General features: G+C 40.0%; 1 protein-coding gene across 1 annotated transcript; it reads right to left on the reverse strand.

Annotated features, from left to right (window-relative positions):
- Positions 1–11726: 11726 nt before the first annotated feature.
- Fcho2 (FCH and mu domain containing endocytic adaptor 2) lies at positions 11727–113264 on the reverse strand. The gene is given in 27 exon segments (XM_036206989.1): positions 11727–14092; positions 14354–14518; positions 18109–18173; positions 18756–18955; positions 21164–21296; positions 21727–21882; positions 25531–25642; positions 34243–34372; positions 39267–39370; positions 41277–41368; positions 43086–43128; positions 44813–44837; positions 45236–45247; positions 48203–48378; positions 48640–48697; positions 55078–55102; positions 55809–55881; positions 56701–56745; positions 69502–69598; positions 71075–71173; positions 79108–79212; positions 87691–87843; positions 87930–88071; positions 91212–91286; positions 98375–98466; positions 113084–113245; positions 113247–113264. Coding segments are annotated over 27 exon segments (2580 nt in total). The 3' UTR covers positions 11727–14069.
- Positions 113265–138401: the final 25137 nt, after the last annotated feature.

The raw sequence follows: 138401 nt of genomic DNA on the forward strand, positions 1-138401 counted from the left end.
ATTTCACCCCAAAGTTACATTCCATCATGAAGGAAGGCCAAGGCAAGAACCCAAGGCAGGAGAACTTGAGGAAGAAACCTTGGAGAACTGCTGCTTACTTACTGCTGGCTCTCTGCTAGCTTGCTTATAAGCCCAGAACCCTTCTCCCCTCTTCCCCTACCGGTAGCATGCATCTTAAAAGATCTTATTAATAAAAGCAAACCTGTAGCCAGGTATTGGGGTGAATGCTGAAAAGTCAGAGAAACAACAAGCCACATCCAACCTCACCTCAACAACTTCTTAGCTGATCTTGTTTCCTCAGACTGAAAGTGTCTGAGTCCTCATTCGAATGGATCTCAGCTGAACTGCTGCTAAAAGCCTAAAAGCTTAGAAAGACTTCTAGTTCCTGCTCGTCATGTCTTATATACCTTTCTGCTTCCTGCCATCACTTCCTAGGATTAAAGGCATGTGTCACCATGCCTGGCTGTTTCCAGTGTGGCTTTGAACTCACAGAGATCTGGATGGATCTCTGCCTCTGGAATGCTAGGATTAAAGGAGTGTGTGCCACCATTTTCTGACCTCTATGTCTATTTAGTGGCTGTTCTGTTCTGACCCCAGATAAGTTTATTAGGGTGCACAATATATTGGGGGACACAATAGCACCACACCTACCTCCTAGGAATGTGCTTCCCAGAGTGAGATGGCCCTTCTACATTAACTAGCAATGGAGAAAAATGCTTCACAGACACGCCCACAGGTCAGTCTGATCTGGGGAATTCCTGAGCTGAGGCTTCCTCTTCCTAATTTGTGTCAACTTGACAATAAAAACTAACCAGTATGTGGTGGTTTGAAACAAAATGACCCCCACAGGGAGCGGCACCATTGGGAGGCATGGCCTTGTTGGAGGAAGTGTGTCACTGTGGGGGTGGGCTTTGAGGTCTCCTTTGCTCAAGCTAAGCTCAGTGTGACACACAGTTGCTTCTGCTGCCTGCAGATCAAGATGGAGAACTCTCAGCTCCTTCTCCAGCACCGTGCCTGCCTGCATGCCACCCACCATGACGATAATGGACTAAACCTCTGAAACTGTAAGCCAGCCCCAATTAAATGTTTTCCTTTATAAGAGTTGCCATGGTCATGCTGTCTCTTCACAGTAATAGAAACCCTAAGATATAGTACAGCCGCTGTCTGCAAAAAATCTGAAGATGACAGGATTCTTTTTATTCTATTAAAAAACAAACAAACAAACAAACAAAAACAAAAAACAAAAAACCTTTCAAGGTCAAAATGGCTCAGTTGGTAAGTGCCTGCCACAGAAGCATTATGATGCCAGTTCTTATGCCAGTGCTGAGGGGTAGAGACTGTAGGCTCTTTGGGGCTTGATGGCCAGCCACTCTAGCCCAATTGGTAAGCTCCAGGTTCAGTGAGAGATCCTGTCTCAAAAATAAGAACAATTAGGGAAGACATCCAACATTGACCTCTGGCTTCCCCATACTGGCATGTGGATTTGCAGGTTTGCACACAAAGAGCCTTTTTAAGTAGGATTTTGAATGCCAGTGGTGAAGGCATAAAGGCAGATATTCTAGGTGGGGTAGGAGATCACCATGGGCTGAACCTAAGTCATTAAAAAGTACAATGGAATTAGAGCACTTGCCTGGCAAGCACAAGGCCCTGGGTTCGATCCTCAGCTCAAAGAGAAAAAAAAGTACAGTGGAATTAATGATGACTCTGTTTGGCTAAAGCATTGTTGATCGAGCCAGGCAATGGTGGTGCATGCCTTTAATCCCAGCACTTAGGGGGCAGAGAAAGGTGGATGTGAGTTCGAGCCCAGCCTGGCCTACACAGCAAGTTTCAGAACAACTAAGGCTACACAAGGAAACCCTGTCTCGAAAACAGCACCAATAATAGTAACAACAACAACAAAAAAGTATTAGAGATCAAAGAGTATGTAAGAATGGTGTTTAGAAAAGTCAAAGAGAATACTCTAGACATCTTATAAGGCCAGGTTGTGGAGATTTCTCAGTGTTGCAAGGCAAGAGAGGTTTTAGAAGTTTCCATGGAGGGAATCAGCAAATAGTTTATAGGACAAGCTGAAAATGGGAGGGCATCTGGTAACAAAGAGAACTGTGGGATGTTGATGCTAATGTTCAGAACCAAAGCAGTGAGTGACCAACACCATCACCATCCCTCCAACACATGCATGCTACACCACTCAGGAAATCCAACTGACTTAGTCACACATAACCTAGATAATTGTAAAAAAAGAAAAAAAAGTTAAACTGGTATTTAAAAATACACACAAGGGGCTGGATGGAGAGCTGGCTCAGTGGTTAAGAGCACTTGCTGTCCCTGCAGAGGTTGGGGTTCAGTTTTCCAGATACTGGTGGTGTGCACACAAGCTCCTCAGTGTTTCCAGCAGATCTCGTATCCCTGACCGGCTTCCCCTGGCTTCGCTAGGACACTTGACCAGATAGAAAATATAATGGCTGGGCGTTGGTGGCGCACGCCTTTAATCCCAGCACTCGGGAGGCAGAGCCAGGAGGATCTCTAAGTTCGAGGCCAGCCTGGTCTCCAAAGTGAGTTCCAGGAAAGGCACAAAGCTACACAGAGAAACCCTGTCTTGAAAAAAAACAAAAAACAAAACAAAAAAAATAACCCAAGAAAATATAATGGCTTCAGCTAGAACATGCTCTGCTGACAGGCTGGCTATGTATTTCTCAGACACTGCTAGATCACTGGTGCAGACACAGGCAATATTCAGCTTATGTTTCTGACATTTCTGCTGGCCAACAGTGAAGTCTCTGAGGCCAACAAGGAGGACTTAAGAATGGGAGTGAGCTTCTTGGAAATAGTTGTGCAACGTCCCAGATCATTCGCAAACTTGACTCCCCATGACAAACTGTGGAGTCATGAGTTTTACATTCGTTCCTCTCATCCTTTAAAAGGGTATTCCAAATTCCTATAGTCTTCATTATCAGACTTAATTCTCCCTCAGTAGTCAAGAACCAATACCAGAGAAATGCACCCATTTAAAACACAAATCCCCAAAATATGAAAAACACAGATACTTTCAGAGAATGTGTGTGTGCATGAGGTGAGTTCCCTCACCAGGTAAAGGTCTAGAGATTCAGCAGGTGAACTTTAGGCCATCTCCATGCTTCTGCTAAGCTTCAAGGCTGTTTCCTAGTATTGTTTCTATAATTGCTTCCCTAGGATAGTCCCACAGGTTTGTCTGTACAGTTTGGCATTTTAGAACTGTTTGCATGCAGCAGTGAACACAGAAGAGGCAAGCTAGGGTGTTCTTAAACTGGAAACAGCACAAGCAGGCTGTCATTAGAGGTGACCGTCTCCTTAATCTTACCATCTACCACAGGGGTAAGGGCTGCCGTGTTCCACCAAATGGCCACTGCCAAGAAGTTATCTCACATTTAAAAGATGCCCTTCACCATACCCAGTAAGAACAGGCTCTGTGCCTAAGCCACATGACTCAGAGAGAACTATGCTGGACTGGGTCAACAAGGCTCCATTTCTAGACCTTCTAAAGAGAGAAACTTCAGAGACTTCAAGTCACCTTGGTTGTAGGACAAGGAAGTGTTTTTGTTTTTTTTTTCTTTCTTCTTCAATTAAAAGGAATAAGCATGAGGGGTGGATTTTAAAATGCTGTGGAGGCAGAACGCACCTAAGCATTTCCAGTTAAAGGTCTCCAGGGGGAGTCAGCCATCTATGGCAATGGTAAAGCAGCTAGATGCTTGAAGCCCTAGATTCAATCCTCTCCTGAGCCACACCTCCCCAAAATACAACCTTCAAGAAGCACCAATGTGCTTATGAAGCAGCAGCAGCTTCTGTGTGGGGCGAGTCCACTCCTGGTTCCTTCTGGTAAACTGCCCTCAGAGTCGCTGATGATATCTACGTATTTTTCCCTGGCTGCTCAACAAGATTCCAGGTGATAAGGTTTGCAGTCATTCACATGAAAAGCCAGAGGTGGTTATTTCTAGGACTGTTATAGAAAAGTCGATAATATCTGGAAAATGTATCGAAGCCATATAAAGTCTGCATGCCTTGGAATGTCAGACAGGCTACATTACTTTCAGTTAGTTACTGAACTTAAAAAAATTCCAGTTTTAAAATTCCCATATTTCTTGCCCAAAGACTTCCAGAAGCATGTAGGGTTGTCTGTCCTTCCTTGTAGGTTGCCTACCCATAAAACACCTGTTTCCAGAGGTTATTTGCAGTGTCTGCTTTGCATAGTTCATAAATGCCTTTTCTTGCAGAAGCTGAGTTTCTAGTATATAACTCGCAGCTTCTCTTATTTGGAAATGTAGGCTGCATTCCCTATGGTGAGATGCCTTACTAGGCTGTGGTGCAGGGGGAGGGGCTAGGCGTAGCCCCAACTTGGTAAGCCAGCCTGTGTTGACTACCCAAAGGAGGACTTAACCCCTGTGAGGAAGGGATGGGGGTGCAATGGGGGAAGGAGGGAGAGAGGAGGAGAAGGGAAGGGAGGAGGAACAGTGGTTGGTATGTAGAATGGAAAAAAGAAATTTAAATTTAAAAAAAAAATTTTTAAAGAAAGAAAATGTGGGCTGTAAGACAGCCCGATGTAGTGACGCATTTGTAAACCCAGAGATTAAGGCAGCCGGAGCCTGAGTACAGTGAGAGCCTGGACTACACAGTGGGTTTGAGACCAGGCTACATTACATAATAAGGTCAGGGCCAACCTGAGCTACATAGTAAACTCAAAGTCAGTCAAAACGACACAGTGAGATGCAACAGAAACACCCACAAAGAAACTAGAGTGGTAGCTCCAGGTTCGGAGTTTGTACAGCTCTTGTGGAGGACTCGGGCGATTCCTAGCACCCACATCAGGCAGCTTACAACTATGTGTAACTCCATATCTAGGAGGAGCTAAGGCTTTTCTCTGAGGCATGTGCACTCATACATGTGTGCACACGCACATGCACTCACTAAGGGAAAATACGTATCACCTACACACAGACAACCAAAAAGGATTAGAAAGACGTTGCTGTGGTGAATGTGCACGTATCTGAGTGCTCACCCACTTCTGTCCTCAGGACGGCATGCTGGGATGATGATGCCTCCTACCCTCCAGCGGAAGAACTGACTGGGTCTTTCACTAAGAACGGTGTGTGCCACCGAGGACCCAAAGGGAGGAAAGCCAGCAGCTGCACTCATAGGGAGACAGCACCCTGATGACTACTTTAAACCAGCAAGAAGCTGAAAGGCCACCTCACCTCAAGCAGCAACTGCCATCTGGGTGCTCTGGTCACATGGCCATGTCAAATACGCCTGTGAGGGTGTACATGCAAACTGACATGGAGACAAATTAGGACAAAGTTTGCTTTTTCTTTCTTTTTGGTTTTTTTTGTTTGTTTGTTTTTCAAGACAGGTTCTCACTATGTGCTGGGGGCCAGCCCCGGCTCTGGTTCAGGTCCTGAGATGGGGAAGGGGCGTCGGTGTAAGGAAAAATTCTGACCGCCAAGTGGATTTCAATCAAGTGGCCCCAAATAGCTCGAGCCGTCTTTTTGCTGTTGTTGTTTGTTTGTTTTGAGACTGGGTTTCTCTGTGTAGCTTTGCGCCTTTCCTGGATTTCGCTCTGTAGCCCAGGCTGGCCTCGAACTCACAGAGATCCGCCTGGCTCTGCCTCCCGAGTGCTGGGATTTAAAGGCGTGCGCCACCACTGCCCGGCTTCAAGCCGTCTTTATTTATACTCTAACAGCTTTTTCTACCAGGCTTCCATGAGCAGCTTTATTACTGGCTTCTGTTTTTGACTGTTAAAAATGATGTATTTTAAGAAATATAAAAAAAAAGAAATTTAAATTTAAAAAAAAATTTTAAAAAGAAAGAAAATGTGTTGTAATCCCAACAGTTGGGAGACTGCTATAGGATTATAGGTCCAAGGGTAGCCTGGGCTACTTAATGAGTTCCAGGTCAGCTGTCTTGAAAATAACACAATTTAAAATGGCACTTTATCACTAACCACTTGGTAACATTATGGCAGTGTTTCGGTGTGAGTAACTGGTGGTTGAAGTAAGAACGGCCCCCACAGGCTCAGATATTTAAATGCTCAGTGATCAGGGAGTGGCAGGACTCAAGAAGGGTCAGGAGGTGTGGCCCTGCTGGAGGTATGTCACTGGGGGTGGGCTCTGAGGTTTCAAAAGCCTGAGCCAGACCCAGTGGCTTTCTCTTCTTCCTGCTGCCTGCAGATCCAAAAGCAGAACTCTCAGCCACCTCTCCAGCACCATGTCTGACAGCACGCCGCCATGCTCCCAGCCATGATAATAGACTAAACTTCTGAAACTGTAAGCAAGTCCCAATTAAATGCTTTCTTTTATAAGAGTCGTCATGGTCATCGTGTCTCTTCACAACAATAGAACACTGACCAAGACAGAAGTTGGTACCAGAAGTGGGGTGTGTTAGTTAGGGGTTCTAATTGCTGTGAAGAGACACAATGACATGGCAACTCTTATAAGGAAAACATTTAATTGGATGGCTTGCTTACAGTTTCAGAAGTTCAGTCCCTTATCATTATGATGGGGAGTGTGGTGGCAGGCAGGTAGATGGGGTGCTGGACAAGTAGCTTAGAGTCCTACATTCTTGCAGGCAACAACAAATGGTCTGTGACACTGAGAAAACCTTAAGCAAGAGACTTCAAAGCCTGCCCTCACCATGACACACTTCCTTCAACAAGGCCACATCTCCAAATAGTGCCACTCCCTATGAGCTTATAGGGACCAGTTACATTCAAATTACCACACGGGGTATTGCTGTGATAGGCCTGACCATGATGCTTGTTGGCAGAATGTGGACACTGGATTAGGAAAGCAGTTGAACACTTTATGTGGGGCTTAATGGGCCATAATGGATGAAGCATGAAAGACTGTGCTGAGGGTAATTTGAACTGTGGGGGCCCAGCTCAAGAGTTTCAGGGGGAAAGAATATTAGCAATTGGCCTAGAGAACACTCTTATAATATTTTGGCCAAGAATGTGATTGCTTTTTGCCCTTGTCTTAAAAGTCTGCCTGGAGCTACATTGAAAACTTTTGGGTTAATGGTTATTGGTGGAGATTTCAAAAGAGCCTAGTATTGACTCTACCATGTGACTATTAGTGGTCACTCTTATGCAGATCTATAAAGAAAATGAACAATCTGAGCAAGGAAAAATACAAAGTGTACAGTTTGAGGGGAAAAGAAGCCCCAGGAAATGTAATGGCACTAAGTCCAGTGTTCCAAGTTCCGACCCCAGGAAGCAGCAGAACTTGGCAGCTTTGGCTTCATGGTTCTGGCTTTAGAGTCAAAGATACAAGAAAGTGGTTGTGAAATCTGCCTTGAAGAAAAGCTGCTGAGGTCAGGAGTCTACCAGGGATGCCCTCGCATGGAAGCCCAGAGAGACCATTGTGTGGACCTGTGAAGGTAAGCCTGGATTGTGTTGGAGGCCCCAAAATGTTGGAGATGCCAGAGGAGGGTTGAAATGAATGAGATGTGGCTCTGGTTACTGCAAGAAAAGGCCACGAGCCACAGCCACGTTACCTGGTAGCAGAGAGCTTTATTAGGAGGGGGTTGGGGGAGACAAGTGAACCAGGCCTGGGGAGGAAAGTACGGGCAGAGAGAGGGAAGATGGGTGGGGGGAGGGAGAACAGAGAGAGAGGGTGGGGTCTGAATCATGGCTCTTTAAGGCGTACAACTAATGACTTAAGACGCAAGACCCTTTGCTTAACTCCTGAACTGCGCATGTGCAATCATGCATGCTGGTAGAATCCTAACAAGGGTACCTGCCAAAGGAAGCTGCAGCCTGGGTGTGGAACCAGCCCGGGTGTGGAACCAGCCCGTGAGAAGTGTGTTGCAGTCAACAAAGCTTGAAAGGAGCTGGAGATCTGAGGACTACTTTGACCTTGCACATGGAAATGCAGAATGTGGAGTTTTCCCTGCTGGTTTTTGGTCTTGCTTTGGTCCAGTGTTTCCTCACTGTGCCCCCATTCCTCCCTTTTGGAATGGCAATGTATGTTCAGTGCCACTGTATGTTGAAGTATGTGATCTGCTTTTTTATTTCGATCTTACTGAGGGTTACAGTCAAGAGATTGCCATGAGTCTCAGGAGAGACTGTGTGTTGTGACTAAAACAGATTATGGGGACTTTCGAAGTTGAACTGAATGCTTTTTTTGCATTATATGGCTACAAGTCTATAGGGGCCAGGGAATGGAATGTGGTGGTTTAAGGATGGCCTCCACAGGAACACATATTTGAATGCTTAGTCATCAGGGAGTGGCACTACTTGAAAAGGACTAAGTGTGGCCTTGTTGGAGGAAGTGTGTCACTGGGGGTGGGCTTTGAGGTTTCCAAAGCACAAGCCAAAACACTGTAGTGCCTTTCTCTTCTTCCTGCTACCTTTGGATTTGGATATAGAATTCTCATATACTTCTCCAGTACCATGTCTGCCAGGGTGCTGCCATAATGATACTGGACTAAACCTCTGAAACAGTAACGCAGCCTCAATTACATGCTTTCTTTTATAAGAGATACCATGATTATGAGGTCTCTCCACAGCAAAAGAACAGTGATGAAGATATCTTCAAGTTTTGTTTTGTTTTGGATTTTGTTTGTTTCGAGACAGAGTTTCTCTGTGTAGCTTTGAGCCTTTCCTGGATCTCGCTCTGTAGATCAGGCTGGCCTTGAACTCACAAAGATCCACCTGCCTCTGCCTCCCAAGTGCTGGGATTAAAAGCGTACACCACCACTGCCTGGCTTGTTTTTGTTTTTTGACTCACTCTGTAGCCTTGGCTGGCCTGGAGCTTGCTATATAGAAAAGACAAACACACAAAGATCCACTCGCCTTTGCCCCGAGTTCTGAGATGAAAGGCATTCACCACCAGGCCCAATAGTCTCTTCAGTATTTTTAGTAGCTGTAAAGCATTTTACTACATGGGAATTATCTTTTTTTTTTTTTTTGGCTAATCCTTCTAATTTTGTCATACTAGGAACAATATTGCAGTAAATATCTTTTGTGTGCATTTATTTGTTTAATCATATTTTCCTAGGGAAAAATCCCCAGTGATTACTAAATGATACATATATTGAGGGGGAAAAGGTACTGGATTCAAATTACTATGTAGAATGGTCATAGGAATTTACTACCCTAAAAATAAAACAGTAGATGTTTACTTTCAAGTTGATCTTGCTCATTTGTAACTTTACATTGTTAAGAACAGATTACAATGCTGACTGGGGCCAGGTGTGGCTGTTCACACCATTAATTCCCGCATTTAGGAGGTAGAGGAAGGCAGATCTCTGAGCTTGAGGCCACCTTGGTCTATGTATTAAATTCCAGGCCAGCCAGAGATATACAGTGAGATCCTTTCTCAAAAGAAACAAGTTGAAGCCGGGCGTTGGTGGTGCACACCTTTAATCCCAGCACTCAGGAGGCAGAGGCAGGTGGATCTCTGTGAGTTCGAGGCCAGCCTGGGCTACTGAGTGAGTTCCAGGAAAGACACAAAGCTATACAGAGAAACCCTGTCTCAAAAAACCAAGAAAAGAAAGAAAGAAACAAGCTGATTGGGATGGGAGCAAAGGTTTGATTGTCAGGATTAGGGTTGGCGTCAGGGCTAGGATTACCACCTGCATAATACACCTGTGGCTGACAATGATTTCCTTTCCATTGCCACCCCTTCCCCTCCCCCATCTTATATGAAGATTTCTTCCCTTCTCTGTCTCATACACAATATGACCAACTGGATATGAGCAAAGAGGTGCAGGAGCTTCCAGAAAAACTTTTACTCTCTCAGCAGAAAAGACAGACATGACCAAACGGCTGGTGGTGGAAGCATGCTCCTCCTGGATCTGTGGCCACCCCTGCAGCTGCCAGGAGAAGGCCCAAAGTTTTCTACTGGCCAGTGCCAACACCAGATAACTTGCAGACCATAGGAAATGAGCAAATTATTTCCCTACTTTAAACTTTTCTTACGTGTTTAAAACATTTTTCAATTTGTGTGTGTGTGTGTGTGTGTGTGTGTGTGTGTGTGTGTGTGTGTGTGTGTGAGAGACAGAGAAAGAGACAGACAGACAGACAGACAGGACATGTGCATATGGAAGTCAGGACAACTTCTGGAAGTTGGTCCTCTCCTCTACTGTGGGATCTGGGGATTGAAGCATGATCATCAGGCTTTTACATCCTCGGCCATTTTGTCAGCCCTTATTTCCAAAAGATAAAACTGAAGACCAAAGATAAACAATCATTTCTGAGTTATCAAAAATGAGCATGTAGGACAGTCACTAGAAGGATGAATGCAGGGGCTAGTGAGATGGCTCGGTTAAGAAAAGTCAAGCCTGACACCCCAAGTTTATCACTGGGACCCATAGGAAGGGATAAGACAACTGACTCCAAGTTGTCTTCTGACCACCACACACACAAATAATAAATGTAATTTAAAAAGAGGGAGTATAGGAAAAAATCAAGTATATTAAAAACAAGGACAGACTATCAATATATAGCAAGAATTTATGGAATGCCACAGACTCTCTCAAATGCATGTTTGGGGAAGGGTCAGGAAAATTAACAAAATGGAGAAGGGACATGGTAAGCAGAGGACCGTTTATGTGAACCTAGTTTGGTGATTGTCTCCTTGTGGGCATACAGGGATATTTCATTTCTTATCTTCTCCCGTAGTCAACTGAGGCTGTAAGATCAAAGTCTAGCTTATGGACCATGGGCGGGACGGATGATTCCATGTCTAGGCCTAACCCATAAAAACCTAATGAACTTTGCTTTTTCTCCATCTGCTGGCCAAATGAAGACTCTTAGCAGAACCATGAAATGGAAGGGGCCCGAGTTTCTCAATTATTGTAGGAGCAAAGATATTCCCTCTACTTAGGACTGTGGGATGAGCCAGTCGGTACTGTGCTCTGCCTCAGAACGTAGGGTGTACGACTCTCGGACCTGTCTAGTAGAGGGTGTGGGTGGTGTGAATGCTAAGAGGCTTCCCAACCAAACCTAAATAATTATACAAGTGTTTTCTATGACATATTTGACAAAACTGTCACTATTTAATGCAATTTTTTTTCTTTTCTCATTTTATCCTTTTGTTCCTTCCTAAATCCACTAGTTTGGGTTTTTTGGTTTTGTTTTTCAGACTTGATGTCCCTAACTTCTGACATTATGATTTTTTAAAATTACATTTATTTACTTGCTGTCTTACTGTGTGTGTATGGAGGTCAGAGGATGACCTGAGGGAGTCAGTTTCTCCTTTCACTGTGTGGGTCTGGGGGACTGAACTCAGGTCATTAGGCTTGGTGACAAGCACCTTTCCCAGCTGAGTCACCTCTCAGGCCTCATCATGACTTTAAATTATATACAACTATTCCTACAAAACTAGTCAAGAAGAAAAGTCTTAACTAAAATTCATAATCAATTTCAATATATAAATGTGTTAAAATAATTCAGTGTTAAATATGTTTGATATTCAGAGACACACACCAAACCAAGTTTCTTTTATGACCAATAATACATCTTCAGTAGTTCAATCTGTATGCTAGCACAAATGTGAGCTAAAGCTCCAAATCTGCTGGGGCTCCAGCTCAGTGTAGGGTGATTGCCTAGGATCCACCAGGTCCTGGGTTCAACCCCTACTACCACAAAAGGAAAACAATTCTAATACAGTTCAAAGTCAGCTGCCCATTCCTTCCTCAGGTCGACTGTCCTATCTATAACATATCTATTAATAGGGACACAAAGACACATAAAGTCAACTGCTAAATTATATATTACATGTTTATTAGGGATACAACTTTTATGTAAAATTTACAGTTTATGAAAAAAATCAAAAATATTTACAAAATTTTGCAAGATAGATGTGCTCTAATTACAACCCAAAGTAGTAAATAACACTCCTTAAAAGCTCACACTTGTTAAGAGTTCTGTGTTTACAAATTCCTGGTTAAAGAAGCAGCTACAAAGTTATCACTGTACACAAGCAAGAACCAGCTTGCTAGATAGTCTCTCACTGAAATCTACTGGGCTTTTTAAAAACAACATTAGTGACTTTTTAAATGGAAAAAAAAAAAAAAAAGACTATTAACTCATATGGCTTCAGAACTGTAACCTGTACCCAATACAAATGTGCATGTCAACACTAGGTCTGCAGGCTATGGGGAGAAAGTGCACAAGGTTAACCATTCCACTACCATTCCACTCACGTCAACATCTTAAGGTACTACTTGATTAAAAACAGACATTGTGAATATAGCAGTGTCAGAATTCAAACAGTAAAGCATTAACTGCCCAATAAAAGCAAATGTAGTCAAAATTTTAGTAAGGGTAATTGTAACTGGCATTTTAAAGAACATAAGAGTTAGAAATTCTGATTTTGCTAGTTAGTAAAGACTAACATTTCAAACAATTGCCTTCCTTATGTTTGCTTAAGTCAAACCTAAATTTAGAACTGGAATAACACTGAATATATAAAAATGCTCACTTTGTATTACAAAGAGTAGATTTTCTGCTGTGTTAGTATAGAAAGATGTTATTTTAATGTCTAGTAATAGGGGTTTTATTTTCTGTAAAGCTTAACAAAATTAGTGGTTTATATAAATTATCAGATATAATACAAGCTATCACTTCTATGAAAAATGAAAGACATTGGTATTTATCATAAATTCCCACTTGTAAATTATGAAACTTTGTCTAAAACATATTATTTCTTTTGTTGATCAGAATTTGTTATAAAGTTAATACTCAGTATGAGCAGTTCATGTTAAGAAACCCAATCCTTTACTTCAAATAATTTACCTATTCTTACCATATGGGAATTTGACAATTTTCTAATTATTAAAATGAAAACAAACGACAGTACTTCTCTCATTGTCAAAATGAATCTTTTAAAAATTATTCATCGAATGCTAGAAAACTTACATTCACAACACAATAGTAACTAAGTGTGTAAATTTTCCTTGATAAATATGGTCAAGGGAAATGCTACATTAAAGTTAAAATACCAGTTACCAATTACCACCATAGTTTCGGCACTTGTCCACGTCACATACTTAGGAGGTCAATGTTGAATATCAGAAGGTCATTTTTATTCCCAGTAAACATATTCCATTAGGCTTATTTGTTTTTCTAATGGCTATAGTGTATCATTAAAGACACGAGCCAGGATTTTTAAGTATAAATTATCTTTTGGTTATTTTGAGTTTTCTTCCCAATTACAGCCCAAAGGTATTTTAAAAACTGCAAATATCTTTTAACTATGCTTGACCACTGTAGGATTCTGAATACAGGATCCAGAGCGAGAAAAAAGTGAGGCACATTAATTAACACAAACTAGAGGCACATTTCTGGGCTTTGTTATTGTTTTTAAAGGCACACATTATGTAATCCATATAAAAATAAATTAAATCTACAGCATTAATTCATCAAAACAATCACAACTTCTATAAAGTTAATTAACTGCAGAAGTAGGTTTTTCTGCTGTCCTTTGCAAGCTTATTTTAAAACACATTGCACTTGAGAATTTTTTAAAAATCATATAAAACACCATTTACACTTTATTAATATGCTTATGAGAATCAGATTATAGGGTTTTTTTTGCATACAACTTGGACTCTGGTCTGATTACCTTATGGCACATACCTCAATTAGATTGAGCTCTGAGTTAACATTCAAAACTTAAAATTTATGTTCTGTTTATATTCATTCACATCAAACTTATGGAACTTCAAAGCTATCTCTGAGTCTAAATACTTACGGAAAGCTAAATAATTTTGTGCTTGCTCTCCTGAAATTTTAGGTTTGTTACTACATTCTAACCTTTTAAAAACACAGACACTGAAGATCATAAACTTCATGTTAGTGACAATTTGAATACATGTGCTTCCTGAATATTGCATTGGATCCTCACTGTGTACAAGGTCATTTCAGTGCTCTCTTTCAATGACTCACTTTGAAAGTGCAATTGAACATGTGTAGTCAGCTTTCAAAGACCAAGTTTGAAAGACATCACACAGGTAAGAATAGTGTTTGGAAAGACAGGTGATGCTGCAGTGGCAGGTTCGCACTGTTCCCTGCAGAAAACTGCTTCCTAGGTCCATCAGCAATCCGCCAAGTATCGTCCTGAAAAACACCAAGCAGACCTTTGTTTCCAATACTCTAAATGACCACATGCTCTTTGTGGTTACAGACACACAACTCTAGTCTCCACCTGCTGTTTACAGTGCATCAGAATCATATTACATAGCTCACTGTGCTGATCATGGTAACTACCAAGATAGCTTTTGTATCAAGGGGCAAAAAAAAATCCATGCTTTTAAATTATAAACTCCTAGAATAAGTGTTTCCCACATACACTAGAGAGTTCAAAACATCCCAACTTACCAGTGGCAAAACGCTTCTTTACTAAGGAAAGTCTATAGCCAGTGCCAACAAGCTCAATATCTACTCCTGAGAGGGTATTTCCCTCGCTAAGGAATTGTACTGCAAGTGTTGTGGGTTTGCTGGGTCCTTCTGAAAGATCAAATTTTGCTCTGAGGGATCCAGAACCTGCAAAGAAAAGAATAAAAGCCTTATCAAAGGTAAAATATACTGCCCATGAAATAAAAGTAAATGAGCAAGTAAGCCAGTGCTTCTGAACCTTCGTAATGCTACGAGCCTTTCATATAGTTCCTCACGTTGTGGTAAGGCCCAAGCATAAAATTATTTTCATTGCTACTTCATAGCTATAATTTTCCTACTGTTACAAATTGCAATGTAAATATCTGGGAAAGGGCCACTGCAACCCACAGGTTGAAAACTGCTGATCTAAGCTAAACTACCTCAGTCAATGATAAATTCATGAGATGCACATAGTAAACAAACCACTGTCCTGTTTTCAAATCAAACTCTATTTGGTAAGCCTGAATTTCTACTAAGTAATCTCAATCTACTGTTTTCTTTTACTTAACCGTAATGTTCAGAGATGTACTCTGCTTAGACAGATGCCTGTGATATGCACGTGTTAACAAAGATGAGGTAAAGAATGGAGAGCAGCACACAGGGAGCATGGGGGGCATGACACAAGGGATGGGGGACGAGGGACAACAAGACAAAGTCAAGAGAAGTGAGTGCTGAGTGCCAGACCCTGCAGTCCACAGCGATAAGGAGAAAAGGCAGCTGGAGGAGGGCATCAGCCTTGCTATTTTTCACTTGTCTCATTAACATCATATTTAGCCAACTGAGCTAACTGGCTAGCTGCAGCACCCCGTAGACATTGACAAGTCCTTTCTTCCAGCTATAATCCCTTATGCAACAAACATATCCCTGTCTGACCGCGGCAGAAGGCAGGCATGGGTGACGCTAAGGAATCTGAAAACACGCACTGCTGCTCACAGTCATAGACATATTTTAGACAGAAGACCCGTGAGAGTTAGCAGGCTGAAGAGAACTGCATCCATACCACAGAGTCTGGAGAACAGGGCGCAAGTGGAGGACAGCAGCAGATGAGACTAGAGGAGCGGCAAGGCCCAGGCCACAGTAAGAAGTTTATGACTCAACCACAGGGAAACACCCAAGAGAAGACAGGCAAGACTACCTCAGATCAGTGCCCCAGGAGAAGGGCAAGACGCCAAGTAAGGAGACCACTCGCAAGACAGTAAGACAGCTTACTAGGGCTCTGGGTGACAGAAGAGGGGAGCCGTGGGAGAGCCAATGCATAAGCCAAGAACACAATATTTAAAAGGAAAGAAAGGAGAAGTCTACAAGGATTTCTAACCTAATTTAACCTGGGTTTCGGGTTAGGGCAGTGGTTCTCAAACCTGTAGGTTGAGACCCTTTTGGGGGTCAAATGACTCTTTCACAGGAGTTGCATATCGGACATCCTGCATATCAGATATTTATATTACAATTCATAACACTAGCAAAATTAGTTATGAAGTAGCAACAAAAATAATTTTATGGTTGGAAGTTAGCACAGCATGAGGAACTAAGTGTATTAAGGGGTTGTGGCATTAGGAAAGCGGAGAACCACTGTGTCAGGGGATGTGGACAGACTTTGTCAGTAGCGTCAAGAAGACATTTGAATCCCCCTGTATAGAAGTTTAACACTACAGAGAAGTACGGAACAAGATGTAGTAAGTGGTCTGTCCTATGCTAGCATGATGGACCAGAGTGGAGAACTGCTGCCTAGCTCTGAACTCATGTCCACAGTCCTGAAAGCTACACTCCTGCTCAGCAACTCGCTCTGTGAAAGTGCCATGCAGGCCCCGTGAGCAGCAGTCACCACCAGCCCTTAAGCTACACAACTGTTCCTATCTCTTGTCCAGGTACTGAGCTAGAAAACAGGTTTCTATTTTACAGCATTTGAGTCTGGGTATTTCTTTGTAAAGGTCTGACTGACCACATCAAAACCACATTCATAAAATTTTCCCATTTCCTCACATAGAACAGCACTTTCATAGCTGAGTAACAGAAGGAAAGTACTAAATATGTGATAGGAAATGTGAATCTTGGGGTTGGGGATTTAGCTCAGTGGTAGAGCTCTTGCCTAGCAAGTGCAAGGCCCTGGGTTCGGTCCTCAGCTCCGGAAAAAGGAAAAAAAAAAAAAGAAAGAAAGAAAAGAAAATGTGAATCTTGTTTTTGAAAGAACAAATTCCTTTTTTGGTATATTTCCAATTATTGTATGTCTTATTAAATAGGGAACAAGATATTCTGTCTTCCTTACTAGCTGGCTGTAAGCCTAATACATAGGATGTCTAATTTACTTCCAGTTTAAGTTAGAAATTTCAGTGTGGTTCATAAAAATTATGGCTAGGAGAAAAGACTGAAAATGCTAACTGTAAGTACTAAACAACAAAAACTAACTAGAGGCCAGCTTGGTCACCTTGCCTCAAGTGTGGCTCTCTAGTATAAATCTGACCCTGTACAGCAGATATATAAGAACAGACCATCTAGATTTGCTGATAGGCCTTTATGTAGAAATACTAGAGGAGAAACCCCACTGATATGCTCAAAATATTCAAAAAGAAAAAGCTACTGGGTGGTGGTGGCCTTTAATCCCAGCACTTGGGAGGCAGAGGCAGGTAGATTATCTGTGAGTTCGAGGCCAGCCTGTGTTACAGAGTGAGTTCCAGGAAAGGCACAGAGCTACACAGAGAAACCCTGTCACGAAAAACCAAAACAAAAACAAAACAAAAACAAAAAAAACCAACAAAAAGAAAAAGCTGAACAAAATTGGAAGAGCTAAAGCATTCGCTCAATAAGAAAAATTAATGGAGGCTAATTAGGAAGACAAGTTCTCTTTTAACTAAGAAAGATTATGAGTATCTCATGTTAGGGACTTGACTTAGGAACTGTACACTAGTTTTAAAGACACTGACTCAGAGGAGATATTGGAGTGATAACTAGCCATATGGTGAACACAGACACACTCAGTAGGAGACAATTAACTTGTTTCTCCTTAAAACTGCCTCACAGAACTAAAGACCTCTGGTGAACTCCAACAGGAATGAACAGAAAGGTTTTCTCAGCAAGATGGAGCAGATCAGCAGCGTGTCAAAGCTATTTTCTATGTAACTGGGGAGGGGAAAACAGGGGCACCTGCTTTAACAGAAAGCACCTGCTTTTCCCATCAACAGAATTAGCTCAATCATATGCAATTATTTGAGTTACCTACCTGGGGACAGTTTCATTTTCAAAAAATTCTACCACTAAGCATTTCTCTTATGTAAACACAAAAAGCATTTATCCTGCAGTTATAAAAGTTTAAGTTATTTTTCTTACAAAGAAAGCCTATTCAAGAGAAGGGTAAAAACTGTTCTGAATCTCAGCTTGTACATTCTTTCATAGAGTATTAACTTCCACCTAGTGGTCAGTTCTAGAACTGAAGGCATAAAATTTCAAGAGGAAACTGCTTCAAAAAAAAAGCAAGTAAAGGCTCCTGCTACACCATGCCTCACCCCGAGTCTCGTCCTCAGGACCCACATGGTGGAAAGGAGAGAACTGACTGATGCAAGCTGTCTGTGCCACGCCGTGTGCACTCACACACATAGTTAATAGAGGTAGTACCAGGACAGCAGACGGGTACAGTACCTGCCTAGCAGGTACCCCCAGGGCCTGGATCTGATCCCAGCACAGTGAAGGAGAGAGCACACCCTTACCTCCACTGTCTGATTTTTCTGAAATCCCAGATAATTTCCAAAGGGCTTTCATTTGTTCTGCATTCCTGTAATAAGAACAAGTATCTTCAAATTCAGTCTCTTACAGTATCTAATACTCAATAAATGTACCTCAAGTATTTTTATTATCAAAACTATAGTGTGGGCTTTAAATGGCATTACCTAGTGAAAATGTATCATATATATAATATGATGCTGTAGCTTTCTTGAGTAACAAAAGTTTACCAAATTACAGGATTCCTTTCATTTCCAGTGGCCAGAGGAAACAAATTTGTGTATATGTGGCTCAGAGGAAGAAGGGGTACAAGAGATGGTTAGCAATGGCGGTAACTACTCAACACTAAGCAGATAGTCCTGTAGACAGACTAAGTGCTACATTTAATCCTATTAATAGTTATTATTGTTCTTTAAATTCTATGTATGTATAGAAATATGCTTGCCACTGGCACATGTAGGGATCAGAGAGCCCGTTACATAGGTTCTCAGGAATCTTTAGAGTTCTCAGGCTTATAAGGTTGTCAGGTTTGCATGGGCAAGCACTGAACCCAGTTATTGTCTGTTTGAGAGGTGAGGACTGTTGCAGCTGGAGACAAAGCAAACAAATCAACTGGAAGGCAAAAGCAGTTTACCACACTGCAGGGGGAAGGGACTGCATGTTCGTGACTCCTCCGTCCACGGGCACCACCACCTGTATGTTGGAAAGCACACTAGGTGCGACCATAGCTTCTGGGTTGTACTTATAATCCACTCGCAGATCTGTGGTGCTGGCACTACACTTCCAGTACGTTGCAAGATTTAGAGGAGTGGACTGAATGCCATTTGATGATACCTTTAAAGAGAATCAAGCAAGTAACTGTCTTTGCCTGAGATTAATAAACAAGGCACGTTCATGACACAAACACTCAGGCCTAAAGACCTGCACAGTCACGACGAAGCAGCAAGGAGTGGCTGTTGCTAGGCAGAATACAGAATGCAGCACTCGGCCCCTAGGGTCACTCTCGGCCTGTGAACCTCAGACAGCCTACCTGCAAACTGCCATGGTGCAGTTCCCTTGGATCCAACTGCAGAAAACCTGACTTTACAGATTAGGCACAGTGCCCAGAAGTCAGCATTCCTTTAGGTAATTTTTTTAAAAAGTATTTATTTATGAAAGTCCAAAACCTTTCAAAAAAGGATTCTAAGATTCTGCATTAATTACATATGAAATTATAAAGAATTTAGCTATAATCCATGAGGAAAAAGATTCACGATGTGCTTCCCAAAGCCTACAATTAACACACTCCCAACTTCCAATCTTTACTAGCTTTAAACACAGTGAATGGCATATTCCTGCCAACTCTTCGGCTCCTTTTTCAAGGCTCCCCGAGGCCATCTCCTTTGTCTATCTACAGCATCTGTTCTCTAACATAACAACGTTATTTACTGACCATGTTTACCACCTCCTTGTCCTATTCCCAGCAATTAGCAAGCACTGACTACAAATGTTTTTTAGAAACACAAGTTATTTTAATATTACGCTATTAAAAATTCAAACATAAATGTCGAGAACTTATCTAGCGCATGTGCATGCATGCTGGCGATTACGCTCAAGGCCTAACACACGCAGGACTAAGTGCTCTACCTACTGAGCTGTAACCAAGCCCACCCTTGGTGTTTTTACTCCCCGCTGTGAGCATCATGCTCCGTGTCCTCCCAGACTTTTTAGGAACTTGAAACACGGCTCTATCTCATTGCTTGTGATGGTTTTTTTATAACACACTGATGAAGCAGTGTATTCCTCTGCTGCTGTATACTCAGGTGGTCTGGAAACAATGACACAAGAAATGTATTTTGTACCTTTTCTTAGCCTGTTATGAAACTTCTGAATAATTATTTCAGAAAGAACTTTGAATTAAACATTTTATCTATCCAATTAATTTACTACCACGTCCTTCTAAAAAGTGCTATTAATCTGTATTCCCAGGAGTAAGCGGTCACACCCCTTTCACTATTGGACAGAGCAATCATTACGTTCTTAACCAGTTCGGAATACTACTATAGTAGAGCATGCTTCCTTCCAAGAGTTATCCACCTTGTGCTTCCTAACTTCGCGGAGTGATCCCTTAAGTCTGTCTTATGCATTCCAGCACTATATATACAAATGTCAATCTACTTTTTTGACATACCTTCTGGATTTTAAATCTATTACTTTATGTGTAAACACACACACACACATACACATGCACTCAAAGGTTAGGTCACATTCCACATTTCGGTGAATTCTAGAGATTGAACTTGAGTCATCAGGATCAAATTCAGGTTGTGAGGACTGTACAAAAAGTACTTTTAACCACAGAGACCTCACCAGCCACTCTTCTGGGTTTCAATAAGCATATGTATGTATGTATACATATTTGGTCATAATCTATTTTAGGCCCTTTTATGGTTTCATTTATTATTAAGTACTTGATACATGTGGACTTAGAACTTTAGTGGTTTTTTTTTTTTTTTTTGTCTTTCAAGACAGGGTGTCTATGTGTAGCTTTGGCTGTCCTGGATCTCGATCTGTAGACCGGGGTGGCCTTGAACTCACAGAAATCCACCTGTCTCAACCTCCCAAGTACTGGGATTAAAGGTGTGTGCCACCACCATCTGGCTATTACTTCTTATTTTATTCTCTTATGTAGCAGTGCTAACAAATCCAGAGAAACACTTAAATTCTGTACTATTAATATAAACAGTGAGTGTCTGCCATATTGAACTTTAACTGACTGTTTTGGCATTTCTTTATGAAGAATGACTATACCGGAGTTTTCATGCTAAATATAAATGCATGTACTAATATTTATTCAGTAGTTGAATCACAAACAGATGGCAAACACTTCATCATTTTGGCTAAAATAATCATTAACTTACTAACAGATTTTCAAATTCCAAAACAATCTTGCACTCTTGGAATGGACCTCGTTTGACCATGACATATTTATTTATTTAGTGTTCTGCCAGATTATATTTGTTTATATAAAATTTAAGGTTTTCACAGTGATAGGACACTCACCTGATACTTTAATACATCTACATTATAATAAGAAGCAGCTGGATTTTGTTCTGATAGCTTCTTGAGGTAGACAGTAACAGCTTGCATGTTCATCCAAAAATCTTTTGTGTTGGAATCACACTGTGATGGATCACTGTGTGTGTAAGAAATATGGTTATTTCATTTGACTTCTCCTTTCCTTCCTTCCCTGGGTCAGCTGGTGGCCTGGGAAGGACTGCTAGCAACGACCCAGAGGGTGGAATGAGGGGCAGGACGAGAAGACAGGGACTCAGCAGTGAAAGGACACCGGCACCCACCGAAGCAAAGGGCACAAGGCTGCTTACCTGCTTACAGAATGCTGGCACTGTCGTCAAACTCAACATTACTTCACAAAGAAAAACATCTCTTAAAAAGAAACTCAAAAAAAAAAAAAAAAAAAGAAACTCCCAAGGGTTGGGGATTTAGCTCAGTGGTAGAGCGCTTGCCTAGCAAGCGCAAGGCCCTAGGTTCGATCCTCAGCTCAAAAAAAAAAAAAAAAAGAAAAAGAAACTCCAATCTTAATCTTAAGAGCAAAACACACAAACCTGAACACGAGCTGTGAATTTGGAAGGATTTGCTCCAGTCTGCTGATGTTTTTCACCCTGAAGCACAGCACAGCCGGAGAGGGGTTGCTTGTGAAGACTTTAATAATTCCACTTGGAAATGATATTGTCACGTCTCCAGTGATCTTCACAATACACCTGACATCGGAGGACATGGGCAAGTGCTTAAATAAGATGCTCTAAGCTCTTCTCAAAAGTATGCTTGGCTTTAAAAGTTTATGTAGCATATATGTATACATCCTTGGGAGACCTGTAAGGGCAGTGCTTCCCTGGTAACAGCACCGCTAACTAGTTAGCTACCTTCTCCTCTTAAGCCCTTTGAACCCCTGGGCTTGGTGATGGCTGCTCTTCTTGTTCACTTCATCTTCCTCAGAAACTCTTGGTTCACACGGTATTGCTCAGACCCCGTCTCCTCAGATCATCTTTTACCTGAAATCCTGAGGTCCTGACTCACCGCTAATCTTATCTCTGCACCACTACTGCTAGCATAATTTCCAGTATCCATCCAGATGGTCCTTTTAACACCCTTAGTCACGTAGCTCTTCACCTTCTCCTATGCTCTCTCTTACAGCGCACGTCAGCCACAGTCCCTCAACAATGTTTCCCAACCATCACTCATCTGCTCAGACTCCTGTTTTGTTTCTAACTCATTCCACCTAGTAGCACAACTTCATTCCTCCTCATCCTACTGCATTTTCAATAATTTTTCAAACTTCGTACCCTTATATCCCCAATCTTTAGATTTCCAGGTTCCTCATGAGACATGCTTTTGCCTTTGCTAACTGCTTACAAGTCTTGACTGAATCCAGCTCCCTCCCACACTCACGGCTGAAAGTGACTAGAAACAGAACCGCATGGCCAAAGCTCCCACCTGCTCTTAGCATGCCCTGGAACCCAGTCTAGTCTAGTCACTCTCTCCTCTGCCTTCTCCTCACAGCTTCCATTCCTCCCCAGCCAGCAATATGTCCCCACCCTATACCTAGGTGATGATTTCAATGAAGAAATAAAATCAGAAAGGAATGTGCTCACACTCTTCACTACTGAACTCCTAATCTGCCAAACCTGTATCTATCATATGCCTTTCCTCCAGTTTCAATGGAAGACTTGTCCGCATGGGCAGGTTGGTATGGAGACCAGAGGCTGGTATCCGATCTCTTCCTTGATTGCTCACCACGTGATTTTTTTTTTAAAGATTTATTTATTTAGTCTGTATACAGTGTTCTGTGTGCATATACACCTGCAGGCCAGAAGAGGGCGCCAGATCTCATTACAGATGGTTGTGAACCACCATGTGGTTGCTGGGAATTAAGCTCAGGACCTCTGGAAGAACAGTTGGTGCTCTTAATCTGAGCCATGTCTCCAGCTCCCTCACCACATGATTTTTTTAGGCCTTTCTCACTAAATCTGGAGCGCAAAGCTGTGTGCTGGCACCCTCAGCCTTTTACTTTAATGTAGTATTTTTAGTATTCCTTTGAGAATCTCACAGATGTATACAATGATTTTGATCATATTTGCCCTCTACTCTTCCTCCTAATTCTTGTCAGATCCACCACCACCCCCTGACTTCCACACCCAGCTTTTTATGTGGATGTTGGGAACTGAATTCAGTCCTCATTCCTCATGCTTGTGATGCAGGCACTCTACCAAGTAAGCCATCTCCCTGGTCCCTAGCATCTTTAAAAAAAAAAAAAATAGATAGGCTCTCACATAGGTGAAGATGGCCTTGAACTCAATAACTGAGGGTGACCCTTACCTCTTGATCCTCTTGCCCCACCCTTCCAAGTGCTGGAATTACAAGTGTGGGTTACCACACACAGCTCTATCATGTTTAAGTCAACATAAAAAAAAAAACTAAAATAAAACTCTGTTGTTCCTGCCACTATTCCATTTCTCAGCTTCCCCTCAGTAAAGCACCCAAAGGGTTCTCTGTATTTGTTTTTTCCAAACGTGGCCTAAGTCTGCAGTCTGCTCCTGCACTCCAAGCAGGCTTACACCTTTACCACATCACTACAATTACATGGTTGAAGGTCATGCGTGACTTCCATACTGCTACTGCCAATGGCAGCATAAGGAATTCCTCATACCTTCCTTCAGGAAATGACTTTTAGTTTCTGTCATCCCTTTGCTTGCTGCTTGTGATCTCCAATTCCTACGCTTGGTCATTCTGGTCTGGTTTTCAACAGGGAATCAGGACTCGGTTTCTGATCTTTGTCTGTCTACTTCTTAAAACCCCAACTTTATATATTACATACAAACCAATGACGCCAAATATTTTATGTCAGGTCTACACTGACTCAGTGAGCTTCAGAATCATGTACACAGCTACCAACTTGTCTACATTAACAGCACTTATCGAGTACTTCAACCTTGTCATTCTATTCTCCGTTCTCAAATATATTTAGAACATCAACGCTTACTACCTTCTCTGCTAATACTAAACGTATTTTCCTATTCAGTGCCATGTGTCACTCCACTGTTTCCCGAATACACCAAGCATGCTTTTACCCTGGATTCTACCACTGCACCCTTGTCCTGGAGTGTTAGTCTCCCAGATATACAGATGGCTTGTGCCACCGTATTTTTCAAATATCTATTTAAACCCTCCAAAAGACTTTCCCCCTACTGTAATTTCCCACCCTCTTACCTCCCTTTTTAATAACATATATCAATACACAATCTACTTGCTTCTCTGATGTTCTCTTTACTATAATAAAGGTCAGGAGACCCGTTTTCTGAAGTAGCCTCAGTACTCACTCAGAGTCTTGCTGAGCATAATGGCACATGCCTTTAATCCTAGTACTTAGTGAATGAATGGATGTTGAATAATATTTTTTAAGAGAAGAGGAATTGGGAAATAGCTTGGTGGATGATAGTGTCTGCTGCTCTTACAGTGGATGCAAATTTGGCTCTTAGCACCCACACCAGAAAGCTCACTCCAGTTCCAGGGGCTCTAACACCCACTTCTAGCCTTTGTCGGTAACATGCATGCACATGGCATACATACATGCATGCAGAGAACATACATACACATAAAAATAAAATCTTAAAGCAGATATAACTTTTCTCAAAAGCAAGATGCTAACCCAATTCTGCAAGAACCCAAACACCCAGTCTACATCTCTTTAGGACAGTAGTTCCCAACCTATGGGTTGTGATCCCTTTGGGGGTTGCACATCCGATCTCCTGCATAGCAGATATTTACAGTACAATTCATAACAGCAGCAAAGTTACAGTTATGAAGTAGTAACAAAATATTGTATGGCTGGAGTCACCACAACACAAGGAACTATATTAAGGGCCGCAGCATTAGGAAGGTTGAGAAGCACTGCTTTAGGAAATGACAAACTGTAAAAGATATACCATCAGTATGCCATATTGGTCAAAAAGCTTGGGCAAGAGTAATAAATCAACTGGAGGACAGCCATCACTCATTGCTAATTACAGTATCTGTGTGTATGTGTACAGGAACCCCTGAATGCTTACACAGTATAAAGCCAACAAATGCTTAAAAGAAACTCCTGCCGGGCAGTGGTGGTGCACGCCTTTAATCCCAGCCCTTGGGAGGCAGAGGTAGGCAGACCTCTGTGAGTTCGAGGCCAGCCTGTACTACCAAGTGAGTTCCAGGACAGGTGCAAAGCTACATAGGGAAACCCTGTCTCAAAAAAACCAAAAAACAAAAAAACTCCTAATCTACAAACAATCAAAGTGTAACTTAAAATTGACCACTATGCCCCAATTCCCGCCCACTCCCAAACATAAGTACATATGTATCTATTTAGAACTAACTTGGTAGGATCTGCTCCTTTAAAGTAGGCATTGACGGATTCTGTAAGGGCGATTGCCACAGGCAAGGTGTCCTGGTTTCCAAGGCTGACTGGGCTGGGACCCCGTGACACGCCTAGAATAGACATAATTAACTTGTTAAACCATTCTAGAAGACATACAGCAAATACTAAGAGTCAAACCATCAACACTAGAACAGATTCACATTAGCTTGTCACAAAAGGCCCTACTACCAGTTTCAATGATGCTGCAAGTATAAACCTAGAGGTTAAGGAAGACATCAAACTAAGAGAACACAGTGTGAATCAATCTCTCTCTCTCTCTCTCTCTCTTTCTCTCTCTCACACACACACACACACACACACACACACACACACACACACACACACAAAGTCTGGAGGCTATCAAACTTACTCTTGAATGGAAAGACACAGGATGGTTAAGGAATGTCAAAAGTAAAAGTCATGGAAACAAAGAGCTAAAATAACTAATGTGGCCTCCAAAACTTTCAAATTTAAATTTTTTTAAGGTTTATCCATCACAGACTTCACAGTATTATATTGGATTTTAGTCTGTTATGTCTCTCCAAGTAATGATAGTTCATATACTACTTATTACTATAATTCCTAAATTCCTCTTTGATGCTTATGTAACCTTAGTTATATAATTCTTGGGGTTAGACATCTTTCATATTTTGGAGTATTTCATATTTTAGAGTATTTGCATCTTTACCCACCCCCATCATCCCTAACATAGGAGCCTCAAATTCTAAAATGTTAACAAAATCAAACTTTTCTGAGAATTATGACTGAAGTTTTGCATTTTCAGATTCTGAATTTCTAGATTGCAGGTGCTCATCTTGTATTGCAGTCCCATATTACTTTGCCTGAATAAATGCTTGACTAACATAATTTTTAAAAATGATTTCATTTTCATTCAGACACAACACCTTTTTAACTATCATACTGGGATTTTAGGCTGGTGCCACACGCCTTTAATCCCAGCACTTGGGAGGCAGAGGCAGGCAGATCTCTGTGAGTTCAAGGCCAGCCTGGTCTACAGACTGAGTTCCAGGACATCCAAGGATACACACAGAAACTGTATCCTGAAAAAACCTAAACAAACAAGTAAGCAGATAAATAAAGTTTGGGATTTTTAAAGCACTAATAAATACTTAACAAATCTGTGACCACATTTCAATGTTAAGCTAGCTTTACCTAGCTTATTGGTCGCTATTGGCTTCTGGTATCCCTGGACTCAGTCTGCAGTGGCTGTCCTCATATGCTTCAGCATGGTATCAGAGTGTCAAAAGCGTATGGTGGAGGATGACAGGAAGCAGGAGAGAGAAAGAGACAGAGGACCAGGCATAACCTTCAAAGGCTGGGACTTTCTTCTGTCTATGCGGGCCCTAGACACTTTATGTTAGTGCAAACCTTCCCAAACAGTGTCACCAGTTTGAGAGCAAAGCATTCACCTCAAGAGTGGCAGGGCACGTTTCATACTGCTTTCTAATCTAAACGAGCACGCTGCCCTTGTTTTTCTGCACAGATGTGCTCTTCCATCCTATGCTTTACCATTACTGTGGTGACTTCCCTAAGTCAGCATTCATTTAACCACGGTGCCTGATGCCTTGTGACCAAACCTTGTTACAAATAGTGACAACAGGTATTTCATAAGCTTAAGAGGCCAGGAATAGATGTTGTTGTTCGAGGCTTTGAAGGAATTTTGATTTAGAAGTTTCTTTATAGTTATGAAAAGAACTTTAGTGCTGAAAACTACACGGAGACCAAAACTGGTGCTTTTGGCCATTGGGAAAGTAGACTCTCCAAAGTGAACACTAAATAATTCCATGTGGGCTGGAGAGACGGCTCAGAGGTTAAGAGCACTGGCTGCTCTTCCAGAGGTCCGGAGTTCAATTCCCAGCAACCACATGGTGATTCACAACCATCTGTAATGAGATCTGGCACCCTCTTCTGTATACATAATAAATTAATAAATCTTTAAAAAAAATAATTCCATGTGAAAAAAAAGGAATTCAATAATATCAAAATTCATTCACAAAATAAAAGCAGACATTACAGATTAAATAAACTATATCTGAAGTGCCTGGGATCAAAGTCTTCCATTGTTAGTTTTTTCCAGTTTGGGAATATTTACATAAGCTCTGCCAGTTGAGCATCCCTTATCTCAAAATCTTTGCTATCGAAGAGGTTCTAGAATCTGAAACTTTGTCGAAAATCTTCAGATTTCAGAGCACTTTGAATCAGGGATTACTATAAACAGGTGCCAAGCACTTTGCTAAGGTGAAAACATGGAAAACTAAAATTGAATAACAAGTCATAGTTCTGCAGAACAGAGACACGTGTAGATTAGGGATAGATGGACAGACATGAAGGTGAGGACAGAGAGGCATTCATGATCCTGATCAGAACACATACACCCTTACCCATTTACTCTACTATTAACAATAGCTAGGAAACAGGAACAGCCTGATAGCCCTCAAGAGAAGAGGAGACAAGAAAATGTGGCAGTATACACAGTGGGATTCTATTCAGCCATAGAGAGAAATAAACAACATTTTCAGAACATGGGCAGAAAGGGGGCTCATTATGTTAAGAATGATAAGCAAGACTCAAAGACAAATGCTACATGTTCTCTTTCATATATGATACCTATATTTAAGTTTGTGTGTGTGTGTGTGTGTATGTGTGTGTGTGTGTGTGTGTATGTGTGTACACGTCATGAAACTAGAAAGGAGATACAGGAGGGGAAAGAGGATATTAACAGAAAGGGTCTACCAGAGAAGAGATATGTAAGAGAGGCAGGGAGAACAGCAGGGAGGAGAACAAAAATATACAAAATTGGCACAAGGAAATTTTTATGTTAACTTAAAAATTAATTTGGGAAAATATCACTACTGTCAAAATTCAAGCGAAACAATCTTATGATCACTGAGTGACCAATTTATTTATTATATATTCAGTGTCTGCCTGCATGTATGCTTGCAGGCCAGAAGAGGGCACCAGATCTCATTACGGATGGCTGTGCGCCACCATGTGGGTGCTGGGAATTGAACTCAGAACCTCTGGAAGAGCAGCCAGTGCTCTTAACCTCTGAGCCATCTCTCCAGCCCCAAAGGTTTAAATCTATACATGAAAATGATTAGGTAAAAGATAAGGGATTAATTAACAGGCATGAGTTTGAGCATGCAAGTGAGAAAATGTTAAGAAAAATGTCAATTAAGTATGAATTCACTGATTTCAACTATAACTACATGTTTATAGACAGGAAAATGACTAAAAATCTTAAGTTTGAATCCATCAACTTTTTTCTAACATCCTAAAGTAGAAGGTCATCAGAATTTAAGGGCAGCACATTTTTAGGCAAAGACAAAGGCTCTTTTTTAAGCTGTGGCAAAATATACAACAAAATTTATGATCTTACCTCCTGCCTCTATTTTCTTATCTTTTATGTTTTGAGGCAGGGTCTCACTGTTCTTACCAATTTTTAGGTGCACAGTTAAAAGTACAAAGAAACAAAACAAATAATACTGTACAACCAACCATCTCTGCCATGTATTTCCATAGCATTTTCAACCACACAAAACTGAAACTCTGTACCCTATCCCCATTAAACAATTACCCTATATAGCTGCACCCCCATTTTACCTAGCCTCTGGCAACCACCACTGTACTGTCCCTCTCCATGAGCCCTGACTCTAAGCCTCAAAGAGGTAGGTCAACAGTACTTGATCTCACAATGTACTGAATGCTTATTCATCTTGCAGTATGTCTGAATTCTCTTCCGTTCTAAGTCTACATCGTATTCCATGACACACACGCAGTACAGTTTGCTCTCTAACAGTCTCTACCTCCTTGTTACTGTAATGCTACTGTAATGGTACTGATACAAAAGGGTGTAAACTACCTCTTTGAGATCCTATTTCTCATTCCTTTGGATATGTGCCGAGAAGTCAAATCGCTAGATCATACAGTTAACTTTACTGTTAATTTTCTGACCAGCTGCCATACTATTCTCCACAAAGGCTATAAAATTTACATTCCTACCAACAGTGCACAGAGGTTCTCAATTTTCATCAAATCCTCATCAACACATGCAATTATGATTTTTTGTGATTTGTCTATTTTGCAATAATGAGGATCAAACTCAAGAACTCAGGCATAAAAAGCAAGGTTTCTACCAGTGAGCTATATCCTAGTTCAATGAGTTTTTATGAAGGAGAATTACACAGCTGGTCCTCTGAACCTGAAGCTTCTACATTTGGAGGTTCAGCAGACTGGATGTGTGAGGAAACACGTTTTTCTTGTCTCCATTCCCTAAACAATACAGTATATTACCTACCTATGTAACATTTATCTTGTATTACACATTGTAAGTGATCTAAAGATGGTTTAAAGTAGACAGGAGGATGTGTACAGGCTACATAAAAATACAATGCTATTTTATATAAGGAACTTGAGCATCCATGGATTTGTTATATCAGTGGAAAGTTGTAAAAACTAGACTGGAAAGATGGCTTAGAAGTTAAGAGCACTGACTGCTCTTCCAGAGGATCTGGGCTAAATTCCCAGCTCCCGCATGGCAGCTCACAACTCTCTGTAACTCCAGTTCCAGGGGACTCAACACCCATGGCAAAACACCAATGTTCATAAAATTAAAATAGAGGTGTTCAATGACAAACCAACTGACAGCCAGTTACAAAGTCCCAGGTTTGATCCACAATACAAAACTTAAAAAAAAAAAAAAACATATTTTACCAAATCAGCTAATCATTTCAAATTTCCAGTTTGGTCATATGATTAGAATTCTTGAACTAATTTCCCCATACATGTCATGCTTCTTACGAAATATTGGCAAGCAAAGAGTTAGAAAGTTGGGAGAAGGACAACTCAAAACCTCCTTATTAGCACTTGGTATTTTCTAATTTTCTTTTCAAAACCATATTGTACATGTAGACTTCAAAATGATGAACTTACAAAGGAAATATTTACCTATGTACAATAATAAGCTTATTCTATTTTTTTGTTGTTGTTGTTGCTGTTTTTGGTTTTGAGACAAGGTTTCTCTGTGTAGTTTTGTGCCTTTCCTGGATCTTGCTCTGTAGCCCAGGCTGGCCTCGAACTCATAGAGATCCGCCTGCCTCTGCCTCCCGAGTGCTGGGATTAAAGGCGTGAGCCAACACCACCCAGCGCTTATTCTATATTTTTATCTAAGCATTTTTTAGAAGTGAAAACAATCTATACCCTTAACAAGAATATTTTCATTTCCAATTTGGTTTAATATTTAGATACTACTGCTTCATATTTAGATAGCTTTCAGTTCTGAAAATAGAGTTTGAACATCCAGGGTAAACTTATAAAGGAAATATTTACTTGTCTAAAAAAAAATAAGCTTATTCTATATTTTTATTTAAACATTTTTTGGAAGTGAAAGCTATTTGTAGTCTTAATAATATTTTCACTTCCAGTTTTGGTTCAACTGCTACATACTTTTGACAGCTTTACATTCTGAAAACAGAGAGTTTGGGTATCTAGGATAAACAGGATACAGAGTACCTTCCTTCAGCATACAGCATTTGTCTGTAATTTCTTTCAATACAGTACCCATGTGGCCTTTGTTCTCACAGTATAACTACTATAACTTAAATTTTTATTTTATGTATGGGGTGTTTTGCCAGCATGTATACCTGTGTCCTGAGTGCATGCAATACCTGGAACTGGAGTTACAGACAGTTGTTAGTCACCATGTGGGTTCTAGGAAACGAAAGCAGGTCCTCTGCAAGAACAGCCAGTGCTCTAGACCACTGAGCCTATTCTCCAGCCCTTTTTATAATATTTTTAAAGCTGGTGTGTCTTGTTTCTTTTCTTATCACTCTATTCTGATAGCCTGAGAGTTCCAATCTATTGATTCTTAATGATTAGGCAGGATGGAAGAAAATGTAAAAACAGTGTACATTTCTATAACTAGAGATCTGGTCTCATACAGTGACTGGACATAATTATTAGCACAAAACTGAGATAGTTAATCTTAGGGTTATTCGTGACTGCTGACACACCATACATTGCTGGAAAGGGAAAAATAAGAACTATTTTTAGACAGCTTTAGGAGCATTAGTCACACATATATTTGTTCTGATACAATACCTGGTGACGTCTCACAGTGCTTTTCAATTTCAGAGAGTGTCCCAATCAAATTATGATCTTCTATCACATTTAAATAAGATAAAACATTGCAGGGAAAGAAAACATTTTCAAGAAACAAGAAAAGTCAACAACTTCAATCTAAACAAAGCTGAATAATCCTAACAAAGAAAGAACTTTTTAGATGAACTGAAGACCATCTGCTGTAAAAACTCAGTATCCATCTGCCTTGCCTGCCTCATCTCTGCCGCCTGCTACTGGATCCCCTGCTGCCAACATTAGGGACTAGAACAATAAACAAGTACATACCAGCTCAATCCAAATCAACTTAGCATTCCCATCACAAGCAAAAAACCACCTGAAACAGGTACATCACATGGACTGTATGCATCCCAGGACAGATGTAAATGTATCCCAACACATTTATAGACCATAGTATCATGGAGATGTCAAAGAACTGGATATCCCCATAGGCAATGAAAAAGCTAAAGCTTATTTTGGTTATTCAAGCTACCTGCTGAATTTCAAGTAGTCTTGTGAGTAAAGTATAGATTTTGTGGAAATAAACTTAAGAAAACCACACACACAAACAAAAATAAGGCTGTTCATTAAAAGAACAAACGTATTAGTTATACTCAATTACAAAAACCTAAGATGGAAAAATGCTATGTAAAACACATGTGAAATAGGATGGTAGTGTCAGGCTTGAACATTTAAAAATCAAACCACTCACATTTTCTTCTAGCCTATACTATTTATGCTATTTTAATAATCTTCACACAGACAAGATGTATTTCTTATACATAAACTTAGACAAACTAAACTGGATTTAATTAAATTAGTTTAATTATAGGTATCACTCACAAAGAGCATGTATCACAATCACCTGGGAAGCATGTAAAAGCCTGGTCTCCCACTCCTGGAGTGTCTGACTTTAAATATCTACATTTCTCTTAGCGCCTAGGTGACACAGATGCTTGCAGGACCAATGCTAGCAACAGCCAAGATGGCCAGCTATAATGGTGGTGGAAACAGCTGCACCGGAAACACAGCTGGTACGCCTTCACAGTGACAATGAGTTAGAAAAATACTTCAAAAAATTAAAAAGAGAGAGAAAGGGCTGAAGAGATGGCTCAGAGGCTCTTCCAGAGGTCCTGAGTTCAGCTCCCAACATGACGGCTCACAGCCATGTATAATGACACCTGGCGCCCTCTTCTGGCCCACAGGCATACATGCAGGCAGAACTCTGTATACATAGTACATAAATCTTTTTTTTTTTTTTAAGAAAAAGGGAAAATAATGAGAACTTGTAAGAAGCCTGATAAAGGAAACAAGGCTAAAAAAATTCTTGAGTAAAATCTAGATGCAGTAAAACACTGCTTTTGTTTATTAAGGTTTAGATCATATAAATAATTTCAGCCTAATAACTTAATATTTGTGATAAATTCCTAAAGAAATAAATAATCCATCACAAGCACACAACACTCTTTCACTGAATAAAATGTTTCCAGAAAATGATTTTCAAACCCAAATTTCTTTTAAAAAAAATTATTTAATTACTTATTTTATTCTGTGTGTGTGTCTATGTGTATGTCTAAGTGCATGTATGTGCACAACATTGATAAATTAATCTATGTCAGGATCCTCCAGAAATGGAATTACAGGCAGTTGTGAGCTGGCATGTGGGTGCTGGGCATCCGGCCTCGGAGCAGCTAGGCACTCCTAATAGTGAAGCGCCTCTCCTGCCCCCTCGTTCACTTTCTGTCAGTTCTCAGTAGAACTGACTGCACTGTACAATGTTCCCTTAACAATTTATACTGACCAACAGTTCTAAATTGACTAATGCTTAATAGTTTTAGCAACAGTTTAAAATACTCCTAGTCTAGAAAATAAGAACTAAATAGCAAAAGAAATGTAATCAGTTTTACAAGTGTCAAGTATATGTCCAGAAAAACAAAATTTCCGATTTTAAATTCTTCACTTCCCACTAAAGGAGAAGAGAAAAACAAGGATATATGGATATATGTGCACACGTGCCTCCTTCTCCCTTGTTGAATGTCTTAAAGCAAGATGGGTCATCAGCAGTCTCCGGGAGTGACCACACAAATGTGCCATCTACTAGAACGACTAGACTGGGATCCACCAGAGACTCCTCATGTCCCGACAGTGTTTCCATCAGTATGCAAAGGACACAGGCTTCAGTAAGTTGGACTAAGCTATTCCTTAAACGGAATTCAAGGCCATTTACTTGGTGAAAGAGCTGACATAAAACTAGAAAATTTAAGGCCTTCCAATACATATACATGTGGTGCCGGGTGTGGTGACATAGGCCTCTAATCCTGGCAGAGCTAGAGGCAGGCAGATCTCTTTGAGTTCCAGGCCAGCCAGTCAGGGCTATGTTGGGAGAACCTGCCTCAATAGAATGAAAACAAACAAACAAACAAACAAAAAACGTGTGTGTGTGTGTGTGTGTGTGTGTGTGTGTGTGTGTGTGTGAACGTACACCCAACTATCCTTTGTCCACTGACTTTCATGACCAACAGCAGCCACTTACCTACTGTTGGAGTATTGGCAGCACTCAGGGACGCAGATGAAGAGATAGAAGAAGAACTCTCTGCTCGGGCTAAGGGAGCAGTAGGAGGTGGGCTGGTGTTGGAAGTTACAGGTGGGCTGAATGGCCTGGGCTTAAAAACAAGAAGTTAGTTATCAAAACGCTAAAGCAAGATTTTCCTGGTCAGAGAACTTTAAGTCATAACAAACCAAACAACTTTACCATGAGTTACTTTTAACTAGTATTAGGTGTTATGTCAAATCACTTCCAATAATATACTGAAACCTGAAAAAGCTATTTTAAAAGTATGCTATCAAGGTTTTATACAAAAATATTCTCTGTATTTAAAAAAGCAGACTTACTATGGTACTCAGAACTGAAATGAAAGTTCTTCATATATACTATCACACAGCTTTCCAAAAGATTATGTACACGATAATTTCTATAAACATGAGATTAGATCTTTGTACCCTGTCAGCAATAATAGACGAGTCACAGAAAAAGGAAAAACAAAATTTAAATGTTCTAGTTAATATAATTTTAAAAAGGCATATTTTCATAGTTTTTTTTTTTTTTTTTTAAGTTTTACTGTTTACTGTTTTTATATGCAGTTAGTATGTGGAGGCCAAATAAGGGTACTGGATATCCTGGGCTGAAGATAAAGATGGCTGGGAGATGCCCAAAGTGGGTGCTAGGAACCAAATTCTTGTGCCTCTGCGAGAGCAGCAAGTGCTCTTAACCACCGAGCATCTCTCCAGCTCCTATATTTTCATTTTTATGAAAGGTTTTGAAAGGTCTTATTATTATCTGAACTTTCTCTAACCCTTATTATTATTTGTTGCAAATACTTTCCTCTTTAAATGCTGCTTGACCTTTACTTTTTCTATTTAAACAAATCTGTTCACATTTTCTTTGTTAATTTTTGCAATGCCTCCTTAATAAGAAAGCTACAGCAAACAAAAGTTTGAGAAAACTCTTTTTGTTGTTTTCTCATTTAAAAAAAAGTTAATTAGAATGTAATGTATAAAAGCAAATGGAAAATACTATCTCCAATTCTTTTATTTTTTACATTGGTAAGTAGACTTTGTCTTTCCAGACTAATTGTTCCAATAATACACTAGGAATACTTCCTACAGTGTACTATTTGTTTTTAAAAACATACTTAGCTTAATTAAAAATAGCCTTTCCTGCTTATAGAGGTAACAAAAAAAGATACTGTTCTCACCTACAAGACATTAAAAAACAAACATAAAACCATCTAAGTATTTACACACTAAATTAACCAAATCTTCGCTGTATTAACAAAAACTTATAGGCATAAAAATAAGACTTCACTCTATGAAGCACTTTACAATCTGTAACCCTCCCTCACTAGTAATTATTTTTAAACATCTTTTTTCCTTGAGTACAGCTTGCTTTCTTTTTCGTATTATTATTAATTAACTTATTTATTTATTTATTTATTTATTTATTTATTTATTTGGGTTTTTCAAGACAGGATTTCTCTGTGTAGCCCTGGCTGAGTAGAGCTTTCTAAGGACTCAGCAATCACTATGATTAATAGGTTGAAAAAATACAGCATGCAGCTGTTTATTTATATAGAGAAGAGGTACAGATACGGTCTGAAACTCAGAAAAGTCTTCAGTTCAACTACTTTAAGGAAATATCTCCAGTGACAAGATGGTCTCATGGCTACTATGATGTGGATGAAATTTTACAGTGCATTTTACAATACTTAATGGAAAGGGGAAAATGGATCTTTTCTAAGGATTTTCTCTTGCTTTTAGAATACAACTATCCAATACAGTCATCAGCAGAACTTGGTATTCACTAGTGCAAACCAAGATGTGTTGTAAGTATAAAAATGTACTTTGAAGATAATGTACACGTCAAAAACACAAGAAAATCTCAAAAACTTTTATTGTAAATATATATTAAAATGTTTTATAATACTAAGTAAAAGATAATAAAATGGATTTCAGTGCTTTTACTACCAAAAAATTTAAAAGTTTGTATGTTGCTGTATATATTCTTATTGGGGAGAATTACTGTAAAGCAGTGGCTGTCGATGCCAGGCGGTGGTGGCACAAGTCTTTAATCCCAGCACTTGGGAGGCAGAGCCAGGCGGATCTCTGTGAGTTCAAGGCCAGCCTGGTCTGCAGAGTGAGTTCTAGGACAGGCACCAAAACTACACAGAGAAACCTTGTCTCAAAAATACAAAAACAAACAAAAAACAGTGGCTGTCAAACATTAGTGTACGCCAATGGAAGACTTATTAATACTCAAACTGCCTGACCGCTCCCTGAATTCCTGATTTGCCCAAGTAGAGCCACAGACCATTTCTCTTGGGTTCCCAGGTGGTACTAAGGCTGCTGATCTGAGACCCCACCTGAGGGGAGGGTGCCATTCTTTAGTGGCCAATGAGGCAACAATCCTCAAAGTCCAAAAAAGTCAAGATCCTTTTGGGGACGGAATGACCCTTTCAGAGGTCACATGTCAGATTATCCTGCATATCAGATATTTACATTACGAGTCTTAACAGTAGCAAAATTACAGTTATGAAGTAGCCAGAAAATAATTTTTATGGCTGGAGGGGTCACCACAACATGAGGGACTGTACTAAAGAGTTGCATCATTAGGAAGGTTGAGAAGCACTGGTCTAAAATAAATGTGCATACCATTTCATCCAAGAATTTCATTTTAAAATCACTTAATAAGGAAATATTGAAATGTGTACAAAGCATAGCTACACTGTTATTATAATAACAAGAACTTAGAATGATCACATTTCTAAAATTTTTCAGAACTTTAATTCTAAATGTAGAAGACTTATACAATGAAATACTCTGCAGTCACTTGAAATGTTGCTTTGTGATGCCCCTGAAGGAGTTTCTAGAAGGATCTCAAGAAAGAAGGGGGAAGAATTGATAGAAGTATTCAACTATGAATTCACTTTTAATGATTTTATTTGACAAAGGAGTCTAACTACTTTTAAAGAAACTTGAAAATTATAAATAGTTCATAACAGAGAAAGATATTTCCAAAATACTTTAAAGCAAAAACAATAGGAATATGTAAAATATGAATTAAAATGTATGCATCATAGCAACTTTCTGAGTAATCACCGGTATGCAACAATGTCCTTACAGTTTTACATTTATTAAAGTCACTTAAATCTCCCATAGGACTCCCCTGGTCTAACACTAAACAGCTAATATGCCACCTGTCCTTACAGTAACTGTTAATTTACTGTCTCTGGTCAAATATTTATGCATTAAGAAAACAATGAAAGAATATATATTAAAATGCTAACACAGTTATCTTTGGTAATATATGGAATCCAATTTTTAGGTATTTTGTATATTTTCCAACATGATTAGGGGTAAAAAAAAAACAAGTTTTTTTAATAATAATAATAATAATAATAATAATAATAATAATAATAGACATGTTAAGATTTGGTGATTCTAGCCGGGCGGTGATGGAAAGGGGAAAATGGACCCCCAGCACTCTGGAGGTGGAGGCAGGTGGATTTCTTTGAGTTCAAGGCCAGCCTGGTCCACAGAATGAGCTCCAGGACAACCAGGACTACACAGAGAAACTCTGTCTCAAAAAATCAATAATCAATAAAAAAATAAAGACTCAGTGATTCTTATATTACTTAAAAATCGCCATCTCCTTGCCAGCTTTCATCTAGTCTTCTCTCATGCCGGTACGTCAGTTCATCGGGATAAGAAATTAAAGAGGCTGCCATTTCCACGTGACCCTCCATTCAAAGTACATTTCCTAGCTATATACCATGTCTCAGGCTTTACTCAATGTGGACATGAAATTGGCTAATACATAATCCAGGAAGAGGATACCAAGTCTATACAACGTGACATGCACACTAACAGAAATACAAGCCAAGTATATGGGAGTAAGCGGAGAATGATATGATCTGTTAGAGTGACCAAAGGTACTTGATGGATAGCTGGGTCTTAAAGAAAAAGGCCATTTGCCTCAGAGGAAACTGTCACTTCAAACAGAGGAGTACAGTAAGAAAACATGGATGTGTAAAATAGCATGAACCAGCTCAACGGCAGTGCAAGGGTGCATGCATCACGCACGAGCCCAAGGTCCAGTCCTCTCTCCTCACAAGACAACAGAAGAAAGAACAAAGGGCATTTGTGTTTGCAGAGCACCTCATGGTCTGAGTGGCTGCAAAGACAGGAAGAGGTGGCTGGTATGGTGCTGCAGGCTGCTGAGACATCCAGCCAAAATACCCATGAGGGAAAAAATAGAAGAAGCCTGGCTTTCAGGAATGTGACCACGGTAAGCAAACAGAAACCTGTGTGAAAGACGAAGCAAAGGAGACACACAGGAGACACAAAGGCTCGCTCGGGACCCAAAAGAGAGCAAAGGTGTCTCTGCCGTTCCTGATGACTTCTGAAAACCAGTGCTCCCTAGTCTTCGGTTCTTTTATGTCAGCTAACTGCTGTGGACTCCAGGCTCCTATGTATAAAATGAAGTTAGAATAGACAGATGCCTCCTGGGAGTCTCCTAACTGTAAGGCCTAAAGCATACCACATTTTCTTTCTTAAAAAGAATTACATGAACTTGCCTATTTTGAGTCAATGGGACACTGACTTGTGTAATACGCCAACTTTTTAAAAGAAAATCTCTGTCCTCTTAGGCAGTTGGTTGCTTTTCTAGTACGATTTTGAGATTATATGAGAGAGAAGTATGAGTGGAGAAACTTTCTATTTTTTAAGGACTTCAGAAAAAAAGCATTTAACCATACAGGGGCATACAGAAAAATAACTATCTTAAGTCAAAATAATTATACCATTTTTAGGGACCAGTGTGGTGGCATATGCCTTTAATCTCAGTACTTGGAAGGCAGAGGCAGGTGAATCTTTGTGAATTTGAGGCCAGACCAGCATACATGGTGAGTCCCAGGCCATCAGGGCTACACATTGAGACCCTGTCTCAAAAACAAACAAACCCAAACAGTTATATAATGAAAAAGAACTGTGAGTACATACTATTTCATTGATTCCACTCAGCTTGCCTGAAGTAAGCTTTGGTCTGGAAGCAGGCCGTGGAGGTGGAACAATGGTGCCCAGAGAAAGAGGAGTTGTGGGTCTGGCTGAAGGGAGAGAAAAGAGAATTTGAAGAAAATCATTAGTATGTAGCAATCCTAGGAACAGGCAAAAGAGCTGTTAGGACTCAAAGATCATTTTCCGACAGTGTTACTATAATTGAAATAGTGAAAAATCTGTCAGATACTTTTTTATCAAAGCTACTATTAATATTCACAATATACTCGTAACAATCATTAAACCTTCCAACAAAACTGACAAGAACAGAAATTTTGTTCTTGTTTTATACATAGAAAAATTAACTCTGGTAGGTCAGTTGATAAAAATAAACCAATTCAAATTCAAAGGTCATTGATTTACTATCAATACATCTAATTCACAGAGACTAATATGAGCGCAAGGCTTTGCAGCTGTGCCTTCAAAATAATGTGAAAGCCAAATAACACACCTGACCTTAAACCCATGAACTAACTTAAGTAGAACCATATTGCAATATTCTTCAGAATAACTAAAAGCATTAAAGACTTTATAATTTTCTAAAAATAGTACCAAAATCAGTACAACCCATTTTTAAATGTTCATAATACCTTAATTCTTCCTAAATTCTATGAATTAGTGCTCACTGTTTGTCAATGCCATTTGCAATATTTCTTATAACTTTGAAAAATCAGTATTTCTTAATTTACATACCTTTATCATGATAGTAAATGAAGTTCAAGTGTACATAATCAAAAGTCAAATATATGTATAATCAAAGCAGGAATACATTACAGGCAAATATTTAAATTACCTTTATAAAATTATTTATTTATTTTTGTGAGTGTGTGAGTATGTGCATGGAAGTCAGAGGACAACTTGTGGGAATCAGCTCCTTCTACCATTTGGGCTCTGGGGATTGAACCCAGGTCATTAGGCTTGGCCACAGTCCTACAGTCAGCTATCTCACTGGCCCTTAAATTATCTCCAAATAGGATGATTCCAAAACCTTTAGTTCAATCGAAAATGCATGCTATAACTCAAATATTTAAAAAAATATAGTGGATAGGAAAAATATAATTGGCAAATTTTCCACATTTACAGATGTGCAAAATTAAAAACACATAAACCAACCTAAGTAAATACATGGGAAAATAAAAGGCAAAGCTAAAGATCCTCAGTTCTCAGTGAAGGAGTGAGGCATGGCAAGAAGCAGAAGGAAGAAACAGGATGGAAAATGACCTGGCAGGAAGGAATCATCATTAGAAAGCACACCACAGGACAGTGCGTAGGCGTACATAAGGAAGGCAGCCGAGAGTAGGAAGATACAAGTTCAGACTTGGAGGCTGCTGCCTCCTTTCAAATGGTAACCGCTCTGTCATGCTGTCGGTGTCCTTGCGTTTGAAGGTGCAGTCTGAAGAAATGTGTACCAGCCTGTGCTTAGTCGCTATTGTAAAAATACGGTCATATGTGAAGCTAGCATCGAATTAGAGTCAGATTTCCAGCTGTGATGAGCTTACCACAGCAGAAGCATTTATACATGAATTACTTATCAGGGGCCTGTCCAAGTGGCATTTTAAATGGACTTAAGCCAATCCCAGTAAAAGTGTGAAATCAATTCCTTCAGAATTTATTTCATAAGGAAAACTAATAACAATACTTATTAACATTAGTGTTTCTAAATGAATACTATCTCTGCATATATATCCCTCAGACAGTGTTTGTAGAAGGCGCTGAAGGAGATGACTCTAATTATCTCCATCCTTAAGTGTTTTAGTGTGTTTTACTGGTGGTGGTAGTGATGGAACTCACTATTATTGGATGACAACTTAAAAAGAAAAGCTCTATATGATTAAATACAATGTATAAATGGAATCAATGAGAAGGAAATGCAGTTACTACAGTCCCCAAATTAAGACATCTCTCTATATACATATATTTTATTTTATTGTTTTTCTTTTGTTTCCTTTCATTTACCTGATGATGATGAAGTTAGTGAAGCTGAAGAAGATGAATCAAGAGATGATCCAAACAAGGGGTCCCAAGCAAGTAAATCATTGGTCCCTTTCCTATTATACCATTTTAAAAATAAGGGTTAGCAAGATTGTTTTATGACTATAAAACCATTTATTTTTATTCCATAGAATTCTAACAGTTCAATAAATGTGATCAAATAGTTGAACACACTGAGAAATTTAGTCAATAGCATTAAGCAGAATCTACAATGTAACATATTGTTGGCAGGAAAGTAGAAAGAATTAATCTCCTTTGATCATACCTTACTAGACTCCAACTGAGCACAAAGAACAATGATTTCAGATTTACAAATAAAGAAAAGCAGCAGTCTAAATGAGCTACTTAATATACACAGCTAATGGATTCTAACAGTCTAAGTTCTAGCATAGTCTAGAACATAAAATTCAAAACAAGTGAAATATGTATGAAATTCTGAGCAGAATGTAGGCCTACTCTGCTAAAATTATTACAATGACCTAAAATCACATATTTAATATTTCAACAAGCAGCAATGCAAACATGTTCTACCTTGTACAATAAAACTTACTGATATAGCTACATAAGCGACATCTAAAGACTAAGCTTTAAATGCTAAACAACTTATCTTTAAAGCCAATAAATAGCACCACTGTGTTTATTTAATATCTCACAGGTAACAAATCATCTTTAACTATTAACTTCATTAAGCCCAACTCTTACTCATGAAAACATTAACTCAAAGAAAGCATTCTTCCTGACAGCGAAGGGACTCAGGGACACTGGCTCAACAGCTTGTTTTCTTTTTTCTTTTCCCCTTTGCCTTTTTGAAGAGCTTGCAAGCTGGCTATCTGGATTCTTGCCTTTTCTTTTTCTTTTTCTTTTTTTTTTTTTGAGCTGGGGATCGAACCCAGGGCCTTGCGCTTGCTAGGCAAGCGCCCTACCACTGAGCTAAATCCCCAACCCTTGCCTTTTCATATTAACTGAGATACTTCATTTTGAAGCTCCTGACATATGGTCCATTTCATAAAGTCATAATCAAAAGTGAAGGGGAAAAATGAAAAAGAGAAAAGAGAAAATTTCCATAAAAATTGAAAACAGATGTGTATGAACCTAAGCTATTAGCATTTGTTAGGAAGTAGGAAGGCTCCCAAGGCTGAGTGCAGTTAAGTGTGTTTTTTAGAAAACCATTATAAAATAAAAAGAAGTTTCATGTAAAAAGAAATTAAAATACCTAAAAGCCCCAACGTGAATTTACAGTTCAGAAAACAACACTACTAACACTTAACTACAAGAGTCTAGAAAAAGAGGACAAAGGAAAACACAGAAAAATCTAAATGTGGTTTAAAAAAGAATGGATAAGCAGAGCATGAGATTTTCCTGCCATTCAAATACTGATTAGGATGCTACAATGTCAGTCCTTTAAGAGTTGCCCAAAGAAGGGCTGGGGATTTAGCTCAGTAGTAGAGCGCTTAAGACCCTGGGTTCGAGCCTCAGCTAAAAAAAAAAAAAAAAAGCCCAAAGAGGAAGAAAGGGTGGGATGGGAAACCCACATCCACAGAATGTGCAAGATTGAGAGTGACCCCTCTGAACTATGTATTTTGGGTGACACGTGTCAAGATGTAACAAACGCACTAATCTGAGGGACTTTGAGAAGGAGGCTTGGCATATGTAAAGGTAGGGGACTATATAAGGGTAATCTCTGTACCTTTCACACAGTTTTGATCTTAAAATTGCTCAAAATAATAAAGTCTATATTATATGTCTATTAAAAGAAATAAACAGCAAACTTACTCATTGGGTAGAGAAGATGGCTTTGATTTTGTTAACTCTTCATCTAATTAAAAAATTAAAATATTATGAAAAACTAATAATCTGAGAAGAAAAATACTTTAATTAAAAGATCCTCTATATACTTATATATTCCAATGCTAAGAACAACTTATAAATTTTGGAATAGAAAAAAATAAATGTTAACAAATGTGAAAAAAAGGTAAACAAAGTGAATTTCTGTTGATTCTTGATTTCTATCATTAGCTTTATAAAAGAAAACATGGACTGTTAACTTTAAAAAATCATAAGAGCTGGGCATGGTGGCTCAGATCTTTAGTCTCAGTACTCAGGAGGCAGAGGCAGGTGAATCTCTTGTGAGTTTGAGGGCAGCCCAGTCTACACAGTGAGTGTTAGGATTACATAAAGAGATCTTATCTCCAAAAATAAATAATAAAAAAAAATTGAGGAAACGTTTAAATACTTGTATGCATTCTACTTAAGAATTTTAATTGATGAATCCTATAATCAGTTTTCAAATTCTTAGTATACTAGTGACTATAATACAATCATCAGTAATGATGAGCTACTGAAGGAGGTTCTATTCTTTTCTGTTAATTTTGCATTTGTGACGTGTCTTATTTCATATACCAACTAACAAGTAAGAACAGCACTGAGCCGGGCGGTGGTGGCGCACACCTTTAATCCCAGCACTCGGGAGGCAGAAGCACCTGGGCTACAGAGCACCTGGACAGGCACCCAAACTACACAGAGAAACCCTGTCTCGAAAAACAAAACAAAACAAAACAAAACAAAGAACAGCACTGGAAGAGAAAACCATGTCAGTGACTATGAACTTCCTCCACATCTCAGTGTTCTGTCTCCCCAAGCAACAGGGATGCCTGCAGTGGTTCTGGGTGGGTCCTGCCTGCACCACACTGCACGAGTGCCAAACTCTATATATACTGTGCTGTTTGCATTGCTTCCCCTTGGCTTACTCTGCATGTTTGTTCTGTCTCAACCTGTCTGCTGTTCTGTCCTCAATGCTGCAGCAACTCACTTATTTTCTCCATAACTGTTATCATCAAACATTTCTTTTTAATGGTAAAATCCTTACTTTTATTTTGGTATTTATTATTAACTCGATTGGTATTTTCAATTGTGCTAAACTTTTAATCAAGAGTGATTCTTAGTAAGCATTCTATTTTACAAAGTTATAAAAGTTTCCTATTAAGTCTGGTTTATAGTACATAATTGTACAAAAAAATGTTACGACCCTAAATATTCTGGTATTATAAAGTTGCTATTTTGAAATTATAAAATAGAAACTACATTGTAATATGACTTTAAAATAAGTAAAGCTCAAGATTACTATTTTATAAAACATTTTCATAATCCCTCTGCCAAAGTGCTGGGGTTTGAACCCAAGGGGTGTGTACATACTAGGGCATGTTAACAACTGAGCTATATCCCCAGTCCACTTTAATACTCTCAATCAGAAGTTATTCTCTGGCTTTGTTGATTTCTGAGAAATTTTATAAACTATATGAAAGATTAAGGAATGTCTCTTAGTACAATAAGAAATACTACAGGCAGTTTGTTTTCTGCATAAAATAAGTATCCTTCTAGTCAATCAGTTAAGACTGGTAAAATGGAAAGAATATTAATTCCTTAATTACACAAGGCTGAGACTAACAAGCTGCTTGATATTCTTACAGACATAAAATAACCAATCCCTATGTCAAACTTACTAGATGAATTCCGATTCATCTGCACCTAAAACAAAAATACAAAAATTAAGTATTATTAAACAAATAATTTAATTTGGTAACAAAATATTTGTCAAAATGTTACTAATAAGAAGCTAGTTTTACGTTGTCTTTATTGTATCTACTTAATAGTAAATTACATTTATGAAAAAATATGTAAAATTCAGTAGTTGTAAATGTACCTCTAAATTAAGCATGATTTACTTAATTATAATTATAGTACAGTAATTTAATTTAGAATATAAAATACATGTATCTAATAAAATGTTAAAATATTAAGATAGTATCTAAAGCAAAATATAAAACTTACAAATAATTTAAATTTAACAAATTTTTGAAAATCAAATATTCAATTACACTACTCTTTAAAAAGTCAACAGGCAAAATATAAAATCTGGAACTTACTGGACTGTGTCTCTAGCAGTGCATGGAAAGAAAGAGAAAGACAGTGTTAAGTATAGGATTCAATTCTCTTCAAAATTAGTAATTTCTCTCTTCCTTCTAAGTACTACTTAAAATATATACATCTTAAAACGCATGCTTAGGAGGAGAAATTATGCAAGTTAACCAAAACATACTCAAATCTGCTTTTCAAATCTAACATTCACTATTAAAATTTTCTTTGACTATTTACTTTTTGGGTATGAATTTAAAACATATTAATTTAAAAAGACAGATGAGAAACAAAAGCTTTTAAAAATCCCTATGACCTCAACTACTCATAAGGAGGTTTGTAACATTTTAACACATATCCATTCCTTTACTGCTTACCCGTATTTTTAATTAGTTATGCCATTATACAATAAAAACTGTCAATGTTTCACGATTCTCTACTTCACGTGTATAAGTCTCCTTATAATTACGTAACAGTCAATGTTAAAATAGTAATGATATCATAAAACCTCACTTTAGAAATCTTTGAAGCATGCCCTTGAAAATTTAATTCTAGAACCCCCCCCCCCCCCATCAAAAATGATTTTCCCCTCTCCTCCCCTTCCTATGTTACTGGGTATCACACCAAGGGCATAGTGCTTGCTTGGCAGATGTCCTACCCACATAGTTTGATAACCAAGAACATACGTGTAAGATATGTTTTCACCTCCAAAACAAATGTCTATAGAGACTACTATATATAGTATAGAATGTATAATTAGGTCCAGGTGTGGTGGCACAGGTCTTTAACCTACAGTCAGGAGGCAGACACAAGCAGATCTCAGCGAGTTCAAGGCCAGCCTGGTCTACATAGCATATACCAGGTCAGCCTGTCTCAAAATTAATAAATTAAAATTTAAAAAATAAATTAAAACACATACAAATTAGGTAACATAAAACAGAGAACTTCATTATTAAGAAAACTAGCTTTTAAATAAATATATATATTTCTCATTCTAAGACATGACTTTCCCTTCCTGTAATAATTCTGAATTCATAATATAGTATCAGTGGATTACTGTAGTATTTTTTATTTTATCACTATTGTGTGATGTATGTGTACATGAATGCAGGCACACATGTGGGTGGAAACTAGAAGACAACTTCTGGAAGTCAGTTAACTCTGAGAACTAATCTGGGCTCACATATAGCAAGTGCTCTTAACAGCTGAGGTATCTGAATAACTACATCATTATTTTAGTTCTTCCCCAAACGCAAATGTTAGGGAGAAAGACAAGAAAATAAAAATGGAAAGAAGAGCTAGGATGTCACTTAGTGGTAGAGTATTTGCACAACATAAGCGAGGGCCGGGATTCCAGGTGGGGAGGGGGGCAAAGACTGCAGTAAATCTTTAAGGTGATTTTCATGACATCTTTTTACATTAGACTTGAAACCACAAGAGTAAAATCTTTAAAAATTACATGAGAAAGGGATGGAGAGATGGCTCAGAGGCTAAGAGCACTGACTGCTCTTCCAGAGGTCCTGAGTTCAATTCCCAGCAAGCACACGGTGGCTCACAGCCATCTGTAATGAGATCTGGCACCCTCTTCTGGCCTGCAGGCAGAACACTACATACATAATAAATAAATCTTTTTAAAAAATTACATGAGAAAAATATTAACTTTGTCAGTTCACAATCTTTTACCCGAGAGACACAGCAGTGTTTATAGAATATAACAAATAATGAAAGTTCTACATTTTTCACTTTTTAAAAAAAGATCAATTTATTTATTTTTATGTGCATTGGTGTTTTGTCTGAATGTATATTTGTGTGAGGGTGCCAAATCCCCTGGAACTAGAGTTAAAGGCACTTGTGCATTGCCATGTGGGTGCTGGGAATTGAACCTGGGTCCTCTGGAAGAGCAACCATGCTCTTAAACACAGAGCCATTTCTGCAGCCCATACATTTTCACTTTCTTAAAATTATTTTCAAGACTACAACTAAGTCAAATCAATAACCTCATTTGTCTGTATAAATATTAGAAACTAAGCTGGAGAGATGGCTCAACAGTTGGGAGCACTGGGTGCTTTACTAGAGGACCCAGATTCCGTTCCCAGCACCTCCATGGCAGCTCACAACTGTCTGACTCCCCTCTGCCTTCCTTGGTCTTTCATACACACGGCACACAGACATACATGCTAGCAAATACTCACTCACTGAACAGCTTTGGGAACTAAAGTGTGGGGGAGGGAGAGTTGGGGATTCAGTTCAGTGATCTAGCACTTGCCTAGCAAGCACAAAGCCTGGGTTCAGTGCTCAGCTCTAGGAGGGCAGGAGGGGGCTGGACACACACACACCATGGGACAACAAAATAAAACTCAGATACATAAAATTAAAATCAAACAAATCCTTTTTAAAAAACAGCCAGGTAGTGGTGGCACACACTTTTAATCCTAGCACTAAGGAGACAGAGGCAGAGGCAGGTGGATCTCTGGGTTCAAAGGCAGCCTAGTCTACAAAGAGAGTTCCAGGACAGCCAGGACGACACAGAGATTCCTGCCTCAAAAAAACAAAAATCAAAGTAATTTTCCAACCAATGTACTTAGCTGTTATTCACTATTTAGTTTTTGGAATTTCTTTTTCTTTTTTTTAGTTATTTACCATTCTTCAAATTAACCATGGTGCAGTATCTCTCAGCAGGTTAAAACAAACAAACAAACAAACAAACAAACAAACAAAAAAAAAGTACCTGCTACACACACAAGCATAACAACCTGAACCCATGTAAAGATAAAGGGAGAGAACCGAGTGCACGAAGCTGTCCTGACCGCCATACATACCCCATGGCACATGTGCACACTCCCCTCTACACACATCACATACACATACACACAAGTACACAGTAATAAAATATTTTTAAATTCACTAGTTGCAGGTAGAGGAGGTAAAATAAAAGGCTTCAATGCACAGGGCAAACTGGCTTTTGTTCAGATACTTACAGACACTGCTGGGGACAGTGTTATATTCCCTATGGATACTTTCAGTTCATCCAAGGAAGCCATTGTGTGGTGCAGGTTATTTGGGTGCACAGGCTTGATCTCTATCCGGTACCTCTTTGGTTCTTCATCTTCCGAGTCAGAATCACTGGATGAGTAGAAGTGGTTCTCTTTGGCATGTGGGTCTGAGTTAAAGAATGCAATTTCTAACTTATCTTGAATAGCTGGATTTTCATACATGTACAAAAAGAAGAGAACCTTCTAAGAGTAAGATATATGGACAGGAATAAAACTACTGCTTTAATTAACAAAGCATGTAAAACAAAGAAGTCATATTTCAGCTAAGTAAAACTAGAAAACACTTTAAGCAGTATGCTAGCTTTACAGCTATGCATATGTTAACACAATCCACTAAGAATACCCAGATCAAAAAAGGATATCATTCTGATTTGCTTCTGGTTTAATACTATAACCTTCTTCATCTACATCAGGAATATTCTAAGAAAGAAATTATAAACAGTTAATATAATGACACCACCAATATTCAGACACTAAAGATTAACAAACAATTATAGTCTAAAATAGTACTGAGAGCCAAGTGGGAGGCAGAGGCAGGCAGATCTCTGTGAGTTCCAGGGCAGATAGTGCTATACAGTCAAACACTTTCTTGAAAAATAAATGAATGGAAGAAAGGAAGGAGGGATGGAGGGAGGGAGGGAGGGAGAGGAAGGAAGAAAGGGAGAAACAGAACTAAATCATTTTAGCAAATGAAAAGTGATTAACAAAATTATTAACACTGTGGAAAATTACATCTCTTTAGTTATTAATTAGCTTCAAATAATATTCCATGCCTCAAAAATCTGAAGAAAACCCTGCAACATGCAATAGGAGAATCACAACTCTCATCATTTCAGGGCAAGAAACTGACAAGTGGGGTACAAGAGATGGTTCAGTGGTTAAGAACACATACTGTTTGGCTAGAGGACCCCAATTTGGTTCCCAACATCCACATCGGGCAGCTTACAACTTCCTCTAACTCCAACTCAAGAGGATCTGATACCTCAGCCTCTACATCTGAGGGCACCTGCATATACACGCATGAGTTCCCCTTACAGATATATGCACACACACATAATTTTAAAAATGAATCTTACTGGGCAGTGGTGGCACACGCCTTTAATCCCAGCACTTGGGAGGCAGAGGCAGGCAGATCTCTGTGAATTCAAAGCCAGCCTGAGCTACCAAGTGAGTTCCAGGAAAGGCACAAAGCTACACAAAAAAAACCCTGTCTCAAAAACCAAACCAAACCAAAACAAAACAAAAAAAGAATCTTTAAGAAAAGATAAATAAGTCAAAGTGAAAACCCATTCAGAATGCTCAAGATCTACATTTCTGTTAAAATCAGGAATAAGTAACTTTTAAAAACCTATAGCCAGGCTAAATATTCTCTCAATGCCATAGGAAGCTATATGGAAATACAAGATACAGTACCTCTTTAAAGTAGATTAAAGTCCTGGCTAGCCAATGAACTATCTAAGATAGTAAATCAATATTAAAACAACAACAAAAAAAACAAACAAAAAAAACATTAAAAAAAAAAAAATCACCCTGTGCATCCAGAGGAGAGAAAACAAAACCCACTGAATCTAAGTCTGATCAAGAGTACAGAACTAAGTACCAATTTATATAACATAGACAAGTGAAACAATCCACTATGAGAATGCAGTCAGCACAATCCAGGCTATAGGAAGCTACAAACCACTTAGTCTCTTCAATAACTAACTAGAAAGCTAAATAGAGAGATGGTGGAGGGGGAGTGGGGATGGGATTGCTCATGAAGACAGACCAGACATCCCAACAAACTCCAACAAATTGTAATGAAGCATTAGAAGATAATAATAAAACTATACATAGGCTGAAAAGCCGTTTTCTAGGAGGCTGCTTCTGGATCTACCTGCAAATAATAACTATGAAGTGTGATGAAAATATATCAAAACTATCTGAAGGCAGTGAAGAGTAACTCAAGACAACCACTAAAAAGTTCTAAATGATACATCTGAAATTTCAAAATTAATTTTAAAATGACTTGCACTCCTAAGTTTACTGGAGTGCTATTTCCAACAGGCAAACATAGAAATAACCAGGGTGCCCATCAGCAGGTGGGTGAGTAAGTGAAGTGCAGTACACAGACACAGTGGCAAACATGGAAATAACCAGGGTGCCCATCAGCAGGTGGGTGAGTAAGTGAAGTACAGTACACAGACACAGTGGCAAACATGGAAATAACCAGGGTGCCCATCAGCAGGTGGGTAAGTGAAGTGCAGTACATAGACACAGTGGCAAACATGGAAATAACCAGGGTGCCCATCAGCAGGTGGGTAAGTGAAGTGCAGTACACAGACACAGTGGCAAACATGGAAATAACCAGGGTGCCCATCAGCAGATGGGTGAGTAAGTGAAGTACAATACACAGACACAGTGGAGTATCATTCAGCCACAAGCTCAAAAGAACAATGACTCTTATCATGTGCAGCTACATGGAACATGCTGAAGGAAATTCTGTTAAATGATTTAGCAGATATAGAAAGACAAATATTTCATACTTTGATTTATGTGTAGAAGCTAAAAAAAGTATGAGGAGTTTGAGGCTAGCCTGGTCTACAGAGCAAGATACAGGAAAGGCACAAAGCTACACAGAGAAACCCTGTTTCGAAAAACATTCGGGTGGTGGTGGCACACGCCTGTAATCCCTGCACTTGGGAGGCAGACGCAGGTGGATCTCTGAGTTCGAGGCCAGCCTGGTCTACAGAGCTAGTCCACAACAGGCTCCAAAGCTACAGAGAAACCCTGTCTCAAAAAAACAAAACAAACAAACAAACAGAAAACAGAAAACAAAAAACAAAAAGTCAACTACCAAAAAAAAAAAAAAAAAGTTTTAAAAAAAGGTTGGGGATTTAGCTCAGTGGTAGAGCGCTTGCCTGGCAAGCACAAGGCCCTGGGTTCAATCCTCAGCTAAAAAAAAAAAAAAAAAAAAAAAAAAAAAAGATTTAAAAAAAGTCAACTAAAATATGAATAGGTTGAAAGAAAGGAATAGAAAAAAATACAATACACAAAAATCAAAAGGCTGACGTGGCTATCTTAATATTAGATTTCAGAAATAAAACTACCAATCATAAAGAATAATCGTCCATACAAAAACCTGTATCTATTCTTTACAGAAAGCTTATTTCTAACAGCACAAAACAAGAAAAAACAAAATATCATATAAACAAACCAGTACTACTGAGCAGCAGAAAGAAATGAATTTATCATGCCCACAACAACCTGGACGAACCTCCTGAGAACTGGCTAGAGTGAAAAGCCAATCTGCAAAGGTTACTAGTAGTCCCCTTTATATAATTGTACTCGTTTGATTGTTTTCTTAAAAAGGCATGAGGTCTTCCAGAGGACCCTGGTTCGGTGTCCAGTGGCTCACTGCTATCTGCAGCTCCAGCTCCAGGAGGGCATCAGAAGCCCTCTTCTGACATCTGCAGACATCCATACATACACACAGGGCCAACACAGACAAATACACACATTAAAAAACAACAAACTGAGTCAGTTACTTAGGTTTTTCAAATGCTGGAACTACTCAGAATGTTGATATTAATAAACACATACAGATTACACTACACATCTTCATTCAACCCATGGTTTCTAAACTAGGGCTTTCACAATTGGAATAAAGTATTTTGTCAATAACAATATCAAGAACAGAAGAGATGACTTCAACATTTTAAAAATAAGTTGTTTGCTGGCGTTGGTGGTGCACGCCTTTAATCCCAGCACTCAGGAGGCAGAGGCAAGCAGATCTCTGTGAGTTCAAGGCTGGCCTGGGCTACCAAGTGAGTTCCAGGAAAGGTGCAAAGCTACACAGAGAAACCCTGTCTAAATATATATATATATAGTTGTGGTAGTAGTGGTTTCTAAAAAACAAAAAAAACACATGGCAGCACACACCTTTGATCCCTGCACCCAGGCAGGAGATCTCTGAGTTCAAGGCCAGCCTGGACTATAGAGTGAGTTTTAGGACAGCCAGTGCAATATACAAAGACCCTATCTCAAATAAATAAAATAAAATAAATAGAAGATAAGGCCATGGAATAGCTCGTACATAAATAACAATAACTGGCCATAAACAAAATGAAGCAACAAAAAATAATTATCCTTACCTGCTAATCAGGGCAAGCATTCTACCCAAAGTAACCAACCACAGTTACTTTTTGCCATGTTTTATTTCTGAAACTCATCCTTTTGAGATGTTTTATTTTTGAAACAGCAATCACTTAAGAGATCGCACTTAGTTTTACTAAGTTCTTTCTATATGGACAAATAGATATAGATCAACCTAATTCTTTATAAAATCTGCCTATATAAATAATTTATCTAACCAGTTCTTATTTGATGAATATTTTGGTGCTCTAGTATTCTGCTAATATGTTTTCTTAATATAAAGTCTGAAAAGTAAAAACAAGTATCTTTCCCCCTTTTCAGTTTCTACACATGCACGTACCTCAATCAAGAGGATATGTGTATATACTATAGATAGATAGATTTTATGTGAATATAGTCACAATAGTAAACAGAGCATAAATTTATTAGCTTAAAAATAATGTGTACTTCTTATTTGGGAAGATACTGCCAAATTATCCAGAGAACAGATTGCTCCAATTTATATTAATGCATATGCAGTGGCATGTGTGTATCAATATTTCTGCCAATACTGAGACTTCCATATGTCTGTTTCATTTTGCATCATCTCTAAGTAACATTCATTATGGTTATTCACTACTTATATTTCTCTTGAAGAAAATTACTTGTTTCTATCTTATATCCTTTCTTACTAACCAACTGCTTAATTACCAAACTGACTCATAAATACAGCAAAGTTCCTTTGTTGCTGGTATTCTTTAATATGCACTGCCAATATGGTGATACAAAACCCTTTACCTATTTTTTCTAACTTAACAAATTTTTCATTTCTACGTTCAAATTTACCAATTTCTTCTTCTATGGCATTAGAACATCATGTTCTCTTTAGCCTTTTCCTAAAGCCCTGATAATTATATGTAAAATCTAAAACTGAATAATGATTATTATGTCACTTAGCTGAAAGAATTAAAAAGTTAGGAGAATATACATACATATATATATATATATATATATATATATATACATATATATGTGCATATATAATACTTAAGATAGTAAAGAGTCTAATTAAAATTTGTAACCATCAAATGCTATAAATAACTTCAAAATAAATACATGATGAGAGGATAGTAAATACCAAACACATCTGCTAACTTCATTGATCAGTTAAGCTTCTCTGATGACTTTACACTTAATTTTCACATCGATTTTCAAAAGATTTGTTTATCAGTTTTATTTGTATATGTGTGTGTGTGTGCGCGCGCGCGCGCATGTGCGGCACTCGCACACCTGCATGAGTTTACATGTACCATGCGTGTGCAGATGGAAGAGGAGGCCTGAGGGCATCGGATACCCTAGAACTGGAGTTACAGACAGTTCTGAGTTGCCAGAAGTGGGAGCTAGGAACCAAATTCTGGTCTTTTGCAAGAGCAGTACATGCTCTGAAACACTGAGGTATCTTTCCAGCCTCAATTTTCAAATTAAGTTATTAATAAACCACAACTTCTTACTTGAAAGCTGAAATAGAAAAATACTAGTTTATCTAAATTACATACGACCGTGTTTTTTCAAAATACTTTCACTTCTTTGTTACACTATGTTATTTAAGATTAAAATATTTCAAAGCAAAAAAAAAAGAAACCAAACCAAACATAACAAAAAACCCAGAATATTCAAACTCCTACCCTAGTCAACACAATCTGTTTACACACTACTTACATCATTTGGTAACTCTATTCTTGCAATAGACCCATTGGAAACTCAATTTATTATCTACTTTAATTATTTATAAAAATCACATTTAACCAAGAAATAGAAACAAACCTTAGAAACACACACACAAAAAACAGAAAAGGGGTAACCATAGTTGTTGCTATAGTCTCTAAGATGATGTCTTAAATGAAAACCAAATACATGAACAGGTAAAACTATCTTTTAAGCTGGGTGTCGGTGGTGCACACCTTTCATCCCAGCAACTGGGAGGCAGAGGCAGGTAGATCTCTGAGTTGGAGGCCAGACTGGTCTACAGAGTGAGTTCCAGGTCAGCCAGGACTCCTATGCAAAGAAACCTTGTCTTAAAAGGAAAAACAAAACAAAACAAAACAAAAAAACACCTAAAACAATAAACGTTTCTCACTTTTTTAAAGATTTGTTTGTTTATTATGTATACAACATTCTGCCTCCAAGTATTCCTACATGCCAGAAAAGGACCCCAGATCTCATTATAGATGACTGTGAGCCACCATGTGGTTGCTGGGAATTGAACTCAGGACCTCTGGAAGAGGAGCCAGTGCTCTTAACCTCTGAGACATCTCTCCAGCTCCCAAGGTTTCTTTTTTTTTTTTGAGCTGAGGATCAAACCCAGGACCTTGCACTTGCTAGGAGAGTGCTCTACCACTGAGCTAAATCCCCAACCCGGTTTATTTCCCAAGAAAACTTTATTGATATGGTGCCACTTTAACTTTAAAAGTTAAATTATACATTTCTCAAAGACAGTGAGAAGTATTTTTAATTTAACAGAAAAGTATACTGCAATGTAAAACTGGGATACACCTTTAAAATTATTTTAGCAGCAATTTATTAAATGGTATTTTTCTTTAAAGACAGGTTCAAAAAAAGTCAAATACGATTTTTTCTAATGAAAATACCTAATTTAAATTGCCTGTAATAAAATTAAAATTACTTACAAGTGAATCTGCATCAGGACATTCACTGTTTAAAAAAAAAACAAAAAAACAAAAAAGAAGAAGCATTACAAGATTCAATTATTAGAACTATCTGCTAATTATATCATATTTAGAATATCTATCTTGGTACTTAGATATAGCTTTTGTTTGAATTCTACAAAAATATTTTGAGAAATCAAGTCATGAGCATTAAAATAATTTTAATTTAACTTAAAATTCTAAAGTGGACCTTCTCACCTCAAAAATAACTGTAAAAGCCTGAACAGCTCCACATAATCTAAACTGCTTGTGGCTGGCTGTACTTGTTTTCCAGGAACACACTCATCAGTGTGATCAACGAAGCTGTCTGTTCTACAGGGCTTTCTAACAGCGTTTATGTTTTTAAAACTTTACTGGGGACAGTGGCAAGGGACCATAGGACAATCTGCAGGACTGGCTTCTGTTTTCTACATGCAGTTCCTAAGCACATCAGCTTTTGTCTATAATGTCTTCAAATTGTAGTATAGTAAGTCAGAAAATGTTAATGTTATGAACTAAAACCAGAAAAACTGGCAAATCTAGTCATTCAGAAGGGCTTTTTCTTTCTCCTCCTCCTCCTCTTCTTCCTCCTCCTTCCAGTTTAGACATATACTTTGAATATTTTCAAAAAGACCTTTTCTTTTCAAAAGCAAAACCATTCTTAATCACTTAGAAACAATGAAAAGGATTTGGGTAATATTTAAAATACTTACACAGACTCTGCATCCTTTTCCTTTTTAATTATTCCAGGCAAAGCAAACGTCTTTCTTTTCCTTGGTTTTATGCCTTTAACATAAATGTACATTTTAATAGAAATGTCTGTTCTTTTTCGGATATAAATACAAAAACTCAAGACAAATTTTTTCGTGACAAGCAAATTTTGGATGAAAGAAAGAAAAGTATTTTCAGGAGTGGTGGTGTACACCTGTCATCTTAGCACTCTAGAAGCTGGGGCAGAAGGGTTTTAAGTTTGTTACCAGCCCAGGATACATGGCAAAACGCTTTTCCCAAAAAATCCTAATAAACGAATGAATGGAGAATCAATGAATGAGCAAAGAACCAACATAAACAGCATCAATTAGTAAAGCCTACAACTTATATCATTCAGAGTCTGTTTCAACTTTTATGTAATGCAGTATGGTTCATTAAAGGATTACAGAATATTCACTTAAAGAAATTCTCTTTTTTTCTAGTAAATACTCCCTTTTAACATCAGTTAAATGAGCATATGAAGATGTATTAAAACTCAAAAAAAAAATTGCACATGCCTTTAATCCCAGCACTTGGGAGGCAGAGGCAGGTGGAGTTCTGTGAGTTTAAGGCCAGCCTGGGCTACAGAGCAAGTTCCAGGACAGAAGGCTATTACACATGAGGAAAAAAAAAGTATGTAATTCATTGCATGTATTTTCAAAAGTATTATCTCGGGCTGTGGGTATATGTCACTAGTAGAATATAAGTAAGCCCTGGGTTCAGTATCCAAGACCATTTAATATCCGTATTTTAACACTGTGCTAGCGTCAATGGATAGCAGTCCCTCTCTATCTGCTCACCAAGCAGAAGACACTAGTTCCCATAGAGTCAGTATGTTACAAGTAGTCAACTTACCTTCCACTGCACTAGCAGGGTCACACTCTTCAAACTCAATAAGGCCTGGGTTGGAGAAGAAAAAACTTGCTTCAAAAAATAATTATCAAAGTGTTTTAACTTTGAAAATTTAATTTGAAATATTTAATTATGCATTTATGAATGTGCCTATCTGATGTGTGAGTGCGGGGTTCTTTCTATTTTGCTGAGGAAAGGCTCTCCATGTATCTGCTGTACTTTGTACTCCAGACTGGCTTGAGAGCATGCTGATGCACACCACTGCATAAGCTTTCTTACATGGGTTCCAGGAAGAGAACTCAGGCTGTCAGGCTTGAGGTGCAGCTGCTTCTAGCTGCTGAGCCATCTCACCAGCCTGACGAGCCATCCTCTGTAAGTCATGCTATAACGTGTTCCAGTGCTCGTTAGAATAACAAAGTATTGTGCTGTTACCGTACAGGTATATGTGAAAGAGTGAGGACTGGCAGGTCCATGCAGAGGTCAGAAGAATTGGTTCTTCCACTCTGGATCAAACTCAGGTTGCCAGGCTTGTACAATAATATGTTTGCCTGCTGAGCCATCTCACCAGCCCTCAGTAACCATTTTTTAAAATATTTATTTTTATTTTGTGTGAGTACCTGCATGTGTGGATATATACTGCACACATGTCTGGTGCCTGACAAAGCCAGAAGAGGGTATCAGATCCCCCTGGAGTTACACACAGTTGTGAGCTGCCACGTAGGTGCTGGAAACCAAATTCAGGTCCTCTGAAAGAGCAGCAAGTGCTCTTAACTGTTGAGCCATCTCTCCAGCCCCTCAGTAATAATTCTTAATTAAATAATCCTAACAAAACAAAACAACAACAACAAAAAAAAAAAAAACAAAGAAAAAAGTAAGGGTTGGAAAAACGGTTCAACATGTAAAGATGCTTGCCACCGAGCCTGACCACCTATGTTTGATCCCTAGGAACCACAAGGTTGGTAGAAATCATAGGTAGATAGATAGATAGATAGATAGATAGATAGATAGATAGATAGATAGATATAGATAGATAAACAAACTGTCTTCTTTAAGTTTTTCTGTGACCTCCACAACTACACCCTGGGGTGCACACCCCCGCCTAGAAACACACATAAATGAATGTGAATTAAAAATTTAAAACTGAGACTGCTCTACTAATACAATCATTTACTGACAACTCTTTCTAGGTTATCCCACAGAGCACAGGCAGTTTCTGCTTTTCAGCACCCTGCAGCACAGTTAGTGAAGAAAATAAGCAGTAGGAGGCAGGGGCTGAACCCCTGGCTGTGCTCATGGGAAAGCAGAAGAAAGCAGGAAACAGCACTAGAGGACAAGCTTGGCACCTCATCTGTCCCATTCTTTAGTCTATCAACTCCTAGGGTTATGCTTAGTAAATATTAGGTCTTCGGTTGCATAAATAATTACATCCTCATTAAGTCGTCACCTTAGGATCAAAAATCCAGATCTCTAATTGTATTAGAAGGCCAAGATATTTTATGTGCAGTTTATAGGCAATGGAAAGATTTTTGTTTGTTTGAGGCAGGGTTTTAACTATGTAGCTCTGGTTAAGCTGAAACTCACTATGTAGGACCAGGCTGGCCTTGAACTCAAGAGATTCACCTGCTTCTGCTTACCAAATGATGGGATTAAAGGTATGTGCACCATCACACCTCACCTAATAGAAGTATTTTTAACGTGAAAAGCATGTTCATACACATAACCTGGCAAAGTGGTCTGAAAGAAAAATTAATTATGTGCTACTAAGAGGGATGGATATACTGCAGAACAAGAAACAAGAAGGTAAACTCAGACAGAAAGGAATTAAATTAGCCCTAAAATGACAGAACTGCAGACTAGTTTTACATGTCATTGAATAAGAAATGTTTCATACATGAAGTAATACATGGTTTAGGTGACAGAAAAAGAAACAAAAGGCTTGAATTATTCTCCTTTTAACATACTCCAGTTAAACATCACACTACACATCATCTCTTTCCCTCTAGTATCATGTTAGCTGTCATTTATAATACTTAGGGTTATAGAAGTCCAGCATACTTTATGAAATACCTAATTTATGAGTAACAATTGACATAGCCTTCATTATTAAGAAATTTATGGGCGGTTGGGGATTTAGCTCAGTGGTAGAGTGCTTGCCTAGCAAGCGCAAGGCCCTGGGTTCGATCCTCAGCTTAAAAAAAAGAAAGAAAGAAAGAAATTTATGGGCTGGAGAGATGGCTCAGAGGTTAAGAGCACTGGCTGCTCTTCCAGATGTCTTGAGTTCAGTTCCTGACAACCATATGATGACTCACAACCATGTATAATGAGATCTGGCGCCCTCTTCTGGCGTGCAGGCACACATGCAGGCAGAGCATAGTATACATAAATAATTCTTAAAAACAAAAAGAACTTTATAAAAGAGACAATGACAGGTTTTCCTCCTTGTTCTTCTGAGATGTTACACTTAACTATGTCCTCATTCATGGCCAGAGTTCCTGTTTGTGGCTTAATACAAAATATTTCTCTAAAAACATAGACTAAATGTTCCCTCTCCCTTATTTTTCTTTGGTTCTTGTTTCTCTTCAAATCAGATGATCACTGCTTCTGCTTATTCCCAGAATAACTAAAATAGTCCACAAAAGGAGCTGATAAAGTCCTAACCAATTAATTACCAATATCTTCATTTTTACATCATTATTTTGTAACATGTGACTAAGAAAGGTTTATCACTTATACTCAAAACAGCCTTAAAAGGTCAAACAATTTAAGGAGATTATGTAAACCCACACTACAGATCTGGAACTGAGCAATCACTTAGAATCTTTTAGAGATCTGCTAATATTACAATGAGATGAAAACGGAGAGGAAGACAGTGAAGGTAAGGAACTAACGCATGCACATCACACAATCAGCAGTGCTGTGGGCCTGTAAATTACAAAGAGTGCCGCTGGCCTCAGCATCACCGGTCCACGTGTCCTGGCTTTCTTAAGTACTAGAAGAGCCTGAGAAAATACAGTGATACGTCACATAACTAAGGGAAAAGTTTATTCAAACAAGGTAACCAGAGATGTGGCACTCATAAATCCCCCACAACTACACAACACCTCATTTTACTCATTAACTATGGAAGAATCTCTAAGGTACCAGCGGATTCCAGAGCAAGGGAAGAAAGACACAGACAAAACAGTACCACCAGACAAATCGAACTGCGCAAATGCAATGTGCAGAGAAAAGGTTTTCGAACTGGATGATTTTATGCAAGAAAACAACAAAGGCATCCTTTAAAAGTAAAATCAATTACTTCCTCACAATCTTTGACTAGACATATTATAGACATCTTGCTCAATTTTCCCCTTTATCTTTTATACATACACAACCCAAAACCAATTCAAAATAAGATAGTGTCCAATGAAATTATTCAAAATGACATTTTTGCAATATAAAATATGAATGTTTATACTGACTATCATCCACATATACTTTTCCACTAAAAGTAGAAATGCCAAGAGTTCCTAACATAATGCAACAGACTCCTCATAAAAAAATTAAATCATACACAGATTTTCCTGTTGCAAATGGCATGTATTCCTTCACATGGCTGGCTCTGTGTGCCTGGCTCAGTGCCAGCTGCCAGCTCAGCTGGGGTCCCTGTAGTCTGACCCCTGGTAGCATGTTTCCCAAGGAGAGTTTACCCAGCCCTCCCTCAGATGCCCTTCACTGCTATTTAATCGTAAGACAGTACTGCAGCCGAGTAAGAGTCTTAATCACTAGTTGGCGACAAATGGAATCTCAACTGCTCTGGACTCAACTCATTCTGTATGCAGATAATAACCGCTCTCAGCACAGGGCTTTATGCATGGCCACAGAGCAATTTAGTTCACATAAAAGTAAAACCATTTGCTTCTGTCTCTTGATGTTCTCATCACACATTTTCTAAAAATGCCACTGTACATTCCGCTCATAAGAGAACACTCCCAAAAGGTGAGTAATTCAAAGCAAAATATCTTAAATATGAGGTTTCAGTAGAAAGTAGGAATGAACTGTTTCTACAAAAAGCCATCGACCTAATGACCTTTCACCCAAACTAATCTGGATCAGAACTTTGAAGAAATATTACAAAAGAAAAACAAAGATATTAATTTTGAATCACCAAAATGTTTTGTTGAATGAGGTTGACTATCAAGTACGTGGCATAGTTACCTAACAGTTCACACTGCCCTGGTACTTAATCCTAAATCTGAAGCCATCAACAGCAAACTCACACCTGTCACATTAAAAACTGCCTTAAGGGGCTGAAGAGAAGCTCAGCATAAGATCACTTAATGTCCTTGCACAGACCTGGGTTCAGTTCCTACCACTGTTGTGGTGGCTTACAACCACCTGTTATTCCAATTCCAGTACATCTGATTGCATATAAAATAAATATTAAGTTCTTCCATAAAAATACAATTTAAAAAAACTGACTAAAAACTAAGTATGCCATAGCTATCCAAATCAAGTACAATTCTACAGATTCCCAACTAAAGACTACCTGATTCAAACTAGTTCAAATTAGAGCCAAGGCAAAACACACAGTACCTGCAACCACACACTCTAATGAAGTCTAGTGGAGAGACAGAGAGACAGAGAGACAGAGAGACAGAGAGAGAGAGAAAACGAGTGCTGGGTAGGGAGAAGAACAGAGAGGTAGCTAACACTCATCTTCAAGCTTGCTCCTTGGCTTGCCAGACGCCTGGGATAGGCAAGCTAACAGTAGAAGAGCACCAGACTCGGGCCTGCGGGTGTACCCTTCTGCTGGGACTCAAGTTCTAGTTCTAGCACTTGGTTTTTAGCTAGGTAGCAACTTATTGTTAATGTAGGTAATCATTTATATTACTATGAAAGGGGAATGCTTAGGAATGCCTTATATATGATTTCTCTCTACATATACCCATCCACTTTTTTCTTTTCTCTTTTGCTAAAAACCATTTGAAAACTTACAGATAGCAAGTATATCTATTTCAGTAAAGGTCCTGTGGAAATAATTTCTTTAATCAGGTAGTTTTAAATCCCATCTGGCCATCAGAAAATCCTACTACGGCACTTCTCAACCAATGATCTAAGGTTATGACCACCTGGAAGATTTGTCAACCCACATATCTCTAGGTTCCAACCGCAGAGAATCCTAGTCAAGTCCAGGGTGGCATTTAGGAGTCTGCATCTTAATGGTCCAAGAATCACACCAAAGAAGTACAGCTCTAGAGGACACTGGGGTTGTTCAGTAAGTCTAGACAAGGCTTCCCCAGCTATCCTGTATAAAAACTACCCAGGGGCCATATTAAAAGACATATTCTGATTTGATTGGATAGGGCTGTGATTTTGTTTTGTTTGTTTTAGAGACAGAGTTTCTCTGTATAGCCCTGGCTGTCCTAGAACTCACTCTGTAGACCAAACTGGCATCAAACTTAGAGATCTGCCTGCCTCTACCTCCTGAGATGGAACTAAAGGTATGCGCCACCACTGCCAGGCCAGTGATTCTGTATTTTTAACAAGTATTCATCTGACTTAATGCTACAGTTTCTTCACAATCAATGAAAGCTAAATGGGCTGAGGAGCATTAAGTTAGATCCCCAGGACTACATGACAGAAGCAGAGAATCAGCTCTATCCAAATATTTGCAATACCTGTATGAACTCCCGCAACTGATTTTCTTCTTTGGGTTACAATGCAATCTAGTCATTACTTATTACTTGCTCAAGTCATCCTTGCTATGACCACTAGGAACTTTTCTGGAAGTTTGTTTTTTCAAGACAAGGTTTCTCTACACAGTCCTGGCTGTCCTAAAACTCACTCTGTAGACCAGGCTGGCCTCAAACACAGAGATCCACCTGCCTCTGCCTCCCAAGTGCTGAGATTAAAGGCATGCACCACCATGCACTAGACAAACACTTCTTCAGTATGACAGCAAGCTTTACTGGTGAAGCAGGCCTCAAATAACAGCTACATGGGAAGCTGAGGCAAGAAGCTGAGTCCAATGCCTATCTGGGCCACACAGTGAACTCTAGTAAAAACAAGGCTGGGCAATATAGCTCAGTGGTGGGACAGCTTGCCTAGCAGGTGACAGGCCTGGATTAAACACCAGCAACACAAAAAAAATTTTTTTAAATGACATCAAAGACATAAAACATAAAAGTAAGAATCTGGGGAACCAAACTTGATCAAAATTTTTTCCTTTTCAAAATGACAACCTAAGGGCTGGAGAGATGGCTCAGTGATTAAAAGCACTGGCTGTTCTTTCAGAGTACCTAGGTTCAATTTCTAGCACCCTCATGACAGCTCACAACTGTCTTGAGTCCCAAGGGATCCAATACCTCTTCTGGCCTCCAAGAACACCAGCCAGACACACGATCCACATACATACCAATAAATAAAATAAAAAATAACAACCTCAAACTAAGAGAAAATTTTCACAAAATATGAATCTGATATACAGCTTACAAATTCAGTATTAATAGGTTATCCAGTCCAATTTTTAGAATGGTCAAAGATTGAAATTCTTAGACAAGAAAAATTATAAATGGTCAAAACATTAAAAAAATGTGCCACATTAGTTCTTTGGGAAACACAGATCATAAATCCTGCTAGATAATCCCTCTATTCAAATTCAACATAAAACTAAGAACTGACATCAAAGTAGAATCTAAGTGCCTCACTAGTCAGACTGCTAAATGCTATCTATGGACAGAGAGTTTGATAAAATGGATAAAATGGAATCTGAGTTGTTCACGGTAAAATATTTCCAATTATTCAACATATATCAAAAGTTTACAGCAAAATGTTAAGAGGAAACTTATGCTCAATATACATTTTCAAGCAACTTCTCTCTTGCCTCCAAAGTCCCATCTCTAGCTGTCTTAATGGGTCTCTGAGGTGGAGATGACTCAGTGCTGGGATGATGCTGAGCTCAGCCCAGTCATCTCTCTGGGAAATGCCCCTTCTTCAGGCAGGGGAAGCACAGCAATATTTGTAAAACAGGACCTAGCCAGAACTGACTAGACTGAAAGATTACCTGACCCAACCTGAACCAATCATAGGATTTCTCAAAAAAAAAAAAAAAAAAAAACTTGGAAAAGAAAAGCAAACAAGGGCTGGAGAGATGGCTCGGAGGTTAAGAGCACTGGCTGCTCTTCCAGAGGTCCAGAGTTCAATTCCCAGAACCACATGGTGGCTAATAACCATCTGTAATGAGATCTGGTGCCGTCTTCCGGCCTGCAGGCATACACTCAGATAGAACACTGTGTATATAATAAATAAATAAATCTTTAAAAAAAAAAAAGAAAAGGAAAAGCAAACAAACAAAACCCTTGAATTCACTGACTCTAAGCCATGGGTGCAACTAAGAAACGAGGAACATCACCAAGACATTGCTGAGCTCACTTGATTTCATGTACTATGGAAACAAAGAAAACAAGAAACCATGGATGTAGAGACTTCTCACTTTCTTACTCCTGGTATGGGTTTCCTTCTGAAACCTTGCCACATGCCTTAGCTTGAATCATTGAGATACCTCAGTTTCCTTCCAATAAACTACCTTTGAAGTTCAAACTGGCCTGAGTTAACTTCTTTTACAGAACATAAAAAGAACTAGAACCTGCTTCTCGTCACTCTACACACAACTTTTAATCAAGCCATGTGCAATGGTACATGTCTGAATTGCAGCCTTCAGGAAGCAAAGTCAGGCAAAACTGGGAAACTATGAGACCCCACCCCCCATCAAAGGAGGAGGAGGAGGGAGAGGAGGAGAAAGAAGGGAGGGAGGAAGGCAAGCCTGGCTGTAAAAATCAGCTTAGGAAAACAAGAACACTGCCAGGCAGTGGTGGCACTCACCTTTAATCCTGGCACTAAGGAGGCCAGTCTGGTCTACAGAGTGAGTTCTAGGACAGCCAGCGCTACACAGTGAAACCTTGTCTCAACGCGTTCCCCCCCCCCCAAAAAAAAAAAAACACAAAAATGTCTCTGGAATTTTTTTCTCTTATCTTAAAAGCAGTTTGTTGCCAGGTGTTGGAGGCACACTCCTTTAGTCCCAGCACTCAGGAACAAAGGAAGGCACAACTCTGAGTTCCAGGCCAGCCTGATCTACAGAGTGAATTCCACGACAGCCAGAGCTATACAGAGGAACACTGTCTCGAAAAACAAAACAACAACAAAAGCAATTTTAAAAACCTGGGTTATAAAAAATATAAATCTAATTGTTTTTCTAGTTCTAATTCTGTCATGAATCTTTTGGTTTTGGTGGTAGCTAAGTGCATAAAATATATTTAGTACTCAGGGTAAAATTTAGTATAAAGCTCCACATTTTTCCATTCTAAATATGTATTCTAAATATAGAAGCTCACAGAGTTGTACAAACTTGGGGTCTGTTTAATTTGGGTATGGTAAATTTTTATTTATTTGCAAATATTTTTATAATAAATTTATAAAATTTAAAAGAAGTCTAGGTAGGGTCATGGATAATAAGTTCTCTAGGTTTGGTATTTTATCAAATCTTCAAGGAGGCCTAGAAAGACGACCAATAAATAGGTTGCATTTTTCACAAGTTTTCTTTTACATTATAAATTGCAGTATGGTTAATACAGAGGCTGAAGTAGTCCAGACAACTAAGCTAACACAGTAATGTCATGTAGGAAGTCTGACCAGCATCTCATCTTCTCCTCTTTCTTTACATCCCCCCTCTCTCAAGCGCATCCTATTTGTATCTTTACTGTCAAAGATCTGGATCTTTGACTCTGAAGTACTTAGGACTCTTCAGCTGGAAGCCAGAACCTACTTTGCATGAAATGAAAACAAAGATAAGTTTTTCAACAAAACTGTTATCTTTAAGCATTACATTGTGGCCTATTAACTTTTTATTTTTAAAGTTATTTATCCTATTGATTCTTATAACTGGCAGTTACTAAATTTTTATGAAAGCATACTGTAAAATTAACAGGGAGACTATCAACTAGGAAACAACCAAACTATGGGTCGTAAATTGGGCATCCTGGTGTGCTATAATCCCAGCACCAGAGTATTGCAGAGGAAGGAGTTTGGAACCCTGGGCTACACAGCAAGTTCCAGACCAGCATCAACTGTGTAACATCCTTCAGCAAACTAAATATATGAGAACAATTAAGGCTACTAGGATGAAGTCAGAATATAGAGATCTAAATTAGAAAACACGTGTTTCTTCCTGACTCTTTCAGACTACAGGGTACTGTGGTACTCAAAGCACCCAGTTATTATAATTCAAATTCCAGAGAAACCAGACAGTACTAACTACACATAAAGGAATTTTTATGATTATCTCAAGTACTAGGGAAACATTTGAACACTCCCAAAATATTTGATTTACACTAGATACCTCAAAAAAACATGTTATATCTTGTAATAGAAAACTAACTAAAGATTATCTATTATCTCTGGCCTCTCTAACAAACACCTCCCCCCAGAAAGATGTTTACGTATTAAGTATGTACATTTAAAAGTAACAGAGCCTCTGGTTTTCTCACTAAAATCTGTATCCCATTAAACTAAAACTAGCAAAGAAACTCATTAACCAGGGAGGCCCATACAAAACAGTAGAAATAACAGACATCAGCAGACTAGACTGAGACTAGGACTAGATGACTTCTGAGGTAATAAAATACTTGAAATATACGGATTTTATACAATGACATACAAAATGCGGAGTTTCTGGTTCTGAGAAACATCAATTCCCCATCACTGTAAGGAGCCCTTGGAGCCCCTGCTCAGGTTAAAAGACTGGACAAGACCAAGAAAGAGCTGTCCTTCCCCACTGAGGGCACCCGAAGCAGAGCAGGCACATTCACCCGTCTACTCTCCACAGCCCTTCTCCACTCGTTCTGAAACACACCTCCATACACAGTCCCAGCAGTCACCCTGAAAAAGCTGCCTACTTCTAGGTTTAGTGATATGCTCTGAAACTAAATTACAGGTATTTTCTACACATTACAGTATACACTGAGGTATTAAATGTCAATTTATAAAGAAATGATATCTACCATACTCACCATTTAGTCAGCAATGTTTTAGCTTTTCAGAGTACCATTAATTAGTTGGTCATGTCACAATAGTATGCAAACTTCCCAATAGTCCCATGGGTCAGGTACTCCCACCGACGAGAGCTCTGGGACTTAAAATCCCACTGCTGGTAAAGATCAACCATAAACTACTGTACCACAATAGAGACAAGAAAGCACATGTGCTGGGTGTCTGCAATGTCAAAGGCAACTGCTGATGAGCACTAGTCCAAACATCCAGAGGACAGAGGGCAGCTTAGGAAACAACTTCCCAGGGAAAATGTATCAGTGGCTAGGCAGGGAAGACAATACAATGAATCAATGAATTGGAAGGGTCTAGCAATTTCTGAGAATTGACAAAATGTTTAACTCATTGTGGTGGTTAGTTTTGTCAACTTGACACAAACTGTCGACAAATAGGGAAAGGGAACCTTGAGAAAATGGCTCTATCAGATGCCTGTAGGCCACTCTTGGGACATTTTCTTAATGAATGACTAATGTGGAAGAGCCTAGACCACTGTGGGCAGTGCCACCTGGGTGGTGGTCCTGGATTATAAAAAGCAAACTAAGTGAGCTGTGAGGAGCAAGCCAGGAAGTCCCGTTCCTTCCTGGCCTCTGCTTCAATTCCTGTGTCCAGCCAGGCTCCTGTCTTGAGGTTCTTATAGGATGGACTATAAACTGTAATCTGAAATTAACTCTTTCCTCCTCAAATTTTCTGTCAAGTGTTTTATCATAGCAGCAGAAAGCAAACTAGGCTACCTATATGAAGTGGAATGAAAGGCATGTTTTCATAAGTTCCAACATACTTATGTTAAATAAATGGCTTTGGACTAGATTATTTTAAAATTCTCATTAAGTAATAAAATTCCACGAGTGCAATATAAACCAAATTATGTAACATTTCCCTCTAGTTTATCTAATTACAAAACAAATCCTTCTGAACTGATGTTTCTGATCATTTAAGTATTAATAACATGACTATGGCCTATAATTGAAACATACATTCAATTCCAGTTTTAAAAGGTTTTATTTGATAGTCTAATGAGCTTTGTACACTGATACTACAATGCAGAACTAAAACGGACATGCCGTAAGAACACCTCCCTAGAATTACTACCCTAACACTAGGCAAACAAAAGTCTGATTTTCCTCCCTGGACTCTCAACTGACAGTCACTGACCTGTTGGTGACTCCTCCCCAGCAATGCAGAGAACATCTACACCAGGAGCTGAAGAAGGGGAAGCCACGCAGAAAAAAGCAAGGGGCGAGGGAGAGTAAAACAAGTCCTAGTGACAGCGCCTCCTTGAATTCAGTCCTGCCCTTCCAGGTTAAAAAGCCAAGGCGTGGCATTTTGTATTCCAACTTGTCTGAACTGGCTTGTCAACACGTGGAAACAAAGACTCTCTTCAACTGAGCCAGAGATGAGGCATCCACAGGAGTGCCAGGCCTCTCGACTGGCAGGAGCTGCACGGGCAGTGCGGGGAAGGGCTCTGAGATTCCCCTGAAGGAAACTGCTAGACCTAGCGGCAGGGCAGTCTCTTCCCTGTACACACATCACATGCCTGTCAGCCCTTGACTGAGTCTTTGGAAAGCCAGGCAGAGTGGAGACAACTTCCACCAGGGCCAGCACAGTGTCACCAGGGGCCGGTCTACACAGTGAGTGCTGGGACAGTGACAGGCACCCAGTGAGACCGTCTCCACTCCTACCCAAAAGCTATCAAAAATGCCAATCACAGCTAAGAATGGTAGAGCATGCCAGTAATCCTAAAGGCCCCCCTCCAGAAGCTGAAACACAACTGTCAGCGTAAAACTTCAATGTTCCAATTAGTCTCTGATTTAATGTCTGAAGAACAAGACACTTCAAGCCGATGTTTTGGATTCTTTCATTTTTACATGCTACTCTGGATCACCTGTGACTTAAGGGAAAGTATTGCTTATAAGTGAAGGTTAAGATTTCAGCTCATTTTTGGAGTATTTTTAGATGATTGTAGATACACATATAGTTATAAAAAGTACACCTTGCCCAGTTCCTGACAATGACAACATCTGGAAAACTACAGTTTAACGTAACTAGAATACAAAGATGAAGACCTCTTCTCTACTTAGACACCTCACCATCATTCTGGCGTTAACAGGTCTGTCCTGGTTTTTTCCAAATGGCCTTGGAATCAAGAATTCTGGAAGTGAAGCTAGGCAGTGGCTTAAGAAAGGTCTACATTGGTCTCAGTGATGAAGGGTCAGCATTTCCTCTCAATCTTTCTTTATGAAACAGGCCTTCTGTTTCAGTAGCTAACTCTCCTTTCAGAAATCCAAACAAACTGCAAATAGTTTCATTTAGTAAAAGTTATATAAAAGTATTTAAATCATTAACAAATAAAGCTGTGACAAAAGCCTTAACTTAGAGGCTGGAGAGATGGCTCAGTGGTTTAGATCACTGGCTGCTCTTGCAGAGGACCTGCCTTCCATTCCCAGCACCACATGGTGGCTTACACTCATCTACAGTGCTAATTTCAGAGGATCTGAGACCCTCTTCTAGCCTCCTCCGGCACCAGGCATGCAACTAGTACACATACAGACATGTAGGCAAAACACTCATAAATACAAAACAAACAAGTGTGGCTCATTTTTAAGACTGACTCCATTTTACAGTTTAAAAATGTTGTTCAGGGTTGGTATGTGACATAAAGTTACAATTAAAAAATAACAATAATAAGGCAAATATTTGTTCTCTTGCAGTTTATCATCTTACCAGGTCTTTCTTTCCCTGTGCCTTTTGACTCAGCAAATTTTTGTATCAAACTTTCAATTGTAGTATTAGCCATATTATTTATAAATTCTTCATGAACCTATTAAAAAAACAAAGATTTTTTTTCTTTTTTTAGCTAACATTGTTACTTTACAAAGCAATTCAAAACATTACACCAGAGTTCTTCCCTCCCATGTTGGTTCCTAACTACGTTGGCAGATTTCTAGAGATCAACTTCTGCTTGCTTACCTTCTCCACTAGGGCATAGTATGTAGGCAGTTTAGTATTGCCACTTTTGATTATTTTAGAGACAAAATTCTTATTTTTTTTCCTTCCTTTTTTTTTTTTGGTTTTTCAAGGTAGGGTTTCTCTGTAAAAGTCCCACCTGTCCTGAAACTCACTTTGTGGACCAGGCTGGCCTTGAACTCATAGAGATCTGCCTGCCTCTGCCTCCTGAGTGCTGGGACTAGCTACCACTGCCTGGCTAATGTTTACATTTTAAATAGCAAGGGAAAAGATTCTCCTCTCCTTATTTCAATACACTCCAGATTATCATTAAACACATTCTAAACACTTTCACATTTAAATGCTCTGATTACTGAAGTTGCTGTTCTAACCTTAAAATAGTAAAACTTGAAAAGAGAAATACTCAGAAGTTGGTAAGATCCAATTTTAATGAAGAGGACTATATAGTTAATTCTTAGAAGTATATAACTATTTAAAATAACCAGTTGTTTAATATATACTAACTATATAGTTAAATACATAGTAATACTGATAAATTACTTATATAGTAACTATATAATTATATAGTACTTAGTTACTTTAAAACAATTTAAATAGGGGCTAGAGAGATGGCTTACTGGTAGTTCTTCCAGAGGACCCATGTTCAATCCCCATCACCCACTGAAGAGGCTCACAGACACCAGTAGCTTCACTTACAGGGGAAGCTAATGCTTCTAAATTCCAAGCACCTTTAGTCATATGTACATACCCACACACAATTAAAATAAATCAATAAATCTAAAAAAATAGTAGATTTCAGCCAGGCACTGGTGGCACATGCCTTTAATCCCAGTATTTGGGAGGCAGAGGTAGGCAGATCTCTGTGAGTTGGAGGCCAGCCTGGCCTACAGGACAACCAGGGCTACACAGAGAAACCCTGTCTTAAAAAAAAACAAATAATGACAATAACAACAAAAAACAACAACAATAATAAATTATGCTTGGTGACCAATAAGAAAATACATGTAACTACATATACTTTTTTTTTTAAGATTTATTTATTTATTATATATACAGCATGTATCCCTGCATGCCAGAAGAGGTCACCAGATCTCATTACAGATGGTTGGGAGCCACCATGTGGTTGCTGGGAATTGAACTCAGGACCTCTGGAAGAGCAGTCAATGCTCTTAACCTCTGAGCCATCTCTCCAGCCCTGAAAATACATATTCTTCATCTGAAATAATTCAGTATCATACGTATGATTTCCAAACAATGTGGTAAAAGAATAAAGAGCTGTAAATGAACATAAAATTTCAAAAATCATTTCAACATAAAGCAAAAAATTTACCTGGCCTATTTGTAAATGAATTTCCCTTATAGCATTTGACAAGGATCCTATAATTTCCTTTATGTGAATGAGATGAGTTTCTTCAATATCTTGAAATTTCTGGGTTTGAAATACAAAAGTTTTGGTTATAAAATATATATACATACATACAAACATATACTCTGGAATTAAGAAGAGTTTTAGAAACTGTTTTAGCATAGACAACTAAATAAATCAGCACTGTGTTTAAAATGCTCCCAGACAAACGGACCTAGTAAAGTTAGCGTTTGCTATCCCATTATCTTGGCAAACAGAAACTTTTCCAGATTCTGAAGCTATGACAAGTTAAACTCTACAATCAGGATTTTAAAACATTAGGAGATCCAGAAGATAAGAGTATTACAAAAGCCAGAGCAACTTTCCAAAACTAAAAACTGATGCTAGCAGAACAAAGCTTTACCATTTGATCCAGAAGTTTACCATCTGGCTAAAGATTACCAACCTGCCTGTCTACCTTTCCAAAAGTTAACAGTCTGATCAAAGAAACTTGGGGAACCCCAGGTGACTTGTCTCAGCAGTTCTCCATGGAAGTGGGAATGCCCTGGGTCAGCTGGGGGTGTACCACACCAGGAAATGGGCCTCTCAAAGGAAACTTCCTAGTTACCATAACATCTTTTACTGCTAGCTCCTGTTTTGCAAAACTCATGATCAAAAATCCTGAGAAATACTGAAATAAAGGAACCTGCCTCACTTGACTTACCCCAGCATTTTCTAAATTTCTTCAACCTCACAACCTTAGTGTTTTTCTCCTTCCCTAAAATACAGGTGCCAGTTCGTGTGTGTGTGTGTGTGTGTGTGTGTGTGTGTGTGTGTGTGTGTAAATTCCAATTCCTTTTCTCTGGTTAAGCACATACAGTTTTTGAGAGAGCCCAAGTTCATTTGCAGTACCCAAGTCAGATGGCTCATAGCAGCGTATAACTCCAGCTCCAGAGGATCTGAGACATAAATAAAAATAAATCTTTAAAGAAGAGAGACTTAAGAGACACCCAATAGGAGGATGAGTCTTCTAAGTTTATAATCGAAGAAATGGTCCAGGGGCTGGAGAAACGGCTCAGCACTGGTTGAGTGTTCTCTGGCTGCTCTTGCAGAAGACCTGGATTCAGTTTCCAGCATGCACATATGCTTCACAACCATCCCTAACTCTAGGAGATCTGTTCCTCCTTCTGACCTCTGCAGGCACCACGTATGACAACACATATACAGATGCAGGCAAAACACTCACAGAAAATGAGTACATCTAATAAAAAAAAATTTTTAATGTTCTTTAGCTTAAATGTCACAATTTATTAAAAAAACTTTTTCTCAAAAACAAATAGAATCAAATATAGTAAAACTGACTTACATAATTAATTTCATATGGATGACTCCCTACTTCCAAGGAGAGTGTGTCTTCATTCCCTTTTAGTAGCTTTACTGAATATGGTATACTTTGAACTGCTCAGAAGTATCTTTTTACTTTTTAAGTGTATGAGTGTTTTGCCTGCATATATATGTAGTGGTATTTGTTCCATCCATAACCTCGGGCTATATGGCCCAAAGGAGGCAGTGCTTGTATGTAACCTCTTAAAAGGAAAGGGAGAGGGGTCATGAGTCTCCTTCTCCCTGCTTCCTAGTGTGATCGAACTGCCAGGTAGATTCGCTCCCCGTCAGATCAGAGGATGACTTCAGCTGTCTACTCAGTTCTGTATTCATGAGTGTATTTCCTCAGTTTATATCCTAATAAATTCCCTAATACTCCTTAAGCAGACTCCTGTGGATTTCTCAATATATATATACACCGTGTGCCTGCTGTGCCTGAAGAGGACAAAAGATGATGTTGGATCCCCTGAAACAGAAATTACAGATAGATGTGAGCTACCATGGGGGTGGGTACTGAGACTTGAACCCAGGTCCTCTGAAGAGCAGCCAGTGCTCTTAACCACTAAAACATCTCTCCTGGCCCCTATTTAGAGTATCTTGAAGCATGAATCCACATATAATTCAATGCATACAATTCAGATACATTTCTGAGATTGTGAGATTTTTCTTTTAGGACAGAAAAAGCACACTGCTAACTAACATTATTACTCAAAATAAGTGACTACTTCTTATTCAGGGCAATTCAACAGTAGGATATGAATATGTCTTATGTGTTTAAGGATAAAAGAAGGCATTTTCTTAAACTAAAAAACAACTGTGCCTAAGTGCTTGTGTGCATGTTCATGTGTTGAGTGCCAGCACATGTATGCCACAGGGTGTATGCAGCCAGAGGACAACCTCGGGTGTCAGCCCTCACCTTTGACCTTGAGTCAGGGTCTCTTATTACCCATCTAGCACACAACAGGCTAGGTGCCCTGAGAGTTCCCAAGGTTCGTCTCCACCCATCTTGCCCTAGGAGCCTGGAGATTATGGAAACACACTGAGTGTGGCTTTATGTGGGTTCTGGGGATCTGAGCTCCAGGCCTCACTCCCGGGTGTCAAGCACTTCGTCATCTCCCCAGCCCAATGAATGAACTTTCTTGAACTAATTAGATAAATTTCCCCACTTTATAATGCTCACATTTACCATTACATTTAAAAAGCATAATCTTGTCAGCTACCAAAGATAGCCAAAAGGACATGCTGCTCAGAATCCATTTCTACAGAAAGTAACCTCACTGCATCTGAGTAAACAAAATTTTCATATTATGTTTCTAATTTTTAAAATGTCCCATTAACTAACTGTGGAAAAAAGGCAAGAACGTAAAGCACAGTTACATTTTAAACTGACTTTAAAAACATAAAAGCTATACACATTAACGGGGTACTATGTATTGTTTTGATACATGTATGTATTTCATAATGTTTAAATCAGGATAAACCTATCTCCTCAAACATTTATCAAGTCTTTATGACAAAAATTTGAACACAACAGACTTCTTGCCCTCTCTGACTCTAACTTGGTACTCACTGATCAACTTCTCCTCCTCCCCATCCCCAGGCCTCTGGCAGCTACCATTCTCCTCTCAGAGGGGTTACAACTTCAACCGTTCTTACTCTCTACCCAAATGAAAACTCAAACCACACACACTGTGAGTAAGTACTAACCATGCAGCTCACAACCACCTGTCACTTCAGCTTCAGGGGATCTCACACCCTCTTCTGGCTTCCACCAGACACCTGCACACAGGGCACACACTCAAAAGTACATACATACATATACATAAATAAAAACAGAGGTTTCTTTAGAAAAGAAGGAAAGAAAAAAAAAAAGAAATGATAGGAATCCATTTTAGTGGTCCATGGCAGCTGGAAGGCTACAGAAAAAAGGTCGTTGGAGCCAGTTTGGGCTGTCCCCAGAAATCCTGTCTGAAAACAGACAGGAACTGGACAGATGGTTCTGCAGCTAAAAGCACGGACTGCTCCTGCAGAGGACTTGGTGACTTACAGCTGCCTCTAACTCCAGCTAACTCAGGGGACCCAATGCCTCTTCTGGCCTCTGTGGGCACACATTACATAATTTTAAAAAATAAACCTTATTTTAAAAAAACAACCAATACTAGGCAGTTTTGTGTGCACGCACACAAGTGTACATCACATGAACTATCAGAAAGAGAAAGACAGAAAAATATTAAGAGGAAATATACACACTAGCAAGGATTATTTAAATCAGGATAAACATATCTCTCTCTTCACATCTGTTCAAGTAAATCAATATTCATTACCAAATGGCAAAGTAAATAATTAAAATGCTACTTTGAAGAAAATGCAATGAGAAAGAAGAAACGGATAAGGAAATGGAAAGATGGATGCTGGAAATTTTCCCCCCAGTTTTTTTTTTTTTCAGACAGGGTTTCTCTGTGTAGCCCTGGCTGTCCTGGAATTCAATCTGTAGACCAGTTAGCCTTGAACCTCAAGAGATCTGCCTGCCTCTGACTCTCAAGTACTGGGATTAAAGGTGTGAGCCACAACCTCCCTGCTAAAGAATACTTTAAAAATAATAACATTAAAAATATATGCAAAGCTGCATGTATTGGCATACACTATTAATCCTAGCACTTGGGAGGCAGAGGCAGGTGGATTTCTGTGAGCTCAATGACAACCTGGACCATACAGTGAGTTCTGAGTGAGCCAGGGGTGCACAATGAGATCCTACTCAGGGGGAAAAAATAATGTCGAAACAAGGCATGATGGCTCCTGCCTGTCATCCCAGCACTTAAGAGACTAAGGCAAGAACTCAAGCTGGAGGCCAGCTTGGCCCACACAGAACCTAAAGACAAACACACAACAAACAACTTGTATGAGTATGTGTATGTGTGTGTGTGTGTGTGTGTGTGTGTGTGTATGTTTATAAAATTTCAGGTCTGAGTTAGATCCTGGACTACAAAGCAGCATGAGAGATTCCGCTCCATAGAGCTGTTCTCTGCCCTGCACAAACATAAAATTTTTTAAAAAATTTAAGAGGTCAAGAGATGTCTCAGCAGTAAGAGCACTGGCTGCTATTCCAGAGGACCCAGGTTCAATTCTCAGCACCCACAAGGAGGGAGGCTCACAACTGTCTAACTCCAGTCCAAGGAGGTCTGATGCCCTCTCCTGGTCTATACAGGCAAAACTCCCATATTTAAAGTTAAGTAACATCAATAAAGAAAAAGACTGAAAAGCAAATTCTAATTCCTATTTTAATTTAAATGATTAACTGAAATTAGCAGAAATGCAAAATTAACAGTAAATTTTTTAAATTGGTTTTTCAAGATAGGTTTTTCTGTGTAACACTTCTAGCTATCCTGGAACTCACTCTGTAGCCCAGGCTGGCCTCAAACTCAGAGATCTGCCTGCCTTTGCCTCACAAGAGCTGGGGTTAAAGGTGTGCGCCATCACCACCTGGCATTTGCTGCAGTTTTTAACAGTCTACTTTGCAACAGAAATTTCACTACGTTGGAGAACTTCCTTAAACACAACCTAAGGCCTCTTGTGGGAGCTTCATCTTTTCCATGCCACACAGCTGACGCGGGCATTCTGCAGTGACACAGCACACCCCAGGTTTTGTTTTGTTTTTTTTGACTCTGGCCTTTACTTGGGTCTCAGCTTCTCTTCCTCTATCAAGTTCTTCATGATCGTGCAAATCAAACATGAAGTTATCATGGCTTTGGGACCTCACACTATTTTGGGGGACTCAGATTACAATTTCTTACCTGAAATATTTGGGACCAGCTGCTTTGTTTTAGAATTCAAATTTTTTGGATCTTTAAAATTAAGATATGTGGTAATATAAAAATGACATTTTATGCTACTACCATTACAATCTGATGCTTATTAATATTAATATTTCTAAAGAAAGCATGTACATTTAGTCTAAGGTAATTAAAATTATAAACAACTTCACATAGATTCAGGTCAAGTTTTGCTGTCAAAAGAGTTATAATAAAAACAATTTTGGGTTTCCAGAACTTTGAGAATTCAAAATTGTGGCTATGACAATGAAACATTACATCCATCGCTGTCAGAGCACCTGCTATCTCAAATCAACATACTCTCTAACTGCAATCTGACCTGTTCTCCACGTCAACCAAATGCTTTAGAAAGCCTCTCCCATTCCTCTTTATCCACCCATTTGAAAAGCCAAACTTTCTCCCTGAGAATTGCTCTCCCGCCCTAATCCCTGAGACTTCCACAGCATTTGCAACTCTCCTCCAAAATGTACCACAAGACCCTCACCCTTCTCACCTGACTATTGTGCTGACTTCCAAACTGGCTGCTCACTGCTCTGGGGCTAGAAAAATGCATTCTTCACAAAACTGCCAGAACTCACTTTAAATACAGATCCAATCGTGTCACAACAAAACTTAGGTGGCTGCTGCTGTTCTGAGAACAGCTAACAATTGGTACAGCCTAGTCCTCACCTATCTTTTAAACCTCATTGAACTATTTCCTTTTGATTTTTCTCAGTTTAACGTTTACTTTCTAGAATATAGCATCTATCTTATACTCATGGCCGCAAAGCCTAGGACACGTCTACCCTACTGTTCTACTCATTTTTCAGGTCTCAGTTTTTACTTATCTTTGTGGTTGACATGTATTTCTTTTATGGGGCTCCAGGGACTGAACACTGGGTGTGAGGCTTGGCAGCAATTGCCTTTACTTGTTGAGCCATCTTGCCAGTCCAAAGTCTCAATTTTATTTTTTTAAATTTTATTTATTTGTTTGTTTGTTTGTTTGTTTGTTTTGTTTTTCAAGACAGGGTTTCTCTGTGTAGCTTTGCGCCTGTCCTGGAACTCACTCTGTAGACCAGGCTGGCCTCGAACTCACAGAGATCCACCTGCCTCTGCCTCCCGAGTGCTGGGATTAAAGGCATGTGCCATCGCTGCCCCGCCCAAGTCTCAATTGTAAATGTCACTTCCAAAAGAAGTCCCCCAACTTCCTGATTTAAATTAAGTCACTCCTGTTATCCCCTGTCCTGGACCCCTAGCCCTTCCCTTTATAACATTTATAAAAACGTGCTACTTTAGAAGCATGTCCTTCATGTCTGCCCCCATCCTCTGCTGTCACCTGAGTACAGTCCATCTAGCAGAGCCTTGGCACACTAGGTAAACATGCATGTGGGTGCCTGCAGGCATGCACACAAACAAGCACACTTCCTGGCTTGTGAAATGTAAGTCATTCATTTCCTCAAGTGAGACCAAAAAAAAAAACAAACCTAGCAATCAAAGCTCCAGATTTATCAAGACTTCTTTCAGCTAGTACATGCCCACCAAAAGGGAAAAACTATTTTAACTGCTGAGAAAATAAGAATAAACTGCCGGGTGGTGGTGATGCACACCTTTCATCCCAGTACTCGGGAGGCAGAGGGAGGCCAATCTGGTCTACAAAGTGAGTTCCAGGATAGTCAGGGCTGTCTCAAAAAAACAAATAAACAAACATGCAAACAAAGTATCTGATCCTTGTCCTCACTTAGGAAAAGACACAACAATGAATGGGACTGAAGGAGCCCCTCAAAAATGATGACTAAAATGTTCCAAACGTCTCATCATTAGCTTCAGGCCCAGAGATGCAGCCCGCCATGCATGCTCTTCATGGCGAGCAAGTCACTGCTGTGCTCTGTGGGTCCTCTGCTACCTACCAGGTAAAATTACACTCCTCAAGCTGTAAATGGAGCTAGGTGCTAAGAACAAAAACAAGAGTGGCAGTCGAAATGTTGTTAGGTAGGAGTCATCAAGTGCACCTCCCTTAAAATAAGCCTTCAACTAGGGCTGAAAGAACACCACCAAATGACATGCAGTTGATCCCAAGTTAAAAGAGCACAAACATTTTCATTGTCTACCTTCCTCCACTAAAATGTGGGCCCTGGGACAACAGGCTTTTTCACTGTTTGTTTACTGCTGTATCTTCACTACTGAGTATCTTCCAGTACTCTTCTTAGGCAGAAGCACATCATGAACTCCAAACTCAAGCCTGACAACCAGCATTGTCTTCACCGTCTACCAATGCCTTCCTTTTCCTCAAAGATCTTAAACAGCTCTTGCTAATTTGAATAAACCTTTACCACACTGTTACAGTCTGAACGTGAAATGTCCATCCCAGGCTCATGTGTTTCAAACCTTGGTCCCCAGCCAGTTGCACTGTTTTGAGAGCATGGAATCCTTTGGAGAAATGTGCCTAGCTGGTAGATGTAGAAGACAGGGCCAGGGCTTGAGGAGTCTAGGCTGGTTCCACCTCTAGACCAAACTTTCTGCTTCCTGATCCTCTAAGATCTCATAGTCTAAATGTAAACCATGAGCTCAGGTAAGTCCAGGCCTTTCTCAGGTGTCTGATCACAGTAATGTGAAAAGTAACTTGTATAACAGCAACAAGCTTTAGCATTCTGGCACATTGGCCCGCAATCTCCCAAACAAGGTGCCAATATAAATTATTACAGCACTGAAATGGTTCATTGAAATTTTTCTAACAGTAAAATAATTAAACAGAAACATTCTATTATTTAATCAATGTATACAAATATAAGAATTCTGTCTTCAACTTAAAGCCTTAAAAATACCAACCTGAGCTGTTTCTGTCATCTTCTGCTCAAAATCAGCTTTTGTTAACGCATACTTTTCCACATAGATTTTGTAAGTATCTGTAGCTTTCTTAGATTTCACAGCTGCCTGTAACAAAACAAAGGCAGTTTTAAGAGATGTATTTATTTTAATTTCATGTGCATGAGTGTCTACGTTCACACAGATCTGTGAGCAATGTGCATTTCTAGTGCCTGCAGAGTGCAGCAGAAGACATCAGATCTCCTAGAGCCAGAGTTACAGATGGCTGTGAGGCACCACATGAGTGGCGGGAACCAGACCTGGTCCTCTGCAAGAGCACCACCAGTGCTCTTACCTGCTGAGCCATCTCTCCAGCCCACCCGTCAAAAGCAGACTGAGGTTGGAAGGATACACAACCAAGTTTAACCCTTTAGTGCCTGCCTTAGTCACTTTCTTTTTGTTATGGGCAGACAGTAACTCAGGAATTAATCATGGACTCTTCTTTCTGTCTAATGGATATAGTTCAAAATATTCAAACATGCCCACTTTATAGCCCAGAGCAAGACTGTATAACCATAAGCAACAGCTGTGAGAAATTTTTGACAACGTAAAAAGGGCACCATCAGAAGGCACCTGATAAGCTTTTCATCTTCCTCCTCTCCCATTAATGCATACATATTCCATTTAATGTCTGCTTAAAATATAATAAACCAAACTCAAAATCAGAAAGACTGGTTTGCCATGATGGTTCTCAGTTTCTAGGATGTTCCAATAAACCAATAAATTTATTTTTTAATTTTTATCTATTTTTCAGTATCTATTTTCAAGATCTAAAACCCACTATGATAATGACCTAGTTTTAATTTTATCAGTTACTTAAAGAAAATATTAAATATTAATGAGAGGAACATGAATAAGTTATGTAGGACATCTTTTCCTCAAGGACTTTGCAAAATAACCTACACATGAATAGAAATCAGAAAGTAACAAGACCACAGAATCAATATAAACCTCAGGTGAGACACATTCTAGGGAAGATATCCTAATCAGAGCTATACTGGGCAGACACACAGCTACAGACAGTCTTCACTGCTGTCAACAATGGTATTGGGCAATAGGAGCAGCAGGCCAAGGCAGGGGTCTGGGAGTAGCAGCCAGCCTGAGGGTGGCAGGGCAAAGTAGTAGTACCTAGTGTCTAAAGGCTGATCAATTCGGACAAAAGAAGATGGCTGTAGAATAAGAGTTCAAAGATGAAGGACAAACTGTAGGGTTTCAATATAGAAATATCTCCATATTCTTGATGAGATAACAGATCATCTGATAAGCAACAAATAGCTGTGCTAGGGAAGCCTATTCTTGGTAAGAACAAAGTAAGTTCCATCAAACTACAGTGTGAGGACATATCGGGTAATAAGACTAGGTGATTAAAAATACTGCTAAGCGGTCTAAAGTGATGCTAAGAGCCAAGTAAAAGCTTTCTAACAGGACATTTGTGTAGGGCCAGTCAGTGCCAATATGTAATTATCTTTAGCTGTGTTTCCAGGACAAGAACTAGAAATAGAAAAACTAGCTTTGCTGTGGGCTGAGATTGGTGTGGTCTTTTCTAAACAGACAATCTTGGGTTCTCTAAAATTCAATAAAAAATTACACTAAACCTGTATGTTATATGCTTTCCTGCCTCTTAAAATAAGATTTATTTTTATTTATGGTGTGTGTGTATCTGCCACATGTGTGCGAACACCCAGCAAGGCCAGAAGAAGACCTCAGATAACCCTGAAACTGGAGTTACAGGTAATTCTAAATGCCTGACCTGGATGCTGGGAACCCAACTCACAGCCATCTCTCCAGCCCCTTTCCTGCTTTCTTAAATAAAGTATATACAGGGTACCATTTCACCATGTACTGTAAATAAAACTGGCCTTAAGCCAGAGGAGAATTAGTTCAAATTTTGGATCTACCATTTACTTCCCCTATTACTTCATCTTTGAGTTTTACATTGCTCTCTTACCCCTAAAACTGGACCACTACCAGATATTTTTAAGGCTGCAGTAGTGACCCCAATATAATTAGATAAAGTGCTTGGGGCTCGTGAGATGGCCGTGGTTCAGTAAGTAACGGCAGTGCCTGCTGCCACACCTGACGACTCTGAAACCCACATAACGGAAGAGAACTGATCCCTGAATATTATCTTCTGACTGCAACACATGCACAGACACTAATGAAAAAACAATTAATGCTTATGGTAGGATCTGGCACTAGGCCAATTTACAAAATAACTGTTAACAGCTGTTATGTTTCTAACAAGGAACAACATAAAAAACACACATTGTTAAATTTTGTTGTTATATAAAGGCATGTCTAAGTTACTGACTTGCACCAAGTTGCCCATCCCTAAAGAATGTAAATAAAATCTGTAACAGTTGTACTTTGCTCCTACAGTTTACAAAAAAAAAAAAAAAAAAATTCTGACTGTCTAGCCATTTGATACTACTTTCTCAAGCATCCTGGCCCTATTCAAATACAACAATGAGATAAAATGTCTCTGTAAAGTTTACTATGTTCCATCCCAGGGACCCTATATAACCATGTTTGCTAAAATTTATTTCAGAAAAAAACTCTAGCCAGCCATGGTGGCACCTTTAATCCCAGTACTCGGGAGGCAGAAGCAGGCGAATCTCTTTGAGTTCAAGGCCAGCCTGGGCAACAAAGCGAGTTCCAAGACAGCCAGGGCCACACAGAGAAACCCTGTCTCAAAAAACCAAAAAGAGAAAAAGAAAATCTATCGGCACAGTCATCTAGGTTTCCTTTTGGATTTCTTCTAAGTAAATCTTTAGTTTCTACATGAAAAATCAACAGTCTACAGTCCACGAAGTGTTTATAGTAACAGATTAACAAAAAGATACAGCCTTACTGGGAGGCCCTTCTTCACTTGTTCTTCATTCTAAATCATCTTTATTCTGCTGTCTATTTCATTTTGCTAAATAGTTCATATGTCATATACTAACAAAGACATGATTGAGAAATTTACAATTTAAAGGGATATTCATAAACAGAGAGAAATTTTTAAAATGACCATATCTATATATTCTTGTTTGTTTTTTCAAGACAGGGTTTCTCTATGTAGTTTTGGTGCCTGTCCTGGATCTCACTCTGTAGACCAGGCTGGCCTCGAACTCACCACCACCCGGCTCATATCTATACTTTTACAAGCAATTTGTTTCATGAAATCTTTCTTCAGATTTGTTTATTATTTAAAATTATGTGTAGGTGTATGCGTCTGCTTGTGGGTCCATGAACAAGAATGCAGGTGTTGTAGAGAAAGCAGAGGCATCAGATCTGAAGCTGCAGTTACAGAAGGTTGTGAGCCACCTAACATAGGTGCTGAGAACTAAACCTGGGTCCTCTGGCAGAACAGCAAATGCTCTTAACCACTGAGCTATCTCTCCAGCCCCCCCCCCCCCAGAATATTTCTTACAATCTTTCTTTCCTTCTTTTTTGTAGTGCTAACTAATCAAACCAAGGGCTTTACAAGTGCTAGGCAAACAGTAAAACCCCCAGTGCTAGGAATGGGTTAATATCTTGTTGAGTCATTAGCTAAAGTGGCCCCTCGGAAACCTCCAAACATCACAAGGCTACTGGTTGCTCTCCACAAGCTGATGGTAAGTAAGGCCCTAGTGTTGAAGACAACACTTACTTTATCATTGAACATGGAGTGGTTGAGCTAGTATCCAACTAGAAGCTTCACCCCTTTTGAGTAGTGCCCATGGTACTAGAAGATGCTCTCCACGGTTCCAGGGGAGAAAGTTAATCATCAGTATCACTCAGCTACAAAGTGAAACCTCCAAAAGAGACCCACCTGCCAGATTTACTTATGTATTAGTGGCACAAATGTTGCAGGAGCAACTAACCGCTTTCTGACTGGATTTAAGGCCCACTCCCTGAGATGGAACCCTACCTGACACTGCTAAAGTGACCAAGACCTGAGACTAGATAGATAGCTCAAGGGCCTAGGGGAAAACCTAATACTATTATTCTGCTAAAGAAGCACAGTAATAAAATGACCCCTAGTGGCACATACCCATAGATTAGTACCTTCCTCAACCTCATCAAACAAGCTTCTTGAAGTGGATGGGAACACAGGGAGCCAAAGCTGAACAACACGCAGAGTGGGAGACTTGGAGCACTAAGTCCTAAAGAGAACATCTTCATCAACCCTGGTCCTCAAGGCTCAGGGGTCCACACGGAAGAAAGGGATGGTAAGCCAGAGTGGTTCGTGACTTGAAGGGAATAATGTCTTTAAGACACAACAGGGCTGATGCACACAGGCAATCAGAGACTGTGGCAGCAAGCAAAGACTTGCACAGCTTCAGGCAAGACAGGATCCCAAAACTGCAAAGGGGAAGAAGTAGACCCCGAGTCCACAAAACATTTTATGCCTCACTTATTTTTGTGGGCTTTTGTTTCACTTGGGCAGTTTTTTGTCTTACTAGGCTTTTTTGTTTATTTTCATTTTCTTTTCTTTCTTTTTTGTTAAAAGAAAGAGAGAAAAAGAACAAAGTTGTGTGGGCAGGGAGGTGGGGGAGATCTGGGAAGAATTGGGGAGGTAAAAGGTAAAAATGTGATCAAAATATATTGTATGAAAAAAATATTTTAAGATAAAAGAAAAACAAATTAAGAACACACACACACACACACACACACACACACACACACACACACACACAGCCAGGCAAGTGCTCTACCACTGAGCCATAATTTTTTTATTTTTATCTAGCCATAATTTTTCCTTTTCATATGTTCCATACAAAATACTACTCCTCTCTTCCTACAAATCTCCACTCTATCCTCTCTAATTTCTGGCTCTATTTATTTAATAATGTATTTTAGCTCTCCAAGAAAAGGAAGCTTCTTGAAGACAGCAAGAGATAACATGTATTTAGTTTTTAACCATATAACAACAAAGCAAGAGGCCAGGAACCAAAACATTTATTTACTACTCAATGCAAATTATTATACCATAATCCAGCAGTCAATCATAAAATATACTTGAGCAAATCATTCATTAAGGCAATAATTTATTCTATGCCTTAGAGTTAAACACACTTGTAAATGTGTTTTTATTATATTAGCAAACTGGAAATTTCAATCGATTTTCCAAGTAAACATATGTTACTGACAATGTAATGATGGCTCCTCGTACTAGTAATATTGATAACACTATTATAAGCCAATAGTAATAAAGTCAACACAGAAGATCTAGGTAATTATGTCTCAGTATTAGTCCTTACATCAGATGGGAATTTAAAAGATGGAGGGGCACTCCTGGGGCATCCTTTCCTCTTCCTTAAATGGTTTCTAGAATTCTAAATAGCTTTGCTGCTGAAGTCATTACTTAGAGGGATATTATTAATATGGTAAGGGGTAGGTGGGGTTGGCTCAGGCAATAGAGTTCACATCTAGCACATGTGAAGCAGCGGATTCAATTTCCAGGACTGCACTGGTTGGTACAGTGGTACAGAGCTGTAAACACCAGGACTCAGGAAACAGAAGCAGGAGGGCAGGAAGATCAAGAGTTCAAGATCATCCTTGACTACCACGCAGCTGTCCAATTATGTAGTCAAGTTTGCACAAGCAATAATGTGTCATGTTACCAACAGCAACATGACTCCTAGCTTTTTGTATTTTTTCTCTGTAATTAAATCTATCATTTATTTAATGTGTTTAATTGCAAATTGAATACTGAATTTCTTCAATCCTGATTTCAGTCTGAACTACTGATTCTCCAAGCAGAAGTTGCATACCATTCCCTGGATTCTTTTTCATTCCCTTAGAAATTTATATTAAATGAATGAGGGTAAGTTTATTTCTCTGTAGTATGTTCTGGATAAGGTCTCTTAACACAGGGTAAGCACCCCTGACCTAAGAATCTAAAACTTTCAGGGGTACAAATATGATGCCACAAGTAGAAAAATCCAATGGGACTTTAGATGCAAAAAATAACTACAACATTGTGGGCAATTATCTTTAATACATATGCATAAAATATAAACAAAACAATTTAATTTATATAAATGTCTGGGTCCTACTACTATCCTTTTATACATATCAAATACTCCAAATCCAGTCAGGCCTACTGGTGCATGCCATTAGTCCCAGCCCGGTCTACATAGTGAGCTCTAGGTTATGCAAGAATACATAGTGAAACAGTCTCAAAATAATATTATTAATAATAATTAAATAACCCCAAATCTGGAAAAGATCCAAAAATCTGACAAAGTTCCTGTTCCAAGCATTTTGGATAAAGAATAAATATTCAAAGTATCCTATCTTTCAAAATTTTTTTAAAGATTTATTTATTTATTATGTATTATGTATACAGTGTTCTGTCTGCATGCATCTCTGCAGGCCAGAAGAGGGCACCAGATCTCATTACAGGTGTTTGTGAGCCACCATGTGGGTGCTGGGAATTGAACTCAGGACCTTTGGAAGAGCAAGCAGTGCTCTTCACCTCTGAGCCATCTCTCCAGCCCTTCAAATTTTTTTTAACTATAACTTATTTAGCTCTGATGCTTTAAAAATAAAATCTTTTAGTATTTGTTTTCATTTCCATGTTTTAGAAATTGGCTAGATTTTATCAAGTAAATCTTGTTTTATCATGCCTCCATTAATTTCTTATTCCTCTCTAGTATGATTTATATTTCATTCACTAACTTCTTTGCACAACCTAACAAACATCGGTTTTTGTTGTGATCCTTTTTTAATATAAATTTCACCCAATGAGAATTCTTACTCCAGTTACTAAACGCATTAGTGACCTGTCTCAATATTAGACCTCTTTGATGTGTTCTAGAATCTTACTTGTTGGCTCATTCCAAAGGGGAGGGTTCTAGGTTTTCCCTCTTCTCTTCCTCCCCTCAAGGGAAGAGCAGCTAGCAGGATGCAGGAAGCAGCAGCACAGTCTCCACATACCTTCCTTTATCACTCACACCCAACCACCTAGTTTTCAGGTTATCTGCCACCAACTCTCCAAGATCTAACTGAATATATTTTTAGGACAGTTAAATTATTTTCCTTTTAGAGTATCAGTCATGGACTGGTTCTACAGACTGACTCCAGGTCAGGATTATGCAACTATAGTTTATCTTGAAGACCCCAATCTCCCATAGTCTCTGGACTTAGACCACCGTTTCACTTACATAGCCTTTAGCAGTGAGCCAGGTTCTTTATGACTTATAGTAGGTGGGAACTTCTGTTTCCCTTTGTCATTTAAGAGTCAAATTCCACTGCCTACCTTAGGAATTTGAGCCCAACAAATTTCCATTACAATCTTTTCATGTCATTTTGGGCTTCTGATCCCCAAAGACAACACTCTTCCTTTGAATTCAGTTAACTTGGCTTTTCTTTCTTTCTTTTTTTTTTTTTTAATAATTGCTGTGTCTTGAACATGTTTTTAAACTACAAATTTAATTGTTACCTCATCTTTTTCTTGCCTCCCAATTTTTATTTATTATATAAACTTTAAAGGAGCTTATTATTCCAAATTCCATCAATGGTTTTATTTTTTTCTCTCCTAACTTTTATTTGAAAGTATACATTTGTTTTTCTAACTAGATATGTTAAATATTTTACAAAGATTTCAAATTTATTTCTAAATGAGATATATATCTTTAATCCCAGCAGAGGAGGCAGAGGCAGGCAGATCTCTGTGAGTTTGAGGCCAGCCTGGTCTACAGAGCAAGTTCTAGGATAGGCTCCAAAAGCTACACACAGAAACTTTGGCTCCAAAAAAAAAAAAAAAAAATTAAAAAAAGAGAGAGAGAGAGAGAGATCAAATAAATGAATGGTTGAACTGTGTTTAAAGGAAAGGAAAAGGCCAGGCATGGTGGCACATGCCTTTAATCCTAGCAATCAGGAGGCAGAGGCAGGTAGATCTCTACATGGTCTACAAGTTCCAGACTAGACAGGGATACAAAGAGAGACCCTATCTCAAAAAACAAAAACAAAAACAAAAACAAGAAAGGAAGGAAGGAAGGAAAGTAGGAAGGAAAGGAAAGGAAAAGAAAAAAGACCTACTTTCAATTAAAACAGAATAGGGAAAAAGGTTATGGTCCACTGCAATGCAACATAAATTTGGTTGGTCAGCAACAATATACACTTAAAGCTTATCTTTAATTGGCTATGTCTTTCTAAATAGACTCAATTATTTCATCAACTATCTTACTATGTAAGGATCAAGGGTGGGGAGATAGCTCAGTAAAGTTCATGCCATGGAAGCATAAAGACTTGAGTTCAAGACCCCAGCATCTATATAAGAGCCAGACATGGTGGGTACTTCTGCAACCCTGGTACTAAAGAAAGTAGAGACTCTTGGATTACAGGCACTCAATGGCCTCTTGGTCCATCTAGCTGAGTTAGTTCCCAGTTCAGTAAGAGACCCTGCCTCAAAAACTAAGGGCGAGTGACAGGAAAACAGAGTGAGTGACCTCTGGCCTCCACACGTGCATGCACCGGCTCTACATACCCCCCCCCCCCCACACATTACACACACATTACACAGACAAAGAAGAAAGCGCTCCAGAGTGTGGGGGATGTTTTTATTATGATTACCTTTTCTATTTCTCTTTGTGTAGCGCCTTCCTTTTTCAGACGTTCCTGCTCTACACACTTGGCATTGTAATTTTCCTTAGACTTCTGGAGGGCCTGAGTTATGTTCTGAATGGCTTGGACTGCTTCCAGAGTCCCTGCAACTTCTTCTTTAGTCTGTTTGATAAGAAATGGTTCAATAAGATAAGCTAATAAAACACTTACCATGTGACCACTCAATCCTCTAACAAGAAAAAAGTTACCTTCTTATGAGATTTCACTTGCTCCTCTCCATACTTCTGAACTTCCTTTATTAATTCCTGTAGTTTTCTAACAAGATCCAAATGACAATTTGCTAATTTCTCTGTAGATGTTTTGAATACATCCCACACTGGTGCAAACGTTCTAAGGGAAAAGCAAAATAAGAGGATACTTTATTAAAATAAAAAGGAGCTGGTGAGATGGCTCAGTAAGTGAAAGCATGCTTGCCAGTACACTGATGTCCTGAGTTCAATTGCGGAGCCCACCACAGAAGGAGAGAACTGACTTCCAAAAGCTGTTTTCTGATCCGGCTGCACATGTGTGCACAGGTGTGTCACTACATTCCATAACAAAAAGTAAAGAATAAAAAGTAAAGTTTAAGGTTCTAAATTGAACTCAATGGAATCAATAATGCTATATTTAGCAATTTTCTTTAGGTAAAAGATGAAATTAAAATAATGAAATGACCCATAGATTGTATATGTCTGTCCTTGTTTAATTATTTAAAATATCTTTGAACTACAGGAACACAAAACTTGTTTAATTTTATGTCACTGGTCTTCAGAGCTCCTGCCATTTAATTGTGTTCAGACACATCATAAGCCTTTCTATGATTAACTAGTGCTAAAAATTAATTTATCAAACTTTTAAACAATTAGTATCCCATTAAAAATGCTTAATCAAAAATAAAGTTTCTCAGGGCTGGAGAGATGAATCCGTGTTTAAAAGCACTGACTGCTTTTCCAGAGGACTCAAGTTCAATTCTCAGCACCCCCATGTCAGCTCAAGACTGTCTATAATTCCAGTTCCAGGGGTTCTAAAACCCTCACACAAATATACACATTGGAAAAACAACAATGCACATTAAAAAACTAAATAAATTAAAAAGAATAATAATAAAGTTTCTCTGGAGCTGGAGTCATATCTCAATGACTGAGGGCTTGCCTCACATGTAAGAAGAGACCCTGGGTTGATTCCCAATATCACAATAATAAAAGTAACAACAATAAAACCTTCCCTTCTAAATTTAAGTAAGCAAAAATCAATGTTTATCTGAGCTTTGTAATTGTACCTCTGTACTTAAACAATTTCCTATCACCTTTCTACCAGTGTATGGAATGTGTTACATATTTCCTTCCCTCTTTTTCTCAACAGTAAAGACTTGACATGTTTAACAAGCTCAAATACATCCAAAGACTTCTATACTTACCGTCCCTTCAATAGCACTAAAATTTCTATGGTTAGTTTACACCAGGCTGGTCACTGTAGAATAGTCTAAAGGTACATAACTCTGTGCTCAAGTATTTGCTTTAAAGGTCTCTACAATAAGCTTCTAATAGGAGAAACAGATAGCAACAACAGCCACTAAGGCAAGAGGTAGAGAAACAATGACTTATTCTAACATGGACTCTTTGCCAACTGCTCTAATTCCGAACCAGTAGAAAAGTCAGCTGGAGCAATCATGATATGTAAATATAAAGAAGTTCAAAGAGGTTAATGAAACTCCTTAGACTAGGATTGTTCTGATTAGATTTTACTCTGAAATTCAATCAACACTAAATCTGACAGTGGTTACACGGAAATTTTCAAGAGAAAAAAATACCTGAAAATATATGGAATCCACTCCTGTAAGCTTGATACACACTAGTCAAGAATTACAAGGCAGTTAAGATAGTGAGTGGTCCTTTACCAACATATTCTTTATACCAAAGAGGAATTCGCCGGGCGGTGGTGGCGCACGCCTGTAATCTCAGCACTCGGGAGGCAGAGCCAGATGGATCTCTGTGAGTTAGAGGCCAGCCTGGGCTACCAAGTGAGTTCCAGGAAAGGCGCAAAACTACACAGAGAAACGCTGTCTCGAAAAACCAAAACCAAAAAAAAAGGGGGGGGATTCAATACAAGATTTCTCTAAAAATAGGTTTCTTGAGGCCAACAAGATGGCTTGGCAGGTAAAGGAACTTGGTATATAAACCCAACAGCCTGGGTTCCGTCCTTAGAACCCATGTAAAGGTAGAAAGAAGAGAACTGAGTCCATAAAGGCATCTTCTGCCCTACCTTCCCACCAGTCTACACAAAAGAATTTTCTTGGTATTTTTTTAAATTCTTTATTTATGTATTTTATCTTTATGGGTTCTTTGTCTGCATATATATCTGCACAGCAGAAGAGGGAATAAGACAGTTAGTTGTAAGCTGCCATGTGGGTGCTGGGAATTGAACTCAGGACCTTTGGAAGAGCAGTGAGTGCTCTTAACCACTGAGCCATCTCTCCAGCCCTCTTGTTTTTTGGGGTTTTTTTGTTGTTGTTGTTGTTGTTTGTTTGTTTGTTTTTTTAATGTGCATGGGTGCTTTGCCTGTGTTTATCTCTGTATACCAGGTGTGAGGGTCTAGTGCCCAAGGCCAGAAGGCACTGAATCCCCTGGAAATGAAGTTACAGATGGTTGTGAGCCATGATGTGGGTGCTAAGAATTGAACCTGGGTCCCCTAAAAAAGCAGCAAGAGTTCTTAACCCCTAAGCCATCTCTCCAGTTCCACAAATTAAAAAAAAAAAAAAATTTAATATAATATACTTCAAATTTTACTTTAAACATTATTAAGTTGCAAATTAAAGGGGAAAAAAAAAATCACACACAAAATTAACCAGACCCAAAGACACAACTCAGTGAGATTTCTATACAGTTAGAATAGCCAATTGGGATGGAAGCTATAAAGCTTCACACTAGATTTTATATTTCACTACGAAATGTTATTATGCACATACCCACCACTAAAACCAAAAAATCCATGATAAAGCTAGAATCAGAAAAACTATCAGCTGTACGTCCTCTTTAACAATCTGTGTCTACAGTTGGTCCTGTCATTCCCTAATATCTATCCTTTCTTGTCCTCTTTTCTACATGCTATTGAGTATGCACATGTACGTTCTCTCTCTCTCTCTCTCTCTCTCTCTCTCTCTCTCTCTCTCACACACACACACACACACACACACACACACACACACACACACACACTTTATTGGTGAAGTTCCAAATAAGGGAGAACATGCAATTTTTACACATTTATTTAAGAAATTTCAGCTGGGCAGCGGTAATGCATGACCTTAATCCCAGCACTTGGGAGGCAGAGGCAGGCAGATCTCTGTTGAGTTTCTAGTCTACAGAGTGAGATCCAGGACAGTCAGGGCTACACAACACGATGAAACCCTGTCGGGGGGGTGGGGGTGGGAGGGAGAAAGAAAGAAAAGAAAAAATAATAAACTTTTGAAAACCAACTAGAAATTAACTCACCCAAGTTGTGAATAATTGCTTGCAGATTTCGCTAGTTTTGTCATTGATCTGGAATATGCCTCTTCTATTGTAGCTCTGTTAAATTAAATTGTTGTATTATAATATCTACTGTTTAGCAATCCAAACATAGCAAAGTTACAAAAATATGATTAAAAATGCACACACAAAAGTATGCTTCAAAGTACATGGTGAAAATAGGCAGGGGGCCCCAGGGGATGTCTGAAATCATAGACAGTGTTAAGCTCTAGAGATATGGTTTGGATATATAGTGTCCCAAGCAAAGCTCCTATGTTGAAGGTTTGGTCTCCAGTTGGTTATCCCAATCACTGAAAGGGCATGAGGTTATGAGACCTCTGCCCTAAGTAATGGATTAATTCTGTGGTGGATTCATAATCTGGTGACATTATTGGGAAGTGGTAAAAATCAAGTGGTGGGGCCTATTTGGAGGAATTGTGTATCCTGGGAAGATAGACCTCCCTCTTAGCCTCCTTTTTATCTAGCTCTGTGCTTCCTGGCAGTCATAAGGTAAGCAGCCCCTACTAGATTCTCTCACTGCTGTGATAACTGGCTTTGCCTCAGGCTCAAAGCAATACAAATGACTAGCACTGACTAATATCTCTGAAATGGAGAGCCAAAGTAAATCTTTTCTTAGATTGCTTTTCTCAAGTATTTTCTCATAGCAATGGCCAAGTATGAGTAGCTAATCTGCCCTTATACATACAACTATAATAAAGTTTTAATTTATGAATTAGGTGCACTAAGAGATTAACAATAATAACTAATAAAATACTGCAACAACAACATAAAACTAGCAAGGCCAAGCATGGTGACACATACCTACAATCCCTACACTGAGGAGGCTAAGGCAGGAAAATCACAAATTCAAGACCAGTATACAGTTGAGTTTAATAATCCCAGCCTGAGCTATCTGACGAGCCCCTGTCCTTAACATACTCAATAGAGTTTTATTATTGTTCAACACTGTGATATACTTAAAATAACAAACCTGGACTGGTGAGATGGCTCAGTGGCTAAATATATTTGCCATCAAGTTTGACAACCTGAATTAATCCCTGGAACACACATGGTAGAAAGAGAGAATTAAATCCCACAAGATGTCCTCTACTCTCCACCCCAACGCATGTACATACCCATGCACACAAAATAAATGAAGGTGTAATTAAAATAATTTAATAATGAGCTTTATGACAATCATTTGCACAAAACTGAATCACCAGCAATTCTGAGGTCCTGAACTTCAGAGTTTAATTTACTTTAAAAATAGATCTAAAACATTAAGTATTTCACACTAGGAAGCATTTAACTATCAATAGCATGAAGATTTTAGCCTAAGAAACCAATCAAAGCCATTAAATTAAAAAATTAAAAAACACACACACAAAATTAGTATTGTTACATATAAAATAAATACTGGTATAAGAAAAAATACATATACATTATCCCATACACGTAACCTCTAAATGCTACACCTTTACCTTTTCCATAATTTCCTCAGCCCTTTTCAACTATGTGCTAAACTTAAATAGTGGAATAGTCTACAACCATCCCTGTCTGCTTATTTATTTTGACGGTTCCACTAACGTTCAAGTCTGCCAGCCTAACTACACTTAGACATCTACATCACCTCAACTCCAAATTTCTACACTCATCTTTAAATTCTTCCCAGTCAAACAAAAAAAAACAACTGCTTAGCAAGAATTAACAAAAATGTCCCCTCAACTGTGATTTTATTCTGATCCTTTATCCATTTATGTGCCAGCCATAAGCACACACACCTATAATCTCATCCATTCAGTAACGCTGAGGCAGATCATAAATTAAAGTCATCTTGGGAAATACAACAAGACAATACCTCAAACAAATAGAGAATAACAACAAAAAATTTCATTATTCTATATTTTAAAATATAGTACACTTATCTTTAAAAAGTTAATACAAAAAAATTATTAGTTTTTTTGTCTTTTTGAGACAGGATTTCTCTGTGTAGCTCTGGCTGTCCTGGAACTCTATAGAACTCAGAGATCCACCTACCTCTGCCTCCTGAGTGCTAGGATTAAAAGCCTGTGCCATCAACCACTAGGCTAGGTATGTTTTTGTTGTTGTTGGTTTGTTTTTAGTAAAATATCAGTCTCTTAACGGCTAAGTTTAACTAGAAAAACACAGGGCTGAAGAGATGGCTCCCCAGTTTAAGAGCACGGCTGTTCTTCCAGAGGACCTGGTGCAATTCCAGCACCACACAGTGGCTCCCAACCACCTCTAACTCCAGTTCTGGGCAATCCGTCGTCCTTTTTTGGTCTCTATGGGCACTGCAAGCATACGGTACAGGCAGGCAAAACACCCATACACATTAAAATAAGAAATGTAAAAAAGACAATGAATCTATAAATTAGGAATAGGAAGTAGACACCAAACCGTCTATGGAGGAAAAACTTGGAATTGGGAAGTAGCTGGGAAGGCGGGGGGAGCACATGGGGCGAGGATACATATGAAGAAAAGAGCATCAAGGAACTAACAAGACAGTTTAACAATCAGTAAGGATGTCCAGAAAAGCCCATAAGGTATATCAGGCAGCTTTTTCCTGCAGGACACCCAGGAAAAGCAGCTAAAAAAATTGAGAAGTAAACAGGGTTTTTTTTATAAGCAAAACTTATAAAGAGTTAAGGAAAGCATGGGTGACCTCCTTGTTAATGGAGAAAATGTAACATCTGTTAATCTAATATTGGCTTTATAAGAATCTAGGACCAGTTGTAGTGGCAAATACATTTAATCCCAGTACGCAAGAGGCAGGGGAAGGTGGACCTCTGAGTTCAAGGCCAGCCTGGTCCACAGAGGGAGTTCCAGGGCAACCAGGGCTACACAGAGAAACACTGTCTCAAAAAACAAACAAACAAACAAACAAACAAACAAGAATTCAGTAGTCCAGCCTGATCTACTGCAACCCTATCTCCAAAAACCATAAATAGATATAGATATAAATAGATAGATAGATAGATAGATAGATAGATAAGAACTCAGTAGTCCAGCCTGGTCTACTTAGTTCAGGACAGTCAGAGCTATGCAGAAAGACCCTGTCTTAATAAAAGAAAATATAAGAAATAATGCAATAGTCGTGGAACTGGAGAGATAACACTTGATGCTCTTGCAGAGGATCTGGGTTCAGTGCCAGTACCCACATGGTGGCCTCTAACATCCCTAACTCCAGTTCAGAAGATCACACACAACACACATACCTACATATGCAGTCAAAGCACTCCTACATATACAACAAATCAACCTTTAAAACAATCTACAACAGAACAGTGAGGAGCAACAGAGAATGATGTGGCTCAGGTACAGAATGACTGCTTCATGGGTTCAAAGCTCTAGGTTCAATCTCCAGGGCCACGAAAGGTAAAACAAAAACAATTACCTGGGACAGAATACTGAGAACAGGTAGTTTTAGTAAGCCTGACTGATAACTATTGTTAAAAATACTACAAATGTGGAAGAATAAGTAATATGACTTAGATAAACTAACTGGATCAGGTATTATATAATACTTTAATTTATTATAAATTTTATTGGAAAATGATTATTTAAGTCCTTACCTATTTTGAGACATAAACTTGGTAACTACAGACAAAATTTGCTGTCAAGAAATTTCTTCCCAACACTAAGTATTGTTTGGTTAAAGCTCACTACTTCATAGTTTGTAACAGTTTCCTAATTCTTGAATTTTCCCAATAAAAAGTTAAATGAAGGAGCCACACATGGTGGCACACACTTTTAATTCCAGCGCTGGGGAGGCAGAAGCCAACCTGATCTACACAATGAGTTCCAGAACAGACAGAGCTACATAGTAAGACCCTGTCTCAAAACAAACAAACAAACAGAAAAGTTAAAGGAACTGGAGAGAGGTTCAGAGGTTAAGAGAACTGGCTGCTCTTCCAGGACCCAGGTTTGATTCCCAGCATCCACATGGCAGCTTAAAGCCAGCAATCTGTAATTCCAATACCAGGGGACCCAGTGCCTTTTTTTAGAGCCTTCTCAGGTACCAGCATGCATGTGATGCAAATGTTCATAAAGACAAAACACCCATAAACATTAAATAAACAATATTAAAACTAATAAGAAAAAAGCAAAACAAAAATAATACGAAATGTGTACTTCCATAATGAAGTTTTTGAAAAGTCAAAGATCAGGCAGATGTGGTAGCACACATGTCTGTGATCTTAACACTTAGAGGCCAAAGGAAGAGGAGTACCATGGCTAGGCTACAGTGAGGACCAGGACAGGACAGTCAGTTTACACAGCAACACCAAGACTCAAGGAACAAGGTTTTTAAAGAAAGGGGCCAAAAGACGGCTTAGTGAGTAGTGGCCTTGCCGCCACGGCTGACAGCCTGGGTGTGCTCTCCCACGGGCATGAGAGCCCTGCACGTAGTGCTCTGACCCCCAACCGTCAGGAGGGTGTGCTGACAACTGGCATCAGACTGTAGGAGGACAAGGGACTTGTGCTGTAATACCTAGGATTGAAAACTGAAAAGTACAGAACAGGCATTACTTCTAAACCAAGAGAAGAAAATGATTTTTTTTTTTTTAAGTCAAGGGCAGACAACAAATTGAAGGGGAAAAACCACAAAAACAAACTAAGATAATACTGAGACTGACAAATCATAGCTCTACTGGAAAATAAGTGCATATGCTAGTGGGGAAAGGACCGGACATTAAAAAGGACGACACGAAGAGAGACAGTAACCACGTGCTAACTGAGTGCTGAGGTACAATAGGGCACTGTTTCGTCAGTACAACGAAAGCAGAAACAAATACAAATGAGTTATTAGAAGATGTTATCAACACTACAAGAGATTACAACGGGTGTGTTTTATCCTAGTCACAGAGACCAGGAAGAGCAGGGTAAGTGGGCAAACCGCAAAAGTCTGAAAACTAATGTAGAGAGGAAGAGGCAAATGCAATGCCTCGAGTAGAAGAACCTGTTCAAGACTGTTATCTCAGGATGGAAATAAGATGGAACCCGGTGTGAGCTAAAACAATGCAAGCTTAAACCTGGGAAATGGTTTAAACAAGAAATCAAGCCAGTCTGTAGCTCAAAAATAAGAACAAATACAAACAAACAAACAAACAAAAAACCCTCTAGCTACAACAGTGAGTGATGTATAGAACAAGAATCAACACCGGGTGTGGCACACACCTTTAATCCCAGCACTTGGGAGGCAGAGACAGGCAGACTCTGAGTTCGAGACCAGCCTGGTCTACAGTGAGTTCCAGGACAGTCAGGGATACACAGAGAAACTCTGCCTTTAAAAAAACAAAACAAAGAGTCAAATATCAAACATAAAGTATGGAGGAGAGGTTGCTCCACCATCCAGACTCAGAAGGGACTGCATTCTAGGTAAAGAAATCACCCCACAGTACTAGATTCCCTGTGGCTGACATATACAGAGGTCTGTCTCATATCTAGAGACAGCAGTGAAAAGCGCTGGGGAAGAGGAAGTCCGGGAGGTGAGTCCGAGATACTGTGCCTTCTTGTATTCCTGCTGCTGCTGGTGCAGAGGCCAGGAGGACAGTCTTCACCCAGAGTTCAAGTACATGAGGGCCCTCTCCAGGAGAAAGGTGGAAAGCAAAGGAACTAGTTCCACATAAAATTATTCATACCCCCCTTCCCATAAACTCCATGAAAGAAGATGTGTATTTGCAACTGTATTTTCAGAATGCAAGCAAGTGCCTGGCACTAAGCAGACATGAGACAGCTATGTTGTCAAGAATAAATGAACATGATATTTAAGGCCAAATGTCTTATATAACCTAAAGATTTTAAAAGTGTTCCTATGAAAAAACTAACCAAACAAAAAACATCAAGTAACAAAAACAAAAAATGCAGGAGAGCTAGCCACACAACAGTACTAAGAACTAGCATAAGCAAGCAGATGTTTATGGAGGTACATGCCTGCAGTCAGCACCGGGATGGCTGGCGCAGTATCAAGGTCATCTGCAGCTACACAGAGAATTCAAGGCCAGCCTGAGCTAATTCAGACTTTGGTTATGAGGGGTGGGGTGCTAGGGCAAGGTCTTCATTTCTGAAGATCTTAAATTCCAGCACTCAGGTGGCATGGGCAGGCAGAATTGAGTTCCACTATGCCAACCTGGTCTGTATAGTGAGTTCTGGACAAGCCAGAGCTACATAGTGAGACTTTGTCTCCAAAAATAAATAAATAAATAAAAATTAAAAAGATAAAAGGGGTGTTAGAGAGCCCAAGTACAAAAGTAGTTTTGTCACTGTCAAATTATATTTAACTTCTAATAACTTTTAAATCGACCATTATATTCTAAAAGTTGAAAGAAAATTACATTTTATAAATAAAAATTTATAGCATTCAAAACCACAAGACTTTTTAATAAAAATTATAATGTGCAACTAAATTGAGTTTGGGAGAGTCTTTTCAAATTTTTTTAGCATATTTGCTTAAAGAAATGGCAATGTTTCACCCTATAAAATACTGCTTTTATTATATTATTTTGATAACACATTCAATGCAAAATGTATAGATATTATAAAGGAATAATGTGCAAACTGGGGCTTCAAACAATGTCATTTTGAGCCATAAGCTCTCAATGTAGACATTATAAAAGTTTGTAAAACACTCCTTTAAAATATAATTATGTTTTTGTTTTTTTTAATTTTTGGTTTTTTTCAAGACAGGGTTTCCCTGTGTAGCTTTGCACCTTTCCTGGAACTCACTTAGTAGCCCAGGCTGGCCTCAAACTCAGAGATCCGCCTGGCTCTGCCTCCCGAGTGCTGGGATTAAAGGCGTGCGCCACCACCGCCCGGCTAATTATGTTTTTAAAAAGTGAACTTTAGAGGCTGGAGAGATGGCTTAGAGGTTAAGAGCACTGACTGCTCTTCAAGAGGTTCTGAGTTCAATTCCCAGCAACCACATGGTGGCTCACAACCATCTGTAATGAAATCTGGTGTCCTCTTCTGGCCTGTAGTCATACATACTGTATACATAATAAATAAATAAATCTTTATAAAAAAAAAAAAAGGTGAACTTTAATTATTCAAATCCAACTAAAATTTTTACAATTATTTATATTCTAAAATTTAAACTGATAAGTTCTCAAACCACTTATAAAAATACATACCTTTCTCTAACAAAGTCTGCTAGATCTTTAGTTGATATCTGTCCATGTTTCATATTATGGTAGAGAACATCAAAGCCATTATTTTTTTCCCCCTGAAATTCAAGACATAAACAAAAACAGACATAAAAAATGTGAAAGTACAATAATGCTACATTAATTATGATACAACTTTATGTTCTGGAAGCCATTTTTCCCTAAGCTAACAACTTACGTTAAATGATTACATAGTATCAAGGTAATTCCATACCTTTAATAACATTTATAATTTACTACACACACATTCTATAAACATGCAAAAGTATACAATCAATGAAATTAATTCTGAAACTTTAAGAAACACACATCATGGAAATACAAACTTGGACCATTTAAAATATATCACAAAACCCCATTATACCTATCAAGAGACTCTGGATCATTTAATTCAAGAGTTCATACTTTAAAATAACTAAATCCTAGCTCAGTATGGCAATGCACACCTTTAATCCCAGCACTGGAAGGTAGAGGAAGTTGGATCTCTGTGAGTTCAAGGCTCAGTCTACATATTTTAAAGTTCTAAGTTAGGCAGAACTACAATGAGACCTTGCCAAAACAAAAAAACAACAAACAAAAAAAAAAAAATTAAGTAAAATAAATCCTGACTTTTGAGTCAAACAGCATACTATTAAGGACATACGCTCTGAACCTCCCGAAATCCATTGGATTTCATTAGGTTTTTCATTGGATTCAACAGGTTTTCATATTTAAGGATGTTATTAACTAACTTAGATTTTTGTGGTTTTTTTTTTAACTTATGATGTTTTTCAAGCCATTTTTCCAGTCAAAATGAGAATATTTCAGCTAACCATTATACTTTGTGTGTGTGTGTGTGTGTGTGTGTGTGTGTGTGTGTGTATACACTTTGTAATTCCTATTCAATTTTTCAATAAACTGAACTTGAAAAAAAAACAATTTTTTTAATGATTTCTTTTATGTGCATTGTTTGCCTGCATGTATGTCTGTGCGAGGGTGTCAGATCCACTGGAAGTGGAATTACAGACAGTTGTGAGCTGCCACGTGGATGCTGGGAATTGAACCTGGGTCTTCTAGAAGCAGTCAGTGGTCTTAACCACTGAGCCATCTCTCTAACCCCAAGATTTTTATTTCCATAAATAAAAATTTAAAGAAAGATAAGAAACAGGCTATTGCTTTATCTACAACTGATGGAATATTAATAGAATTATACAAATATATAATTCTTGAAAATCTTTATGTTATGTAGCCCTATAAGTTCTACATTATTAAATCATCACAAAGGAAATACCTAAAATGTCCATTTAACCTGTAAAATAAAGACCATGACTAACAACTCCCATATTTATGGCGTAAGTTTTTAATTTTCTTAAATGAAAATGAAATGAAGAATGAAATATATTTGTTGGCTATAAAAGCAATACTATAAGCAAGTATCACAGGATCGGAAATCTGTTTTCAACAGTCCACCAAAAACAGGAAACAGGAACTTCAATCAAGCTGAAGTAATCTCCAATAACTTTTAGCTTGTAAACATCAAGTACTTTGCCACATATACAAGTGAAAATGTTACATAAAACAATATACTTTCAACATCCACTTTTATCAATGAGGAAAATATAAAATTATAGCTTCTTATGATCCAACATTTCATTTCCACTGGGTTTCAACAGGTTTTCATATTTAAGAACGTTATTAACTAACTTAGATTTTTGTGGGGTTTTTAACTTAAGCTGTTTTTCAAGCCATTTTTCCAGTCGAAATGAGAATATTCTTTCAGCTAACCATTATCATTAGCCTGTAATAAGCAAAAACAATATCGTCATGTAGATGTAGAAGCAATAGCCGAAAAGCAAAGGATCTAAATTTTCCAAGGGATTCCATCACTTGAATATAACACACAAACTACATGTGCTTGACAAAACTACCCACCAGCTTATAATTGAGTTGGAAACCTTTAAATAAACAGAGACATAATTATTGAAATACAAAACTACAAAAACCCAAGTCTGAGGATCTCATGCCCCAAGGTTCTTATTCACACATAATACAATTTAAGTTACCAAGTCCTCAATGTGCATTATAAATATTTATAAGGGTAGCCAGGAGGTATAAGCTCAGCACAAGACTCTTGGTTCAATCTCTAGCCCCGACTCCAAATGTGTGTGTGTCAAATCAGGGGTGGAAGAAAAGAGCTACTACCAAACAAACATACAGATTATTATGATAAATATTTACCAGACTCAAAAGGAAAATCATAAAACCTCTCATGCTGTAAAGGGAACAAGAACTTGGAGACCACCTGGTAAGTCCCTGAACCATACAGCACCTAAACATTAACCAAGGCAATGCTGAAAGCCCTGGGTTTGATCTAGTTGTGACAAAAAAAAAAAAAAAAAAAGACCCAGGTGTGATGGTGATGGCTTGCATCCCCAATAGTGGGGAGGCTGGAGCAGAAGGGTCTCTACTCCAGAGCCAACCTGGGCTATGTAATGAAACGGTCTCAAAAATAAGCAAATAAAAAGCTGAGTTACATTCAGAATCTATGTTCCAGATGAAAAGCCCCTGAAGTGGGCCAGAGTGATGGCTTAGTGGGTAAGAGCACTTGCTCTGCACGACCCAAGTTGGAATCTCCAACACCCATGCAAAAAAAAAAAAAAAACCAGAAAGCCTGCACACGTGCATAACCCCAGCACTGGGGGACAAAGAACAATGAATCCCAGAGCTGCTGGCCAGCCTAGCCAAAATGGTAAGTTTCTGGTTCAGCAAGATGCCCCATATCAAGACAGGAGGAGAGCAAGACACCAAAGGAGCCTCCCTAGCCCCCACCCCTCCAGCCCACCTCTGAATGCACAGGCACACAGGCTATATACTATATACCTACACACTCACCTAAATGCACCTTACACAACACACACGCTCCTGAAGAGCAAGCTACTTATTTGGGAGAGACAGATATCTGACTTAGGAAGTCCCGATGGAACAATGAGGTTCGATTACTAGTTTCTCTGTAGCAGAGCAATACTGCCTTCAGATCAGTTCTATTTCTTCCCTTAGGGCAGACACTAATGCCATAAGGATCTTAAAAGTACTAAGAACAAAACCTTGCATTTGCTATTTCATCATACTTGGAAATCCACTGATTTACTTACTCATGTCAAAAAATGTAGTGCTGTTAGATATGGTGGCACACACCTTTAGTCCTCACACTGGGAGGCAGAGACAGGTGCATCTCTGCAAGTTTGAGAACAGCCTGGCCTATATACTGAATTTCAGGCCAGCCAGAGCTACACAGTGAGACCCTGTCTTAAAAAAAAAAAAAAAAAGTATTGCTCCAGACAACTCTAGCTATCAGTTTAATATAACTTTTTAATTTCACAAACCTATTAATACAGTATTTTTTGATCATGAACTTTCACATCGTTAGAAACTAAACAAATTTTTAAATAGTTCAAATGGGTCTACATGTACAGGATACATATATATGCAAGCATGCTTTTCAAAAGAATCTTCAAAGTTGAGATGTCTAACAAAGAACACAAGTCTTATTTTTACTCTATCAAAAAGTTACTGCATAGCTGGTCATGGTGGCACAGGCCTTTAATCTCTCAGCACTAGGGAGGCAGAGGCAGGCAGATACCTGAGCTTGGGGCCAGCCTGGTCTACAGAAGAGTTCTAGGACAACCAGGGTTACACAGAAACCCTGTCTCAAAAAACCAAAAGAAACCCGGTCTCAACAAACAAAGTCACTGTATTGGCCTGGTAAGAGATAGTACACACATAGATTTCACCATCAATTTTGGAGAACCAACCAATTTTCAGAGCAATCCATTTTCGTCCCCACAAATAAATCCATATCCAAGTGGCTAAATTTTAAAAGTAGGTATTCACTCATCATTGGTAAGCTCATTTTCAGCAGGCTTATTTAATGTGACTCACACTTATGAGTTAAGTACATGCTTATGTCCACAAAGAAATCTTTCATGTACATTTATAGCAGCAATATTCAAAATAGCTAAAAGGTAGAAGCAATCCAAATGTCTGTCTAAGAAATACACTTAAATGCAATATATCCATATGATAGATGATGACTGGACCATAAAAAGGAAAGAAACAGTGTCATATTCTACAGCATTGGTGAACTTTGAAAATATTATGGTAACAGCTGGACATGATGACACACACCTTTAATTCCAGCACTCCAGAGGCAGAGGCAGGTGGATGTCCAGGCCAGTCTGGTCTACAACAGCAAGTTCCAAGACAGCCAGGACCCTGTAGAGACCTTGTCTCAAAAAAAAAAAAAAAAAAAAAAAGAAAAAAGAAGGAGGAGGAGGAGAAGGAGAAAGGAGGAGGAGGAGGAGGAGGAGAAGAAGAAGAAGAAGAAGAAGAAGAAGAAGAAGAAGAAGAAGAAGAAGAAGAAGAAGAAGAAGAAGAAGAAGAAAGGAAAATATCCCGGTAGGTGGAAGAGGCTGATCACAAAAGACCACACACTTATTATCAGGCCTTCATTTATAGCAAAGCCTAGAGTAGGATGGCTAACACAGAAACAGAGGCAAACATGCTTAGAGGCAAGGTGAATGAAAATGTATAAATTTTGAGATGACGGAAATGTTCTGAAACTATCCGAGGATGGCTGCTGCTCTAGCTTGCTTTCTGTTGCTAACGATACACACCATGACCAAAAGTGACTTAAGGAGAAAGGTTTATTTCAGGTCACAGTACACTGAAGCTGAAGTCAGGGTAGGAACTGAAGCAGAACCATAGAGAAACACTGCTTACTGGCTGGCTCTTTGCTCATGATCAGTTAACTCTCTAGCTATTTATTATTATTTGTTTATTGGTTGGTTGGGTTTCTCTGTACAACCACCCTGGCTGTCCTGGAACTCGCTCTGTAGACCAGGCTGGCCTCAAACACACAGAGATCCATCTGTCTCTGCCTCCCGAGTGCTGGGATTAAAGACGTGCACCACCACCAGGCACATCAGCTAGCTCTCTTATACAGCCCAGAAGCACCTACCTAAGATGGTGCCCTCCACAATGAGCTGGGCCCTCCTACATTAATCGTCAATCAAACCATCTGACGGGGTACTTCCTCAACTGAGACCCCCTCTTCCCAGGTGACTCCAGGCTGCACAGAGTTGACAATGACAACTAACCAGCACAGTCACACACCTACATTACCAAAACCTCTGAAGTGCACTTCTTTTACTTACGTTTCTACTATTTATTTGGGAGGGTTGTATGGAACTGGTCAGTCAACTAGAGGGCCTTCTGAGTACTACTCAGGAGCTCTGTAAGAACTGTCACTTTAGAGATTACTTAACAAAACTCACCCTAGGGAGCTGGAGACGCAGTTCAGCTGGTAAAGTGCTTGTCTAGCATGCACCAGCCTTAGGTTCAATCCCCAACATCACATAAACTGGGCATGATGGCAAATGCCTATAAATCCTAGCACTCAGAAGGTGGAGGCAGGGGAATCAGAAGTTCTAGGTCATCCTGAATTATAGACATCCTGAGTTGAAGGTCAACCTAGGCTACATGAGACCCTGTCTCAAAAAGCAGACATACTTCTACTAGGAAAAAATAAAAATTAAAAACAATAATAATAATAAAGGCAGACATACAGGCAAAAATGTATACTTCAAAAAATTGTTTTTAAAGAACAAGTAAAAATTTTTTAATGTATTTTCTCTCCATAGTTCTCAAGTTCTCCTATAGCTAGAATTCAACTTCAACTTACCCTTCATACTCAATTGAGGCCAGTTTGGCCTATATAACAAGTTCCAGGACAGCCAGGGCTATATAAAATGAGACCCTGTGTCTAGATAGATGACAGATAGATAGATAGATAGATAGATGATAGATGGATGGATGGATGGATGGATAGATAGATAGACAGACAAATAGATGAATCAATCAATCAATCAATCAATCAATCCTTGGCAGAAACTGTCATACTTAACTGAGCAGCTTACCATTCCTGGTCTGAGAAAGATATTATGATGAAGTTAAGATTTTTCACTGTGCATGCCAGACAAGCGTTATCCTCAGATTAAAGATAGGATCTCTATCTGCCGATCTCAAAGCATTGCACAGAGGTAGTACTCTCAGTCATTGTTTACTGATCATGTCCTGGGAGAAATCAGTTTATTAAAGCCCAATCTAAGGGCTGGGAGAGCAATGCCTTTAATACCAGCATTCTGGAAGGCTGGGGGATCTGGATGACTTCCAGGCCAGAAAAAGAGCTACAAAGCAAGACCCTGTCTCAAAAACAAAACAAAACATAAAAACAAAAACAAAAAAATACCAATCCAAGCAGGTATTTAAATCAAGTTGGGGATGTGGCTTACTGGCAGAGTGCTTGTGTGGCATTTGACAGACCCTAAAAAGATATTCTTAGAATCATACAAGCCTTTAAGGGAAAACACAGTTCCCAAGACTGCAGTTAATAGTTTGACATGCATTACTCCATATTCAGTTTAGTGAAAATAAGACTTTAGTATACATATAGATTGGCATTATCAATTATACTGAAATTTAACTAAAAAGATACACTATAAAGTCAAGTCACTGAAAATGTTCAGGCTTCTTCTAGTCTAAAACAGAGTAAACAAGCAGAGTAACTTTGAAGTTCCTAATTAAAAAGTTTTTAGACTGGGCACAGGCTTTTAATCCTGCACTCCAGATGGATCTGTATGTTCCAGACCAGCCAGGGTTGCACAGTGAGACTACAGACCAGAAATTAAGTCACAAATTAAAACTGTGTCCTTCCTAGTGCTGTGTTCTGAAAGCCCTCCCTCTGAATCAAAAATAAGCAGACTAAATCACATCAATTCTTCACTTCCAATTTCTCCTGAGATAAGCAAAAATACAAAATAAAATACTCTTTTCAAAATTCTAAGCACCTCACAATAAAATTCAGTGCAGTGTAAAATTTAATTTTTAAAAAGTCAGAGTGTCACATGCCTATAATCCTATCACTCAGGGGCTGAGGGGGATCACAAATTTGTGTACAGTCTGGGCCACTGAGTCAGGTTTGTTTTCTTTCATTTGTTTTGTCTTATTTTAAAGTGAGCCTGAGATCCTATCTCAAAAACAAAATACTGAAGAGAGAGATCAGCAGTTAAGAGCACTGGCTGTTCTTACAGAGGACCTGGGTTCGAATTCCAATCCCACATAGTGATTACCTGACATCTTCTTCTGACCTCTGTGGGCACTGCATAAACATAGTACACAGACAATGCAAAACATAAAAGTCTTTCTTAAAAATACTATAATTCAGTCGGGTGGTGGTAGCGCATGCCTGTAATCCCAGCACTCGGGAGGCAGAGGCAGGTGGATCTCTGTAAGTTTGAGGCCAGCCTGATCTACAGAGCTAGTCCAGGACAGGCTCCAAAGCTACAGAGAAACCCTGTCTCAAAACAACAACAACAACAAAAAAAAAAAACTATAATTTTAGAATGTCTACTAATCAAGCGTAATTGAACTAAGTCAATTGACTCTGTAGCTGCATATTCTGTTTGTTGCAGTGACAACAACTTGGGTATGGCTAACTACTTAAACAGTCATACACTAACACATGCCATGCATATGCCTGTATGTGTACAGGTTCTTTGGAATGATAAAAAGAAATAAGCAACTGTGTTTAGGGGGAACATAATGGCTGGAGAAAAAGGGAGATTTTATATTTTAGTCCTTTTTTTTGTACCTTTTACGTATCAACAGACATAAAATAATTTGCAAGTTTGTTAGTACACAATAAACATTTCTGTTATGGAATATTAGTTTAAGATTTGTTACATTTGGGGCTGGAGAGACGGCTCACTTGTTGAGAACATGTATTTTTTTTTTTTTTGGTTTTTTTTTGGTTTTTCGAGGGTTTCTGTGTGTAGCTTTGCGCCTTTCCTGGAACTCACTTGGTAGCCCAGGCTGCCCTTGAACTCACAAAGATCCGCCTGCCTCTGCCTCCTGAGTGCTGGGATTAAAGGCATGCACCACCACCACCCGGCGAGAACATGTATTGTTCTTACAGAGGACCTGAGTTCAATTCCCAGCACCCACATCAGGGAGCTTACAAATGCTTGTAACTCCAGCTCCAGGGGATGGCCCTAACCTCAGATACACACACATATACAGACATACATACATGTACATGTAAATAAATAATAATAATAATATTTGGAAAAATGATGTATTACATCATCATTTATGCTGTGGAATATTTGTTCATTGATGCAAAGATGTGTTGCATTCTTTTATATTGCATTTGTGTAACTCTGTGAAGCTGTGTTACTTTGCCTGCCCAAAATACCTGATTGGTCTAATAAAAAGCTTAACAGCCAATAGCTAGGCAGAAGATACAGGTGGGACTGGTGGGCAAAGAGAATAAACAGGAGGAAAAATCTAAAGAGGAGAGAAAGAAGCGAGAGAAGGAGAGGAGGATACCAGGGGCCAGTCACCCAGCCATACAGCCAGCCATGGAGTAAGAAGGAAAGATAAAAGAATAAAAAAAGGTAAACAGACCAGAGGCAAATGTAGTTAAAAGTGAAACAGAATAATTTAAGTTAGAAAAGCTGGCTAGAAACAAGCCAAGGACAGGCATTCATAAGAATAAGTCTTCATGTATTTATTTGGGGACTAGGTTGCAGGCCCCTAAAGAGTTTAAAAAGAAAAAAAAACAAACAAACAACTACTTATTTCTACATATATGTCCACATATGTATAGTATTTAATTTTAGTACATCATTTGATGGGATCATATTCTAAGCAAGAATACCAAATTTACAATATTTATAACTTTGAAGTAATAAGAAGACAAGCTTCTATTTTAGGCTTCCATAGTCATATCAAACTTTTCTTTTTTTTTAATTATTTATTTATTTTCATTCCATACACATTTGTGTCTTGCCTGCATGTATGTCTGTGTGAAGGTAGGTGTTGGATCCCCTAAAACTGGAGCCACAGGCAGTTATGAGCTGTCATTTGGGTGCTGGGAATTGAACCTGGGTCCTCTGGAAGGAAGAGCAGCCACTGCTCTTAACCATTGAGCCATCTCTCCAACCCATATCAAACTTTTTTCAAGTTACATATTTTTAAATTTTTAACTGGAATTTAAAAAAACCCAAAATGTATTAATCTCTCATCTGCAATACTAGATTTAAATTTGATAATCAAACAAAAATATAATAAAGGTTTATACTCCAAAGTCCTATTAATGGACTAGAAGCATTTTAATCCTCCCATATTTATCCACATTAACTACAAATCAGATTGGATAACCAAGTGCTCAGTTTAATTTCAGACTAAAGTCTGATGATGCCAATGAGACAGTCAGAGTAAAGGAACACTTCAGGGTCAGAATACCTAACGCCACTTATTTCTCAATTTTTGCTGTTGAATGAGACACTCTCAGGAGAAAGTTTCCTAACTCAAAACATTATATGTATTGTTTATTATAAAGTCACATACACTAAGGAATATGTGGCATGTTACAGAGACTAGGTTTACTGTGTAAAATGATATTTGTAATATATTAAATACAAGTCTGTCATGCTTATTTGCCTGTAATTATTATTTGTGGAATAACTTCCTTTAATGTTTTTACTGATGAATAATCTAGGTTTATACAAAAAACAGTCATTTTAATGATTATAAAAACAGTGTTTTTATAGATAATCTCCGTATTATAAACTAGTACTTAACTCTTCCGGAGCAAAATGCAGCCTACGAGACAGTAAAACACTGGACAGCACCCTTTCCAAGTTATGTAATCTGCTAAAATGCTAACCTTTGTTTTTACATATTAAGAGTAATGATGTGCATTACCTTTAACAGGAGAAATATTTTCAGCTTGATTATCAACTAGCACTATGCTTTATGGCAAGACTTATCAGCAACAAAACATCTGTTATGTAGGAAGTCTCGAGCATGTTTTTTTCTTTAAAGTACAGTATTAAGGAATTTTTAATTTAGCAGTTTCAGTTAGGAAAAAACTATAAAGAAAAAGGGAGGATGTGTTGCTTTCAAAAGAGCTTGAAACGTGTTTCAATGAGTCAAGCTTTCCTCTAACAAAATGCCACAATAAAAGGTCTGTCTTTATAGATGTAGAGAGAATACCATTCATAAGTTGTTTGGTTAGAAACTTAAACTTCAAAGTTTTCCATTACCTCATGTTGACCAGTTTTTTTTTTACTTGATTTTACGTGTGTGCGTGTGCATACAATGTTTTGAACTTTGATAAGTTTTATTTTCTTACCACTCTAAACACTGGAGGGAATAAATATTAAATTCTCTACTTTAAGAAACTACTTCACAAATGACCCTGAACTATGTAAACTGCAAGATGTTTAACCCAGAGTACTGAGACCCTTCCAGCTAGCTGCTTAGGTAACTCCTAGGCTTTCCTAGGTCCTCCTACCTCTTCTGGGAGCCTTTACTGCTCTAATTTAGAACTTTCAGCCCCAATTCCACACTGGGAAATAAAGGCAACCTATTTTTAGTCTACTTTACTATCTGTTCCTAATAATGGAAATGAAGACAGAGACTGAAACATAAGTTAGATTTCAGGTGTTCAAATTATTCATGTTACTCTATCAAACAAGAGGCATGAAAACTGTACAAAATGTCCAGAGAGGCATCCTCTAAAACAGGCAAACCAAGACGTGCTAATGTCCAACTGACAGAAAACTCTGAAACAGGAGGAGACAATTTGAATTGTTAATAAACTTAAAAATATTAGCATGTTCTTTAAATATTTAGTTATTTTTATTTTATGTGCACTGGTGTTTTGCCTGCATGTATGTCTGTGTGAGGAAACTGGAGTTACAGACAGTGGTGAGATGCCATGTGATTGCTGGGAATTGAACCCAGGTCCTCTGGAAGAGCAGTCAGTGTTCTTAACTGCTGATCCACCTCTCCAGTCCACAATCATTCTTTAAAAAAAGCTTTTCTTAGCCAGACAGTGGTGGGATTTTAATCCCAGAACTTGGAAGGCAGAAGCAGGTGGATCTCTGTGAGTTCGAGGCCAGCCTGGTCTACAGAGTGAGTTCCAGGACAGATAGGGCGAACACAGAAAAAAACCTGTCATGAAAAACAAAACAAAAACAACAACAACAAAAGGAAAGCTATTCTTTTCTAATTACATTTGCCTCCCTGGGGGTGTAGGGGATGCCTATCTGCCAAGGCAAACAGGGGGCAGCTGCGGAGTCTGTCTTGGGAATCAAGACTGGAGACAGGTCTTAACCACCGAGGCGGTCTCACCTGGCCTAAGAACAGCAATCCCAATCTTTGTAACAGTGTTTTAAGTTTCCACTAAAGTGTATGGAGTAATCCTAAAATTCCCATGGATATGGAAGGAACCCCCACAATGACCAAAACCTTCTTTTAAAAAAGAAAAAAATTTGTAGGACTCGCTTATTTCCTGCTTCCTGACTCCTTACACAAAGCTGTATGAAACAGTATAGTAGCAGCTGGCATAAAGTAGACAGTAGAATAAAACTGAGAATCCAAAAATAAACTCATTCATGGTAAAGTGATATCTGAAAAAGATGCCACCAAAACCCAATGAGGAAAGAAGACTTTAAAAAAAGAAAAAAGGATGCTGGAATAAATAAACACACACTTGCCAAGAAGGAAGCTGGACCCTTTCTTTGAACACATAGGATTAAGTTCAAATGGATCACTGAAGGAAATAAGGAGCTTAAACTATGAAACCTTATAAGAAAACAGGAGTAAGTTAGGTTACCCAAAAGCCTCTTAGGATAACAAAAGCCGAGGTGACATAAAAGTGGACTTCACCAAGATTTCATCAAAATTAAAATCTGGACTGATGTTATCAAGAAAATTAAAAGACAGCCTTCAGAATGGAAAAGGGATTTCCACAGCACCTACTTGTGAGTGTTTACATGGCCTTAGGTGGTGGTGGAGCTCCTTGTACCTGGTTTTCTCCTCCACAAGCAGCTCTACTACCCAGGCAAGTACTTTGACAAGCACTACTACGGGTCCTGGCGGTCAATGCTACCCAGAGAACTCTCCACTCAAGTACCAAAAACTCATCTGAAGAGGAGTGGAGCCTGGGTGTCCAATAGAATGTAGAATGGGTTCATTACATGACTCATGAGCCAGAACCACATATTCTTCTTTAGAGGACCTCTTCTAACAAAACAGAACAAAAAGTACACCTGGGGCTCACCTAATCTTTTTCAATTTTAATGTACATGTGCATATAAGGTAGCATTCAGTGAATACTTGAAAAATGCAGGTCTTTCATCCATACCTGTGCATGAGCTGTGGTTTTCACAGAAACAGAGTTCAATGCAACTGCAAGGAGGTGAAGTTGTTGAAGATAAATTTTCTTGTAGGTTTTTTGGTTTTTTGGTTTTTTGGTTTTTTTTTTGGATGTCTGTTTTACTTTACCTGTTGCTTTTGTTAAATAAAGCTTGTACACTGCGTTAAAAAATAAAGAAAGGGAGGAAGGGTAAAAAGAAGGTAAGTAGGTGCATCTAAGGGTCGGGAATGGTAGTCAAGCCTTTAATCCCCACAGCCTGGGAAGCAGAGGCAGGCGATCTGAGTTCAAGACCAACCTGGTCTCCATAGTGAATTCCAGAACAGCCAGGGCTATGTAAATAGGCCGCATCTCAAAAAACAAAAACAAAAAAAGAAATGTGCACCCAGGGCTGATAGAAATGGCAGACATCTATATTCCCAGCATTTGGTGGGCAGAGGCAGGAGGATCAGAAAACCAGGAAACTGTCTTTAAAAAGTGGGCAAGTGAAGTGTGCCAGTCCATGAGCGTGGGGAGCGTGGGGGTGGAGGAATCCAGAAGATAAAAAGAATTCAATAATTTTAAAAAGGCAATACAGATAACTCAATTTTTAAAATGGCAATGGATCTACACAGTTATCCAAAGAAAAATACTTAAAATGGGCAGTAAAAACAAGAAAAAAAGTTCAACATCATTAGCCACAGAAAAACACCAATCAAAAACACAAGATGACACTTAATGTCCACCATCATCATACTATATCACAAAAGATAAGTTGGTGAGCATATACTCGAGTCACTGCTGTGCATTTGAGCACCGCGGCAACCTCTCTGACCAACAGTCTAGCAGTTGACTGAACTAGTAATACAGTTACCATCTACTTCTTGGCCCTTTGGCAAACACAGCTAATCATATGACCCAGTAAATTCCACTCCCAAAAGAAATGACAACGCGGGCTCTGACAGACGTGTACAAAAGTGTTCACAGCTGTGTTACTCATAATAAACAAAGAATGGTTATGATGGGTACCAAACATCCATTACCAATGAATGGATAAAGAAAATGTGGAGCGGACGGTGGTGGCGCACGCCTTTAAATCCCAGCACTTGGGAGGCAGAGGCAGGCGGATCTTCTTGAGTTTGAGGCCAGCCTCGTCTACAGAGCAAGATCCAGGAAAGGCGCAAAGCTACACAGAGAAACCCTGTCTCGAAAAACCAAAAAAAGAAAGAAAAAAAAATGTGGAATGGAATATTATTTGGCCATAAAAAAGAATGAAATACTAACATGTACTATCTCATGGATTACCTTTGAAAACATTATAGTAAGTGAAATAATGCTGTCATAAGTGCTCCATTATATGCTGGGTCCAGAAAAGACAGATCTGTAGAAGCAGAAAGATCAGGGGCTGAGGCCAGGGGCAAACTGGGAGTGTCTGCTAACGCGTACAGGATTCTTCCTGAGGTTATGAAATTGTTCTAAAATTGACTGTGGTGATGTCTGCACAAAACAATGAGGAACTCTTCACCATATGCACTCTAAATGCATGCACTGTATACATGGAAAAGGAACCTCACTAAAAACCGCTCTTTTAAAAAAAACCACCACGGCGTACAGATGTTTGTGGGAAACGAGTTATCATTCGAAACAAGTAACTGTGAAGTGATTGTATTACTGAGCAAGCCCATGCTTGGGACAGAATTAAGAATCTGAGATAGCCGTGGCTGGCGTGACTGGAAGCTGCCGCCTTTCAACACTTCGACACCTTACCAAACAGAAACTGCGGTACGTGCGATTGTCGGACCATAAAAACCGAGTCCGGCCAAGATACCTAAGTAAACACGTCCCTTTCCTGTACTTGCCATTCTCGGGCAAACAGTAACTGCACGCCAGCACTCCGCAGGCAGACCAGAGGAGTGTGCGGAGAATGAGGAAGGTCCCTGAAATCCAACTTCCACGGGCTTTGTGAGCAGGCCCGGAGGCAAAGTCCTGGGCGCAGCCCCACGAGCCGAGCGGAGCGGCCGGGAGGAAGTGCCCGGCCCGCCCGATCGCCCGCCCGATCGCCCACCCGCCCGCGCACGGACTCTGCGCGGGGCTCCGGGCCTGCGCCGCGGGAAGCAGACCCGCAGGGCGCCCGACTCCCGCGCCCGACGCCGCGCACGCCCCGTCGGCGCTTTGTCCCCGCCCGGCGCCGCGGGCCCTCGGAGTCCCCGGCGCGGCTCCCGGGCCCGCGCTGCCAGCCCCGGCGCCCTGCGCAGCTGCCAGCCCGGAGGACCGGGTGACCGGAGAGCCTCGGCCCCGCGGGAAGTCGGCCGGGCAGTCCCCGGGCCGCGGACTCTCTCGCTCGGCCGCTTCCAGAGCCGCCGCCCGCCGCGCACGCAAAGGCCGCGCGGGGAGAAGCCGAAGCCCGCGGCGTTTCCCCAACACCCTCCGCTCACCCAGAAATTCTCCACGAAATGCGCCATGACCATCGTGCCGCCGCGCCGGGTTCCGCGTCCGCACCCGCCCGCCGCTGTGTAAACACGGACCGGCCTCCACGGCGCCCCCGCCTCTCGCCGCCGCCGCCGCCGCCGCCGCCGCCTTCTTCCCAGAGACCGCCCGCCGCCCTCCAGGGCGCATGCGCCACCTAGCGGCCGCCGCCGCCGCCGCCACCGCGGGCCGAGCTCCCAGGCACCGCGTCCCGAGTGCGCGTGCGCGCGGCCCGGCAGGGTCCGAGCATTCGCTGGGAATGTGCGGAACTTAAAGTCTCTGCGAGTCGCCCAGGCTGGCGGGAGCCGGAGCGACCCACAGGCCCGGGGGGTTGGGTGGAGGGACCGGGGGGCGGAGCGAAGGAGGCCCCGCCCACTCGCTGCTCCTCGTGAGTCCTGCGTCCGGGCCTTCGAGGATCTCCAACGAGACCCAGGGCTTGGCAGGCTGGGAGTAGGGAAACTTGGCCGCTGGCCACCCCGAGGAGACTGGGAAACCTTTGGTCAACAGGGAGCCCTTCCTTGACTGGGAAGTAAGATCCAAAACAAAACTGTCCAAGGCCGGAAAGGGAGGAAACGCCCAGTGTCGCCTGCAAGACTCAGGCACTGCTGCTGCAGGTCACAAGGGAGCCAGCCAGCCTGGACCGCCTGCCGAGAGCAGGCGTGACCCGAACCGCGACCCCTGTTCCAGGCTTGTTCACAAAGCCCCCGGTAATCTTACCGACTTGTACACTCAGGGAAAAGACACAAGTTTTAACATGCCTCGGCCTAATGGAGAATCTAAATCCCTTTTGAATGCCTTACTTTCCAAAAGCAAAAACTTTAGAGGTCTCAAGTTCATTAAGCCAGGTCAAAAATCTACAAGTCTGAAGCCACGCTCCACACATAATTTAGTGTAGTTTTAACTACAGTCTGCACACCGCGCCCCCTAAGATCTTGTTTTCAAACGTGAACAAGATAACACTTTCTTCATGGGAAATTATTTTCCTCCCTGAAAGTAAAAACCTTGCATTGTCTTTCATATGGATGAAATGTAAAAAGATAACTAGATAATGGATATCCTCCATAAATATTCATGTTATGATAAGAAATCTATGATCTACTCTAAAGTATTTCATAACACTGAGGGAAAAGACTACATACAGTACAGATGAAACGAGATTGGCCATGTTTGTGGTTGGATGGTGGGAAATGCTGGTTTCATATGCTACTTTAGAAGATTTATGTGTATGAGTGTTTTGTCTGCTTGTGATGTGTGTACTCCGTGTTTGTGCCTGGTAGCCAGTGAGGCCAGAAGAGGTTGTGGGATCCCCTGGAACTGAAGATACAGACAGTTGTGAGCCACCATGTGGGTGATGGAATTGATCAGAGTCCTCTGCAAGAGCAGTCATGTTCCTCACCACTGGGCCATCTCTGCCTTTTTTTTAATATATGTTAATTCTTCTGTTTCTTTAAAATAAATATTTAGGGAGGGAGGGAGGGAGGGGAAACTGGGGTTGGTATGTAAAATAAAAAAAAAATAAATGTATATATTTAAAAATAAATAAAAATAAAATAAATATTTGGTTTAGTTCTGTAAGCCGTCGGTCTGGTTGGATTATCCTTGATGCTGAAGATGTAAGAAAATCCTGCCAAAAGGGGTAAAAAAGTGCACCCTGCAAAAGAGGTTGACATCCAGTCCCTAATATCACTTGGTACTACCTCCTTAGATGCAAGAAGGGCTCCTGAGTTCTGGGCGTTAAATGACTCTGTGTGTGTGTGTGTGTGTGTGTGTGTGTGTGTGTGTGTGTGTGTGTGAGAGAGAGAGAGACAGAGACAGAGAGAGACAGAGACACAAAGAGAAACACACACACACACACACACACACACACACACACACACACACACACTATCAAAAGAAAAACCTACATAGGAGACTCTGTTAATGGTGATCTAAAGGTAAACACCGACCCCCAACCATAAATCTCCCATGACCAACACTATTCAGGTCCCAACAAAACTGTGTCTTTTCCCCTCTGTCCTCAAACTAAAAGGTAACCTGCAAACGCGATGAAAATTGGTGGGAGGTATGGAATGGCTACCCGCATCTGCAGCAGGCAGCTTTGGAGTTCCGGCAGAGGTGGGCCGCTGTAGAGCTTTCAGAAGGGAGGGTAACTTGCCAAACCCTTCCTCTCAGCTTGAATGCGGTGGGTTCTTGCACAACAAAAAGTGTTGTTTCCCAGTAGTGTCAAGCACAGATTTGCCTCCTCTTGAGGTTCTAATTTGTGGTTACAACTATTTAGCTGAGCGCTCACAATAGCTGTGGCTGCTACCCAGGCCACCATTTTGTTCTTAATGCTGGTCTCATCAATATCAAGGATGTCTGCGTGAAGGTAAATTAAATACTCCTCTGTGTGTTTCAAGTTCGTAAGGTTCATTGTTTTGTAATTACCTGGTATTTAAGTTGGAGAACTTGATAAACAGTCATTAAGGTGGCTGAATTTCAGTAAAGATGGCATAATATAAGAAGAATGTGGGTGGTATCAGTCACCTTCTGTCCTTTCAGTGACATTCTGAGGGATGCACAGATACTCCAGCAAAGTTACGGCCCTGAGTGGGTAGCTCACTCGCATGCCTTAAAGTATTATCGATCTACACACTTAGCCTTTTTTTTTTAGCCCAAATAGACTTGGAAATTATTAAAAACCAGCAGGTCCAACAACAATATACAACTCTTCCTGCCACCTAATACCAGTCACCTGACAGTTACTCAGTTAATGTTTGGTGACTAAATGAATCATTAAGGCTCCCATAAACATGTCGAGGTGGCTGAGTCCTTGGCTATGTGGCAACTCCATTCTTTTACACTTGCTCTTTAATTGATGCTAATCCTATAGAGCTTATAGAAATATGAAGTTCTGCCTGGTTGAACTTTTTCACCTTAGTTTAAATATTTTCAAATTCTAATGGGCTTGGTCATCCTTCTTATAGAGTATCAGTTTTAGTAAAACTAAGATAAAATTTTAAAAAGTGAGCCGGGCGTTGGTGGCTCACGCCTTTAATCCCAGCACTCGGGAGGCAGAGGCAGGTGGATCTTTGTGAGTTCGAGGCCAGCCTGGTCTACAGAGCGAGATCCAGGAAAGGCACAAAGCTACACAGAGAAACCCTGTCTTGGAAAAAAAAAAAAAAAAATTTAAAAAGTGTTCAAGATATGCTTTATCAGGAGGTCTCCTTTGGGGAAGGGGCTTGACTTTTGAGCCTCCATTTTGAGGCATCCTCATCAGATTTTACCTTCCACTTAAGATTTTTCATTACACCTGTCATAAACATGCTGATTTCTGGGGAGAGGCTGTTGTTCCCCATTAAATTCTTACCCAAGCATAGATATTATAGCCCAAAGCATTCCTGGGCTGTTAACTCATAACTTAATGAGTGGTAGCAAACCAGAGAAGGAAAATTTTACATAAAATCAGTCCAGATACTTGGGTTTATAAAATATGGCTTAAGTCCAAGTTCAAAGGCCTATCCATTAGGCAATAGACCACGTCCACTTTTGCATTCTGTGGTAAGCATATGACCTTCCCATCCGGCTTACAGCTCAAAGCACATTAGTCAACATTTAGTTGCAAGGTCTATTTCCTCCTAACCATGTTGAGAACTAGTTTCATTTCAGAGGAGTGGCCATAAAGTAAAGCAACATTTCCCCATTTGTTTTCAATGTAATTTTTTTGTGTGTGTTTTTTGGGTTTTTTTGTTGTTGTTGTTTTGTTTTTCAAGACAAGGTTTCTCTGTAGCTTTGGAGTCTGTCCTGGACTAGCTCTGTAGACCAGGCTGGCCTCGAATTCACAGAGATCCGCCTGCCTCTGCCTCCTGAGTGCTGGGATTATAGGCGAGCACCACCACCACCCGGCCCCGATGTTTTAATTTATAAATACAGTTCACTAATTCCTCAGATGAGAGTGGCACAGGAAAAGCCCACGCGCATCCATTCCCTGCTATTCCCCTCAAGAGGCAGCATCCTGTGGCAGGTGCAGGAGTCTTTCCCGGAACTCACAGTCAACAATAAGGAGAGGGAAAAGAGCTCTCTCCTCTCCCTCTCCTTCTCCCCGTCCCCATTCCTTTCCCCCTCCCACTCCCCCTCCTCCCCCCACTCTCTCTCCCTATTCAAGAACAAGCATATTGAAGGCAAAGGCTTTATGCAAAACAGAAAAAGCAAAGATTTAGCAGATGGTAACCAGGCGGGCTGCACCCCGAGGCCTGAGAGGTAGAAACAAGCTGCTCCAATAGCAGAAGAGAACTGAACGCCACCCCCTGCACAGCCGCCTCTGTTCTGATCACGCAGCCAGGCACACTTCTCTCTTCCTGGCGCTTGGGACTGGCAGCCATTAGAGATGGCCTCATCCCTTCCTGGAGAAGGAGATGTATTTTCCCCAAGGGCTCCCTTACCTTGCTGTCTGTGGAAGAAGCATTGAACACCAGACAGGTTCAGGGGTTTACACCACTAGTGGCCACCGAGAACCCAACAGAACTTTCAAAACTAAGAGCGAAATTAGAGTAGCAAAGGCAATAAGAGCGTAAAGACATTCCTAAGTGTTTGTCATGAATGGTAGGCGGAAAGGCAGAAGATGGCATGGTAAGTACATTAAAATTACAAATACACAAAAATAGTCACAAAAAGGTACAAAGATAAGAATAAAATAGAAAAATGAAAGAAAAGGTTTAGACTAATAATTGCTAAATGCTTAATTTTATTTTAGTATAATGACAATATCCAAAGTAAAGAGCAATTCCTGTTCTCTCTGTTTAAAGTAACTGGCCTCGAACTCACAGAGATTCGCCTGCCTCTGCCTCCCGAGTGCTGCATGATGGACTGCTGGTGGGCCTGGTCTTGCGTGGGCCCATTGCAGACAACCACAGCTGCTGTGAGGTTTTGACTGGGTTGTTGTGCCCAGAAGACGGCACTTAGGAGCCCTTCTCTTAGATTCTTTCCAGGCTCACTTCTTCAATGATCCTAACGCCACAGAAGTGGTGGTATAGATGTCCTGTTTTCCTTCATTTATTTCTATCTGGCCTTTTGATTTAGGAGGCAGTTTAGGGAGAAAACTGGTGTATATGCAGGCACATGAGCTTATGCTCTCTCTCTCTTCCTCCCTCCCTCTCCTGGAGTTTCTCTGCCTTTATCTCCACAGACCCATTTTCCTCAGTATTATAACCCAAAGTTCTACCCACAAGAGAAGAAGACCTTTGGCCTACAACTTGAGCCTCAGTATGAAAATTGCTTATTTGTCTTTTAATGATTTCCTCGAGGTAAACACCACTAGACTACTGTCTGTAAATGTATGCACCTCTCTGGAGGTATCTTCACATGTATTTCCTTCCTTGGGAGACACAAGAATTCATATGGGCATGTCACTTTAGATGTTTCCTGTACTGAGGAAATATGGTCCAGGAAATTTGGGGTTGGGGATTTAGCTCAGTGGTAGAGCGCTTGCCTAGCAAGCGCAAGGCCCTGGGTTCGGTCCTCAGCTCAGGGGAACAAAACAAAACAACAAAAAAAGTTGTCTTAGGTCTCAAAACCACTAAATGGGGGAGGGGAGCTATGGTAAATGTAGCCACCTGAAGAAGGACCGCAGCGGGCTGGGAAGGTGGCTTAGTCAGTGAATGCTTGCTGGCGGAACACAGGGCCAGGGCCTTAATTTGATCCCCAGAACCCACCACAAAAGAGCCATGTATGATGCTACAGTTTGTAATGCTATAGTTTGGGCGTGGCCCAAGGAAGGACACCCAAGGTTGACCTCTGCCCTGCCCCCCCACTTCCTCAACAGGAACCCACGAAGAGGCATAGGCAAAGTGTTACTGAGGCAAGTGAGGCCTTGAGCGCCAAGATCTGCTCAAAGAGGGAGTGTTAAGGAGAAAGTCAAACATGTGGCCAGGATTTTAATTTCTGGTTTTCAATATATATACATATAATAATATATATAATAATGTATATATATGCTTTAAACCGGTGGGGTCTGTGTTCAACAGTTTTTACATTATCTCCATAAATAGATCTTTTCTTTGGCTTCCTTCTCCCTAAATCTAGGTATGATATGATTTTGATATGATGTGGATATAAATGCTAATAAAGATCCCATAAAAATTTTAAAGACATTTATTTACAACATCCTGTTTAAAAAGGGTTTTTTTTGTTTTTTTTTTGTTTTTTTTGGTTTTTTTTTTGTCTCCTTACTGTCAGCTCTAAAGTGTAATTGTTCAAAAACTCAAAGTCTAATAAAATAAAAATATAGGGCTGACGCACCCTAAACAGGACATCTGGCTATTGTATTAAAAACTGGTCCCTCTGGGTTGAGGATGTTGTATTAAAAACGGGTCCCTCTGGGTAGAAGATGCAGCTCCATGGTTAAGCATATGCTTAACGTGTGCAAGGCTGGGAGGTGGGGGCGAGGGGTTCAAAGTGCTGAGGAAGGAAAAAGAAAAGGCTTTTTTATAGGTAGGAGGAAGCAGAAAATCAGGTCAGCCTTAGACGTGCCTACCGCTGTCCATCCAAACCCTTAACGACAACCACCACATTGTCTACATAACCCTTTGGCGGGGGCAGGCACTCAAAGTCAACCAGACTAGATTCAGATGCAGGAAGTAAGGCTGGGGTTACTTAGTGTCAAGAGCATCTATCTAGCATGTACACACACACACACACACACACACACACAGAGTAAAGAAATGACATTGACATTTTGGGTCCTAGTTTAAAATCCTATTAGGTGACATCTGCCTTTATATACTTTTTTTCTTTGCTGTGTTTCAAAAATATACACTGTCACCAACTTTTTTTTTTTCTTCCCCATTTAGGCCCATAAATATAGGGTTGTTTTTTTTTTTTTTTTCCTACCTCCCACATGCCAGCTAAAACCATTTCTTCCCTTATTCAAAGTTGTCTTCAAATATGCCTTCCAAGGAAAGAGTGTCACTGAAACCTTGCTGTAATGTCCCCTCTGTTTCTTTGCTCTGCACACGACTGACGGATGCAGCCTTTCGGTGGAGTAGTCTAGAGCGGAGACAAGAGCCGTATCTTTGTTTATGGCATCTTTTTTGCTCTCTCCTTGCAGGTATGTGTATTTGACCAGTGTTCCTGTGTGTCTGTTGTTGGGGAAGCAGGTGTTCTTGTTTCTTCTCTCCTTCAAAATGCAACATGAGGGCTGGAGAGATGGCTCAGAGGTTAAGAGCACTGGCTGTTCTTCCAGAGGTCCTGAGTTCAATTCCCAGCAACCACATGGTGGCTCACAACCATCTACAATGAGAGATCTGGTGCCCTCTTCTGACCAGCAGGCTGAACACTCACTATATACATAATAAATAAATCTTTAAAAAAAAAAAATGCAACATGAGCCCGGTGGTGGTGGTGGTGGCGCATGCCTTTAATCCCAGCACTCAGGAGGCAGAGCCAGGTGGATCTACGAAGCAAATTCCAGGATAGGCTCCAAAGCTACAGAGAAACCCTGTCTCAAAAACAACAACAACAACAAAAATGCAACCTCTCAGGGCGGAGTGGTTAAGCGCGCTGGCTGCTCTTCCAGAGGACCCGAGTTCAATCCCCAGCACCCCCATGACAGCTCCCAACCCTCGGTAACTCCAGTTCCAGGGCATCTGACGCTCTCACACAGACACACCTGCAGGCAAAACACCAGTGCACATAAAATAAAAATAATTAAAAAAACAAAACAAAAAGGCAACAACTAGAACTTTTCACTCTGTGCCTGGCTTCCATATTTGGTCTGGACAATAACTTGCCGCTCTAGCTACCCATTCATTCCACAAACATTTCTTACGTCGATGTTGGGTGTTGGCCTATCTTAGGTGTGTGAAGAGAACAGATGAATCCTGTCCTGAGTTCTTACAGCCAGAAGGACTAGACAAGAGAATACGTAGTATAATGTCTGTGAGTAGATGGCTGATAGGTAAGTACAATGTTAAAACATAAGCAAATGTTGAAACAGCAGTATAGTGTTGTATTGAAATAGTCCATACAGGGTGGATATTGTTGATAACAATATATTGTACTTTTCAAAATCACTGAACCTTTCGGTTTCAGTGCTGAGGATCTAACTCAGAGCCTAGCTCATGTTAAGCAAGTGTGCTACAACTCCCAAGCCCAGGGATAGATTTTAATTGTTCTTACTACACACATGAAAATAAGTATGTGAGATAATGCATGTTAGTCTTTCCACACTATACATCTATGATAAATATATAATTTTCAAATAAAAAGTAATGTAGGCCAGGAATGTTTTTCTTTCCCTTCCTTCCTTCCTTCCTTCCTTCCTTCCTTCCTTCCTTCCTTCCTTCTTTTCTTTGTTGTTGTTGTTGTTTTGTTTTATTTTGTTTTTTAAGACAGGGTTTCTCTGTGTAGCCCTGGCTGTCCTGGAACGAACTCTGCAGAGCAGGCTGACCCCGAACTCACAGAGATCCACTTGCCTCTGCCTCCCTAGTGCTGGGATTAGAGGCGTGTGCCACCACTGCCCCCATGTTGTTCACACTTCTAATCCCAGTACTAAGGAGGCTGAGGTAGAAAGATTACACATTTAAGGTCAGCCTGGGCTCCTTAGCAAGACCTGTCTCCAAAAGGGTGTTGGGGTGGGGGTGGGGGCTTTGTAATGGGGTCAGTGGTAGAGCACATGCCTAGTATATGTGAGGACCTGAGTTTAGTCCCCTTCACTGCAATAATAAGTTTTTGTTTTGTTTTGTTTTTCAAAGAACAAATGAGGGGCCGTATAGGAATGGTTCTAATGGTTACTATCCAGGCTGCCATTTACCAGCTCTCTGGCCTTAGGAGGATTGCTTAACCATTGTCTGACTCAAGCTGCTCAGCTGTAAAGTAGGGATAATAGTACCTACTTCAAAGAGTTGCTATAATGAATCAAAACATGTAAAACTCTGAGAATAGTACCTGCATTGTAATCAGCAGTTAACACTGTTAAGAACAGGGAACAAGGGGGCTATTTCAGAGAGTGCATCGAGTAGACATGTAGGAAGAGAGAGAAGGAAAGAGTCTCAGGGGTCTGTAAGAACCGGCCCAGCAGAGGAACAAGTGTAAGTTAGAGCAAACGAGTCAGAGAATCAGGCCAGGGCTAGAGGACCGAGGGCCTGGAAGAACTCTTCTGATAGGACTCTAAGAGCCTTGGTCATCAGAGGGTTTTCAGTAAAGCAATGTCATGACCGGATGCTTAGCAGGTCCATCTTGCTGTGATGTGAAAAATGAGTTATAGGGATACATGATGGCAGGGCGTTGGACATCCCCAGCACACCACTAGATTCAAGATGCATCACATCTTAAGTAGAGAAAACATGGCAGGCCCAGCGTGGTGGTGCACACCTTTAATCCTAGCACTAGGGAGACAGAGGCAGGCAGATCTCTGTGAGTTAGAGGCTGGCCTGGTTACAGAGTGAGTTCTTGGACAGTCAGGACTACACAGAGAAAGAAACAAAGTCTAAAAAAAAAAAAAAAAAAGAAGAAGGAGCTTGAGGGTGAGGGGCTGGGAGATGGCTCAGTGGTTAAGAGTGTGTGCTGCTCTTCCAGAGTACGGTTCCCAGCACACACAGCAAATGGCTCATAGCACCTTATAAATCCAGCTCCAGATCTGATGCACTCTTCTGGATTCCACATATACACATAATTAAGACATTTTGAATTCTTTATCAGGTGGGGTGTGACAGGCCTTTAATCTCAGCGCTCAAGAGGTAGAAGCAGATGGATGGTTCTCTGTAAGTTCAAAACCAGCCTGGCCTACACAGCGAGTTCCACAGCAGCCAGAGCTACACAGTGAGACCCAGTCTCACAGTGAGCTACACAGTCTAAAAAAGGAGATTGACTCTTGTGTCTTCTAAGTTTTGCTTCGTGTCAATGCAGTACAAAGTTAGAAACAGATGAGCTTTAACATTTAAAGGGGAAATTTTACCCGGATGTTAAAAAAAAATGGTGGTAGCCCTGGGGTTAAAGGTTAGTGCTGTAACCAAACATATGAGTCTGGTTTGGATGCTTGATATGGAAAATGCAAGTATCACTAGTGAGGTAATGAGTATATGATATATGAAGAAAGTAAACTAAAATGAAATGTTCTCCTAGGCTGGGGGTGTAGCTCAGTGGTAGAGCTTGCCAGGCATGTACAAGACCCTGGGTTCAGTTCTGAGCACTAAAAACAAACAAAAAGTTTTTTTTTCATTTTGATTTTTTTTTTACTTCAATGACAATTTGGCTGTTGTCAATTGTGTAAAAAAGTATTATTTAATACTTTATCTTTGATTTTAGTAGTAGTCTACTATTCCAAGCAGTAAATACATGTGACTTCTGCTAAACTCCAGCCTAGGATAGATGACTTAGTGGTTAAGGACACATAATGGTCTTTCAGAAGACCCAAGTTAGGGTCCTAGTACCTGAGTCCAGCAGCTCACAATCATTGTACTTCAAGCTCCAAGGGACCTGACACCTTTGCAGGCATTTTTCTCTTGTGTCCATACTCACACAGAGACTTACAAAAATACATAATTAAAAAGCCAAATCCTTAAATTCCAGCCTGACTTGTTTTTTAACTTATAAACCTTCCTGCCTAAAAGATTTATCTATTTTTCTTTAAAGAAAATTTGAAATATTTATATGCAAATGTTTTGCCTACATGCATGCATGTGTGCCCAGTGCCAAACAGGGTCAGGACAGGGTGTCAGATCTCCTGGTGCTGCAATTAAAGATGGTTGTGAGTCACCGTTTGGGTGCTGGGAACCGAACCTGGGTCCTCTGCAAGAACAACAAGTGCAGGTTAGGGATTTAACTCAGTGGTAGAGTGCTCACCTAGCAAGCACAAGGCCCTGGGTTCGATCCTCAGTTAAAAAAAAAAAAAAAAACAAGTGCTCTTAACTACCGAGTCATCTCTACAGCTCCTGGTCTATTTTCTGAAGAGTCAAATAACATTTATTAAAATCTACGTTTTTAAGGATGTTTCACATGCTTTGTTGTGTGACACTGTACAAGCTGAGGTAGACTGAACCATCCTGGTACACCCCAAAAGTGGTACTAAGATGACAGAAGCCTGTGTCTCCCTAAGTTAAAGGGCTAAGGCAGGAATTCCAAGTAAGATGTCTTCTGTCCACATAGACCTTCAGGGACACAGTCATTTCTTCAGCTTTTGGAAGCATGGACCTTTGTTTCCGGTAAGGAGATGTTTGTCAATGTTGAAATAAAGCCAATGCCTTTATTTCTGGACTGTTCTTCTGAATTTTATATTTATTTTAAATTAACAAGTGAATATCTTTTCTTTTCTGAGACAAGGTTTCTTTGTGTAACCTTTGCTGTTCTAGAGCTAGCTCTGTAGACCAGGCTGGCCTTGAACTCACAGAGATCTGCCTGCCTCTGCCTCCTCAGTGCTGGGTAAAGGCATGCACCAGTACCATCCCACAACAAGTCAGTATCTTAAGTATTCTAAACTGCTTATATTGGAAGATACCAATCATGCATTCATGAACTTATCTTTATTTTTTTAATTTGCATTGTTATTTTTGCCTGCATATGTGTCTGTGTGAAGGTGTCAGATCTTGGAGTTAGAGACAGTTGTGAGCTGTTATGTGGGTGCTGGGAATTGAACCCAGGTCCTCTGGAAGAGCAGCCAGTGCTTACCCACTGAGCCATCTCTCCAGCCCCTGAACTTATCTTTCATAATAACTATTTCCAATCATTTTAAAGTTGTACAGTTTTTCATGTTTTAAAGTTACGGCCTATGGACCTGGGTTATGCTGTGTACAATGTATACACTGCTTTCTGTGACTTCCCACTGGTTAACACTGGTAAATTCATGTTTTCTTTCCAGTTTTCCATGGGCTCTGATACCTCATGTTTCATCAATATGAAGAAAAATTTGAAGCCAGGCAGTGGTGGTGCACACCTTTAATCCCAGCACTTGGGAAGCAGAGGCAGGCCGATCTCTATGAGTTTGAGGCCAGCCTGGGCTACAGAGGGAGTTTCAGAACAGCCAAGGCTACACAGAGAAACCCTGTCTTGAAAAACAATAACAAAGAACGAAAGAACGAAAGAACGGAAGAAAGAAAGAAAGAAAGAAAGAGAAAGAGAAATATGACTTCGTGTTTTATCCACTCCCCTTTCATCAAACAGGGTCTTGTTTGTACCCCAGGCTGGTCTTGAACTCACAATTCAATAGTCTCAGCTTCTTGAGTGCTGAGATTACCAGCACGTGCTGACATACTTGACTGGTCTCCATGATTATAATCCTCCATGTTTTGTGCTCATTTAATGGAGTTGAATTTTATGGAGACTAGTAGTTTATTTTATTTTATTTTATTATTTATTTATTTATTTATTTATTTATTTATTTATTTATTTATTTTTTGGGGAGACAGGTCTCACTCAATAGCTCTGGCTAGCCTAGAAGTTGCTATGTAGACCAGGGTAGCCTCAAACTCACAGAACCTGCTTCTACCTCCTGAGTGCTAGGATTCAAGGTCTGTGTCACCACCTAAGGCCTAGAGATTAATTTTTAAAAAGTTAATCAATAAATCAGATGTGGTGGCACATGCCTTTAATCCCAGCACTCAGGAGGCAGAGGCAGGTGGATCTCTGTGAGGTCGAGGTCAAGCTAGTCTACAGAGTGAGTTCCAGGACATCCAGGGCTGCATAGAAAGACCCTGTCTTAAACAAACAAACGAGACCAATAGTCCCATTCTCGCACTAGCGGTATGAGGTGTCAGAGGTCGAGGTTGTTTGGAGCTGCCCAGAAGCTGAGGGAGTCGACTTAAGCAAGAAATAACGCAGATTAATTCTGATTTTCCAGGAAGTAGCATGCTGTTGGAAGAGAGAGGAGGAAGACTGTACTGTGACACATTTGGTTAACCTCGGAAGCTGCTGAGAATCAGACAGTCTAACGGAGATGATTCACACGGAGATGTGCGGTTAGGAGGAGAATTTCTGCTGAATGGAGTCCAACCCTCCCCACTCTCACAGATCCCCAGAAAACAAATAAGAATTTACCTTCATTTAAGGTTTGAGGCTACCTTGGTCTACATAAGGTGGCCCACGCAGGGCTGGGACTATTGATTTTTCGTTTCTGGCTCCGCACTGGGCTTCGGAGTCCTGAGCTCTGCCGGCTTCTCAGTCCAGAGCTAAGCTTAGGTCACAGTGTCTGAGACCAGTCGGCAGACCTCCTTCCACTTAGGTCTTTTCATTTTAGAGGTGTGGAGTTGGCATTCTGGCTTCTCATTCTTGTTGCTTTTAGTTTCTGAGAGGCAGAAACGACCTAACTTTTCTTTGTCTTGTTAATATTTGGATAGCTTTGTGCTTTAAAAAAAAAAAAAAAAGGTTTAGTTAGGGTGCAAATCAGGGGTTCCGTGATCACTAGAACAGCATTACGTGTTGCTCACGTTTACCCCTCCACCCTGCTCTCTCAATCCTCCCCCATCTTGCTGGTGCCTCTCCTCCCTGCCCAATGGTTCCCCTTCTGCTTCCGCATCATAGGGATGCATCTGTATAACTTCTGCACATAAGAAAATGGGCACCGTCTGTCCTTCTCTCCTCTTCGTTCCGCTGTCCTTTTGTCCTCCATAGGCCCCGTACACTTTCATATCATATACATGTGTATACATATACATGGGCTGGAGAGATGGCTCAGAGGTTAACCACACAGGCTGTTCTTCCAGAGGTCCTGAGTTCAATTCCCGGCAACCACAGGGTGGCTCACAACCATCTGTAATGAGATCTGGCTCCTTCTTCTGTGGGGATACATACATATACATGCATGTCCTTAAGTCTAGATTTAAATAGACTTCATAAGAAAACATGTTTATCTGAGTCACTTAACGTGTTCTCCACTCATTTCTCAGACTGCATAGTTTCAATTCTTCTTTGTGGCTACATAAAACTCCATTGTGTAAGTATAGCACATTTTCTGTATCCATCCGCGGCTGATGGGCATCAAGCCTAAGCCCCACAACATGGCTGTTGTGAACGGTGCTGCAGTACCACGGATGTGCCAGCGTCTCTGTGGTCCTCAGGGTCTTAGCTATGGTTCGTGCAAAGTCCACCTCAGTCCCATCAACTTTTGATATGTGAGGGTGGCCCTGCGCTGCTCCTGAATTCGGTACTTAGTCAAGCTCTCGTTTCCCCCCAGCATGGTGATTCCTTACTTCCTGTCCCTGTTTGTAGGTGCAGGAAATCCTCACTTCAAATGGGAACTGCTTACCCAGTAGTGACTACGGAGTTTTGGCTAGGGGAGGGACAGGCCGTAGGTGACTTGTCCTCCTTGACCGTCCAGGACATTGTCCTTGTCCTCCAATCATAGCTTGCTCGGGAGCTGTGGTGTTTGGTAAATGTTTAACGACCAGCTTGGAGGTGAGGGTTCATCCTGGTTTGCAGCATTTCCTAAATTCCGTGCAAGGTAAACTCTCCCCTCGGAGCCATACAGTATCACTGAATGGCATGGGTGGGAAGAGCCTGGCCTCCCTCCCTCCCTCCTTCCCTCTCTCCCTACCCCCCCACCCCCCCCACCCTCCCACCCCCCCCACCCCCCCCACCCCCGGTCAGGGTCAGATCTGACATGGATGATAGGAAGAGCCTGGCCTCCCTCCCTGCCTCCCTCCTTCCCCTTGGTCAGGTCTGACATGGATAGAAAGAACCTGGCTTCTCTTCCTCCCCAGTCAGATCTGCTGTAGCAACTACTTTTCTGTGCCCAATATGGGAGCTGGTTCCTGCAGCCCCAGGTTCTTACGGGACTGGCTTCAGCTAGCTTCAGCTACTTCGCCAACTATCCTGTTCTGTTTCATGGTTTAAGTTCTGCTCTGCTAGAATCTTCTATCACTTCTCATGTTTTGTACTTTTTTTGAAAACTGTCCTGCGTTTGTTTGCTGGAAGTACTCTTTCTGGTTTTCCTGTACTGTTATATATAGAAAATCTGTGATTTCAGTGTAATTCAGAGAAGGAAATGCAAAAGGGAGTCCGAGTTTGTGCCTTAACTTGTTTTCTTCAGAAGTCACTTCCCCTTCTGTTTCAGGAGGTCACTCCTCTCCCATGACCAGCGGCTTTCTTGAGAGCTCATTATCTTGAAAAGATGGTTTAACCGAGAAGGACCACCGAAGGGCTGCCAAGACATTTCTGAGGAAACTGATAGCCGATTGAGGTTATTGAATGCTCCACCTAAGCTCCAACTGGGGGATACACTGTTTGGTTTAGGGTGGCCATTCACTGGCTAGAATGGAATAGCCCACAGGTGCCTGGGCTAGGGAACAGCTAGGGTTCTGGGGGGCAAGTGTTTGTCTAAGGTGATCAGGAGTAAAAGGACCCAAATGGGCGTGATCGTACAGGTCAAATAAGGGGCCTCCCATGCTCATTTAGCAACAAGCCCAGGGAGGTGGGCAGCCCCAGATCTCACATGATCTGTTGAAGCCATTTGGATCTAACATCTGGGAGGTCCTCCCTTGCCAGAGCAAACAAGGCTGGGGATGGTGGCACACACTAATGAAAGCTGGAAGCAGAAGCAGGTAGATCCCTTGGAGGAGGAGGAGGCTAGTCAGACGGGGTAGGGCTATAGAGATCCTGTCTCAAAAACAAAAACCCGCTTCCCCAAGACTATAGCAGCTGCTCACGACTGTTCCTTGCTTTGTTATCAACATACATCTTAAGTTTTCCCTTTTTCCCCTTTTTGTGATCAACTAAAAAACGTATGTACCAAAGCACACTTTGGTAATCCACACACCAATAATGAGAAGGAAAAAAAAAAAAAAAAGCCCCAAACTCCTGGAAACATGACAAGAAGCAGGCCATCTGGACACTCTAAAAGACACTTATTAATTCCAAATCTGAGAAACGTGGTCAGCAGCATAAAGCTGGTGTTACTAACAGGTCCTCTCACCTGGTTCTCCTCATAGAATGCTTTCTACGCCCAATGCACACTTTTGGACCCAGTAAGGAAAAGAATGAACTGCAATGGCACTACGTCATATAGAGTAATGAGTTTATCTCTTTAAAAATGCCAGTGCTGAGGCTGGAGAGATGGCTCAGAGGTTAAGAGCACTGACTGCTCTTCCTAGAGGTCCTGAGTTCAATTCCCAGCAACCACGTGGTGGCTCACAACCCTCTGCAATGAGATCTGGTGCCCCCTTCTGGCCTGTAGTCATACATGCTGTATATATAATAAATAAATAAATAAATCTTTTTTAAAAAAATGCCAATGCCGTGAAAGACCAAGGAGCCTTTCCAAATGAAAGCAAGTAGAAAGAGCCACCCAAGTGAGTGGCCAGGGGGCTTCCTTTTGCTGTGATATTAGGATACGTAGTAAACCCTGAAGATATTGTAAATTTGATCTTTTTTAATTTTTGAGATTACTTACTGTATATATAGCCCCAGACGGCTTAGAGCTTGGAATCCTCCTGCTTCAGTTCTGAGTGACATACTCAATCAGATCTTGGTTTTATTTTTCTGTCTACACAAGCGGCAGTGTCGGGACATACACACTGAGGTGCTCACTGGTGAAGAGGCACTTCCAACTTACTCTCAGACGGTCCAGGAAGTCTTATCTACTTGTCCATAAATTAAAAAAAATATTTAAAGGACAATATTTACACTAATATTTATCAAAATGAACTCATAGCCACACAAAAACGTTGACTGACGCTTGATCCGTGTTGCCAAAACCACCAAGATGTCCTTTCTCATGGCGAAATATATTCACACACTGGAACATTACTTAGCAGTAAAGGAATGAGCCATTGATTCCAAGAATAGCATGGAAAAATCTTAAGTGCTTTTTGTTAAGGGAAAGCCAGACTTAAAAGGCTATTTATTATATGATTCTGGTTATACATTAGCAAAGGCAAATCTGTAGGGATAGAAAACAGCCCGTGGTATCAATGGATGAAGGGAGAATGCTTTTATGGGGGGATATTTTGGGTAATGGAACTAACTATTTTGGAAGGCTTTGGCATAGTTAAAATTAGTCAAATCAGAACCTTTACTGTATAGGTTCTTTTGGTTTTTTCGAGACAGGCTTTCTCTGTGTAACCCTGGCTGTACTGAAACTCACTCTGTAGACCAGGCTGGCCTCAAACTCAAGAGGTCTGCCTGCCTCTGCCTGCCAAGTGCTGGGATAAAAGGCATGTGTTACCACCGGCTGGCTCTGTAGGTTTTTATAATCAGGAAACCAAGAGAGGTGGGATCCACGTATGAAATGCAGACTCAAATGAGTTTATATATTCCAAGTACATATCATAAGCTACCGTGTTGAGAAAAGCAGCTGAGAGGCCTAAGGGTCCTTGGGAGATGGTGCTCCAGCTGGAGACCAGGAGGCTCAGTCCAGAAAGTACTGTCTGAAAACAAGAGTAATTTAGTTGAAAAGTTTGCTCATCATAGTAGCCAAGTCTAAAACTAGATTCTTGTTAGGGTGGCATAAATAATACAACACATTGGTGATAATGAGCCAGTTTATTATTTGCAGAGAAATGCCATCAGTATTCGGGAGTGGGGATGAGAAGGTGCTGTGGGATGTCTTTTTGCACGCTATGAATGTGTTACTCCAATTGGCTAATAAATAAAGCTGCACTGGCTGATGGCAGGGCAGGATGGAGCCAGGCAGAAAGATCCAAGAGAGATAGAGAAAGAAGAAAGGAGAGGCAGAGAAGAGACCCAAGAACAACATGCCAGCAGACTGGTAAGCCACAGAACATGTGGCAAAACATAGATAAATGGAAATGGGTTAATTTAAGTTATAAGAGCTAGCTAGCGAGAAGCCTGAGCCATCGGACTATATAGTTTGTAAGTAATATAAACCGCTGTGTGTTACTTGGGTCTGAGTGGCTGTGGTACCAGGTGGGACACAGGAAAACGTCCAGCTACAAGAAGGGATCATAGTTGAAGACATCACCCTGAAGCTTATGTTTAATATAGTAACTCAGAGCCAAATGTAGACATTCACACTCACTGAGAAACAATCATGGCAGTAACGGTGAACACACTCAACGCTCCCTAAATGCCAATTTCCTAAAAAAGAAAAAGTGGGAGACGCTCTCTCAGTGCAGACACTTCCATCAGGAAGCACTGTGACATTCTGCCATGCCACCAGCCTGCTCATGAAGTAAAGCAACTCTTCATTTCTTCTCCCCCTTTTTAGGTACTGGCCAGAGGCTACGAATGTTTTCCCTTACAGCTGGGCCTTTTCACCCTTGTCAGCCTCCACTGTGACTTTCTTTTCATTTCCCTTTCCTGACAGCTGCTAAGATTTACAGCTTGCCTGCCGTTCTCTCTCTTCCTTCCTTTTTGTTTTTTCGAGACAGGATTTCTCTGTGCAGCCCTGGCTGTCCTGAAACTCACTCTGTAGACCAGGCTGGCCTAGAACCCAGAGATCTGCCTGCTTCTGCCTCCCAAGTGCTGGTTTAAAGGCCTGTGTCACCACTGTCCAGCTCTTGTTTTCTCCTATAAATAAAGTCTACTAAAATTGTTGAGCTGAAAGACAAATGAATGAACCAAAACTCAGGGTCCTTGGAGAAGTAGCTGATTCTGGTGGTGGTGGAAACAGACAAGATGGAGTGCCAGGAAATAACTCAGTGTCAATACAGAGCTATAAAACTTCCATGGGCTGGAAGTTGAACCCAGGGACTAGTACATAACACACACACACTGTAATGCTAAGCTATAATTACACCTGTGGGAATTAACCACAAGGCAAATAAAATTGCATCTTATTTTAGCAAAAAAAAAGTAGTAAATAATCTATTAATGTGACATCACATTGCTCTTAAAATTATATCTGGACTTGCAGCACATTAGAAAATTTCAAGTCACTATCTCCTGTTTACCAGATTTTAAAATAAAGATTTATTATGTATATAGTGTTCTGCCTGCATGTATCTATGCAGGCCAGAAGAGGGCGCCAGACCTCATTATAGGTGGTTGTGAGCCACCATGTGGTTGCTGGGAACTGAACTCCAGACCTCTGGAAGAGCAGCTAGTGCTCTTAACCACTGAGCCATCTCTCCACCCCTCCAGATTATTATTATTATATTCTTACATGCTGTGGTGTGAAGCTGTCAGATCCCCTGTAACTGGAGTTACAGACAGTTGTGAGCTGCCATGTGGGTGCTGGGAATTGAACCTGGGTCCTCTGGAAGAGCAGCCAGTGCTCTTAACCTCTGAGCCATCTCTCCAGCCCCTAAGCAAGCTCTTATGCAAAAAGCACTTGCTGCACCCTGTCTTCCCTCTCGTTCAGCAACTATTTTATGACATACGGGGAGTCATCCAGAGCACCATCCATGCTTCTCTCTTGAGGGGCACTGTGTGTGACTTCTTTGTTAGATCCTCTCAGTCAACTCCACAACTAACAGCAAGGCAGCACCTGAGACCGTTAGACACATACACAATCTGGGGGCCATCGCTTGTTGGATTTCAGCCAGAAATCTTACACCAGGTGCTTTCCTTGCCTGTAATAGAACTTAAACACCTTCAAAGTTCCCATATCACGAATGATATTGATGTGTGTGTGGAGGGTGATGGTGGCTGGAGAGACAGTATTGGTTGCTATTCCAGAGGACCTAGATGCCATTTCCAGCACCCACATGACAGCTCACAACCATCTAACTCCAGGCCCAAGGGATCTGATGCCCTCTTCTGGCCCAAGTACAGGTAGGTACCAAGTACACAAATGGTATGGTACACATAGATGTAGGCAAAATACCCATATATGTAGTGTGTGTGGGGAGTATTAATGCCACTTATAAAGGTGCAACCCTGTCACCCCAACACTCAGGAGGCGGAGGCAGGCAGAACCCTGTGAATTTAAGGCCAGTCTGGTCTACACAGATCAGCCAGGGCTACAAAGTGAGGACCTGTCTCAAAGGGCATTAAAACTTAAGAACTTCCATAAAGAAACACATTTAAAAGGCTGTCACTTTAAAATATAATGTACCTGGGCCATGGAGGCGATTGCCTTTTAATCCCAGGACAGGAGAGGCAGAGGCAGGCAGATCTGTGAGTTGGAGGCCAGCCTGGTCTACAAAGTGAGTTCCAGGACAGCCAGGGTTGTTACACAGAGAAATCTTGTCTCAAAAACAAATAGAGGTCATTTAAAAAACCCACCAATGGAACTGCTTGGGAGCTGGAGAGATGATGACTCAGCAGTTGAGTTTGGTGACTGCTCTTGCTGAGGACCCGAGTTCAGTTCCCAGCACCCACACTTGACAGTGCACAACTGCCTTCACTCTAGCTCCACGATATGACACTCTTCTGACCTTCCTTGGATACTTGAGTGCACATACATTAAAAAGGAAGAAGTTACTTAGTAATCCAACTGTTTCCTTTTCAGAGTGGGTCTATAACCAAGTGCTAAATATTTTTGTTTGCCATGGATGGAAACAAATGTAGACAAACAATAAACTAGACAGTTTTATGCTCTTTAACTCCCACTTGCATTTAGTTGACTAATGCTGTAGACCAGAACTCTGGAGATCCGTCTGCCTCTGCCTCTGCCTCTTCTTGGATTAAAGGTATGAATCATCTCTGCCTGGCAGGGTTGACTAATTTTAACACTTTATTTCATAAACTTGCCCGCTTGTAGGTCTGTTTTTATTATAAAGCATCAATGTTTTTTAAGCTTACTGTGCAAGTGCATGGTATTAAATATGCATGGTTATTCAGAGTTATCTTTGAAGTTGAATTTATGTACTGACACTGCCCCATATTTTCCAATTCCTGCCTTGTCTTAGGTCATATATATATATATGCAGCTTTTTTTGTGTAGGCATTCTAGAGAAATGACGTTTTCCAGCAGGTTAGTGTGTCGCCTTTGGTGGTCCAAGTGTTCAGCCCTCCTGAGTAAAGGCAGACCCTCTTCCACTGCAGTGGTGCCAATCAGCACCGGATGCTTCAGCTCGGCCCAAGATGCCTTTAACAATGCATGCCAAGGTTTTACTTATTTGTATCACTTAGAGAATGTGAAGATACTCAGTACCCTCCTACTTGCATATTAATTATCCAAGCAATAATTCCCCATCAGTCAGTAAGGAAAATAAACCCGACAATCATCCCAAGATACATAGCTGAAAACTCTTTAATAAACAGTGAGGTAATCCAGGCTCAACTCCATCCTTTTTCTGTGTGGATCCCAGCTTCTGATGTCAAGTATGGAGTAGTTAGCAGGGTAGTGTGGGAAAAGAGGCTTTAAGGAAGGTGGGGTGGGTAACACAACACAAGAGATATGTGAGGGAAAGAAAGGGGAGTTACCAGGGATAAAAGAGTACAGTTGGAAAGAGGGTAAGGTTGATGATGGGCACTGCATCTGAATTCAACATCTGCAGACCCATTTGTCTTTATTTCCTCAACTCTGTTACATACATAGCATTGACACTGAGTGAGAACTGTAATTTGTTTCATTTCTGAGACAGGGTTTATCTGTGTAGCCCTGGCTGTCCTGGAACTCACTCTGTAGCCCAGGCTGGCCTCAAACTCACAGAGATCCACCTGCCTCTGCCTTCTGAGTGCTGGGATTAAAAGCGTGCACCACCTCTGCCTGCCCTAGAACCGAAAATCAACTATTTAGGGAGGGTTGTCTCAGATGCCATTACATCATGATTATATTTTAAACAAACAAACAAACAAACATATTGGGTTGAGATGGCTCAGTGGTTAACAATACTGGCTGTTCTTGCAGAGGATCAGGGGTTCAGTTCCCAGCACCCACCTGGTGGTTCACAGCCACCCATAACTCCCATTTCAGGGGGCCTGATGCTGTCTTCTAGCCTTAGAGGGCACTTCCCAAACAAGGTGTAGTTACACACAGGCAAAACTATGACAATAAAATATTTCTTAAATCACTTAAAAAGTTTAGTACAAGTCGGATGGTGGTGCAAGCCTTTAATCCCAGCAGGAAGAGCCAGGCGGATCTCTGTGAGTTAAGGCCAGCCTGGTCTACAGAGTGAGATCCAGGACAGGAACCAAAACTACACAGAGAAACCCTGTCTCGAGAAGAAAAAAAAAAAAAAAAAAAAAAAAGTTTAGTACATTATCTTCAAATCTTTGAGTTATCTGGAATTCTGGTGGAGTATGAAGTTATGAACCCAACTTCTTTGCTCTAAACTTGTCAAATAATCCATTTTATTCATTGAAGTACACTAGTTTCATGTTCAGATGTTTCTGGACTCAGTTCTGTGAAGTTACTGATTCACAAGAGTAATCCCTTTACCACGGATCTGAAAGAAGAGATTGTTCTGCCCTTGTAATCTTTACTTTCTGCCTGCCTTCATGAGTTCAAATAACTTTATCTAGTTAAAAAATATTGTAAATCTCTTGAGGATGGTGTTAAAAGTTATCCCAGGATACTTCAACTTGCTTTTCACAAGCTTCTAAATTGTTAAATTTAGTTCCAGAAAATCTGACTTCATTTGCCAATCTGTCCTTGAGAAAATGCAAAGCCAAGGTCTCTTAGAATCCACCGCGGGAGGTATCCTTTTTTCTACAGCTATTAAAAAAACCCCCGCCCAAACTAAGGCCTTCCATACTGCTGAGTGTTAAGTGCGCTCACTTGACCCCACCCACACTTCAGGAACCATGCTTGTTCTTTTTTTGTTGTTGTTGTTTGTTTTAAAGACTTATGTTTGAGTTTTGTCTACATGCAGGCGTGCCAGAAGATGGTATCAGAGATGGTTGTGAGCCATGTGAGAGCTGGGAATTGAACTCAGGACCTCTTAAGAGCAGCCAGTGCTCTAACTTCTGAGCCATCTTTCCAGCCCAAGCTCTCTGGTTTTCTTTACTCACCTTTGAGCTTCCGTGCTGGGATGCTTCAAGTCTGGTGTCTCATCACCCCCTCCGCCCCCACGTTGCCATTTACAAACCAATCTCCAGCTCATCTTCAGCCAGGTATCTGGCTGTCATTAAAAATGCCTTCTCCTACTTCTCATGGACACCTCAAACCTTCTCCAGGGAACTGCAATCACACCCTTTCAGCTGTTTGCCAAGGTCTGCAGAGCCATTCGCGATTTCCTCTCCACAACACATTCCGTGTACTGTACTGTCAAATCCCGATCGCTCCTTAGGGCACACCCAAGTGTCCCATCACTTCCCACCTCCCCCATTACTGTCCCGGTTCATCAAACTCTCCCGACCACAGCAGCATCCGCTGAACCTGCCTCCACCTTCGTGTCGTAGGGCATTTTTAATGTGTTCTATTCTGTTCTACCCTGATGTACTACCAGAGCTCTTCCCATCTGGCTGTTACTTTTCAGACCTCCTCTCATTTATTCTCCTTGCTCTAGACACAAAGTGAGTGAGATCCAAACACATAACCGCACAGGCCATCTATCTGTTTGTTCTCTTACCTGAGATAATCTCCCCGAGAATCAACAGCCTCACTCTTTTCAGACTTTTGATCAAGTGACCAGACAGTCCTCCATCACCTGTGCTCCTCACTAGCATTTGCTAGCACTCTAACACTATTTTACACATAAGACTCAGCACCTTTGAAATTTGCAACATGAAAGCATACTTCACACACAAAGCTTCCTGAAGCTAGAAACCCATGCCATTAGTACAACCTAACAGTGCACAAGGTGCTGTGGCTAGGAAAACCTGTAGATAATAACTGAAGGTTAACCTTGTTATAACGACTACTTCTGGGCTTAATTTCACCAAAAGATTACTGTGAAAGTATGCTAAGTGTTTAAGCATCTAAACACCTATCACCATTTCACTCAGAAAAAAACATCTGAATGCACATCAGTAGGCTGCTGTAGAAATTATAAACTAGATTAGATATTATTAGCTACATTAACGTGCACTCATCAAACTGACAAGTCTGGATATATGTAACACTGCCTAGAAACAAAGCAGAAACTCTCCACACTTATATGTTCTCAAAAATACTAAAAGCAAATTACTGATAAAACTCATTTGGATTTTTCTCTTTTTGAGAAAGGGTCTTTCTATGTAGTCCCGGCTGTCTCGGAACTTGGCTATGTAGACCAGGCTGGCCTTGAACTCAGAGAGATCCTCCGGCCTCTGCCTCCTGAGTGCAGGTGTTGCACTTCTTCCTCACCAATACAGTAACGAAGAGGAATACTTGAAACAGTCACAGTAAGATCACTGTAACATGTAGAGAGTGAACTCTGAGAGTGGCTGGGACAAAACCCAAGATGACCACTGTAGCCATCCTTGCCTCCATGTCCATGGACTGAGGCTCATTAACCTTCACACTGTCACCTGCAGGCTGCAGTGAATCAAGAGACCTTTCAGGAAGTCATTACAGTTCTACCAACACAAGACTGAGATGAAAGACCACAAGTGATGGTCAGTGTGAGCGCCCCCACTGCCAACTGGACAATACAGAAAGTCCACCCAAGACCTGTGCGCTTCCACGGCCATTTTAACCAGAAGCCCTAAATAACAACATGACCTTTCTATGTCAGACTGTAAATGCATTACAAAAACGCCAGCTGAGAAATGGACTCATTTACTCACTTACCAATCTGGCTTTCACATGAACTGAGCAACAAAATCATTTGAATAAAACTGGTAAGACTGTAGTTTCACTAAAATGTCAAGATTTCATCTCCAGGAACAATTTCTTTAGGAAGCAAATCAGAATCCTGAACTAATGATTATGTAGATTTAAATGAATGTCTCCAACAGTCTAATCCCACACCCTGAGCTTTTTTTAAAAATCAATTTATTTACTTTACATCCAGGTCACAGTTCCCCCTTCCTCCTTGCCTCCTAGGTCCCCCTGAGCATAAACAACATGGCATATTGAGTGTCAGTAAGACTATAAGCACCTCGCTCTGTATTAAGGCTAGGCAAAGTGACCTAGTATGAGTAGGGTCCCAAAAGCCTAGAAAAGAGCCAGAGACAGTCCCTGCTGCTAGGTGTTAGGAGTCCCACAAGAGACCAAACTACAGAACTGTAACATATATGCAGAGTGCCTAGGTCAGTCCCATGCAGGCTCCCTGGTTCAGTCTCTGTGAGCTCCTATGAGCCCAGGTGAGTTGATTCTGTGAGTTTTCTTGTGATTGTGATGTCTTTGACCCTTCTGGCTCCTACAATCTTTTCTCCCCAAGCCTGGACTTCATCTGCAAGATGTTTCAGAGAACACAATACCTCAGCTCCAATTCATTCAACATAATTTTGTTACCCGCAAACATTTTTAACAAAAGCAAAGAAAGGCTTCACTTCGTCAGTTTCTGGGCTGCAATGACTCATCCCAGGCCCTTTCTTGTTCTAAAATGTTCTGTATCTTGAGTTAAAAAGACCACTTTACAGCTTTGTATGCACATAACTCTAGAATGT

This window comes from Onychomys torridus, chromosome 15 (genome assembly GCF_903995425.1).
Source record: "Onychomys torridus chromosome 15, mOncTor1.1, whole genome shotgun sequence".
NCBI classification, from domain to species: domain Eukaryota; kingdom Metazoa; phylum Chordata; class Mammalia; order Rodentia; family Cricetidae; genus Onychomys; species Onychomys torridus.